Genomic DNA, 142,428 nt, shown 5'->3' with positions numbered 1-142,428 from the left:
GCCCGTGAGGCGCGGGAGCGTCACTATGCTCAGGTATGCATCTAGCAGGGATGGGTGTTTCTGTCTCTGTAGCCCGCTTTGATTGGACGCTGACCGTTTGAGGATCAGAAAGGTTTGAAATTGACTGCTTTGATTGCTGTTTCAGTGGCTATGCTGCTGATGACATCACACATTGTATCCGGCCTCAGGATATTAAAAAGAGACGAGCCGTCATAATCCTCAGAAAGTGAGTAAAGTGGCTGATCGCTGAACACTAGCTAAGTAGTGAAACATGCAACTGTTCAGCAATAACCCCACTCCAAATTATGAAAAGACATCTTAATGTGGAAGCCCTCTAAGTAGTGTCGGAAGAATATGCACTTGCCGTGTAATATCGATCATGGTGTTGCCTGTCTCTACCCTCATTTCAGGACAAGGCCAAACGCCCCCCGTCTGGAAGCAAACAGCATGAGCTCTTCCGCCAACTCCCTCACGGAGAGACGCCGAATGCTCAAAGCAAAGCGCTCACACCGCAAGGCTGACCCCAACGCCGCACACAGGTAGGTCAAACTAGCCCTAAAGTATAGATAGAGTGAAGCTAGCCTGAACGGGTATGTAGTTTCACAGTCTCTCTTAAAGGAAATGTTTGCCAAAAATCTAATTTACACAATATTTCACTTATCTGAAATGTAGTTGATCAGCCAAGCCATGTGTCTAACATTTTCTTTGTTATTTTTAAATTAGAGCTAGGAGGCTGGTGTAGCTAACAGGTGTTGAAAGCAGTTTCACCCAAAATCGTTTCTATAAATACATCCACGGGTTTTCACACAGTTGTCAAAAAGCATTCAGTCTTATGTAATGTCATACAGACTTGCTGATGTAGTTTATGATATAAGGTCAGCACTGTCTAATGTTATAGGGCAGTCATATTGGGTAACCAGAATCTATTGTCCTTTTGAGACAGTGTTATACCGGAAATACAGATGATAATTTAGTTTGAATTTATTTGAATTTAAATTTGTAAATACAGTCTATCCCTGGCATGGGATTATGTAGTTCAGCAGTGTCATTTGCTATATGTATATGAAGATTTGTGCAGGAAGTTATGGAGAAGAGTTTGGGAGAATTGTCTTCCCATACTTTATAGCATCAGTAGTGTGTTGGTCACTAAAAGCCTTTTGTGAGTGCTGATAGTGGAAAGCACTCAGACTTATCTGTTTTGATGGTGTCTCATGTACACACAATTTCACAAGCAATATGGTCAATGTTTCACAGTTTCCTGAAGTAAATGTCACTCTAGCATCTCAGAATGACATTTGATGACCTGCATTTGAACTGATATGAAAGTTGAACTGTAATTTATAGGAGACCCAGAATTTGACCTAATAGTAGTGATTTGTGCTTATAAGTGTCTCTTTCTCTCTCTGTCTCGTATATCCCCCTCTAACTCTCTTGTTCCCTCTCTGGTTCCCAGGCCTCGTATCCTAGAGATGGACAAAGAACAGCAGAGGCGCTCGCTGTTGTCACGGCAGCAGAGCCACGGTGACGGCGGCTTGGAGAACTCCTGGCGGACGGCAGAGGCTGCTTCGCACTACACACCACCTCACCGCGTGCCCACCCACCGCCGGGTCAAAATGAGGCGTCACTGAGACCCCTCCCGGAGCTGTATTGCGGCCGCTGGCGGAGACCCCCACCACCTGACACCCTTCTTGTGGAAACCTGATTCTTCTAGGCTTATGGAGGCTGATGAGCTCAAGTAGAGGGTTTCACAGATTACCATGGACAAGGCAGAAGAAGCTGGACTGCTTTGAGTATTACAGAAGACCTGACCTGTCAACATAGATATATACAAAAATTCTAGCTTATTAAAAAAACAAAGCCCATAGAATTCAAATTCAATTTTACCAGTATGCAACTTAAAAGGAAAGAATGTTGATAATATGGTATTTTTACAGCAGTGGGGTGTAAAGGTGTGCTGTTATTTATGTGTATGTAAGCCTGTTGTTGGAATGGGTGTGGTAAAAATGTGTGTATGCAGTGGAGGTTGTTCCTCGGTGCTCCGAGGTTCAGTTGTAGAGCATTCTGCTTATGTTGAGCTTTCTTATTGTACATTTGGCTTTCTCAAGCATTGTTATGAACAAGCCTCAGCAGCAACACAATCAAAAACAAGAAGAGTAGATTCTGTTTAAGCAAAACAAGACAACAGCTATGGGCTGCTAAATATTATCACTCCCTGTGCTTACTGAGGCTGTAGCACCTTAAATAAATAACATTTGGGGCAGGATCAGTGACAGTGTTATGTCATTGTAATATCTCTCTTTCTTATGAGCTTGAAGGAAATCTTTGCTAATTTGAAGGTTTTCAACATTGTTTACTTGTCACGTGCGTTCTGTGTGGGTGGGGAGTAGAGATGATTTTGCATATGCATGTCTCCTGGAAGTATTCAAGTACTCTGCTTTTTATTTGTTGTTTTTTGGTGGCGGTGTGGTTGTGGGTGCACACATGAGCAGTTGACTCCAGTTGTCACAAGGCTACCACTGTAACACAGGCGGTGCAACGCTTGCAGCTCCTAACTCGGGAGGTGTGAACAGTAGTCATAGCATTTTGTCCCCATCCAATAGGTACTCTTGGGATAGTAATTGTGGTGGTACTGGGGTCAGTGAATGTTTCCCTAAGACTCAAAAACACATGGATATATGCAAAAGTTTGTTTTTATGAAACATGCATATTAGTATCTCACACCTCTGCCATCACTAGCATGTTTATTTCTCACTGTCCTCACCATTTGCTATTTATTTTATATCTTGATTTGTTTCTCTGCCCCCCCCCCCCCCCCCCCCCTTAATTTCCTTTTGTGGTTTTGAAGAAACTGAATGGTAGCGGTATGTATGTTGTTCTTCCCAAACACATTTCCGTTGGAGACCTCAAAGTCCCTTTGCTGGGAATCCTGAGTTCGGACAGTGCCAACCACTTACTTGCTGTGCTGGTCCCTTAAATCAAAATATAAGTTCCATATTAATTGTATACCCTTTACAATAGTAACTTTGCAAAAAACACATGTAGGCTTTTTCTGGTCAACCACAGTAGGGAAGGAGTAAAGTTACTCTCTTACCTGTTGCAGACTAAAGTTCAAATGGAGTCTGGTAACATTTTACAAGGTCAACTATGAGCTTGGCTATTCTACTTTCTGTCCCTTGTGTGAGATGGAAAAATGGCTTTGAGCTAATAAAATCTCACAAAGGACATTTCCCATGTGAGATTGGGTATAATTTCAAATGAGCTTTTTTGTGCTTGTAATGAATTTATTTCTTTTTTTCATTTTTTTTGAAAAGTCAAATACATGTGAAAGACTACAGTTTACTGTAATCGCGTGTGTTTGCATCAAAGATGTAAAGGTTTGAGAAGAGACGTACTTAAGGAGAAGCTATATAAACGTTTACACAAAGGGCTCGTGTGGAGTGTTTGTTTTCAAATTCTGAAGCCTTTGGATTTGAGTGTATTCTATTAATCAGAGTTCACTGACCAGACAAGATGTTGCCCATTTTCCAACAGGCACAACAATGTGATGATTCAAACTTTTAAGTTACTTAAATAAATGCACTTTGAGTCTTGCATTTTAAAAATTGTAGTTATACCACTTTCATGTGTTCTTTTTTATAGTTCAGTTTCTCTTTGAATCATTGTATTTCTTTTCTCAGTAAAAAGAAACTTCATAAGGTTTTCAGTCCAGTCTGCTCTTTGATGGTTTGGTGGTGACTGACATTCCAAGAAGTAGCTAAAGATTTTACAAATATCTCCCTCTATATGTTGTATTATAATCTGTAGTTCCCCTGAAAAAAAATGGTTTAATTTTTAGAAGAATGTCCTGTAGAAACATGAGGCAAAAGAGCAGCTCATTGTGGAATCTGCATTAAAAGTCTAAAAAACGTTTACCTAAGTGAATCTTTCGAGGTAGTTAATTTAATGTAGTTGCAGACAAATAAGTCCAATTATTGGATGCTACAAATCCTGAGAGACATGCAGAGAAGTAGACTTAACAGACGAGTGAACGGTAACGTGTAGGCCACTAATTAAATTAAACACTATTGTTAAATTATTTCGTATTATTAAAACTCCGCAGTACAAAAAAAAATCAAGAATACGCGCTTTAAGTTCCAATAATGCGATAATATAACCCACTAACAGACCGATTGCAACAAACTACGACTGGTGAGCGTTTGTCAGATATAGGTTATGTAAATGTCGCTACTTCCAAACTGAAGTATTCAAATACTAATAATAGCTGATCCATAACTTTGTGTTCAAACTTTATGATTAACGTATGCGTGATTCTTTATATCTCTGGCAAGTCGCACATATCGACGTTATGGGACAAGGTGATTTGACAGGGGGCATTTTAAAGTGCCAGGAGTTACGGCTGGTGCTGATGCTGTGCTTTCAATTCCTGACGGTCACCAGATCTCCATTCATGTTCTCATATTTTAACTACTAAAAAATGGTTAAGATACAGGTTAAGCAACAATTTTTGATCTAACTAATAAATTAAACCAATAAAGCTTTATTTCCTACTTCTAACGTGAACATATTTTCATAACACATCCGATGGCTTTTGATGGCTGGTGCCACTCGTGAGAGACAGATACCGACAATATTCAAGAGGTGCCACTCGCGGTGGTTTAACTAGGCTGATCGTGTCAATAACATGAACACACGTTAATAATACATCCTATTTAATACATCTTTATTTTTGTTAAACTAATGTGCTCTTAACTGTTTACCACTGTAGCCCGAGTCCCTGAGCAAAGCCTGCTGTAATCTAAATGCGAGCTATTACTACTGTTATCGTCACATAACATTCTGCTAATAGCTAACTGGTGGCAGAACAATTAAGAAACAAAAGCTGATCTACATTTCCACCTTCAGATCGCACTTCCAGCGAGTACGGTGGTCGATGCTCGGAGCCCCTGAGATGCTTACAGAGTGCATCTTCACAGGCAAGCGAGGTACCACAATCACGTGATACGTGCCAATTCCGGAGGACGTGGCGTGATATAGTATGGCATTTTTAAATATTTGTTTGTTTATCTATCTATCTATCTATCTATCTATCTATCTATCTATCTATCTATCTATCTATCTATCTATCTATCTATCTATTTATCTATCTATCTATCTATTTATTTATTTCTCACGTTGCCTATTGCTACTGTCAACCAGAAATCTCGCAGGAAAAACTGTAGCCTTTGTTGAATTTTTTTGATGTATTGCAGAGTGGGGATTTGATTGCGTGATTGTTTCTGGAGCAACGGTGGGAATGCAGTTGCAAGATAATTGGTAAGTGTGCGTATATTTGATTAACTGTCTGTTACCTGTCCTGTTGTAATTTCAGTTATGTTGTCTAATTTTAGAATTTTCATCAAAGAAACAAGTCACTGGCACAATTACCATTATCTTAATCCAAACCTCAAGAAAATGAATAAACACGTGCGTCACCTCCTGAAGACAAACAGCTGCTCGTCAAACGTATACGTCATCGCAACCTCGCCACGCAATTGGTCAGAACCGATGTCAATCAAAATACATCCCATGACGCAGTGTTGATGTCTAGTTCGCCATGGGCAAAAGGGCAACGTTATGGACTAGAAATAAAACGGTTTTTATTTTGTTCGAATTTGGTTTAGAATGAGTTGGATAATCATCTGAAAAGGTATGTAATATTTATTCTTAATATTAAACCAAATTTGTCGGTGTCAGATACTTGACTGGCTTGCTAGCTATCAAGTTAGCAGTTGCTAACAACAACATAAAAGCTACACTGGAGGCTAAGCTCACCTAGCTCACGTTAGTTGGTGGGAGCTGTTGGCTGTTACTAAGATCGGTTTTCTGTTACCCTATTGTACTTAACATTCGCAGCGTTTTGTGGCAGATTTTGCTCCAGTTAGAGCTAGTTAACTAGAACAACGATCCTTACAAACAGATAGCAAATAGTAGTCATATGGCTAGCTAGCTAGCTAGCTAAGACAGTTTTTCCTTGGGTGGCAGACAATCTTTCGATACATTATATAATCGCACTCGGGACCAGATAACTAGGTTAGTTTACCAAGCACTGTATGCAGGTATGTTTAACGTTAATTGTATGCATAATCAGCTCTATTTAACGGTAGCTAAGATATGTGTGCTATGCGTAAAGATGGTTAAAGACAAAAATGGCAGTTCCTGTCTCGTGAGACAGCTTCATATGTCTTCAGATTAACGTGTGAAATTGTCAGGGATGTGTTTGTGCAGGACGTTTACTAAAGAGTTTCTAGAAGAAAAATGCTTTCTAATTTTAGCTAAGATAAATTAGCTACGTAGCAACCGCATGCGGAATTTGTTTAAAATAATCTTGGACTTGTGATATACTAGACAAGCTTTCGGCCCTCGTAACACATTATTGCCTTTCGACCAAGGGAGGTTGACATCTGAACCGAGATTGTTATACTAGTGTGATATGCACATCAGGACAGCTACCACTGTAAAAGATCGCCTGTCAGTAACCTTTGTTATTGGTAGGTTAGTTATTTAAGATACATTTCTTACGACTAGCCTAATGGCGCACTTGTAAAATATTTTTTCCAGATTATAGCAGCAATTAGTCTTGCCTAGTTAGAAATGCAATCATAGGTTACTGTAGATCTACGTTGTATTCCTAGTTTTGAGAGCTTGCTCAGTAAATTAAGCGTCATCGGACCTGCAACGATTAAACTGCATAATAATGATTCACTGTAGTGAGTGAACAGTATCTGAATCATGGCTGAATCATGTAGACTGAATCATGACTACCCTTCTTGGTTGTACACCCAATGGAGAAACTGAGCCTCCCACACATGCACTGAACTTGTTCCATGAACTATATATAATGTAGTATAGCATTGACAATAAATTGGGCTGCCCAAGGAGGATGGGTAGGGAAGGTTTCTTCCTTAATCTGTCCAGGGAGATTTTACTTGCAACTGTCGCCACTGGCTTGTTCATTAGGAATCTGGGTCCTAACATTTGTAAAGCTTCTTTGTGTCAGCATGTGTTGTAAAAAACACTACACAAATTTGACAGTTACAGTTTCACTAGGCTAGGATGGACCTATATTTAGCTTTGGTAGAGGCATAGCTTGCTGGGTTAAGTAGAGTTGAGTTCAGTGTTGAGTTCAGTCACGTGCTGCCTAAGTGATGTCCTGTGATCCTGTATTACGTGCAGAAAGATGGACGTCCACTTTGGCTATTTCTGAACCTGCCAGGTGCAGACATTAAATCTGAAGAGTCTCATCATTCGTCACAGACCCTGACCCCCTCTGTGTGTGTGTGTGTGTGTGTGTGTGTGTGTGTGTGTGTGTGTGTGTGTGTGTGTGTGTGTGTGGAGCTTAGGTTAAAGTTCACTTTTCCACTGAAGCACATCAAGTATAATGAATTCTGGTATATCAAGTAATGTAAACAATGTTGTGGTGTATGCTCAGTTACACAATCGGGTAAATGGTTTACATCTGCTGATTGGTGCACGGTGACTACCAGTGTGGTTTATTGCACATGGGGCAGTTGTCTTTAGATTAGTTGAGACTTAAGAAAGTGAAATCACTTATGAAAGTGAGGATACAGTTAAGCATATTATGAACAGGAGCCCTAAACCCAATGCCAGAAGATCAAATGTAATATCTGAGTGAACATTCATCAAATTAGTCATTTAATTAATACATTGTGACTCTATACATCTCAGAGGCCCCCTTTTTTCTGCATGAATGCATTCTGCATGGGTGGAGTTTTGTGAATGTTACACATGGATGAATTGTGCTTGGGGGAATGTCGAATATCGGAATGTTACAATGCCTTTGTAGCCCCATTGTATTAAAACAACACTGAGTAACTGATCAGCACTGTATATCTGTTCAGCTTTCCCACAGAGGTTGAAGAACTCTGGCAAGTTTTTTCCATCAGTGTGTTTTCTTCATCTTTGTTTTTTGAAAGGAATTGTTCTCTTAGCCCCTGTAACTACCTGTTCAGAACTAGGACAAATAATAAAATATAAAATATAATATCTCAAAAATATAACAGTACACTTTAAAAGGCTGGGTATCACATTTGAGCCCATTTCTCATAAATAAACCAAATAAATTAGATTACACTTTAGAATATATGTCACCTCGAATATATTTCCCCAAGCATGCAAAAGCATGTTAGGCTACCTGTTAAAAGTTGAGGCTTTACTTTTCAAGACAAATGAGTCTTCGGTTTGTGGACTCCACTTCCTTTACATCTTGTACATATAATTGAGACTTGAGGTTGGATTGTTTTGTTTTTTGCATTGTCAGATCTATGCTGTTACATCATTTTTGTCTTCAGTGCATATTGCTGCACTTCTGCCAGAGTTGCTGCCACTGATCATGCCAGAAACTAATCACTCCTTTCCTTTGAGCAGTGTGACCAAAATAAAGTCAGGGACTAACCACCCATTTCTTTGCACTCCCAACCTATACCATCAGGTCTAAGAGGCACTGAAGAGTTCCATGCTTCTCACACCTGAGTTACAATCATCAGTCATATATCAACTGCATTTCTAGCTTGTTTGTGTTTTTTCCCCTGTCCTGTCACAGACAAAGCTATGTACTATTCAAGTAAAAGGCGGGGTGAAGATGGTATTGCTGCTATCATCGACTTCCTGCTGTCAAACGCCCGACTGGTGCTTGGAGTGGGCGGGGCTGCAGTGCTGGGCATCGCTACGTTAGCTGTGAAAAAGGTGAAAGAATGGTCTGACCAATGCTAACATTACTTCTTAGCCTTGACAGTACGTAGGAGCTAATGATCCAAGCATGGTGCATGTGTGATGTTAATTGTGGACACCAGCTTTCCTCATATTAAGGTAAAATTAATTAGAGATCCACAAGAGACACTCATCTACTCACCCATAGCAAACTTTGTTCTGCTTTTGGCCACGATGTGTGAGGAACTGATGAACTGGGATATGGACATTTGTCTGGTATAGCTTGATGAACTGGGATGTGATCATGTGCCTTAGTCTCTTTGTGATGGGGAAGTGAGCTTACTTTAGTAAAAGAAGAGCAAGGACCATCATTTCATAATTCTGAATAAAAAAATCAATATTGGTGTTACTCCCAGAAATTGAGGTTAACCTGTTGGAACTATGAACAAAGTACTGTCTTTTCAGGTTTAAAAATGTCTTAAGAAATATTGTATCCTAAAATGATATGCTCCAGTTCATTCTGTTCAAGTCAGCTGGCCACTAATTTAGTATGATTTTCAATCTATCAAAATGTATTTATATAGTGCTTTTCACAGCAGATGTTGTCACAAAGCAGCTTTACAAATGTTCAAGTCCAAGCCCCCAGTGAGCAAGCCAAGGGCAAGGAAAAACTCCCTAGAGCATGAGGAAGAAACCTTGACAGGAACCAAGACTCAAAGGGGGGGGCCATTCTCCTCTGGCCAACAATGGTCACCACAATAATAACAATTTTAAGAGGGAAAATAAATAGAAAATTAAAAAGATAAGCAGTTAATGTCTAGTCCAACTTTCTGGAGGCCCTAGTCTTGTCCCAATGGTGTGCGTGTGTCAGAAACCCATCCCACAAGAGAACATCCTTTAAGGGCAACGGAGAAGTAGTTGGCTGGGGTGGAGGTGTGGTGGACTTCAGCAGTGGACATCAGAGGGTGGTGGGAATAGCCAAGGCAGCTGAGATGGGCAGAGACTCAGTAACATCATGACATCCTGCAAAAGAATGTACATTTTCTGCTACTGTGAAGTGTTTGCATAATATTATCCAGAATTCTCTGAACATAATTTTTCTTCTGAGGATGAGACAAGAACTGGGTTAAAAATGCTGATTCAGTCCTTTTGGATCTTCATCACTCAAATGTCTCTTCTGTACATAACAGCTGATAGAACGTGCTGGCCGGGCTCCTGATGATGAGAAACCTGATAAGAAGCTGACAGATAGCTGGGAGGAGCTAGGCCTGGTCAGTGCCTCACCGAAACTGCTACAAAAAGGCATTGAGGGTGTGGTCATGAAAGAGATCACTGCAGCAACCAAGAAAGGTATGCACCGACATTCTTGAGAATATTTTTTTGAGAACGTATTTCCTTCCCTATACAGCTTCCTTTTACGCAGGAGAAACTTTGACTTCACATTTTCACACACTAGTATTCCCTTTCATCAGACTTGCTTTCATTCGGGCTCTTTAATATTTACTTGCTTATTTTAAGAGGCAGAGTTTAAATGAAGTGGTTCAGGTGTACTTTCATCAGCAGTCCTGCTGAAAGTTTCATGAAGTTGGGGCGTAATGTTCCTACAAGTTCCCTCACTCTCTCCCCTTTCATTTGTGTGTATCTGTAGCCGATTTGTCCCAGGCCCTGTCCTCGTCTCCAACCCCGCCTGTAACTTTAGCTACGCCCCCAGCCGAGAGGGGCGAGCCTGAAGCAGCAGCTCGGTGCAGGCGGCTGGACCTGTGTGTGCTGACACTGATGGAGCGTCTGCAGCAGTACTATAGCTCTCGTGTCTGCCTCTCTGATGAAGAGGTGGCAAGGGCCCAGCAGCGGGCACTGGACATCGCCACTGAGATCCAGGCCTTCCTGCGCGCCAAGCACCCAGACATGCCCCTGGGGGAGATGACCTTGGCCGGGTCACTGCTTGATGACCTGCAGGTGGTCAAAGCCGACCACACTTGCCTGCTTGTGCCTTTACAGGTACTGGGGTGTGTGGCTGGGCATGTGTTAACTTGCTCTACATCTTTTCATTCAAAGCGTTTTCATGCCATCATGACCCTCAGCCATCATTCGTTATATTATTGTTTCCCAATCCAGTCACCAAGGACCCAGATGTGGTCCGTGTTTTTGTTCTGTCAGCTACAGTAACAACTGAATCAAGCTCAGAATCCCTGTTGCAGTTGTGCTGAGAGCGCCGACAGAACAAAAATATGGAAAGTTCCTAATGCCTGGGCTGGAGTACCCTGCATTGTACATATTTACATAGTGTGTGTGTGTGTGTGTGTGTTTGTTTTAATAGCTAGAGCCCAGTCTCTGGACTCCTATAGCTGGAGAGGACACATTTCTGGGCCACCCTCAGTACTGTATGGTACGTCGTGAAAACCTTGAGTACTTCCCGCGCGGCCGGAGCTACTGGGACCGGCACCTTGTGGGCGGCTACCTGTCATCTCGGTCTGTCACTGAGCAGCTGGGCAAGCCGATAATGGAGTCCATGAACTGGCCGTCACTGAGCAGCACTTTGGAGTGCGAGGTCCGGCCAGTGCTCGGCTCGCCCGGGCTCAAGCTTGAGATGCTCATCCCGAGTGACTACAGTTGTAGCAACGGAGAACAACTGTTTGTCAGCGTGCTGCCCACCGTACGCCTAGGGGAAATGACACTGACAGCGCAGCCGGAGATCACTGGGTCGTTCGACTATGTCTGGTATCAGAGTCTGTACGCCAGTGAGACCGCCCGATTAGCCAGCCTCGATTGTTCGGACGGGAGGTCAGAGGTTAGGAGGAAATGCCTCAAAACACTGAAGGCTGTGTGTCGGAACTGTCCTGCTCTCCACAAGCTTATTGGCACCCATCTTAGCAACGTTATCCTGCACATGAGTGAGAAGGAGTGTGATTGGTCAGAGTCAGCCTTTGCTGATAGGTTTCAGCAGGCCATTACAGAGCTGATTGGCTACTTGGAGATGGGGGTACTGCCTAGTTATTTTAAGCCTGGTGTAAATCTTCTGCAGGGTTTGACTGCAGATGACATTGATGAGATGGGATTCATGCTATACTGTGCCGTGACTGAGCCTGAGATACTACTCATATAAAGGTTACCACATACATATGGACAAACTTATTGATGTCTTCCTTGTAGTGGGGTGAGCGTGGGCATATCTATCCACATTCAACCATACGCACTTCTACTTCCTTAGTCAAACGGGGCAAAGACGCATTCTTCCTACAGCCAGGTAAAGTATGGGCTCCAAAATGGAAATGGAAGATTTTTCCGTGTAAAGCAGGTGCATGTGCAAACAAACCTCTATGCATTGTGATCTTAATGGAAATTTCAACTATGCAGAGTTTGATGTACAAGCCAAACATTTATTGCTGGGGCTCTTGGTCATCACAACATCATAAATGAGGTCTGCCTCACCAAGCATCTTGCACAAGCAAATATTTGAATAACTATGGGTGGATACAAAGCAGAGTAAAATTGTCAGTGGGTTCATGTGAGTATTTAAATACTACATTAGCTTTTACTTGTACGTTTTTCTTTAATGATTGTAATATGTGGAGATCTCCACTAGTCTGTCCATGGGATTTAGTTCTAATTATGCAGCTCCTTTTGCTTGGCTTGATAGATATTCTTGACATTTATGAATGACAGACTGGAACTATGTCTTTTAACTCACGGTGGAAGTGTTTGACTTTGTAAAAGCAATAAAGCAAGAGTATTCTCTCAAACCTTTTTCCCCCTTCTATATAAAATTGTTTCTTTTCTGTGTACTATTCTGATCTGGTTTGGTCTTGATGGAAAACCTCAAGGCAAAGATATGTTTTGAGTAGAGGGTGTTGGCATGTAGCCTGGTTCAAAGAACAAATGTACTGAATTTTTTTCAAGGGTCTATCCACAACATTTAACAGCGAAACAGTAACCGTGCCTTTGAAAAACTATTTTAAAACTTTAAAACCTTTTTTTCTGTTTTGAGCATCGCGTAGTGTAATTTCACATTTTCACCTCTAAGCTTCATATTAGGCAACCAGCTCTGTACTAATCGCATAAATTGACATTTTAACGGTCAGTAGTATGTCAATGCTGGTGAGATGTTAAATGCTTATAAAAGTTTTAAAACAGGTCACTAGGCGTGCAATGAATGTGCTTCGCCAGACGTAGATTTCACTGTGCTGCATTTTAAAACAGCTATACTGCAATGACAAATTAATGACTGTGCGATTGCGCTATCTCGATAACAGATTGGCTATTGATATTTTCCATTCATATAATTCTTTCAAGTGCTTATTAATCCTGCGTACCGGTGCCTGACTTTACATCAATACGTGCATAAATAGAAATTCCATCTCTTGGCATTAAAAACCCTGCAGGAATCTTCAGCTGTTTTCCCAAGCGGAAACAATTTGTAGAGTCTTGAACAGTCGAGAGCACACTTGAATTCCCCCTTGTCACATGGCTGGAAATGGCAACGGCAGCTTCGATTACTGTGCTCCGTCAGCGGCTTGCAATCGCCTTGTGATGTTTATTAATGTCAAAATGAACAAAGGTTATCCACGTGATCCGTCGGACTTCCGCTCGTGTCTGTTTACAAACTGACTGAAGTTTCTGCTGCTGTGTTTGACCGCTGTGGATGTTTTGGAAGCGAGGACACCAGCTTTCTTTTGGAAGGAAAGTGTTTGGAGTTGCGCTGTGCGGACTGGCATCTTTCAAATGGCGTTGAACGGCGACATTCAATGAACTGTAGCGCTTTTCCGAATAGGTAAACTTTTAATTTTGGCAAGTCATGGGTGCGTTTCATTAAGTTTACATCTTACCATAAAATACGCTGCACGCTGACTGATTGAATAGGAACTTGCGCGATAGGTACGAGTCTGCGAAAAGCAGTTAATTTGAGTAAACCTACCTACATAAGGTGATAGATCTTTGTGTATATGTATATGTATATGTATATAATTACGATAACACCATGATCGGCTCTCCAGACCTGCTGGCTTTTACCACCGATTTCAGAGAAATACCCCCAGACTCGTTTGCACTTCCAGAGGAACTGTCGGTCCCACTCTATCCACAAGCAGGAGAGACTTCGCCCTGGTCTAAGATATCCAAAGTAAAATTTGATAAAGATTTCATTCTTATATCAGAGTTTTCAGAGCAGGTTGGTCCCCAGCCAGTACTCACAATTCCTGATGAAAGCAAGGCTTGTGGCTCGTTCAATCTGAATGACTTCTCTCTCAGGATTATGTCAATGGACTATCAGACCTCATTCAGCAGTGCAGGAGATTCCGGCTGCCCTAAACTGAATTTTGTAGAAGACTCAAAGGTAGTTCTGGGTGATTCCAGAGAAGGAGCATTTGCCTATGTGCACCACTTAACACTGTATGATCTGGAGGCTCGTGGGTTTGTACGGCCATTCTGCATCGCTTATGTGTCCTCAGAAGAGGATAAAATTATGCATAATTTCTCTCATCTGTCTGATGAGTTTTCAAAGGTTTCTGAGTGTCTGAAGACCGGAAACAGGAAAAACTTTGCAAACGAACTAGACAGAAAGCTCAGAGACTTGGAGTATACCAGATTAGTATTGCTGAGAGAGATTAGTAGAGATAGTCGAAGTAACATATCTGGCAGAGAAAACCATGAAGGACTAGAGACTAAGAATGAAGGGTCTATGAGGCAAAAAGAAAAGATGGAAGAAAAAGGAAACAGTAGATTACTGCTGATGACAGAGGAAGAGAAACCAAAAGAGAGAGACAGTTGTGGGAGCTTGGTTGAAGGTGCAGAAGCAAACAACAGAATGTCATGGCCAGATAAAGGGAACCGTGAATCAGATAGTAGCTCAGATGTAGAGAGCAATGGAGCAGCAGGAGGACAAACAGACAGTTCAGAAAGTGGGGAGGGACTTAAGCAGCTGGAGGCGATAGAGGAAAATCAAAGTACGAGATGTCACGCAGTCCTGTGGCCCAATAAACATATAGAGCTGGACAGCATAGAGAAAGCCATCCAGGAGCACAGAAGTCTTTTGAAACAAGTCACCTCCTATCCAACCAGGAAGCTCCAAGATCCAGAATTTTTGCCGTATGAGCCAGATGATGCCCCACTCTCCCTGGAGCTGGATTTGGACTGTATAGTACACTCTGAGGTCCCTGTGCCAGGGATGGAGAATGACATTTTCATGCCCAGATCTTCTCACACTCCACAGCTCCTCAGCATGAACTTGTGTCAGAGGTTTGACAAATGCCTAAAGAATCTAGAGGAGCTGTGTGATGAATACTTCCTCTGTCAGGCACTAAAACAGCTCCACTCCATCGAGAGAAACCTTCGTGGAGACCTCAGCTACCTCTTTGGTTACCAGATCACCCAAAACTTGCTCCAGCACCTCAGCTCTACCAAATTTTTATTCGAAGGTCCATGTGACTTGGAGACAAAGGCTGACCAGCAGCCTGAAGTTCGGTCACTGCCACTCCCTCATCCTTCCCAACTGCAGAGTGAACCTATAAGTCTAGATGCCTACACTTCCTGTGTGGAAATGGTGCCCATCAAGCTTGAGGTCAGCAGGAATGGGCAACCTCTTACCGAGACAAACTCTGTTCCTGCTTCACCCTGGGTTGATCCACCCCAGACCCAAGACTTGCCAGTAAGAGGTGACTGTGATGATGAGGAGGTGGCCTCCATGCCAAGAAAAGACAGCGTAAGCAGTGGGGAGAGTATTGAAGTGTTGGGAACTGAGAAGTCCTTCAAAACCCAGGGCCCACCTGTTACCATGGAGGCAGTCCCGCAGAGACCTCCCTTGTTCCCTGCCACCGTGTTGGAAGGCTGGAGACGGAGGGTGGTGGCCTGTCGGACAAACAGCGAGGACAGCATCGAGGTGCTCAGCACTACAGACTCAATCATATTGGAAGACTTACGGGCTTTCTGCCCTTCTGCAATCCATGAGGAAATCCCAGAGCAGGAAAGAGAGGAGCAAGACAAGATGCCAGGCCAGCAAGAAAAAGCTGTGGAGGAGCACATGTGTGATACTGAAGACATAGTCCCAGGAGAGGGACAGAAGTGCCAGAGTGTCCCTGGCACCCTCACTATCTTTTTAAACCCACCTGATCCTGACCTCAACTTTGTGCTCACTAAAGTCAATATGGACTCATGCACTATCACTGGCTCACTTTTCCCTGTGGACAAGGTAGGCTCTCTACCAGAGGGACCTTGCCAGCTTGCACAAGATGATTTATCGGACTGCACCACCTCCACCACCTCAGAAACTAGTGTCTCTTTGGGCCCACACAGGGAGAGGAGTTCAGGCAGGAATCTGCGAAAGTGGGCCAGGCTGGGGAGAGACGCGTTGCACTTCCTGCACCACTTCCCATTCGCCCTACATGCTGTGTACAGCCTGCTGAGTGGCAGGACTTTGGTGGTCCTGGGCAGTGAGGAAGCAGCTGTCAAACGCTGGGTGAGGGCACTGGCCATCTATATCCCTCGGCTGGGTGGGTATAAACAGAGCATCCAACCCTGGACTTCAGAACCTCTGCAGATTGCCGACCTGCTAACTTGGAAACTCGTAGGGTTTAACAGGTACGTTTAGGAGGGATGAACCAGTTAGCGCAAGATGCAACTTTTTGTGTAAGTTAACAGGAGACAGGCTAATCTAACCTAACTTAACCCAGGCCATGCATTAGTTTTCATGTGCGTGCCACATTCGGAGCTAACACTTGTGTATGGTTTTTTTTCTTTCTAGGATGGCTTTCCCTACAGTACCCAGCATACCTCTCTGCTTAGGCCGCTATAGCCGTTACCTCAGTGTACTTGATGTGGACCAGCGGTCTTTGCGGTGCCCTGCCTACAGGGGTTCTCTGATTTGTCCGCTGGTGGAGTCAAAGATTATCCATGGCGAAACATATTTCCTGCACACACAGGCCGTGATCAGCAGGCTGGTCACTAAGGCTTTCCTGCTTACGTTCTCACATGGACTCCACCATCCCACCAGCCGCAATGAAAGTGACAGGGCAGAGCGCTTCCGCTGTGACCTCCACGACAACGACATGAAGATCCTCCTCTTCCTCTCTGAGCTCATCAGGCTGCACCTCACGCAGACTGCGCCCACCGTTCTCCAATTCAGTTATACCGCCAGCACACTTTTCAAAGTCTGACACCAAATTTGATAGTATCACCACCATGCTGTAACCGGAGTGTCATGTCATCTGTGAAGTGCTGTCTGTTCCTGGGCTCAATTAAGCCCCTTTTTTATCAAGACTATTAGGATAGGATTTCCCACACCTGGTCCTGGACTGATCTTGCATTGGAGTGGTCAGTAATTTTTATTTCGTTTTAAATGCATGCAACAGCAGGATTCATTTACACAAGACAAAACTTTCTGAAACAGCCCAGAGCAATAATTTGAATAATTCTCAATCCCCAAATACCAGTTTTCCTTATGTTTACATTAATTACTGCCAGATTAGATCCACATGTGCTTCTGGTACAGCAGGAGCAGGATTGGCTGAAGCACTCCCAGGACTGGGGGGAAAAGTCTCACATTGGCAGAACATTTGGATAAGTTGGTAAACATGCACATCTTTTTCCAAGTATGGTAGAAAGGTCCATCGTGACGTTTGAGGAGGTAAACGGGTATTTTTATTTATAAAGGTGCACTTCTAAACTAGGCATACTTAATAAGGTCAGAAAACTGCATGTATTTGGTTGAATTTGTTGGATTTCCCACACGCCCTGCAAATTGGCCAATGAACAGTACAGTGATGTGTTTAGTACTGCATCATGCAAAGCTTTTCCCCACAGCATTCTTTAATTTTGGTGGCTTTTGGTTAGTCTTTATTTGTTTACATGTTAAGGGAAAAGTATGTAAATATGTAATACAAGCATTACAGGATCTTTTCAATTTTTAGGATATACTGTGAAAAGAAATTAAATTTATGGTGTTTGTGTAACTGAGATAAGAAGGCAGCTACACTGGGCAGTATTGCAGTTTGTAACCATGGCAATTTTTGAAGTTTGCTTTGAAAAAAACCCTAAATTAACAGTGTTGAGTTTCTGAGATACTGAGTGTGTGTGTGTAAACATGAGACATTTATTATTATATTGTTGATTTAAATTAATTTTATACATGTTCAATGAAGATATTTAGTAAAAAATAAAATGTTATAAAACTCATATGACCACATTAGGAGATTTTTAATATAATTTCCCCTTGGAATAAATGTCAGAAGCTGGATGGGGCAGCTTGTGTTTATAGTTGTATAAACACAAGTCCCAGGGAAGACTCAATTGACTCAAGGAAAAAAACATTTAAATTCCAGCCAACACATTCATAAACTCATGAAGCCTCATGCAACTCCCTCCAGCATTAATGACTGCCTAAATATATGTTTATTTTCAACTTGTCATCCTTCAAAGCTTCCTGTAATACAATCCCTTTCAAAGAACATATTCAAATACATAAAGTGCAGCACAAAGGTTTGTGAAAATGAAACAGAACTTAAATGAGAACAGGATACTCAATTACCGATCTGATTGACATGTTACAAAAGGTTTTATATGATGTTCACACAAAGTCTCAATAAACAGTTAAAAAAAAAAAAAAAAAAGCAAGCAAGCAAGCACCAAAAAAAAAAAGCTACCAAACATCCTTACACCGTTCCCTCCCACAGTCTGCCAGTCCCATCTCTCTCAGTCTTCACTACAATTACTTGTATAAATGCCAGCGAATCATCTCCAGGACCCTGTGTTTGTCTGAAGTCAGAAGTTGTTCCTACAGAAAAAAAGCAGACAAACCATTAAATCCTGTTTTTTTTGTTTGTTTGAAAAAGGAGTGCTTTTAGATCCTGGATTTACCATTATTCTAATATTTCATATCCTACATATAAAAGGTGAGGATGTTTCTAGCTTACCTATTTTAAAACCAGCTTCAGTCCATCCAGCTCAACACACAATTTTGTCAAATGGAATGTTGTAACACACTTATATAACACTTTTATGTCACTACAATGCAACCACAATTTTAAAAAGGCACTGGATGTAATACTCCTGTACAGCCCAATTCAAGGAGGGCCTGTTGTCCAAGCTACTCTAACTGTCCACTGTATCTTTTAGAATTGGTGAGAGAAGCCGTGCTTGGCAAAAAAAAGCTAAATTTGGCTCCTGGTGTGCAAAAAGAAGAGTTATATGTTGTGTATCTTTCTGGATATGGGGCTCCAAAGCAGATTTTTTTCAAAGTGCTGATCAGTATTTAACTATCTCAAAAGTGTCTAAACAGATACCTCCTTTAAGCCCCAGGTCAAGAGACCCTGTTTAAGCACTCATAAGAACATTGGTACATTTTTGACAATGTGATTAACAGGTATGGTAATGTAATATAATATTATGCATTATAATACAAAATAGTGCAATACATTACATGTATGGTAATGTAAGGATATTAAAAGGATCACCTTGATTTCAAGCATTTGTCTCAAATGGTACTGCCAGGGGTGTTGAGCTCTGCATTAAACAGAAATTTGCATCCAATCAAATTACAAGTGTTTAGAGTACATTAAATGTTCAGTACAACACTGGACAATGAAAACAAGTCTTTAAGGAAACAACTTGTATATGATTTCAGTACAGGCTGTAACACCACTGTAGGAACCAGGGGGTTATATTACAAAAGTAGACCAGACTTTCAAGCTTATGTGCAACCAACTGTTGCAGATCTAAATACTAGATATGATTTCTGTCAAATTACAAACTCCTGGGTACGCATTAGAAACAACTGAAAATATAATTACGGAACAAAAGTGCAATGAATCTTTATGCCCAAGTTAATGTTTTTGTTATTTTAGTTTATAATGTTTGTCACACTAATCTGGAACATAAATCTAAACACATGTCCATATGAATGATGATGGAAGTAAAAATGGAAACTAAACTCTTGTAGCAGACAAAAACAAAGCAAACAAACAAATCGACTCTTACTCATTCCATCTTGCAACCAGTTCATTGGTAGGATAGGTGCTGGGATCGAAAACTACAGTGTGTTCCAGGAAGAACAAATGCAGGAAGTTCGCAACAAAGCAATGTCCAGCTGTGTCCTGTTTTCTAAGATACACCATTATTAAACGGATTATTTAAATACTGTAAATCATTAGAAAACACAGCAAATGCCTTTGGAAAGTGTGTGTGTGTGTGTGTACCTTAATATGCTGTGATGCGGATTCTCCAGCAGTTCCTCCAGAACCACACATAGAAAATCCAGCACAACATTTGGCTGTCCCACCAGGCTGTAGAAGAGCCAGTATAGTGCCCAGGGGTTTAACTGCTCGCGCACGCACGCACACGCACACACACGCGGACACAATTACGAACCAAAGCCTAAAAATAACAGGTAAGCTACACAGTCAGGATAGTAGAGGGGGGTGTTACACTGAAAGCCATGACGATGTGGAGGGCGGGGCAAAGGCGTGAGTGGCAGATGCGCAGGGCCAGTGCCTGCGTGGCTAGGAGCAGCAGGGCCTGGTCTGGATAGCCCTAAACAACAACGAACATGCTTCATTTACACACTAGATGCTAGAAGCATACATTAACCCCAAGCACTGAAAGCAAATGTCCAGGTGCACGTCGCCCTTGGCTCATTGGGGGCTTGGATGTGGACATTTGTAAAGCTGCTTTGTGACAACAACATCTGTTGTAAAATGCGCTATGTAAATCAATTTGATATGACAATTTGACATTTAATGACTCAAGGCGGAGCCACCCCAAGAATGGTAACAAGCAGCGGGGAAAACAATAAACAAACAAGGTGTGCTTCCACAATGGTTCTTAGAAATATGTGAGCACTCACATTTTGAAAGGTTCTGGGGATCTGGATGCGGGACTCTTTACTTAGCTCATTGAGGATTCCTTGAGCAATGTCCCTTGTCCTCTGAAAGGCATGCGTGCGCGCGCACACACACACACACACACACACACACACACACACACACACACACACACACACACACACACACACACACACACACACACACACACACACACACACACACACACACAGTCAGTCAATATCAAGATCCTGGCCTCAGAAGACAATGTAGTACCATGCTGGTAACGGTGGTTACCATGAGAAAGTTGCTGTCAGGTTCTCGCAGAGATGTGCAGTTCACAGCACCGTCTGGGCCAATGGATGCTTTGCTGGCTATATTCAAGAAAGCCACCCAGCTTATGGACTGCAGGATACACACAGACACCAATAGAGATGCAGATGTGCATGTTTCTTATAATGTAAATAATAGCATTAAAATACCTTTTCATTTTAGCAATGGGGTTGTTGTAAAATCACATCACATCATACAACAATACTGCCGAATTGTGATAACTTTTTAAAACTTTAATTCAAAGTTTATATTATTACTCACCTGTGCAAATACTGCATCATTACAGTTCAGAACCCTTAAGGCAAACTTTACTACCGCCAATCTCTTCAGCAAGGACCCTCCTAAAGCACATATACATATGTACACACACACACACACACACACACACACACACACACACACACACACACACACACACACTGCTCAGAGGATCTGGACAGAAAAACATTTCCCATGCTTTTGATCAACAGTGAAGCTTTTTGGATCCAGCACTGATGTTGGCTACTGCCAACCTCTGTAAGCACCTTATTTAAAGAGATTTTTCCATTTATCTGACAGGACAGTAACATGCATTATCTTGGCCCCAGATTTTGTAAAATCTTATTGTAGCCGTAGAGGAGGAATCTAAATTTCTCCAGCTTGATGCTTTGCATCACACCTTTGATCTGCTGGTTGGGAGAATGTGCAATTACAGCCTTCAATTTAAATAAAACTGAGAGTCTAGTTAATAGAGAAGAAAATGACCGTAAGCGGGCAGAGAGACTGAAATCACCTAGAACTGAAAATATACCCAAAACTGCAACTTTCGGAGAAGGCGTAATATTATAGCCATAGGTCTTACAAATAAGGTCATAAAAAGGTTGTTTAGAAGGGGGCTAGTTTTGGGCAAGACGGCAAAAAGGCCACAGACGGTCGGTGTGGTCTGTTCGCACCCGTTACATATGTGAAGTTTATCTTTAAGTTTACATTTAGCCCACTTTTAAGGAGTAAAAGAAGTTTCCGACTTTTGTAAATGAAACATTTATAGTTCATTTCAAAATTACTCTGCTCCCCTCTAAATCCCTAAGAGGAAATATAAAGATTTATGCCATAACCAGCATAAATATGTTACTTTATTTCAAATGAACAGTCATTGTGCGGCATGTGTGCTGGTTATAAAAGTGTCATCACCTTGAACGGGTGTCCATGTGGAGCTTAGGAAGGGGTCTGGCTGGATATTGAGGAAGAGCGGGTTGGGCATGTCTGAAGGGGCATGGCCTGATACGAAGATTCTGAGGTAAGCACAAAACTGAGCGGGGCTGAGCCGAGAGGCAGGGCACAAAGAGCCACTCATGGAGCTAAACATGGCATTGACGGCACCTGCATAATCCCCAACCTAGATAGATGGATGGATAGATGGAGAAGATTAAATAGATACAAGTGACAAAACACACCCCCTCAACTCACACCGGCTGTGTAAGGGCTACCTAATAAGTCCTGATGAGATTATTAGTAACAGTGGTGCATTAGGCAGTATGAAGTCCCACCTTGCACAGGTAGAAGGGAGCCCAGTCGCTCAGGTCCTGCAGCCTTAATCAGGGAGGAAGGTCGAATGGGGACAGCGTACATGAATGAGAACCATTTAGGAAAGTGCACATTTGAAAGCAGCAAAAAGGGACTCACTCTTGAACGCTGCAACTTTTGACAACTTTGAGATAGCGAGCCAGCTCACGGTACCTGGACAGTGTGACACAAATATATGAATTTCAAATGCATACACAATTTAAAACTTATGAAGGTTTGTAAAAAAAAAAAAAAACAGATGTTTTCTTGGGATATTTTATATATATATATATATATATATATATATATAGAATGCAGGTACTTTTTTTGTTGCTGGAGTTTTTGGACTCTTGCTCTAATCACCACGATGGGTTCCAAAAGGACCTCTGCCCGTCGGCCTTTGACACGCCTCTCTCCGCTGACATTCTGACCCTTCAGCACGGCTGAGAGTAAAGGATCGTTCCATGGAAGCACGTTTAGGCTGAAACCAAACAGAGCACATATCTTAGCCATCGTCACTGGCTGTAGGGTACTTAATACTACTACCACTACCACCACCACCAAGTCAAAGTTACATTTATTTATATAGCGCTTTTTACAGCAGCTGTTGTCACAAATGCAGCTTTACACATGTCTGAGTCCAAGTCCCCGGTGAGCAAGACAAGGGTGACAGTGGCAAAGAAAAACTCCCTAGAACAAGAGGAAGAAACCTTAAGAGGAACCAAGACTCAAAGAGGGGGCCCATCCTCATACTACCACCACCAATCATCATCGTCATTAAATTAAATAATGTGAACGATATGCTGAAATTAGCTCCGATAAATATAATACGCAATTATTAAATATCATCTTGAAGGACTGAATATGGAAACTAATGTTAAAGTTGTTTTGTTTTTATTTTAATCACAAAAATAAGCATTTCATTCTAGAATGTGGTTGATGGAAATGAAGGCACAGGATTACTGGATGATGGATAAGTAGCTAACGTGCAAGGACGTTAATTCTTCTGGAATTAAGAGCGAGGGGGCGTGAACTAGCAAATGTAGCTGGAGTTTGGGTGGAGATGCCGTTCTGCCTACATGCTCTCCTGTGCCTGCTCTGGCTCCTGTTTTCATCTACTGCGCAATTGCACCCAAAATGGCAGCTCCCATATTGGGCATCTTGGTGACTTCAAAAATTCACAATGGGAGTCAACAGTGGCATACCATCCATTGTATATACAGTGTATGAGAGAGATAGCGGCATTACTTCAAAACAGTCCATGCTTGTAATAAAAAGGTGAGAAAGATTTTGGATATCTATCTTTTTTTGGGAATTTGAAATTAATTCTTTATTTACTTATTTGTTTTTGCATTTCAGAAAATGTTTTAATGTAAATAAGTGACATATGACAGAATGTAATATGTCAATTAAATGCACTAAATTAGGATTACTTTTGACAGACACTATGCAATTTAAGCAATAAACATGTTGATTTTTCTAAAAAAGAAATTAGTTGTTCGTTTTAATTAATGTCTTATATTTTGTATATTTACTATTGCTCTTTATAAAGCAAAAGTATTTCTTATCTGATTATTCCATTAATCGATGGGGCAATCGGTAGAACACTTGATTACTAAAATAATCTATTGCAGCAGCCCAAAATGTATGCCAAAATAGATGTATGCAAATTACATGTAGAAAGAGATGCATATGAAGGGCCTTACACCAGGACCTTGCTGGACCCCATACTGCAGCCTTTTGCATTCTCATAAATCACCATGTTACTCTCCTTAACAGTCTATCAGGTACATTTAAGACAAGACAAGAACTTGCAGTTATGCCCTGTGGAAGCACTAGCACAGGTATGCCCTGCGGAAGCCTGTCAGAGGATACTGTGACCACTTACTACAGATGCATGCATTTCACTAAATATAAATCCTATCCTCCAACCCTTCAGTTAGCAATAGTTTTACAAATATTAATGGATTATAATTACTTTTTCATTAAATACCAATACAGGTCTAAAGAGCAAATACTGAAACAAATGTCCGTTGCAACTCAAACGAGTCAAAAAAGTAAGATTAGTTTACATGCCCATCGGTTAGCTACCTTTGCAGTGTGCCTGCTCTTACCTGTTCTTGAGTGACATGCAGCTAGGAGGAAAAGGAAGGCCATGGAAGAACTGCTGCAATTGCTTGGTGAAGGAGGCAGGGAAGACAGTATCAACCAACAAAGTCTGCACCATCGATTTTGCTCTGCAACGCAAAACCTTCATGATCAGACAACAACAACAAAACAAAAACCCCAGAAAATTGCATACCAAGTTTTGCCTTCTGCTGGGAATGCAACTTGGGTCTTCACTCAAAGGTTACTGGTTATAATGACAGCTCAGTTTCTAGCCAGGTTTGCCACTAAGGCAACAATCTTTCCGCCTTTGTCAGAAGCAAAATATGTTACTACTTTATATAGCCTTGCAGTTCAAGTAAGATGCAGACGCTCTAGTAATTATAGAACATGTGCTAAGCTGACACCGTGTGATGACAGAAGCTGCACATACTGAAGCAATATATTTGGAACATTACGAAGAAACTGAGGGTTGAACACCAAGCTAGCCAAAGGTTTGAAAAAACAAACTTTTTTGTGCCCCCTGTTCATTATAGAGGGGGAAAAAAAAAAAGAGAGCTGAAAGATACTGCCTGTGCGTACAGAATTCACGTGATGTATACACACACTGGGTGACCCAGTGAAAAGAGGATTTCTGCTCAGGATCATCTGTTTAACAACAGAGAGAGTCTCGATTCTTGGACTACTGCTGATACTAGACACGAAGGGTCAAGGGTCACGGGCAGGGGGATGTCTGCAGGCTCGCATACTGAATTCAAGCGGTATCATATTACATAACATTTTATAGCACGATCTTGAATTTGGCGCCAAAAACATCTACCCATGATCACAGCTTGGCAAGGCCCTGTGATCAACAATGTGCGCTTGAACAAAATACTGGTGTGACAGGGTTAACATACCTGTAAAGCAGCATGTCAACAGCTCTCGACACTTCCTTGATCGAGTGCGTGTTCCTAAAATAAGGAGAGAAGAAAAGGACCTACCTAGGATGAACCTCACGCATTAAAACGTAGGTGATTAAAACGCTTGCATCGGTGAAAGAGTGTGTGCGCGCGCACGTTTTTACCCAGGTGCAAAGTGCGCGTGCACGTGTGTTTTTACCCAGGTGCAGAGTGCGAGATAATGAGCTTCATGGCACCAAGCAGCATGACGATGGAGGATTTTGGGTTCTCCTGCTTCGCATCATCCAGAAACATACACACTCGCTCCTGCACCCCTGAGTAGCTGCAAATCCGGAACAAAAATCTCAGCACAAATACGTTGGCACAAGCACATTATGTACTACGGTACAACCTTGAACTCATGGCATGGGCAGCTCCAGTCTTACAGTGTATACCTTTCATATTAGTTCAAACAAAGATAAACCATAAAACAAAGTGTAAAAAAAGTTTTAACAGTTGCATCAACACTTGAAACTTTTGAGGATGCTCACACCATACAAGGGCTTGAGGTGTTAAGAGACCTTCTCCACATCACAGCTTCCTGCAATATCAGCTGCTAAATAAACAGTAGATACTGAATACAACCTTAACACAAATAAATGAATAATTGAAGTTTAAGAGGTCAACAATAACAGCAACAAAGAAAATTTCAAACTTACTCATACTCTGGAAAATACACGTGTCGACTACGGCAGCTCTTACATCCCACTTCGCTGCCACTGGCTGAGTGACTTTCTGTTGTTCTACTATTGGTCGAGTGACACTGGCAGTAGCAGCAAATGGGCTGCTTTGGTTTCTCCACTCCCACCAAGAAAGCTGCAAACTTCAGGGCCAGGCTGCAAGCAAACTGCTGCAGGGAAGCCTCTGTCTCAAGCAGACATGCAGATGCAAATCAGCAGACACAGAACTTTCCACGCTTCAAAGACTGACTCGCATGCACGAAGAGCTTAACCGAGACACACGTTGCAAAAAGCGCATACCAGCACGTCGGAGGTCTGCATCCATGTCCATAGGGTCAAATGTGAAGTTGAGCTCGTGCAGATATCCCATGATGCGCTTGTCTCTGAGAGATTTCCAGTAAAAACTGCGTTTGTGTGCGTTACAGTGGCAGAAGCCAGGAATAACCCAGAATTGACACTGTAGAAAGACATGCAGTGCAAATGGGAACTTTGTGGTTTTCCAGTATTACAAAACGTCTGCTTCGGGAATGTGTGTCAAGGACATCCCACAAACAATACCAAAGCCAACCCCATGTTTCAAAAGACTGCAATCAACCCACAGCTGCTGCCTTTCCTTCATCAGAGTCAAAGACTACTCCTACTCTACTCCTGCTCCTGAGTAGGTATGCTTTAGATCTGAAAGCTGAATCTAGCCAGTCATTGCCCAACTCACCGTGGAGGCCAGTTTGTCACAGACATAGCAGAAGCACTGCTCACAGTACGCAGCGTTACTGTCCTCTGGCCCTGTGACATCCCCCTCCGTGAAGCTGAAACCCACCAAACGCACACAATTCATGCAGGTGTAAATGAGCAGCTTTTTGGTCAGAGGTGTTAATGACAAAGCCTGTAGGTCTTACCAGAACGGGATGGTGCAGTCATATCTGGCGTGAGGCAAAACGTGCGCTTTTCGCGAAAAGGTTATGGTCACGTCCTCATCCAGGACTTCGCTAGTTTTAGGGGCATCCGCTACTTCTGAATTTCATAAGTGAAAGCATGGAAACGTTAATGCAACAACTCCAGGCGTTCATTCAAATTAGTTAACCATTTATTATCCAGTTGATACTGTATTACTCCAAACTGGTAACGATATTAACTAGAACAGTAGTTAGCTACCTAACCCTCTTTTTTGTCTTTTCCACCATGTTTTTAAGTTTGCGATTACACCCGGTAGCTTTAGACTGACCCTGAAGCAAGACAACGTGAAATTCACGCAAAAATTGAGACACGTTATTTGGACAGTCGAAATCCTGGCTTTCATACCTCTGCTCCCTTCGTTTTCCTCGACAATTAAGACCGAAGACTCGTAAATTGTGGACTCGCCTTCGTCCTCGTCGTCGCTCAGGACAATAACTGTTGTGTTTTGATCCATCGTTAGCGAGTTAACCTCCAGCCACCCACTTTGATTTCCGCCAGTACCGACCAAGACTTTGTTGGGTGTGCTCAAGTCGGATATAGTTACCACACCGCACAAATCTATCGAAAAATCAGACGAACTAGACTAGCTAGCCAGGTCTAAGTCTTGTGTCGGGAAACTTCGTCAGCATGCTACAAAGTTAGCCGGCTAGTGTTGTATGATAGCTAGCTAGCTAGCTGGTAGTTAACAACGTGGCTTGTTTTGCCGCTACTGATAAAGTGTAGCTAACTATCATTTCAAGCCCGTTGTGGCTTAAATTAGTTATTTAGACTCGACAAATTAAGCAACAATGTGGTCTAACGCCCCTACCACGCGTTCAAACTTGGCGCTTCCCAAACGGAAAGTGAATTCCGGATGAATGCGGAAACGGTGTAACATGCGTACAGCCGGAGAGGAGCAATGTTGATCTCCGTAATGTCTGAGAGGAGAGACGATGATCTCCATAATGTCTGAGAGGAGAGATGTTGACCTCCGCAATGTCTGAGAGTACAGATGTTGACCTCCATGTAATGTCTGAGAGTTGTTGACCTCTGTAATGTCTGAGAAATGTTGACCTGTGTAATGTGTGAGAAGAGAGATGTTGACCTCAGTGTAATGTCTGAGAGGAGAGACATTGACCTCTGTAATGTCAGAGGAGAGATACTGACCTCCACAATGTCTGAGAGTACAGACCATGACCTCCATACTGTCTGAGAGGAGCGACGTTGACCTCCGTAATGTCTGAGAGGAGAGATGTTGACCTCTGCAATGTCTGAGAGTACAGATGTTGACCTCCATGTAATGTCTGAGAGATGTTGACCTCCATGTAATGTCTGAGAGATGTTGACCTCCATGTAATGTCTGAGAGATGTTGACCTCCATGTAATGTCTGAGAGTTGTTGACCTCTGTAATGTCTGAGAAATGTTGACCTGTGTAATGTGTGAGAAGAGAGATGTTGATCTCTGTGTAATGTCTGAGAAGAGAGACGTTGACCTCAGTGTAACGTCTGAGAGGAGAGATGTTGACCTCCATGTAATGTCTGCAATGTCCGGGTGGGGGGGATGTGGTTTAACTGATAGAAATGAAAGATTACACACACCTTCAAAGCACATAGAGCACAGTTCGTTCGTCTGCTCTTAGTGTTTTGCTGAAATGAGTAGTTTTAGGGGCGTTTACATTTCTGGAAACTCGGGTATGTTTGTCACCACCCATTTGAGAGGCTTAGCAAATAGCTACTCACGGAGTTTAGAAAGTGTGCGCCTTACAGCTTTCAAAGTTGAACAATCTATATATTTTTTATATTTTGGCATCAATTAAAAAGAAAAAATAGGTTTACATTTGTTACACGTGTGGTTTCAACAAGACAAATTAATAGCATATGGTCACATTTCTGGTGGGGTGCTTAAACTTTATGCTTTGGAGTAATTAAGTGTTTGCAGGAAAAAAGGTTTAAACATTGAATTAGAAATACTGATAACCTAAAACATAAAGGACTAGAGAGATTGTGAATGCTTATAAAATGATTGTGTATCCTTATAAAAATGTGCACTGAGCAGTGGTCTCTGCAGACCTCTGTGTAAGACATCATCTCTCCACCAGGTACGGGATAGTACAGAAAAACTCTCTTACATTTGCTTGTTATCTTGAACATACAATAAGGGACGGGACCAGCTGTTCTCTTCAACTACGTCTTGAGTCTGCATCTTTATGTTCTGTTTGAATTTATAATTTTAAAGCCTGACAGATTAGGATTGCCTATGATCCATTCTATAGATTACGTTAAACCAGTTACAGTGACTATCGGTTTTGAGAGTAACCACATTGCTACACAAAAAATATAAGATTCCTGTGAGATCCTACAAAGTTGAGCAGTTTTCTTTCTTTTAAAATGGTTTGCCTGTTGCCTCAGGTTTGAATGTTATGGTGCTGCATGAATGTAAGTGAAATGGTGTGTTCTTTTAGCTATAGCAGTTTATGTCCACCAGGGAGCATTAGAGGGCTCCCGCTCGGTGCCATGACTTGCATGTCCCTCCGATATGACCAAAAACTACAAGTTGCCCCAGCAGACACCACTGTAAAAAAGAAACTAATGCTCCTCCAAATCTCTGCCACCATCAACAACTCAAAAATCTTGAATTGGTCAGCATTGCTCCTTACACTCCCAGGAAACGGAGTACCCAGCCTGGCCTTAGTAACTGAAGCCTGGACCCTCAGCCACCTTTCACGTCCCTGATCAACCAGGGCCATCATTAAAAGTATGAATATGATTGAATTTGCACTGGTTATGTACGTCATGGGAGAGAGGTCAGAATAAGCCATTTTTTGTTTTATCTTTGAAACATTAATTTTTAAGGTGAATAGGTCTACACACTATCAGACTTTGTCATCAGAGAAGCAAGCCGACATCCAAAAGACAAATGGTTGGAATCCCAGGACTGACCAGGCTCTTCTGGCTAGTGGGTTGTGAAACACAGGGCTCATTAAGACCAAACATAGTGAGTTAATTATTATATCTATAAAAATCGATAGGTTTGGAATGAACATGAATTAATAGAGTATGAATGAAAGTATTAACACCAAAGCTGAGAACTTGCAGGTGCAAACTAACCATGCAAAAATAGTTACGTGGTACCTTCAGATGTCCAAGGAGCTAAACTCCACTAGAGTAAAAAGAGTGATGAAACTCCTTTTGAACATTTTAATAGAAAATGTTTTTTGCAGTATGTATGTACACCCAGCCACAGGCTGGCAGAGCATTCCAATTCTGTGATCTAACTGGATTATTTAATTCAACAGGAAGACAATTGTGCCTCAACTATAATGATCTCTTAGTTCTGCATTTTAGGTTGAAGTTCTGGCCCTTCAGAGAAAGCAGAGATGTCACATAGAAGTCCTGCCCTGTCCAGGATTTAACAACAAGAGCAACATAACTAAATTATTAGTGGGAATCGGTTAAAATTATTCAAATCCCTTAGTTCATGACCTCATTGACTACTTTTGTGGTCTCGTTTGACTGGGAGTCAGTTCCATAATGTTGGTCCTCTGTTTGTTGGAGGCGATATTTGTCCCACGGGTGAGGAGTTTCCTGGCCTGGCATGAACTTCAGCCACTCTTTGTAGAAACCACGGAAGCCGTCTATCTTCTCCAAGTAGGTGTTTTTCGACTTGAACTGCAGAGGAAGAAAGGAGAGAATAAATAATTTGGTTTGACACTACTTCCCATCTTAACTGTGTTATTAAGGATATAAAACAAGAAAAAAAATAGTTTGCCGGTAAAAACCACATCCATTCCATTTGTATTGCTGTTCTCTAGTTTTATATCATGGATAACAATGGCATCTTTTAAATGATGTATAGAAGGAAATTATCTTGGTCATCTAGAAAAGGCGGTGTGTTCAGGCTACATAGCACTGCAAGCTGTGAGGCCAGCTTTTTGGATTGTACTCTAAAGTGTCTTCTGCTCCAAAGCTATAATTTGGGGATATCTAAGGATAAAATGGTATAATTCATCATTATCACCAGGCAACTGTCCAAGCCAATTTCACAGGCCTGAAAACATCCTGGCAAATTTCTAAATCCCTGCAGCATGTTTATGGTCACAGATTTCAAGAGGGGGCCAGTTGCAGTAGACACTGTGTGTGTGAGTATAACTGACCTTGTCGTAGGTGGGTGGGTACTGCACTACAAATTCAAGCTGCCGGATGATGACTTCATTGGGTGGGACTTGGAGTCTGTGCATCTGCTGCAGCAGCTCGTGCAGGTAGGCGTAATCCAAACGCCGGGATGCCTGGCCAATCAGAGCGCTGAATATGTGGACATTGGCCCCTACGCCGCATGCCTGTGAAGCCATCCACACAACCATTGGTCAGAGCTGCCACTATACTAACCCAACAGTACAAAACCTATATCCCTGCAAGACAGCAGATACAGATGATGCGTGATTGCTATCTCGAGTCTAGGTCACAAAGCCTTTTCTATATCGAACAGTGTTACAGATAAATTCACGATTCAAGAGTATTAGTTCAATCTTGAGACGGTGAACTGCGCTAAATGTTAAGGGTTAAGACCTCCATGTCTGAGAGAAGCTGCAGCCCGTCAGTCTTGCGTCTACAGGCCAGGGCAATGGCACAGAATGTTTGTGCATTCATAGCCTGCTTCCTCTCCAGCATGAGGGCCTTCACAGCCTGGCCGTCAGGGATGGATGGATGGATGGAGAGAGACAGAGAGAAGTAAAAAGAGCATTAGCCAAGACAATACAGTTGGGTTTCAACTGAGTTTAAAGTTGATGCATTGTGGCACACGATTAATGTTAACATGCTGCCTGCAAGTCAATCTCCATTCAACCAAGGACTCCCAGAGTCTTCCCACAAGAAAAGAAAGTAATTAATGATTTTACATACAGATTGATAAGTGTTTTCATAGCTTGCAGGCCTAACAACTACTGACATTCCAGTTTGGATTCAATGGATGGGCGACCACTCCTTTGCAGGCTTTCTGTATTGCCCATGACAATTTGTATTGGGTAATTAATGCAATAATGTTTCATTTACAATTGGAACTTGCATTAAATTTGGGAAGAAGCCTGAAATATTTGGGCCACACAACAATCGGTGGTAGAGTAACTGGAGATCTGCAATTACCAGAATCAAGGCAGTGATTTACAATTTGGTGAAGACAAATGATCTAATGATCTACTTATATGGAGACATACATATAAAGGCATTAAATCAAAATGAACACAATATAAAAAAAACAGTAAAAATATTCTTACCTTTGCTCCTTCCAGGTCTCCTGCTTTAGCAAACTTCCTGATCAGAGTATTAAAAAAGGCCACATCCAGCTTCACCTGATTCTGTTTAGCGACAGAGATCAAGCTCTGCACAGACTGACTGCTTGGCTCCATCACGTCAGCCAGCAGCGTGAGCGTTTTGATGGTGGGGCTCAGGCCATCGGTAGCCATTTTATTCAAGAAGCCTTCCAGATTGCCCATCAGTGCCAGCCTATCAGATGCGCTGTTCACGGTCCCCAAGGCAACCACATCTGGGTGACAAGTGCTCGGGTCCAAGAGGTTTAGGGGGCGGGAGTTGGGTGACACCGACGGACTGGATGGAGGGCAGGGCGCAAGGTCATGCTTTGGGGACACTGGCATCAGTTGAGTCTGCCATGTCGAGTCCGAAGTGTGCACGCTGAAGCAATGCTCTGCCGGAGCATCTGTATCACCCCCACTTGGAGACTCCACCTCTGAGGGCCAGTCTCCACGTTGCCACTGGCCAAGAGGTGCTGTGTCCAGCTCATGGGAGTCAGTGGACATGGCTGCTGCAAACAGATGGCTCTCAAACATGTCCATGTCTAGTGGCTTGGAAGACGGGCTCCATTCACTGACCTTTGACCTCTGACCACTTCTCTGAGGGGACTCCTTCTGTGCGGGCTCTTTCTGCTCTTTCAACAGTAGCGTAGAAGCCAAGGTCAGATCGCCTATCCCACAATCCCTTGCAGCACGGAGGAGGAGGTTATAATTCTTTGTGTCTGGTTTGAGGCCTGCATTAAGCATTTGGTACCATACCTGCACAATAAACCAGTTTGAATTTTTGTTTTGTTTTTTTAAGTAGCTTAGTTGGAAGCAGGTGTATAAGTGTGTAAACTTGTGTCTGTATAGACCTGTAAAGCAAGTCTGAAGCCTTGTTGCTTATCTTCCACACAGCACATGAGCAGGTACTGAAATGTCTCTTGCGTTATGGGCTGCCCATTTTGGAGCATCTCCTATAGACATACATACATAGACCAACATCATGTTACTTTTAAAGAAACAATTCTAAGGTATGACACATGCAAAGTTTTGCTCAACACATCAGTCGATACCCGCAGAACTTGAAAGCAGGCCTTCATGTCGCCAGCCAGGGCGAAGGTTTTGAGCAGTGCATGCTGGGTAATAGCAGCGAGAAGAATGTTCTTCCTGCGCAATTCCTGGCGAAGCCTCAGTGCCTGCTCCAGGCCTGTCTGTTTCCATGGAGACTCACTGCATGCGTTGAACAAGGCGGTGTAAGTGGCGTCTGATGGCTCTAAACCTCGCTTCTTCATCTGATAAACATTTATTGAGTTACTCAATATCACTTTACATGTCTCTGCAACATTAATTCATCCAAACCATGAGAACACAGCCAGTGAATTATAACATGAGCTGAGTACTGTCTGATGACATTGTAAGCCCATGAATTTACTTAAATATGTTCATAGCTAGTGTCAAAATTAAACAAATGCAGACATAAAAAGCTAGATCACTATTTATCTTCAGATCTTAACTATGAGAAAACAGGTGCAACTTCCTGGACCAGACCACAGAATACATTCATAATAATCACAGCATTCACTAGCTTGTCTTTAACGTGCATGACAGTGGGAGTCTCCTATTTAGTGTTTATGCGCGTTCTCTCACATTGTTGTAAAGCTGAAAGGCTTTTTTGACATATCCGACTCGTCCGCATCCCCCAATGAGTACAGTGTAATTGTACTCTTCTGGCTGGAGCCGTTCTCCTTCCAGCATGTCACCCTCAAATAACGCTAACGCCTCGGCCAGCTTGAGCGAGGGAGAAAACAAGAGATTATATTTATTATAATTAAATGGATCTTAACTTCTTTTTCAATCTAGATAATCAACGCTTACTTTGTCTTTTTTGATGAGCTTCTTGCACTGAAGGAAATACCAGTACTGAGTGTTTCGTCGGCCTGTTTTGGACTTAAACTTTTTCACCACCGAATCGTCCTCTCTTGTATCTCGGTATTTCAGATCCTGCTGCTCTGCGGACGTTTTACGGAAGATTGTCCTGGAGGAAAAGTCCCTCCCATATTCCCCAAACTGGTCGTGGTCGGCCCCTTCATCCGTGTTTTCAATCTCTTCGGTGTAGCCTGAGGTCGTATGTGACCTCGTATCGTGTAAAATAGCGGCCTTTCTTGTAGCTCTAAATTGTACAGAATCACAATAAGATCTTTGGGCTGACTGAAAGTCTGTCTTTCGCCAACTCTGGTCCGAGATGTAGGCCGAGAAGGGGCGGATTTCATTTGAGACCGATGCTGCGACCCTGACAAGATTGCTGACGTTGTTGCTGCCCGCTTGCAGACTTTTCAAGAGCACGCAACGTAACATGATGATACTATATGTAATGTTATAAAGCTAAACAATACAGCGAAACAATAGCATTTTCTGTGTTTAGATTAAATACCGTAATTTTGTTTTCCAAGGTGCCGGGGTGAAACACTTCTGGCTAATAACCCACGTGTTTCCTCTGTGGTCTGTAGCTTCAGTCAGACAAGAGAAGCAGATCAATGTTTCACCAACCTTTCATTTTACAAAAGTAATGCTGAAAAACGTATTTAATTGACACAACCGAATTAGTAGTTATAATAGCAAACCACAAAATGTCATATAAGTAACTTAAAATGCATTTCTAAAACTAAATATTAAAAACGTCTTCGTTGATTGGTCGTACTGGCTCTGCTTCAGGCGTGTGTTCTTTTTCTCCTTAACGTTGAAAGAAATAGAAAGCTTCACATTTTACTTGTTACTGCCATCTAGCGGGATTTTTGAGAATGAAAATCAATGGGTTTCCGAGCAAGTACACACCAAACCCTTAGAAAACATCAACCTACTCATATATTCAACCTATCAACCTATGTTCTTTGCAACTAGAATGAATGTAGAATCGTTATTAAAAAAAAAACACCATGAATCACATAAGTTTTCAGTTTTCCCAGTCAGATTCAGTTTGGTAATGGCCTAACAGGAAACAACATATTCTTTTTTTAGCTGTGATTTTCAGCATTTCCTGACTAGCTACGGAGGCAGATCAGTTGGAAGAAAACCCCCCAAAATTACCATTGTTTGAACTTCACATTGATGCTTCTGTATTAGCAGAACAGCTTGATTTAACCAGCTTGCTTGTGGCACAAACATTGGATACTCAGCCATTGTCAGAATCTGTGATACTTTTTTAACGGTGACTGCATTGTATATTTTATTATTATTACTTTTTTTCTATATTCAGCTTTGTTCCTTTGTTTAAGCACCAGTGTACTGCATACTGTATGTTGTATTTATTGGTTTACTTTAGTGTGTGTATTCTTCATTGTCCATTACAAGCACCGACTTTACTAAGAAATATTTCTTGTAGCCTGTGTTTGAAGAAAACTAATAAAGTGATTCAATGTGCTTTGTTTTATTTATTTATTTATTTGGGCATGCTAGGAAAACAAGTATATTTTCCACTGAGTTATTTTGATGTTTATACATTAAGAAACTATTATATCACAGAGATTCAATATTCTTTTGTTGAATATTTCCATGAAAGAAGCCAGTAATGAACTATAATGTAATTATATAATTTTTTTCCAGGCTGATATAATTAAGATGTCTCTCTCTTCTAATGTTTCCCTCTGTGGCCTCTCACTTTCTCACTCCACGCCCCCCCGGTCTCTCTCTCTTGCTTTGCACGCATGCACACATGCACACACATACGCTCTCGCTCTCTCTCTCTCTCTCTCTCTCTCTCTCTCACACACACACACACACACACACACACACACACACACACACACACACACACACACACACACACACACACACACACACACACACACACACACACACACACAAATGCACATCCAGTTCTGCAGCTCAACCTCCCACCTATTTTGTAACCTCCCAATTATATTGTTCTCACACTGAAAAACATTTGACAGTAGACACTGATGTTTGTGTTGGTGGCTGACTATCTGCCTGTCACATAGTGAATTTACAGGCACTCCTACAGACACATACACACATACACACACACTGCAGACACAGAGAATCAGGGTGATGAGGATTGTTTTGTTTTCTCAGCATCTCCTGAGAGATCTGGAAACAATACCCCTCCACAGGTTACCATGGAGACCAAATGTTCAATTTTTTGTGTGTGTGCATGTGTGCATGCATGCATGCATGTGTGTGCAATGCTCTTGATTGAGATGACCAGGAAGCAGAGTCTGAAGGACAGAACGAGCAGTCCATGAACAGAGGGTGAAAGGTTCCTGCCTCTCAGCGTTCTACACCACCACCAACTCGCTGCATGGGCCAATTTGTTCGTCCTTAGTTTAAATTCTGCACAGTCTCTTCAGTTGCCTTCAAACTTTGCAGTGAATTGCTGAACCCGAGGTTTTATGACCTGACCTAAATGAAGGCAATGTATTATTTAAGAGTTCTGCTCTATCTTATCTAATAGCCCTTGCGTTCTTTCAGTTCATGCCAGAAAGATCTTTGTGTGCACCGCATAACTCCATAAAATCAAAGTGAATAGATGTTAGGAAAAAAGCTAATGTGCCATTTTCCTGTTCTGCAAGGGTTTTAGAGGTATATATGATCTACAAACATTTGTTAGGAAGTTATTAGATCTTTGGTATGCAAAGGTGACCCTGTTCTTTATTGCTAGATTTTATAATGATCAGTAACATATTATTGTAATGATAATTGTTATTATTATTGTTGATGTTATTGCCTTATCTCAAATTAAATGTGTAAAAAAGGGGAAAGGTATTTACTCAAAAGAGTTCATTATTTTAGGATTAGTTTTTAGGATTAGGGTAACATCATAACATTAGGCTAACATATATATGTAGCACATCCTGCCATGAGGATAACATTTTTGATGTTTCATTTAAGTCTGAAAATTTTGGATTAAATACCCCCATCTATTCTGAACCTATACAAACCCTAATTTTTCTTTGTATTACAATTCTTCACATTCCAAGATCTGCAAAAACTCTGAGTTACTCACAGCTATTAAGGTTTAACTGCATTTGCAATGAGAATGAGACTTCCGTAAAACTACGAAAATCTGTGAATATTTTCTTAACTGTGATCTTCCTCAGGAAGTCATAGGTGATACATTTCCTTGTGTTTACATGTTCAGACAACTGACGCTCTGGCATATAAACAATCTACTAGAGTTCCTTTGATGCTCACTTGTCATTCTAAAAATAAAACTGAATAAAATTATTACTTTTTAAGGAACCTCCACTGCTATCCTACAGATGAAACAAAAACATTTACCTTTTCTAACATCAACTGGTCTGATTTCACCTCGTAATACTTCAGAAGTGCTTTGCTTGCACAGCTGATCATAAACCTCTGTGCAAAATAGATATATATCTAGAGAGATATTCAAAATTGTACAGAGTTTCCAGAGAAACAGGATGATTCAGACAGAGGTCTTTCGTCGGCTGTTCAAGCAAAGTGCTTCTGAACTAATAGTAGGAGGGGCCAGTTTATATGTGAAAAGGTAGATGTTTAAATCATAACATTCATTCCATGGGGTTCTAAAGTTCCAAGAGTGTAGATCAGTTCTTTTTCTTTGAGTTTCCTAATGTAACTGGCATTGCAAGCAGATATATCATTAGTGCAGTGTCCATTAGTATTAAAATGCCTTGCCACTGGAAACGACATATCCTTAATTCTGATGGTCTGAACATGTTCAAGAAACCGATTTTTTTGTGCCAGTTATTTTATTGTCTGTGTTAATACATTTACACGTAGCACATCTAGAGCGATTGCAGGCTACAGTACCACAGCCATTATTTGAATGATCATTTATTTAATTCCTGACAACCATGTCTTTTTGTCTCATTGGTAGAAGATTAGTGGAGGATCCATGAAAAGGGATGCAGTTTCTGCAACATGCTGAAGTGTTCATCTGTAATAGCTGCCACTGTTTTATTTATAGGATGATAAGTCAGCACCAAAGGAATTATTGTTGCCTTAACATCTGATTATTTATAGGTCAGTGCGTCCACTCTGAACAGTTGAAACACGAACAAAGGCATCATCTATTGTAACGGTCAGTAATGTGTACTGTCCCTTTAAGTTACGTTTACGTAAAAGGCGTATGCATCTAGGCCACGCAGAGGAGGTTTTGGTTTGTACTGTAAAGCACGGAAATTACTGGACCCAGCTCATTGTCGTCGTTATTTACTTCTATAGTAACGCGTTATGAGCTTTGGATGTTTCTACAGTTCATGTGTGAACTGTCTACAATACTCCAATAGCGAGCCCATGTCAAGTAGCGAATAAACCAGCAAGATTCCTACAAAACTGAGTGAGTGTGGCTCGCGTTTCCTCCACGTGCTTCACAGGGTTCCCTCTACCAGCCCTAAAGCTCTCTGTTCATCCGGGTTTGAGTAAAACTTCAATAGCACTAACTCCAAGCGTTACACTATGACTTCCTCAGCAAACCCACAGTTTTGAACGTATTCACACATTTCCATACTTTTCTGGAGGAAGACTTCATTCACACTGCAAAGGCATTTAAGTCCAAGTAGCTGTGAGTAAGGGATGGAGCTTTTACAGGCTTTGGGATGTGAAGAATTGTACAAATAAGAGTGGGAGTCTGTAGGTTTATAATAGATGGTGGTATTTAAACAAAAATATGATTAAACTTTAGCAAAACATAAAAATGCTATCCTCGTGCCAGCATGTATATTCAAGAGCTGGCTGAAACTTGGAAAATGAAAAAATGAACAGTTGGAGGTCTTCTAACGTGCATGTAGCAATACCAAAAATGTCGTCAATGTATCTCAGAAATTGTAAGGGTACAGGTCCAGTATATTGCTCAAAAAAGTGTTTCTCAACGAATCCAACAAAGAGGTTTGCATAGGATGGTCCCATTTTAGTACCAATACTAACTCCTCTAATTTTTGAGTCAAAGGTTAAGTAGTTCAGAGTTCAAACAAGTTTTGCCAGTCTTAAGGGAATATCTGTGTGAGAACCTTTCTTGGATCTTGCATCAAGAAAATGTTTTACAGCTCTCAAACCATCTTCATTAGGGATGACTGTATACAAACGTTTAACGTCCATTGAAAAAAGCAAGGAGCTGGCAGTTAGCAATTCTTCTTTCAGGTGCTCAAGGATTTGTAAAAAGTGTGAAGAGTCTTTAACATATGTAGGTAAGGATGGAACAATTGATTGAAAAATGTCATTCAGAAAGTGGTATATTATTTACATGATTTTTGTCCTTATGAATTTTAGGGAGAAGACAGAAATGGATACAGCAAGGGTTATCTACAATAAGATTTCATGCAGAGTCAGGGAGGTGTTGAAATGACATGATAAATAGTGGATTGGATGGTAGACTGTAACTGTGGTGTGATGTCAGATTTAAACTAGTATCAGAAAGCTGCCTGATTGCTTCTTTCTTGTAAAGGTATTTTCTCCAAATGACAACAGCTCCACCTTTATCAGATGGCTTAATAACAAATGAATCCTTTTTAATCTCTCTCTCTCTCTCTCTCTCTCTCTCTCTCTCTCTCTCTCTCTCTCTCTCTCATATATATATATATATATATATATATATATATATATATATATATATATATATATATATGCATACAGCTGAACAGCCAGCCGATGAAGGACCTCTGTCCGAAACGTTCTGTTTCTCTGGAAACCTTTTGAAATATCTGTACAACTCTTACTACAGTACAGTACACTGCAGTTACGTTACTCACCTAGAATCTTCTTCGGAGATATATATGAAGAAGATTTAGCCTATTGCCTAAGGAAATTGGTCAAAATGTTAAGTATTTGTTACGATAAGCATAAATGTTATATTTTGTTTACATACATTCGATGGGATATTTCGTCAAGTCACCTGACTCAGACTGACTAACGAAATCCTCATACATGGTAATCGGAGTGGTAACTATAGTTACACGGCTGAGCAGCCAAGAGAGTGTGGTGGGAGAAAACCTAAGAGCGACGTTTAGTCCTATATGAAACGACATACTGGGTTGCAATTATCGATTTGTCCTAACGAGGACCTGACATACAACAGGACGCTTTGGTCTAAGGTAAGAGACCTGCTGTCAATTAGAGACATTAAATAATCTCTTCGTGGTAACATAGCATCTATAAATGTATATATTTTTTATACAAGGAGACAGACAACCTGAATTATATAACGGACTGCGTGAAGAATTATGGAATGATTTTGTATATTTATAAATATTTTTGGATTAAACGTGCCAGTCAAAACATCAGGCATTTATACAAATTAACGCATTTGAGTCTTCCAGGTTTTATCACATGGATATATTCAGACATCGTTGTTGTTTTTGCTATTCTGTACGTTCTCTTCGTACAATACAGGCTAGTATTATCACTGACTGATAACGTAAATCAATGCCTAGTACAAGTGCATGAATGATTTTTGCGTTTATAGTATCACTGGTGACCTCTACCTTCTGTCTTGCCTTGGCACCCTTTGGTCACGCTCCTTTCAAGCTCCACTATATTATAGCTTCTTCCGTAAATACGTGAACAGTATGTTACAACATTATTTTTAATTTTAAAGCAGGTTTCCTCCATAATCCACTGGTCTGCGTGGTACTGGGTATTGGTTTAATGTAACATCTTCGCCTCGTGTTTCGGGACTTGAACCTCGCGCGTGTGTAGAAACGCGTGGCAGCGCGGAAAAAGCGCGTTTAAGCCACGAATGCTCCGAGGGCGAAAGAGAGGTCGACTCATATAATCATGAGTTTATTGATGTCGCTTATACGTAAAATATTATCTATTTATACATGATGATGGTCCCTTTCAAATACAGTAGCATCTTTTTTCTTCATTTTTCACACTTTTGTGCAAATACAATTTTGTACACGTGCAGATTCTTGTAATCTTTTACAAACACATCCTATAGTCTACAAGTACGCTGCAATTGTGTTACGGAGGTATTATCTAACTCCTTTAAGCCATTTCTGTGCACATTATGGTTTTAATTATTGTCTATGACATGGAGTACTTTCTTTTTGGTGTTTTACAGACAGTATGTTTACCTCAGTGCTTGGAAAGGGGGTCTTTAGGACGGTTTTCTTGAAACATTCTCACTTAATGCTATGTATAGAAAAACATCTCCATATTAGGGTTATTATTTGCAGAAGCTATGTTGCATCTGATATGCGGTCATAACCCTGCATGTCCAAATCCAGAGGTTCCTAGTCCAGGTTTAGTTTGTTTCCAAAACGTCCTATGTGCCTAAACTGGGAAATTAATGGCTGGTCTGGATTACCCAGCCAAGATGTGTAGGGAGCAGTAACAGAACAAAAACCTGGTCTGTTTGGTGATCCATGTGGACTGGATTCAGAACCTCTCTACTGGTGGCTATCAAAGTGGCGATGTACCAATCATGAACTAAACAGACTAAGTAAATGAGCTGTATCTGCTTGAGAATAGCTGAGAGTTGCAGGCAGCATAAAAATGTAAACATTATTAAAAATCTTGGCCTTCATAAAATGTCTAAGTTCTGTTTTATAAAAAATAAGCCTACTAAAACATTTATAACAAATGATGATAAAGTTTTTAAAATGCAGAGCTAAAAACATATTGCTAAGAAACTGTGAGCTGCTCCGTAATCTCTGTGCCACGTGTGGAGTTTACATTTACATTTACATTTACATTTACATTTACGGCATTTAGCAGACGCGCTTATCCAGATCGACTTACAAAAGTGCTTTGTCATTTACTCATAGAATATATCCTAGTACAGTACAGTAGGTTAGAGTTCAACATACCAATGAACTAGAATACTGTAGAATACAGGGATCAATGCTGATACCTAGAAGTACAAAATACATAAGGTCTATCTAAAACAATGATAAGTGCAATAAACAATAAGTGCTAGTTTGTTAAACAACATAAACAGTACCCTACAATAAGTATTAATATAGTCAGTCAATTTTGGAGCAGGGTCAGTTGTCTTTTAAATATTCTGCAAATAGATGGGTCTTTAGTCTGCGTTTGAAAACCGCAAAGGACTCTGCTGTCCGGACAGCAAGCGGGAGTTCATTCCACCATCTTGGAGCCAGGACAGAAAATAGTTTCAATACTTGTCCTCCATGAGACCTGAAGCAAGGTATTTCAAGCCGAGCCACACTTGAGGTTCGAAGTACTCGAGGTACGGATTGGGTTTTGACCATTGACCTCATGTATTTTCTCATGGATGCCTTGTCAGCAGAAAATGTTACTGTGGGGTTGAATAGCTATAGTGTAATCTAGTTAGTCAGAGTGGCTCCTTAGCTTGTTTATGCAGAAAGTCCCATCTAAAAGACATTCCTCAACAAAGAGAGGCCATTAAACACAGTTTACTAGTCTGGTGTGCTGCAGACAAGATGATACAGTTTTATGATGTCAAAGTGTTTCTGTAGCTCACCTGGTATAGTACAATGCTAACAAAATTAATATTATGGGTTCACTTCCCAAGGGATCAGACATAGGCTTACTGTCATACTGATAAACATGTCACTGTTGGTAAGAGTGTCTGCCAAATCTAAAGATAAAGTAGTCAGTGAACCAATGATCAAGTGCAATGAACCCAGGAGTTGATCTGAATCAGTGACTTGGGCTGAAAAGTAATCATGTGATTACCAGACTTATATGTTCCTGTCCCACCTATTGGATAAGCCAGTTGAGTGGAACTTTTTAAAGTAAATTAAAAGCTTCACCTGCATTAAGCGCAAGCCGAGTGTATGGACAAGCAGGGCCCTGTTTGAACGTGTCAGTCCTGTATTTGAATGTGTTTCCATGTCAGTCCCTTCGTAGGGGATGCACTCAGAGGAGTGGAGCAGGCTCGGTCAGAGGGGAGAGAAGAACCCCACCTCCACCCTCAGCTTCAGCGGCCTGCCGGACGAGGATCGCTGTGAGAGAAGGAGCGCACACGTCACGCGAGGTAAGCCAGAGTGCAATTGACCTACACGTGCTGGTGCGCATTGGCCACGCAGCTCCATAGAGCGTGTGAAACAGCTCAGATTTTTAGACAGGGCGAGTGTGCTGACATGGTTGTTTGATGTGTCTGTTGCAGACTCTGAGCTGGTACCCGATGACCGTTACCATGGTATCTACTTTGCAATGCTACTGGCAGGAGTGGGCTTCCTGCTACCTTACAACAGCTTCATAATGGATGTGGACTACCTCCATCGCAAATTTACTGGTAATCTGATAAGCCGTAAGGTTACCTGAGAGAGCAGGTCAAACAAGGTGCTAGCAACACCAAGGTTGTGGGTTTGATTCCCAAGGGAATGTGACTACTGTCATGCTCATGAGCATGTACCTTTGTCTGGATAAGTATATCTGACTAATGTAGCTAAATAAGATAAACCAGTGGTCTCTACTGGCCTGTGAGGTGTGTAGATGTCCTGGGTGAGACTGTTGTTGAGAGAGACTGAGAAGGAAACTGTGTGTCTTCTGTTCTAAGTCTGTTGTCACCTGAGTGACTTCTGGACATGTGCTAAAATTCAGTCACAACTGGACATGTTCAGAGACCTCCAGGGGCCACTTGGAATGTAAAAAAAAAAAACCCTAATATATAAAATCACATTTCTCTTCATCACTGGTATATTAGTGCACTAGGAAGTGTACGGGAAGAACTATAGCTCAGGGGAGACAGAGGCATCTCTTTCTCTCTCTCTTTCTGTTCTTATGTCTATTAGGCTCCCCTATTGTGTTTGACATGAGTCTAACATATATATTGGTGGCCCTTGGTGCTGTTATCCTGAATAATGCCCTGGTGGAGCGACTGAGCCTACACACTCGCATCAGTGCTGGTGAGAACACACACGCACACACACAGACACACACACAGTATAAATAACATTACCTTGTACAAACCATGAGAGTTTCTATCACCTATTAGCTTCACTTCAAAATATGTTTGGGGTTGCCTTAATTGCTCATGCTTGACATTTTGCTTCGTGTAGGGTATCTCTTTGCTCTGGGTCCCCTGGTGTTTGTGAGTGTGTTTGATGTTTGGTTAGAACTGTTCAACTCCCGACAGTCCTATGCTATTACTCTCACCGCTGTGGCCACTGTAGCTTTTGGATGCACAGGTTAAAACATACATACACACACGTTATATTATTTTCTCTTTCTCTTACAACTGCTTTTACAAAGAGGTTTAAGCTTCTAAAGTGCTGAAATATTAAATGTTTAAATATGAGATAGATTAGCTAACAGCTTGTCTTTTTGACTTGTACAGTGCAGCAGTCCAGTTTCTATGGTTACACGGGGATGTTACCCAAGCGCTACACCCAGGGCGTGATGACAGGAGAAAGTGAGCTGCAACTTTTGTGTTATCATAGAGACAATAAAGAGCACACTACACATGTTGATTTCCAAGCACTGTTTTGGCCATTTACTTTAGTTCCCTACTTATTAGTACTTTTTAAAAAAATAGATATGATACAGTGATACTGGTGAAAATGAGATTGAATTTAGTTTAAAAATCAGTTGAATTTTTGCTCAGTTGAATTTTTTCCTTTGTGACACAGGCACGGCGGGAGTGATTGTCTCGCTCAGTCGCATCTTCACCAAGCTACTGGTGGAGAACGAGAAGAACAACACTATTATCTTTTTCCTCTTCTCCGTTTCCATGGAAACCCTCTGCCTTCTGCTGCACATGCTGGTGTGGAGGAGCCGCTTTGTGCGCTACCACACAGGCCGGGTTCAACACGGTGACGCCTGGGTCAAAGGTCAAATCGCAGCGCCAGCTGCGCAGCAGAGAGGTGGTTATCGGATACACCGTGACATCAGTACGGAAGATGAGGTACCACACGCACACACACACACACAAGCACATGCGCGCACGCACACACACACACACACACACACACACACACACACACACACACACACACACACACACACACACACACACACACAAGGTTCCTGCTGTTTTGCACTGTTTTGTTTGTCAAAATGGATCAAGCTTCTTTCCATATAACCTTCTAATCAGTGTCAGGTTGCACTAGTTGGTAGCAGATGGGCCTTTAGAAAACATCACTCTTTGTGGTGTATCTCAAGCACGCTAGAAGATTTGGATGGAAATGTGCAGCCTGTTTGTAACTGGAATATTCTTGCAAGTTAAGATGTGATCACTGACTCAAATTAAGGCACAGTGGGTTAAATGAATAGGTCTTATCTATTACATGTCTTACTCCTCTTTTAGTGTCTCCTCTTTGTCTCCCTCTGTAGGATGGTCCATTAACAAGTCCTCCTGCTGAGGCAGATGCTTCTAATCCCTTTAATGGTTGCCATGGCGATGGAACATATGTCAGATTTGACGTGCCCAAACCTAAAACCAAGCGGACGTGGGTCACTGTCAAAGGTGAAGCCACCACTCCTGTCCTCATCATCATCATCATCATCATCATCATCATCATCATCATAATTTTCATCATCATCATTATCATCATCATGGTCATCGCTAAAGTCTGACCTTTCTTTGCAACCTGCACATTTCAGATTTTCAGGGTAATTATGGATTCAAATGTATTTAATTTGTAACCTAGAGAATTTGGAAGTTTGGATCTACTCTCAGATCGCTGTTTTAAAGCAGTACTTCTGGGCTTGTTATAAAATTGTTAAAGGTTATCTCAGTCACAACTGTGGGAAATCTCTCTCTCTCTCTCTGTTTGTCTTTCCCTGTCTTTCTCTTCCTCTCCCACTCTCTTTCTCCCTCCACGCCCCCTTATCTCTCTCTCTGTTTACCTCCCCTCTCTCCCTTTCTGCCTTTCTATCTCTTCCTCTCCCTTCCCATTCCTCTCTATTGCGCTTCCTCTCCCACTCTATTTCTACCCTCTCCCTCTCTTCACCTCCTCCGTCTGTCCCTCCCTCTGTCTACCTTTCCCACTCTCCCTCTCTCTAAATCCTCTCTCTCCTTCCCTTTCTCTCTCTCTACCTCGCCCACGCTCTCTCATCCTCACTCCCTGCCTGCCTTTTTCCCCTCTTTCTCTCCGTCTACCCCTCCCACTTTCCCTCTCTCTCCATCCCTCCCTCTCTCGCCCTCTCCCTGTTCTCTCTTAGACGCGGCGCTGCGGAGGTGCGCGGTAGCGCGTGTCCTCTGGCCCTACATGCTCTCCATCTGCGTGACGTACTTCGTCACGCTCTGCCTGTTCCCGGGGCTGGAGTCGGAGCTGCGGAATGAGGCGCTCGGCGAGTGGCTGCCCATCCTCACCATGGGCCTCTTCAACATGGCCGACTTTGTGGGCAAGGTGAGCACGCACAAACCGACGCTCGGTAGACCAGAGACCAGAAAGCAGTGCACCCACGGTGCGTGGAGCATAAGTATTTGGACAGCGATAAACTTCATGCTGCGTGGGCTCTCCAGCATTGCTTGGAATGATTGTATCTGAGAGTGTCTGCATCTGTGTGTGCTGAACTACAAAGGAATTGACAGTCATTTTTATACATATAGCCCACATTTCATAGCGCCAAATGTAGATAGTAAAATAAAACAGAAAAACCATGCAGTTAAAGACTGCAAATTACTTTTCTTCCACTAAAAATGGAGCCTTGTGCATAATATATGTGATTTTCACAGTTTAGTCAATATGGACATATTCATCCCATATATTGAAAATAAATGCCACATATCAAGCATTTGTTTTAGCCCACACTTACACACAATCTAAAAAATAAACAATACACTTAATAAACAGCAAACATTCAAGTGTCTATGAACACTCCCCTCGCAGATCCTGGCAGCCTGTCCATACGAATGGGGCGGGACACAGCTGGTGTCCTGCACCTGCGTGCGTGTCCTCTTCCTCCCACTGTTCGTCATGTGCGTGTCGCCGACGCGGCACCCCCTGCTGGCGCACCCGGCCTGGCCCTGCGCCCTGTCCGTGTTGCTGGGCATCAGTAATGGCTATCTGGGCTCGGTGCCCATGATCCAGGCTGTGGGTAGAGTGCCGCCACAGCAGAGAGAGCTGGCAGGTGGGAAGATGCAGACAGTGCCGAACTTACCGTGGGCACTGTTGATTTGTACCATTCATTACACTCACTTAACATTCATCTCCTCTGTGGTTATAGCAGCAAGCAAAAAAGGAAGAAAGAAATATATTTCAGAAGAAATTTCTGATATGCAATTTTTAGAGTAAACATGTCTGTACATATGCAAGTCATATACTCTACTCGTGTAAACACAGCCATATTTACTCTTTACTCTATAATAACATATATATTTTTACTGAAATATGTTTCTTATTTCTTACCTTTTTGTTTGCTGCTTTAACCATTGAATATTCCTCTGGGATCTATCTATCTATTTATATATCTATCTATCTAAAGGGCTGAAGCACACCTGCTTATATGTGCCATAGCTGCAGGGGCTTCTTTGTGGCTGAATTCACCATGTGACTGAAACTTAAATGTAAGCACTTGTCCTCTTTGTGCTTCTTCCCTCACAGGGAACACCATGACCGTGTCCTACATGGCCGGCCTGATGCTGGGCTCGGCCGTGTCCTATTCGACGTTTGGGCTCACTTCGCACACACCACCTGCGCATTCGTCCAACACCACCCTCTCTTTGCACACCTACATGCCCAGGTTCTGATGTATGGCCACCCCTTCGCGTGCACAGACATGCACACCCACGCACGAGCCCACAAACCCCCATCCCACCCCTCGTAGCACCGTAGCAGAATTTCTAAAGGGGCAAGGATAATTTCACCTGGCTAAAATAAACACAGTTCATCTGATCGTGTTGTGCCGTTTGTTAAATGTTACATCTATTATGTGGTTGTTGGTTTATCTAAATGAGTAGGCTGAGGCTTTGAATGTATATTATTATGTGCCATAGCGAGATAAACACTAGTTTTCCCTGCTCTACCCTGGTCAAACACTGCTATGCAAACATTTAAGATAAAATAAGACCTCAAAGGGCATTAGAATGTTCCAGCAGTGTACACGCAAGTTAAACATATAAAATACACAACGGTTAGGCAAATATAACAAAAAATGAATACAAAAAGGTTTAGCAACACTACACAATATAAATATATCTGCGTAATGTTTGTGCACACGTTTACTATAGCTATGCTAAAGGGCAAAGAATACTGTAATAGGTGTTCCAGCCATATATAAATATTGCAGTTACAATAAGCAATAGTAGGCAGGATGCATACACTGAGCAGAGCGATGTTTATTAGGGGCACGTCCATAATCATGGTACATGAAATGGTTGAGGAGCCAAAGTGGCCGTAAAACAAACCCAGACTACATAGCTAAACAAGGATAAACACGGAGCTGGATAACAGAGAAAACAAGGTATACAATACACATAAAGAAAGGTAAGTAGATTAACACGAGACCACATACATAGAACAATGAACCACAATGAGACAGAAAAAAACCCCACAAGGTTTAAATACACAAGACGATGACAAGACAACGAGCAACTCCTCAAGCTCCACATTCAGCAGATACGCAAACGGTAAATCCAATTCCACCTTCACGGGAGTGCTAAGATGACCCAGAACAAACCTCTCCAGTGACTTCATGCAATGTTACGTGCTACGGGTCTGTAGTTGTTTAGCTCCTTGGGGTACCTGGTCTTTGGTACTAGGACGATGCAAGATGTCTTCCAAGCAGTGAGACACTCTCTCTCAGGCTGAAGCTGTATATGTGCTGCAGGACTCTGCACAAGTGGATCACACAGACCTTGCACAATGCCTTAAGTACTTTAGCACTGACAACATCGGGACTGCCTGCCTTTCCTCTTTTCAGTTGTTTTGGTTCCCCTCTCACCTGAGAAATTGCCCTACAGTGCAATTTTATTGCACAAATGGGATCACTTTCATGTCATTTTCATATTTTTCATGAACAGCTTTTAAAACACAGTTTTATTACTTTGGCTCAACTTCGGCCTCTTCAAAAGGGGAATGGGAGTGTTAATTGAGGACAGATCCCATGTACATCAAGATCAAAGCACTTGACATATTGACAGCAGAAGACTTTTTATACGTACCTGTAATGTTGCCCGAGTGCCGCGGAACAGGACGCACAGACTCCCTCAACTTTGTGCAACATTTAATGACAATTAAACATGTAAGACAATAGTGGCACTCACACTATTGCTGGAAGCATTCCATGAAAGCATCATGCAGTTACCGCAGATTTGTCAGCTGCACATCCATGAATCTCCTGTTTCACCACATCCCGCAGATGTGCCATTAAATTGACATCTGGTGACTGTGGAAGCCATTTGAGTACAGTGAACCCATTGTTCAAGAAACCAGTTTAAGATGGTTTGAGCTTTGTGATATGATGCATCATCCTGCTGGCAGTATCCATCAAAAGATGGATTCACTGTGGTTATAAAGGGATGGTCAGCAACGATACTCAAGTAGGCTGTGGCATTTAAATGATGCTCAGTTGGTACTAAGAGGCCCAAAGTGTGCCAAGAAAATAAACCCTATCGGTATAGGGTTTATTTTCTTGGCACACTTTGGGCCTCTTTGCCATCAGCAGCCTGAACTGTTGATACAAGGCAGGAAGGAGCCATGCTTTCATGCTCTTTAACCAAATTCTGACCCCACCCTCCGTATGTCGCAGAAGAAATCCAGACTCATCAGACCAGGCAACAGATTTCCAATGTTCTAATGTCCAATTTTGGTGAGCCCATGTGAATTGTAGCCTCATTTGCCTGTTCTTAGCTGAGAAGAGTTGCGTCCGGTGTGGTCTTTCTTCTGCTCTCAATAATGAGCTTTTAGAAAAAGCTCAAATGTCAGATGTTTTTCTGCTGCTTTTATGAAACCTATGTTTAACCTGCAAAGGACAGTCTGATCATAGGCCCTTTTATCTATTGTAAAGACTCAGCCAAGATCATAGGGAACACACTACTTGTTTTTTTTTTTTTTCATACATGACATGAGCTTGGATTTTACTCTGGCATAAACTCCAGGGGCATAAACTCCCAGCACATAAAAACTGAATATTAGAATCACCTCAGCAGTCGTCTGTGTCATCTCAGTGACATCATAATATCTTTGCCTGTTTTCAAGTAATGTTGTCATGTGACAAGATCTTGATACACTGGTAAATGATGATGCTGCTTTAAGGAAGAATACATACTTGAAAATAAAACTTATTTGTCAATGTCATAAGATAAATTCACCTTGATGTGACAGCAGGATGTGTAATGAAGGTGAGGTGGATAGCGAACACACATGCGAAGAACCAGCGCCTTGGACTTGAGAACAAGCAGAAAAGGATAAGAGGTCGATTCAGGGTGATTATAAAATCAGGAAAGAAATTCCCTTTTTGATAGAGATTTTTCAATTCTCTCTCTAGATTAGTGACTGGCATGCTCTGCACTTCAACCTTTTGATTCTTTCCCAAGAAGCCCCATGAAGCTTTCACTTCCAGATTTGTGTAAAGACAACAGTAGGCAGACCAGAAATGACTGGGAATACAAACCTTGTTATTCAGTTTAGAAGAACAATTGCCTGGAACTACCCCAGTAACAATGTAGGCAGAATTTCCATTGCACATCGTATTCAGCATTTTAGCCATTGTTTTCTCTAATACCCTCCAATGGTCCCTATTGAAAGAATCTAGCTGTGGAGCAGCATTTGTGAGTGTGAAGGTGACATCAAAATTTCATTTTAAAAGTAGACCCAGTTCAGCAGTTGCTTAATTTAAAAATCCAAAGAATGTCTTAATTTTGGGAAACACAGCATGTTTTTGATAGATAAAAAAAAGTTTCACTCAGCTTTTCTAGTCTTATTCTCTTTTTTTCTAATATAAACTAGATTGCACATCCTAGAACATCAGAAGCACTTTTACTATCTCTATTATTTTAGTAATATTTTAATATCTCTACATATTTTATAATATTGAAGAGGTGTTTTAATTAGCAAAGGCGATGTGTGATGCTGTAGTATGCTCTGGTCCCATCCCAATGTAGCGTGGCGATATAACGTACAGCCAGTTATCTTCGCTGAACTGCTGGATGTCCAAATGGTGCTCACAAAACAATGTGGAGTTTATAGATCATTGGAAAACATTTGAGGGCAAGCCTGGCCTTTTAGGGTGGGATGGTATCCTACTAGGGAGGGCACTGCTCTCTTTTCCTGTAACATAAGCCATAGTCTTATGACAGACCTAGTTAATCTATGACAATCCAGAGCAGAGGCCAGGCAGCAGACAAAGAGGCTAAACCAACCATCTGCTGGTCGCTACATGACATCCCTAAGGTTCATCACATTGACAATGTGTCTGTTCCCTGAGCTAAGCAGAAATACAGAAAACAAAGAAAAACTTATCTTAGGCTTGAAAATGTTGATGGAATTAGGGGAACAGCCCTTTCCTGGTTTGAATCTTATCTAGCTGGTCTCTACCAGTTTGTTAACATAAATGGAGACTTCTCAGCATACAACAAGGTTAGCTATGGTGTCCCGCAAGGATCTGTTCTAGGGCCTTTGCTTTTTTCTTTATATATGTTACTGCTAAGTGACATTATACATAAATACTGTGCTAGTTTCCACTGCTATGCTGATGATTCTCAGTTATATGTCTCAGCTAAACCAGAGGACATATATCACCTTAGTATTATTATGGAATGCATAAAGGACAACAAACACTGGATGTTGAGGAACTTTCTCTCACTTAATCCTGACAAAACAGGTGCTTCTATTAGGCCAAGAGACAGCTAGGTCCTCACTTTCTGATTACTCAGTGATCCTCAGTGGTCTCCCAATCACATCTTCTCTAATAGTTAAAGATCTTGGAATCTAGAACTGCCTTTCTCCACCTCAGGAACATTTCAAAGATTAGGAACATGCTCTCCTCACATGATGCAGAAAAGATGCATTTATTACTTCAAGATTTATTAATTCAACATTTATTAATTCAAGACTGCAATGCCTTAATATCTGGCTGTACCATTAAGTGCCTAAACAAGCTCCAGCTAGTTCAAAATGCAGCAACCAGAGTTCTGACTAGAACTAGAAAAATTGACCATCAGGCCTATCTTAGCTACTTTACACTGGCTCCCAATAAAATTTTGTATTGATTATAAAATATTTCTGATAACCTACAAAGCACTGAATAGTCTTGCCCCACAGTACCTTAGAGAACTCTTAGTACATTACAATCCACCACGTCTGCTTAGATCAAAAGGTGCAGGTTCTTTACTAGTACCAAGAATAAGAAAATCTACCCCAGGGGGCAGAGCCTTTTCCTATAAAGCTCCCACACTATGGAATAACCTTCCTGTACATGTTTGAGACTCAGACACAGTCTCATTATTTAAGGCTAGGCTGAAAACCTATCTGTGCAGTCAGGCATTTTATTAACTACTTCCCATCTTAGGTAAAGGTGTATATCTGGGGGTCAATGGGAAGTAAGAGTTATGGTAAACTGGGATGTTATGATGCTGTCACTTCACCTCTCTTTTGTCACTCATGTTTTTCACTGAGAGTTACAGAGTGCTGATGTTCCAGGGTTCCCTCATGCTTGTGTTTCCTTCTGGCTCTATTCTTTTAGCTGTGCTGCCATGCAGGCAGTTGTAGCTCAATCGTTAAGGCGCTTGACTTGTAATTGGAAAGTTGCTGGTTTGAGCCCTGCCACTGTTGAGCCCCTGAGCAAGACCCTTAACCCTCAATTGCTTAAGTTGTACTCACTCATAATTGTAAGTTGCTTTGGATAAAAGTGTGAGCTTAAGGCCTTTAATATAAAGAGCTAGATCTTGTTAGAGTCCATCTTTTTACATTATAGTTCCCTAATTTTCACACTCTCGTACCTGGACACGCCTAATAATCTAGTCTCATTTTCTGCTGAGGAACACCTACCCCTGATGATCATGTTACTGAGCCTCAGCTGCCATAACTACTCCCATCACCCCCTGATGTCCCCTGCTGTAGCCCACCACACCTCCACCCCAGCCAACTACTTCTCTGCTGTCCACGCACACCATTGCGACAAGACTAGGACCTCTAAAAAATTGGACTAGACATTAATTGCTTATTTTTTCATTTTATTATTATTTATTTAATTTTCTCTTTACATTGTTATTACATTGTTGTGACTGTTGTCGGCCAGAGGAGGATGGGCCACCCTTTGAATCTTGATTCCTCTCCAGGTTCTCCTCCTTCTCTAGGGAGTTTTTCCTTGCCAGTGTCGCCCTTGTCTTGCTCACTGGGGGCTTCAACTCGGACATTTGTAAAACTGCTTTGTAACAATATCTGTTGTAAAAAGCGCTATATAAATCAATTTTGATTTTTGATTTTGATTTGATATTTTGTACTGCAGTTACTTACCTAGAAATTTCTTAAATATATGAATTTTAAATTCTACATTTACATTCACATAACATTTACATTTTGCATTTGCATTTTACATTTATATATATATATATATATATATATATATATATATATATATATATATATATATATATATATATATATATATATAATTTAGAAGTGTAACTTTTCAATAAATATATTTTTAATTCTATAGTCAACACCAACACTGTATTTCAGTTATAATGTACATAAATTAAGCTAAATGTTTTAAAAATGCTAAAAAAGAGTATCAAACATTTTACATTTGGCACCCCATACAATTTCTTGCCAAGATAACTGGCTGATAACAGAGTTTCAAATTAATGCTCCATCACAGATCAATACAAAAGATTATGTTTACATTAATTGAACGTATTCCTGCTTTATATAAAATACACTTTGTATTTATAGTATTATTTAATTCATTTGCTGCTTTAATAGTGCAAAATACTACATTCAACAAACCTTGCATCAATCTCATAAGGAACCATATTCCTACAAGTGGCAACTTATAAATTGTGCTTCTATTGCATATGGGTGATGCTTGGTTAAAAATAAATAAAAACAAGATAGAGAAGATTAAGCTTCAATCTTACCTATCACTGTTTAGATCACTGCACAGGTCTTGTCCAACCCTGATCCTCTTTTTTGTCTGTTATGACATTTATGTACAGTACCTACGCCTGCACGCAAGTATGCTTGCTTGGTGACAGAAAGTTTGCTAAACCAGAGTAACAGAACATTGGTCGGAAACTCGCTGAAAGGTGTTGAAATTCATGTGTGTAGAGAAATAAGATATGTACTTCTCCTCTGTATTGTAGTTCCTTTTTTCACTGCAAATTTAGTCTATCAGTGTAACATTTTAGCACAATCTTAAGAAGCATCTGAGTAAGATGTTTTTTGTATTTTAATTCAAAAACATTACCAAAAGCACCAGTGACGACTAAACGTCATCTTCCACAGAATCAATTCTAGTGGACATTTGTTCACTGAAATAATTAAGTCACTGAAAGGGAATGTTTGCATCTTAAAGCCTGAAGCATACAGTGGTCTTAAAGGAAATTTTACATGACATGTACAATTATGTTTTAATAAGCTGTGTAAAGTGTTACAAGTGTAACTATATAATATTTGGTCATTAAGTGCAAGAACTTTGGCATTTACTAGTTACACTGTGTTGTACATATATATGTACACTTAAACAGAAGTGTATTCCACTTAAACTGTGGTGTAAGTATAACTTTACACGAAATAAGTGTATACTAATTACACCCTTGTGTATATTACACCCTTGTGCAATACATTGTTTCTCATTGTTTCTTTATTCATTATTCACATAACCCTTGTTGTTATTGGTGTGTTATTCATTTGCTATCCAGTATGGACTTGGTTCCTTGAGTCTTGGTTTCTCTCAGTGGTTGTTCTTCCTGTTTGTCCTGAGAGTGTCATATAGGACATTTTTTTTGTCATATGCTCACTAGAGGATTCAACCCAGTTTTCCATAAAGATGCTTTGTGATGTCTCCAATTGTAAAAGAGTCTTATACAAATAGATTTCGAACTGAATAGTTTTTCAGTGGTGGTGTGCACAGACTGGCTGATATGATGAACACTAATTTATTTCAGAACTGCATAAACTTGACCACTGCAGGGATATGCTGAATACCATTATTTTGCATCTTTAAACTTGTACTTCATGACTACTTCTAATACATAATGGCATTTTCATTTCTACCTTATAAACGTTTGTACAGTGTATCACAAAAATGGCTAATAGTCAACTACAAAAACTTCCTAGGCTATTAACTATCCCAATTGACACCTCGGAAAATATGTGTACACCTTAATAAACACTACTATACTATAAAACATATTTACACTTGTTATAACGTATTATGTATTATGATTTGTTCCATTTCCCAGTACTCTAAAATAGAGTGAATATATTTAAAAAAAAATTAAAAGTGAAATATGTTTTCGAAAAGCGGACGAGGCAGATATGGAAAAAGAAGAAACAGGAAACAAGCTCATCTATGGTGCTGACATGGCTCAGGTAAGAACAATAAAGACAATGAACAGAGGGAGTGCAAGTGCATGCAACAGGAAGGTAATGAGTCTGGAATGGAGAACAGGTAAGATAGACAAAGGCTGGCTGTGTGGGTGGGGCCAAAGGTCAGTAGGCTGGCTAGACCATATGCTGGAGCAAATCGGGAGGTTGGAGGCAAGGCAGGAGGCGGGAGCTACCCACCCAACATTTTGTATACCACTGCATGCCATTAGTTTAGAAGTTAGTTTGTTTTGGGTTTGTTACTACCTGTTTTTTTGTTTGTTTGTTTGTTTACTCCACATCCAAGTTACTGCTCTCTGGTTTGTACTTGGTTTTCCTTTTCTCTACTGCTTTATGAGTTTTGTGTCGCTTTCACAGCTGCTCGTTAATAAATCTGATAAACTGTTGTTTTCTTGTCAGTGTGACTTCCCTTGTGACTGCCACATGCTATAATCCTCAAAATCCTCTGTAGTCAAGTTCTGCCATGTACTATAGCAGTTCTATACCTTACAGTGAGTGGACTTTTAAAGACACTTTCAATGGTGGAGCAGTAACATTTTTGGAGGTGCTGCAGCTCACCTGTAACATTTCATTAATCACCACAGAAAGTACAAACTGTATCACAATATGGATTGGCTAGTAGTGCTGTGATACCAAAGCAGGCAGCTGGAGATCTGATGAGCCTGCCGCAAATGACTGTTACAGGTACCTTTCCCCTACTGTCTGGCTGATAATGGAGATGGGTCTCCCCCGGCACCATCTCAAGTTCACAGTTCCTCGATGTTGCTGGCACGCAGGTCCACACTGGTATTTTGGCACCATCTTGTACATTTCCATTTATAAGTCTCCTTCACTCACTTTTGCACACACATTCATGGCCATTAGTCATTGACCTGTGCAATAATCTGAAATAATAAACTGAAAACCTGATAACGCAGTTATCAGTGGGCCCAGAGTCCAATTTTTCATCCTTAATAGTACCTTTTCATTTTATTTTCATTAGTTTTATTGTTTTAAAGTTTTACTCAATAACCCACAATAGTAGTATATGCCTCAGGATGCTCATAAAACTCCAATTTGAGATTGACATTTTATACACCTGTATCATGTAATTAATGGCTTTCTATTGTTGGTATATTTTTACTTGTCCATAACTTGCTATTCATCATAGGTGTGTGAATATGCCTGTCATTCATCACTGGTTATTTCACACTAACTATGACCTTTGTGCAGCTCTGCTGCCAATGGAAGTCGTACAGTTTACTAACATGCCGATTTGTTTTGTTAGTTGGTAACCCAGAGCCTGAGAGAGGGTGAGTTCCCATGTACATAGCCCGTAGCAGAGAAGACATGCCGCTGAAAAGCATATTGAGAAGTCAGGTCCGCTGAAATGGATTCCTGGTGATTTGATTTTATTTATAATTCTTAAGATGATAATTATATTTATACACAGGATGTCAAATATCCTATGCCAATCCATACCAGAAACCAAAACATTGCAAGCTCTTCACAGGGGTCATCAGGTAGGCACCTCAATTCAGCAAAACGCTGACGAACAAAGTCCACAACACCTCCAGAAGGTCCAGAAGGCTCGATTATGTGGTGTGCCAACCTCACTCCCCTCTAAGGTCACTTTTAAACATAACCTCCTTAAACATAAACTCAAACTGGCCTCCCTGGTGGCTAAGGCCATACCTAGCCCTACTGGTACCGTTAATACATTCTCAGTGTCTCCAGTTCCATCTGGATCTACCGCATTGCACAATGACTCGACATAAAAAGCTACCCCGATTATATCTCCATATATACCGTCCCTTACATGTCAACAAAACATGCTTCAGGATGCAAACCCCCCGTACATAATTCATAATTCTCAACCAGGATCTTCACCTACCCACTGTCCAAGGTTTTGCGGGGTTGGAAGAAAGTCGTAAGTCGCTCTAAGTAAAAATTAAATGCTACTAGTATCTATTGTCTACAGCTCTCGCCAGGTGATTTTCCATTTCTCTATATTTTTTAAGTAGTGACGGGACGATAGAAAGTAACGTATCGACAACGCTCCGAGTTTACAAAGTGCATACATTACGAAGCACTGCTTGCATGTGTGCTGCAAATGCAAATGTCACGTGGTCATAGATAACCGAAGCTTCAGAGCACTTTAATGCATCACTGAGACTTCAGAATGCATCAATGCATCACAAAGACCTACTCCATTAACCTGGCCTGACTGACAAACAAAGTCAAACTTAACCTACTCCTTTAACCTGGCATGACTGACACAAGACCAAGTCAATCATCTGATCCCATATACCCAAATAGCGCATCTACAAAGTTTAAAAGTCTTCCAAACACATACCAATTCGAGGGTTTTGTGAAAGGAGGCGTCCGGTATCACATCTTGGGAATAAAATTGTAATATTTCGAGAGTTCACGTCATATTTATTGTGATTAAAAATGTGGTATTACGATAATAAAGTCATTAAGTGACAGGAACAAGTCAGGGTCTTTCGAGGATAACCTAAACTAACCCTGTTGGTGAAGCTGTTTGAGTTTGTCCGCTTCTGCATCATAACTGCAGCATGCAGAACATCAGAACTGGGCGTCCCTTGACCTTGGCATGGTCTTATTTGAAGAGCGGTCCATGTTCTCACAACTTCCTTATAGTAATACCACTTTTATGTCGTTATTTTTCTACTTTATTCTCAAAATATTATGATTTTATTCTAAAAAATACTACTTTATTCTCAAAATATTATAGCTTTATTCTCGAAATCTACCATTTTTAACAGTGGCACTGTCATGAAACGCTGTCGTAGCACATAAAAAGTCTCTTAAAATTAAAAAAACATAACATACTGGAAGGATCATTTAAGAGATACCCTACTGTGGTGTGGAATCATTTCCAGACAGAATCTCCATTAAAAACTATTATGTAATAGCCTGCTTTCAATAACAATAATACATCATCTATGCTTCTCCGTTTAAGCTATACGCATCCTGCGATTTTACACGGGAGATAAGACCCCCACTGTACCAGCTCATCCTGGATCATCTAATTGGGTATAATAGAACAGCTTTGACACAAAACTATACCCAAATAAATATTTGTATTAAATAAGTCTAAAATATATTCCAAATGTAACAAATATACAAACATATATAGTGGTATAAAATTGGTGAGGCTTGATCTGTAAATTTTACATAGGTACCAAACGAACTGAGAGCGGTAGCTCTTTTTACAAACAAATAATAAACTATAAGCGATCATTTTTATTTGATACCCACTGACTGTAGGATCAGTAAAACAGTACAACCAAAAAAACACCAACACCAGCCCCAGATCCATTCATCACCACCACAACCACTGGCAGTAATGGCAACATCATCTTCAATTTGAGGGAGCTCCGCGTTAGAGAGACACACAAGGTCCACAGTGCTACAGTATCAGTACATCCTAACAACATCCTAGACCCCAACTCACCTTAATACATTTGAATTCCTTAACTAAACTCGTCGGCAAAAGCTCCAGAACTCCTCTTCCATACCACAATGCACACACACCCCTAGCCGCTTCCTTGCAGTTATGTTCATAGTCCTCTCCAGTCTCTCTGTCTGTGATTGCAACCTCATAAACTATCAGCGGACATCTAACACGAAGCAGCAAGCCAAGCTGCTGGCCCCACAATTTCAATTCACCTGGTAAACGTGATTTGTCAGTGCCATTAATAGGCTTTGCCAATTCCGTCTTTAGCCCTACAACTTGCTCTTTATCATTTAATGCTTCACTATACCTTGTACCTCTTAACTGACTTCTCCAGTATAGAAGGCATCAGTTCTGCTTCCATCATAAAATTGTGCGGTTTGATATTCGCATGTGTTTTCATGCCAATCAGCATTTTTTGTTTGCTTGCTTTTGCGACTAATAAATTATTGTTTCTACCAATGAATTCCGCTAGAGGCATTGTGTTTCTATGGAGATTCACATCAATGTTCTGATCATTAGATTTTTTAATAGCTGATGCACATCGCTGAGTTGCATTCAACTTATTATGCGATTTAAAATTAAAGTCCATTCTCATGTGACATTTCCCTCATTTTACTCACTTTGTGTATATGAACTTTATTCTCCAGCTTCTTATAAACCAACAGAAAAACTAGGGAATACGTCAACAGCACCTTTCTTTATTTCATGTCTCATTTTGGCACAGATTGTACAGACATTTTTCAAGCCCGGTCTTTAGTATGGACTGTCTCTCTCCCACAAAAAACACCTGCGTCTCAACAGCTAAAGATGATCACAATTTGAAATGAATGTTTGGCCAAATGATTGTCCAGTTCAGCTGTTCAGGATGGCTAGAACAAATCCAGCATCCACTTGCAGTGTACGCACATCCACTCACTTGAATTGGATGAAAAGAAGCAGCTTCTCAGTGTAAACAATATTTGGTGAAACGGCCACCGTTGGAGGGCATTGCCTGCTCTTCAGTCTGCGCGTGCCTCTTCGACCAGCAGGGGGGGCTCCTCGGCCACGCGGCTCTTGAAGAGTGTGATCTCGTCCAGGTGGCAGAGCGGCATCTCTCTAATCACGTGGCTCAGGTCTTCGTGCAGCAGCGGGTACACCACCACGCTCAGGGCAGGCCGCGACGCAGACAGGCTGTGTGGGGACAAAGAGATGGACCAGCAGGTCGGCATTTAAAGGTACGAAAAACCCAAAACATGACAGCGACACTTTCTCCTACATCTGCGGTTGATGATGGCAGCAGCGATAGCGGATGATATGCAGGTGAATGTAGTACGTCAGGCACAAAGCGGTCTTACATTACTGAATTACAGGTGGACAGATTAGAGGGTGTGCAGACAGATTACACATTACAGATTTCTGCAGGGTGATTGGTGGTATGGTTGTGATTCAACTAGTCTGGAGTGACTGGGGTGAGCAGCAACAATCAACAAAGCGCAGATTATGGAGTGCATGGCAGTAGGACTTTAGGGTGTAGTTTCAAAGAAATTACACTTCGGCCCTGCCAAGAAAAAGGTTTGCTCACCCCTGGAAGAGACTTTTGGTGACCCCTCCAATACCCACTAAATCTGCAATGGGCCTGTCTATAAATCTAATTTGTGCCATTGTCTCCAATAAGCCTAATTTGTTCTTTCTTTTCAAAATGGACATTCCATTAGCAACATCAGACCTCACACTAGTTTTAATCATTTTCTGTCTTGTGAAAAAAGAATGGTGCACATTTTGGAAGATGAATAGTTAAGTGACAGGAACATTTAAAAAGCAAAAAAATAAAATAATCCAAAAGCACAATAAATGCTGAAACACTAGTACTGAAAAAACAAAAACCTCGTCGGAAAGATTCTTAATTCCCAATTGAAGGTAAAGCCGTGCGCGATATTGAAGATAAAGGCGTGTGTGAAATGATGACATGTGGGCGTGTTTAAAACTAACCTGTCCAACAGGGTCTTCTGCAGCGCTTTGCAGGCTGCCAGAGTCCCGCCCATGAACATGTGACACATGATGAGGCTGGTGGAGCGCTGCACGAAGGCGGCGGCGGCGGCGGGTTGGAAGGTCCCGTGACGTGAGACCAGACAGAGACGGCGAAGACGGCGGCAGTGGGCGAGCGCCTCGAAGAACGCGGCGTTGGCGTTGAAGTACGGCTGTTCCAGCCTGGTGCATCACACACACACACACACACACACACACACACTGAGGAAGTGACACAGCGTGAAGATTCTGCCTATACTGCGTTACTATTGACGGCACTTTTTTTTTTTTTTTTTTTTTTTGCTGCTTTAAGATTTGTGGCTCCTGCAGATCCATAGAAAGTGCTGAAAATAGCCACATTTTCTGAGAAAATGACTGGAATTCATTTTGATGCGATTTTGGTAGGCTGGTGCCATTGTTATTTTTTTTTTTAAAACTGAATTTCAGGAGGATGAAATATAAAACTCCACAAATTAGAACTGACAAATAGAATCTTCAAACAAAGCAAACATCCGTCTACATCTGACTAATGGACGTCAGCATGAGCAACAATTAAAGCAAGTACCTTCTGAAAACGAATATCTATTTTGCGACACTTCATTTAGTGTGACAAAGACTGGACCAAACGTCAAAACCAAATACAATAAACTTGCTGCGTAGTTGATTTGAATGTGCTGGTACTGATAAAACAGAGAAACAGAACATAAAATTACCCTCTGCTGCCCTCTACTGGAGAGCTGAATATCTCTAGTTTAAAATGTTCTATGAGCAGGAGAGCACAAATGTAGTGTGTTCTAAAGGTGGGATTCTCAACATGTCCCTTCCATAGAAAAGATTAACTATTCATAAAGCATTTGATCCCACTTTATATTAAATGTATCCAGTATCGGTGCAATTACACTTAATGTAATTACTAAGACTGCATCATTATAGATGGATTACCGGAGCACAGCTTCAATACATGCACATGTGTTATCATCTGTTTTGGCTCATGTAAGTAACAGGTCTTTCTCAACAGCATTAATGAGATGTACAAGTCTTTTCTTTCTGATTTTAAAAGTATGTGAATAATTATATTTACATTATTACTGCATTTACAGAAGAAATATCGACTTATATTTATCTTGTTATAGTATGTTTGTGCTGCAGCACAGTAACCTAGCCAGAGGCTTGAGTTTAATTCATGTGTGATATTCACCTCAAGTCCCTGAGTTGTGTGCAGTGCACGAGCACCTCCTGCAAGGCCTGCGTATAGTTGACAGTTTTTAAGGATCCAAGGTTGGCCAGCGATAACGCCTGAAGGTCCTTACATCCCTGAGCGAGCTGTATGAGTCCGGTCCCTTTCAGCACCCCTGGCAGATGGGCCAAGGTGAGCCTGCGCAAAAACCTCAGCTTCCCCAAAACCGCCAGCTGTGCGTCTCCGATCAGGCATGACCAGGGGCAAGCTGCGGGGTCCTTGCGGATGGCTGGCTCATTTCGCGGCATGGCCGACGAGAAGCCGGCGCCGATGAGCTCCAGCTCAGCCAGGTGGGGGCAGCCCTCCAGCAGCGGACGAAAGCAGGACGCCTCCGCCGGGTCCTCGCCCTGATGTGCCGCGTCCTCCGAGCACGGCTGGTAGATGGGCACGCCCACGCGCCGAGCCTTCTTCAGTCCGAAGAGCGGTGAGCTCGAGGGGAGGCCCAAATCCGGGCGCGCCGCTGCCGTCTCGGGCGCCCGCGGGGCCAGTGCACAGGCAGGCAGCGCCAGCGAGCGCAGGTGGGCGAGACAACCCAGTGCTCGGCACAGGTGCCCGTCCTGCCCGGCTGGGGGGGCGTGGTGGTAGTGCGTAGCTGACAGATTCAGGCGCACAAGGTCGGGGCACGCCCGCACCAGCGCCCGCACGCTCTCGCCATCCATCGTCTCCTCGCCCTTCCCACTGCCGTCCACAGGTGGGCCACACCCGCACCCACGCAGATTGAGGCTGCGCAGGGGTGAGAGGTCGCGCCCGGCTCCCAGCAACACATGGAGGGGGTTGAAGCCCGGCGTCGAGCAGCGCGACACGTTCAGGTAGGCGGGGCAGCCATGTGCCAGCACCCGCCCCAGCATGGCGCCGTCCAACCAGGTGCGTGGTAGCTGCAGGGCCCGGACTATGCTCCCGTCTGCCGCCGCCATGCGCTCTGTCAGCGCCGCCACCGCGCCAGGTCTGGGTGGCGCCGGTCCCGGCACAAACACCACTAGGCCAGCCAGGCCGGAGGGCACGCTGAGGCTGAAGACGGCCAGGTATAGGGCGAGCAGCGTGCGGTTGACCTCGCCCGGCGCCAGCCGTGCCGAAAACCAGCGCAGGTTCTGGTAGTGCGGCACGCTGCTCTGGCCCACCATCAGCTGGGCGCAGCCGCCTGCCTCCTGCCGCCCCTCGCCCGCCTCCAGGTAGAGGTGTAGGCTGCGCAGGCCGCTACAGCAGGGAACCACGCCGTACGACGCTGCCAGCAGCGTCTGCTGCAGCTCGCGCAGCCGTGCCAGTGCCGCCTTGCCCTCGGCGCTCAGCTGCTGAAGCGCGAATCCTGGCCCCACGTCCAGTGCCAGCGCCCGCAGCGCGCGCAGCGAGCCCAGCAGCCGAGAGAGGCGCGTCGGGGTCACGCGGCAGCCCGTCACGTCCAGGCGCACCACACCGCTGCAGCGCGTCACCTGCTCCAGCGTTGAGCCAGACAGCCAGTAGCAGCCGCTTGCGTTCAGTGTGCGCACGTCGCCGGACACCTCCTTCAGGAGGCGCTTGACCGCTTCATCGGTCGCCTGCGAGGGAGACAAAACTCGAGATCAGACAGCTCGACTCTCGTCCTGCGCATTCCAGAAGTGTTTTAGCTGGATCTTTTGTTTTTATTTACTCATGAGTGCAAATGCCTGATTAAATCCCTATTTGAACTGACAACTCTGTGAATCTGCAAATAAGATGTGTCACACAGAAATTTCTGGATTTCTGGAAATCAGTGAATCTGCCCAGCTGCAATACAAACATTTGCTTCTTTTAATTTCTACTCGTCATTGGGATGAGAGACAAAGCACATCAACGCCTCAGTGCTCTGGAGACGAAGAGCTGCCTGAGCTCACCGAGTACTCTTTGTGCAGGTGTATGTGGGTCGTCAAGCTCTTGTCTAGACATAATATCCGAAATTTCTGGCACACCCGGTTTACGCTGACCATCAGGTCGTGACTTGGGATGTACCGCAGGATATTTAGCATAATCTCGTCTGAAAAGTCGGAGATGGTGACAGAGCACTGAGAGACACTGTCTGGGCAACACTGGGCCTGCAGAGAAACGCGAACAAAACGTGAACAAATCTTAGCACGGTTAGGGGTTTTAGACATGTGGACACACAGTAGCTAATACGGATCAACGTTTATGCGCGTTTAAATAGAATGTGCTATTTGACGTCTTCTCACATAGCACTAGCTAGTGAGAAACAATTCACATGACAAAGGATTTTACAAGAAGAAACTTCGGCAACATCACTGTTCCAAACATTTGCATGATTAATGACAAATATTTATGGGGGAATGATCTATTTTATTAAAGCTCGTTAGTCATTCGTTAACCTATCTTAGAACAGTACATGATTGATGTGTCGAGCTAGTTAACTTTTCTAGCTGTAACGGTAGCTAACTGAGCATCTATGAACTATTAAGATCTTACCTACCGTTTCAATCTGATTATCCATGTCGCCTTTCGGACGTCTCTTCAAATATAAAATTAACTTATAAATAGAACTCCATGCTAGATTTTCCCAAAATTCAATTAACTCAACACAAAAACTGCCTAGCTAGTCAAGTTAACTGGTCGCAGTCTAACCCTAACTCTCCCTTTAACTCTCAGGAGGAAGGCATTTACAGACGTAGCAACTTCCGGGAGGTGCAGCGACTTCTTCCGCCGTTACTTCTGTAGCCAATTTAACGTTAACTTTTGTCTACCGTAGCCATAAGTGTTTTGACAATCTCATGTCCCATTTAGATTAACAAAGGATGGACAGTGGAAATCTAGTAGATAATGAATATATCGTTCGAACGGACTGCCATGGGTAGGCTGGCTGGGTGTATGCGGCTGCGGGTAGAAGGAGCACTGACATTTGGTTAGAAATTCACTTAAATCATTCCCTTCTGATGCGGTAATATTGCACATCCTATATCTTAGCTGCCTTTATAATCATTGGGTTGCATCAGTTATTTGTCGATGCAATAAAACCGTGCGACGCGCCCCAGGTTTCAGTGGGGCCAGGGGAGACCGCACGGATGATTACACTGGTAAACTCGTACAATTGTTTCGTTACTGGCAGTCTGCACTCAAGATTGTGAAAATGTTCCTAACCTGAGGGATATGCTACTTGGTGCTAAAAGGTCGATCAAACCAATAGTAGACTAAAATGTTTATTGGGCCTGCTGCCCTAGACAGGCCAACTCAAATAGAGATGGAGGTCACTTCGTTGGATTGCAAGCTCCAAATCTAGAAGTTGCATGATTGTAGGTTTCTAGTTACTAGCTGTAAAACTATTCAAGCATGCTTTGATTATTGCACCACCTTTTACCAGCCTTTTTTGGCAAATCAGTAAATGGCTCCTACCATCAAATGAACTTTTTTTGCCAAACCATTGTAAAACAGGACAGAAGAGACAAGTGTGGTGTTTTACATGTGCACATTTTATTGGGTTTACATGTCAGTGTATAGAGACTCCTTGGCTCCCATGCCATGGACAGTCCCCCTACCCACATACCCCAGGGAAGTTCACCTGCAAAAAAAAGTCACTGAAATGGGTAAAGCTTTTCCCTTCTATTGCATAACAAAAGAACTGGTTTAAGGCTGAAGTACAAAAACAAAACCCAAGACACTTGAGTACATAATTTACATAAGCAACACTAACAAGGTCGTGTGTGTGTTCCCACTGACGGGCAGAAGCAGTGAATGTGGCATTAAACATGACACCATTTGGAATGACTTAAAAGAAATGTACATTGAGTCCTTTTGGAGAAAGCTCCTCCCCCGTAAGACACCACCCCCACATTCCAGTTTGCTCGTCCAGAGGCAGCGCACCATACGGAGCAGAAGCCATGCCCATGTTGTCTTCATCTGAGAGGGGAAGGTAGGTTGGTCGTTCTTTAGGTCAGCCAGGCACATGGCCAGCTGTGGTGCTCAGTCCCACTTAGAAGCACTTCCTGTGGACAATGGAGGGGCCAGACTCATCGTACTCCTGCTTGCTGATCCACATCTGCTGGAAGGTGGAGAGGGAGGCCAAGATGGAGCCACCAATCCAGACAGAGTACTTGCGCTCAGGAGGAGCAATGATCTGTGTAGGGAGAAAAGTATACAAGAGTCACATGCTGAAGGGCCCAACAAACCTTAACAGCTGTGAAGGAAAATGACAGTACAAATGCCTTACCTTGATCTTCATAGTGGAGGGTGCCAGGGAGGTGATTTCCTTCTGCATACGGTCAGCAATGCCAGGATACATGGTGGTACCACCAGACAGCACTGTGTTGGCATACAGATCCTTACGGATATCGACGTCACACTTCATGATGGAGTTGAAAGTAGTCTCATGGATGCCACATGACTCCATTCCTAAGAGGAGGGAATTTATTTAAGGGACCAAAATGGCACTTGTATTTTAAGTTACACATACAAGACTTTCCCCAAGATGGAGTCAGCACAAGACAAGAGCCTCACCCAAGAAGGATGGCTGGAAGAGGGACTCTGGGCAGCGGAAGCGCTCGTTGCCAATGGTGATGACCTGACCATCAGGCAGCTCATAGCTCTTCTCCAGAGAGGAAGATGAGGCAGCAGTGCCCATCTCCTGCTCGAAGTCCAGAGCAACATAGCACAGCTTCTCCTTGATGTCACGCACAATTTCCCTCTCAGCCGTGGTGGTGAAGCTGTAGCCACGCTCAGTCAGGATCTTCATCAGGTAGTCAGTCAGGTCACGGCCAGCCAGGTCCAGACGGAGGATGGCATGAGGGAGAGCATAGCCCTCATAGATGGGCACGGTGTGGGTGACACCATCACCAGAGTCCATCACAATACCAGTGGTACGACCAGAGGCATACAGGGACAGCACAGCCTGGATGGCAACGTACATGGCTGGAGTGTTGAAGGTCTCGAACATGATCTGTTGAGGAGAAGCAACTAGTTAGACAGTGAACACTTGACCAGGAGGGGGGGGGGGGGTTAGACCCTTGGATGCCAAAACTTAATCCCAGGCAGTGGTTTAAGTCAAGATTCAAGGACTGTTAGTTTCCAACTCAACATGCATGGAGTCTACAATGCTCAGGGTGGGTTGAAAGTTACAAAACTCATTCAGAAAAGCAGACAAGGGTGAAAATTTAACTTGCCGTCTCCAAATGGGAGACAAATTAGGGTGAAAGGTGGAAATCCTGAGAAGGAAGAGAAGAAATGGAAGAGATGTACAGAAGTGAGGAATACAGGGAAAAACTAATGGAGAACTGCTATTGAACCAAAGCATGTACCTGTGTCATTTTCTCCCTGTTGGCTTTAGGGTTGAGAGGAGCCTCTGTGAGGAGGACAGGGTGCTCCTCTGGAGCCACACGCAGCTCATTGTAGAAGGTGTGGTGCCAGATCTTCTCCATGTCATCCCAATTGGTGACGATACCATGCTCAATGGGGTACTTCAGGGTCAGGATGCCCCTTTTGCTCTGAGCCTCATCACCTACATACGAGTCCTTCTGTCCCATACCAACCATCACTCCCTACAAAAGGAAAAAACCCATTGCTACATTTCTGAAGAACTTGTAGTTGACAAGTGGCAGTGAACCCAATATTCATATAGTACCCCCTCTTCCAATTCATCAAGTACAGACATACAAGGGCATTAACGCTAGCAGCTCAAACATACCTGATGCCTGGGCCGGCCAACAATGGAAGGGAAGACAGCACGAGGGGCATCATCACCAGCAAAGCCAGCTTTGCACATTCCAGAGCCATTGTCGACGACAAGAGCAGCAATTTCCTCATCCATGGCTGTAGAGAAGGGAGAAATCATTTAGAGAAAAGAGGGGGAAAAAAAGCCACACGAGCTAAGCCCTCTACTGCAAGTGCAATGAGTACCATTTAAGGAATTCTTACAGTCGACCACTAGGTGGCGCAAAGGCGCAAGCTTAAACTCGAGAGATTGGAGACAAAGGAAGTGGCTAGGCAGACTCACTATTGCCTTATATGGCAATAAGTGCGACCGGCTCACCATGGTCGATTCAGCTTGCAGACCAGCTGCCAGGACCACTCCCCATTTCAATAGCCCGATAAGCGCATTACTAAACACTCACTGCGACTCATTTCCCCACCTACACCCTTGAATTCAACTTGCGCACTATTCACTGATTAAGTGCAATCAAAAAGCCCCATCTGTTTGCTGTGAACTAGGTCGGCATAGCTAGGTGCTCAATTAAGGCAGTTTGCTGGCCTTTACTGACCAGTTCAGGCAATAATTTAAAAAAAAAAGTGCCACAATCGCCAACTAGAAAACGCCGCATCGACGCCATCAAACTTGTCCAACCCCAACACGCACATCTAATTACCATGTTGGTTAGCTAGTTAGTCATACTGAAGACCTCATGGTGGAAAATCTTAAAGATGCCGGCATTGCAGTGAAATGGCCGCCACACCCACTATTGAAACAGAACGGCATCACTAATGAATAGGGCTAGCAACGCAGCACGCCGAGTATTGTTACTCAATTCAAGGCTGCCGTTAACCTACTAATGCCACAGAGGAATAGTTCAGCCACTTAAGAAAATGCAAGCCATTTGATTAACCATTTCAACTTAACGGGATCAGAGTAACCCGATCTGTACCTAAAAAACTAAACTGGTTAACCTAGGTTAGCTAGCCACGTTTTACCCAAGCATACAGGTAGCTAGCCTAGTCAAGAACCTTCACTAGTATAAAATATACATTTTAATTTTTTTTTATAAAAATAAAAAATAAGCACACGCCAAGATACCCTTCAGCCAAGTTAGGTTAACAACTAGGCTAACCAGCTAGCTGGGCTGTGCACCAAAGCTGACTAGCTCGCCAAAACAAAAAACCGGCAAATTGTTCTGCGCACACACAAAACATTATGCTAGCTACTGATTTTTAACCACAATGAGACGCCGCTTACCTGTTAATTAATGGTTTGCAGGGAACAAACGAGTGACAACTATCCCTTCAGGGTGCACAGAAAACTGTTGTCCTGCCCGAGCGGTGGACTCTTTTATACCCGGCGTGGTGGCCGGCTCCTTCCATATATGGTAAACTTTCGGCATCGAGTTATTTGATTGGCCCACCGTCACCCATTTGGCGTGTTTCGAGCTTATTGCTTGAAATTCAAGTTCCGAGATGAAGTAGTACTCTTTGGCAAGGCCAATTGAAATGAAAGGGATAGAAAAGGCACTATTTAAGGCATATTTATTAAACTGACGTGGTTATTAATAAAAAATGATATTATTCAGATACGGCTTATAGGAATAATATTTTGGTTAAATGGAATAACATTTATCTTAAATGGACTTACTCCAGTAAACATACTAAATGGAACACAAGCCTACTGCTAAACAAAGCGTTATTAAATCAATCTGAAAATCAGACAAATGTCTTAGTACCCATAAAACAAAAGGTCAACATTTAATTTTCATTCTGTAATGGTATATAGCTTTCAAAAGCAGTTCGTGACTTTTATATAGTCTTCCGTCGTTAGACGCATAAACCTGAAATTTGGGGGAGAAAAGTTACTGAATTACTTGAGGAGCTGTATTTTAAAACGGGTATTTATAAATCAGCTTTTTAAAAGTTCCCCTCACCGACATGCTTTCAACATAACACAGCCGCCTTGCAGCAGTGTCCTACTGTGGGTTGGTTTCGGATTGAAATGCGGGGCGTGGTTGTTTCCATTTGCAAGAGGACGAGTGGACGCTCAAGAGCTAATAAAGCAGTATTATATTACACTATGCTAATTAACATGTCGCATTATTATCTTCTTCTTTTGCTGATTCAATAGGCATGCAGTAATTTCATATATATGAAGTACTTTGCTCTGAGGACCTCTGGCCGAAACGTCCTGTTTTTCTAGAAACCTTATGTAATTCACTACAATTTTACATTTTTATATCTATCTATCTATCTATCTATCTATCTATCTATCTATCTATCTATCTATCTATGACAGAAAGAGAGAATTCAAAATGATAGTTTTTAGTAATATATCTCAGACCTCCTTCTACATTCTGATTAGGAATATTAATATTATTGAACTTTATGAATGGGCAGATTAATTTGCCAAAAATAACAGGCTAATTATCATGATCTGAATTTGTTCACAAGTAAGTAAAAGGTTTTCACCAAAAAGGCTTAGTTAAGACAGCTCATGGTCCTAGGATAGCCACCTGACACTAGTTCTGCCTGCTGGTTGGCTGCATCTGTGTAACCATAGGTGTACTGTAGTTTAAGGACTTTTGATAAGGTTCATTCCAGATTATTATAATGTCACCAAAGCAAAAAGATTGAGTGATATGAAACAAAAAATTTTTTTCACAGATTAATAATTTTTCAATAATAACCACATCACCTCTGCTAAAGACTGTACAAACTTTAAATTATAAGGAATGAGTGGTCATTTCCAAATATGACCTAAATACCAGGTTGAAAGTATAATCTGAACCATATAATTGAACAGTATGCATTCTTCATAGATCAGTAGTGTATCTGTTACAAGTTTCAGTAGGATTGCTTGGACATACTAGGCCTTGTAACTTTAAAATATTTTTGATAAGTCTGTTTCTATTATGGATAATTGAAGTTCCTGGCAGAAGCCTAACTTGGGTTTCATCTGAAAAGTTTGGTTTTATCATAAATATTTTTAACTGGTTGAAACTTACAATTTAAGCAGAGGAAACGCTTATTCATTCATAGCAACTGTACATGTCTATACAGGTTTAATCTCTGAATCCTGGAGGCTGCACAATCAAATAAGCAGAGACCATACACATTCAAAGCTATGTATAAGCGTGAAAATAACGGTCTCCCTGGAGTAGCCTATTCTCCACTTGTTTTTGCTTCTTCTTGTCTCAAGAGACATGAAACATCAAATTATTTTTTGAGCCTTTAACAGCTATAGCAGAATACATGTCATTTTGTTACTTAAGTAAAGCATAAGCGAATCCTATGAAAGATATTCTAATATTCTAGAAAAATAATTTTTGGATAAAACCAAACTGTTTCTTTCGGATCAGGATCCTTTAATGTTCAAGAAAAAGTGCTTTGAGTTGGATGGGATACTTTTGGAGCCTTAAATATTAAATAAACAAAAAAATAAATAAGGACATTCTACACTTTCCACCTTGTGTGGTATAGTGACTGCAGTACTTAAAAAGCACATTTTATTCACTCCCATCCAAACCTGGAATGGTGTATCAGTAGCCATGATTATGCGGGTCACAGAGATTACTGGCACAGTTAGTGCTCATTCCGTTTTTATGAAATCACTCAGATTACAAAGTGCCTTGGTGCATTCCCCCAAGGACAGGGTTAGGCTCTGTGTAGTTGTTTGCTCTATAGCACTGCTTCTGTGTGTGTGTGTGTGTGTGTGTGTGTGTGTGTGCGTGCTTGTGTGTGTGGGGGAAGGTATATATGTGTGTGTTTGCATGTGTGTATGTGTATTTTCAAGTATGATAGGTATTCCAGAATCTGTAGTAATGCTCTTATGCATCATTGCTGAGCTCTATTGGATGTATTAAAAATGAGTGTGTGTATTTGTGTGTATGTGTACCTGGAAGTAGTGTGGTTTCAGCAAACATCATATCTTTATTATACTCAGATAACGTCATGCCTTATAAGGCTTTCTCAGGGAGAGGGAGAGGCAGATGAATAGAGAAGAGAGTCTAATAGTCATCATAAAATAATGCAAATCTGAAACAGGATGTTCATCTACTCTGCCACTCTGGAACTGAAATGGAGAAGTAGCATTCCCTCCCCATTCAGAAAATGTACAGTGAATAAATAGTATTGTTTATGTGTTATTACTTACAATCCTGTGAAAATGTTAACTATTTATAATTATGCTTACTTTATAGCTGTATTAGGATCAGTAGGCCTCTGAGAGAAGACTGACCTTTGCATCCTGCCCTCACCCTGCACACACACACACACACACACACACACACACACACACACACACACACACAAAACTTCCCCAGACAGACAAATATTCACTTGTGTGCACGTACACTGAAAGTGGCATAATGAAAAAGACCATTCTTCCTACTTTAACTGGAAGTGAAATATATACGATGTCCTGTTCACAGTATTGTATTGTGGGGACGCTGGCTCTTTAAGAGCTGTTCCACTAACGACCTTATATGGAGATCTCTGTGTGAGTCACATGGAACAGTGCTTTGGAATGCCATGTCATGTGATTTGTCAAAGCGGAAATCAGAGTGGGATGGTCTCTCGCTTTTTCCCCTCTCACAAATCAAATCACATTCTTCTTTTTACATATACTATTGCATATTGAATTTATACACAATGACATAATACAACACACAAACTCAAACACATTCATAATCTACTTTCTGTCACCTCCTATGATATTAAAAAATATGCTGATTATATATATATATATATATATATATATATATATATATATATATATATATATATATATATATATATATATATAAACACGACTGTTAACAGTAATAATCTACATAGATATCTGTAAAAACAACACATGTAGCCTTAAATGGTAGGGGAAGGTCACCACTGAGGACAGGTGGATCATCAAGAGAAATATGTATAAAATAAGTATAGATCTATTATATATTTTTCACCTTATAATGTAGGGCACAGTTGACAGTCCTTGTAAGTCCCTATATGGCACTTTTGACTGATCAAATCCATCACAGCCAATAAAAGGACCACCTCCAACACACATTTACATATTCACAAGTAATCTCATGGCAGTGGTTAATAAGGGTGTTCCTTTAAGAATCCTGCCTTTTTATGAATGTAATGTGCCACTCTTGACCATGTATGACATGCACGCGCACACACACACACACAGAGAGAGAGAGAGAGAGAGAGAGAGAGAGAGAAACGTGTGCAGTTACCTTTTACACAACACTGCGTGCACAAATACCATCTGAATGTGGCTCTAGCTTGTTGCATATTCTTTCTGTATAGTAGCACTGTATGAAAAGATCATTCTTAAATTTAAGACAAAAGACATGTATAGTTCCGAGACTGAAAAGGCAGGAACTATTGGAGAATCCTGTGCTGAGAGACAGGATGGACATGCAGGAGGAGAGGAGAAGGGTTACAGCTGAAGATCAGACAGATCTTGGCCTCCGCTAGCACGGGTTCACACCTTTTGCAGTGAAGTCTAAGGTGTTTTCTTACCATCCAATCAAGAAAAGATTTTTCAAGAATTGGATGGCATTCTTCAAAGGGAGAGAAACTACACTAAAGTTCAATGAACTGTTAACTATTGTCATAATTGGTCACTCCCTGGTATCCTTATTGTCATGGTTACCCTGTCTTATATATTTGTTTTGCTTCTGTGTTTCGTTTTCTCCGCGCTTCATTTGTTGCACCTGTGTCTTGTTAATTCTTATTAGTACATGCGTTGAAACCCTGTCTTGTTCCCTGTTTGCTTTGCTGGTCATTGTGTTAAATCCTAGCTGCTGTTTGTGTTCCAAGCTTTGTGTCTTCTGTGCCTGTTTTGTATTTGTTGGTCTTTGGCGTTAGTTCTTCTCGTTACTTGTATCATTGTTGCAGTTTTGTTGTTAGATCAGGTGGACACTTGGAAATATTTTTGACTTCACAATTAGCTTATTAGCAATGTACTAGGTCAGTGCTGAAACAGCAAAAATAACTAGCATGCATGGTATTAGTACATGGAGATGTAGTGGATTATCGCTACTCATGAATGGTCATTCTTTACATAAAGCAGAGAGCACTGATGTTGGTGGCTAAAACATTTTATAGATAGTTGAAAACAGATTTCTGGGTGATGAAACTGGATAAGCATACTGACTTAGCAGCATAGAGCACATTCCTATATTGATGAATGGGGGCAGTGGAAGCCAGAAAATAAACTGAAAAGCCAGTTTTCTTATAAAAGTGTTTATGCTGCAGACCAGTAGCTTTCAGAAATCAAATTCAGGTGGATGGGGAGAGGTATACATGGATGGTACCAGCCTAAAAGTCTTAGGGATCAGATTATTTGACATGGATTAGATATGGGAGTGGAACTAGAAAACCAAGTTATTACAATAAGATGAAAAAAATAATAAAGGAAAAGAGGAAGAAAGATTGTGACAGGGCGTAGCGTGATTGAGACGTTTAAGAGTTCTATAAGATATGGCAGCTTTACCTTGTTGGTTAACCAAAAGAATATCAAGAGCGAATTCAATGAATTTGTGGTCTGAAATGTCAGCTGTAGTTACGCCACCAAAACAATGTCTAGTTTGTGATGAGGGAAATTAACATGCCATGTATAATGAAAACTGCTTAAATCAGATGTAAATTCAGTCAGATGTCATAATGAAGCAAGGACAAGCCATGGTATTATTTAAATCTCCAAAAAGTGAAAATTTGAGCTGATTTTAAAAGTTAGCAGCTATGGTATAAGTTATGTAAAAACAGCTCAGAATAAACTAGATAAGTGTAATTAATTGAAAACCCAATTGAATAAACAACAAATGTGAAGCAGTGCTCTGTTGTGCAATAATTTGTATGGCCTTCTATGGTTGTAATGATGTCTTTATCCCTAAGTGCATGTGAGAGAGCCTTAGTCAAACACTACTTCTGACTCCACCCCCAAGCCTTCCCTACTATCTGATTGGTCCTGCTTCATGATAACAGGTCAGGAAAGGGGAAGAGGGTGTGCTCTGTTACTGCGGAAACAGTTATACATTCAGGGCTCAGCACATTTCCTTCAGAACCACTTAACAGGGAACGCTACTACAAGGTAAAATATTAGTTTCTAACATTTATGAATTAAATGACAACACCCTTATATATTAATGTACCATGCACAAATAAGTGCTGAACACTTTTAACATTTAACTCAACTAATACTTTCCACATTATGAGCAACCATGCTCAGATATATTCTGTCTCCTGTAGTAATTTTCTCAATTTGACATCACTGATGAATATCAGTGTTGGAAGCTGTTGCCTGTCTGCATTAAACAAACAAACAAGCAAATGCTTAAGTTATACAAGTCACTTTTTTAGTGGAAGTCACTAAACCATTTGCGCGATACTTTAAAGAATGCCCTAATTCGGTGCCTCTCTTCTCCTCCACCGGCACACATTCTCTGAATAGGTGGATGGGAGTAGTCTTGAATTTAGGCCTTCTCCAATCATCTCTTCAGCTCAGCGCTCCTAGGGGTACATGCACATGAAACGGAGCATGAAAATTTACTAGGCCACCATCAGAAACATTTTAATCTCAGGTCTCTGGAGTTTCTCATATGATTCCTCAGAGGCCCCGTCAGTCTGCATATTGAGTACTTTCCTGTTCCGGACATGTCAGAGCCAAGGCATCATCACTGCGTAATTCTTGATCACCTGGCTCCGGAGCGTCCGAAGGCTCGATCGACGAGGCGGTGGGACCGGTGGTCTCTAAAGGCTGGATCCCAAGTCACTAACCACTTAAATCCCAATGCTTGAGCTAGTTATCATGTATTTCAGAGATATGTACATCCATACCTATCACGGGTTACCCCCCAGCAGCATGCACCTAGGATGGTCAAATATCCAGTTTTAAGCCAGACGCCTGATTTTAAGCCTGACAGTCCAGTTTTTCAGATCCCTGTCCTCTGTCTGGGAGAAGGCCTGGACAGACACCTGTCATCCTTCTGGAGTGAACTGACGGTTGCTTTCCTCTGAACAATACTGTTTAAGCAAATACCTTGTATTTTATTGTTTCAACAGATCGCCTCATACCTCATCTACTAGTTAACTGAAGAAAAGTTCTTACTTTAAATGCCAGTCAGTTAGGATTTTTGCAACAGTATGACAACTGTGAGCTTTTGCGTACAGTTGTACATTGTGGTTTTAATTTGTGTGTCCTCCTTTTGTGTGTGCAGTGTCATCTATTTAGGGTTTATTAAAGTGGTTCCCGGTGCTCCACCAAAGAGAATGCAAAATTACCTTATGCTGTATTACATATGGGGATGGGGGCGCCATCTTGTGAGGAACATGCTCTGTTTACATGTGTCTGCTTTGGTGGTTAAGGATATCTGCATACTTTTTGTTTTGCTAAAAAGTTCAAATATGATGGAGAAGCTAACAGATGGTTAAGGGGAAAGAGAAAGAAAGGCGATCCTACCAGGAAAAAGTAAATCTCAATGCTAAGTAACACTCTTTGAACAAAATTACATTAATAACAATAAGTAACGTCGATCCATATGGCATGGCAGCCTGTATTAGACCCCCGGCTACGTTCACATACCTGGACATTGTAAAAGAGTAGACACCAACCTTTTTAAAAATAAGCTTGCCTTTTGAAATCTAAACAAATTAAAGATATACCAGTATAAATGTTAGACCTAGGCTATATTTAAAAATAAAAACAAAAACAAAAAAAAAACAACTGCTCATAGCCTCCAATTTGGCTACCCAAAATGTACAAATGGTAGATTTGCAATTCCAAGTGCCAATTTACTTCATTGTTAAAGTCTATGAATAAATTAGTTAGTGTCTGCCATTGCCTCTTCTCTATCTGTGAAGATTTGTGCTTGTGTGTGCGTGTGTGTGTGTGCATACGCACGCATGTGTGTTTTGTGTAATTAATTTTTTTAAATTGAATTGTACTTCTCTGAGGATAAGTATCCTTGGGATGCACTGTCAAGTGATGGTGCTCCATCACCTCTTTTAGGCAGGCTGTTGGTATATGGCTGATACAATCGACACAGGAGATATGGCAGATCGCCATGACGATGGCTGCAACCACCGGTGTGGGACAACCAGTCTTCTGCTGGCAAACCACTAGAATATCTGGTAGGCGTTTGGATAATCCATATTCCTATATTCCTTCTCCTGACACCTATATGATGTACTAAAATGGTCTATAAACACATTTGTTCCCTTGCTTGTTAGAAGATTACAAAAGCTCACTCTTAAGCTAGGCTTACTTGGTGTGATTTCAATGGTCTTATATGACTGTTACATGTCAGACTGTATGAAATGATGCCAGTACAATAGTGATTCTCTAACAATAGATGTGTATTAAAGGAAATGACTATGGTCAGCATACATCATCAACAAGCACACTCTGGACCCCAACAGAAGATGGGGTCATAAAAACAAAAACAAGCCCTCAGCATAATAGTTGCAATGTTATGCCTTGAGAAACCACCACTCTTCTTTCATCCCCCAAAAGTTTCATCTGCGCTTCTTCATGGGCATATTTGTAGTCATCCCTTGAGTTTCATGTGACACAATGAAGTTCTCTCATTAGTGGCTTGTAGACAAGCCTCATAGGTGTGGTCACACTCCGCAATTGTGATGTAAATGTTTTCACACTGTCAGAACTCAGTAGTCCTCTGACTTTGCTCGCAGATGCAATGAATTGGCCTTTGCGGAGTATGCCACATTGTGCGTTCTATGTCCACCAACCTTAACCAACTACCAACGATATTGCGATGTGCAGTTTGACTTATGACAGCAAAACCTGGCCAATTATAGTGCACGCAGACAGCTTTATAGACTCTCAGGACTAGTCTACGCCAACATTTGTAAAATAGAAAACACTGTTTTGTGTTTTGGCTACAGTGTTTCCAATCCATTTTCCAAACATTTCCTGTTCCCAATGGTGAGAATGGGAGAATGTCTGTCATCTGACGCCTATGTCATTTCCACCATGGCCCTTTGTGTACATGCTACAGTCGACTGCTCTGTTACCCTTTAACTGGGGCAATAAACACAGAACAATCTATTTTGCATGCCAAAATGGAATCTGTGTACTATACAGAGCAGGTAAACATGAAATTAATATTAATATACCTACAGCTGTAAACAGCAGGAAAACAGGTTCCACCATGATACTGTGAGGTCATGTGACATGCTTACATAAGTATTTTACAATTTCCCCCCATCCACACCATAACATGAAAACTGTGTTTTCAGAACAATCCACTTTGGAGAGTGGATTGAAAAGATGCATTTACACAGGTGGAAAACACCCTATTAGTGTGAATGGAGGGACAGTATGTATGAAAGGTACTTTCCAGTTTACCCATATTAGTGGATTCCATGAGTGTGAAGCCTTGCATCCAGCCTGTGCTTGCCTTTTCACTCTCACCTTGCCTTGATTTTCATGGTTGCTTATTGTTCCTGGTTTTTTTTGTTTGTTGTTTGTTTGTTTTTAGCATTAGTAGTGTTGTCATTTCTTGTGGATTTATTCATTATCTTAGCATTATTGTTAGCATTGGTTTTGTTTTATGCCTTCATAATTACTGTTAGTTTCTAGTCATGGGTGTAGCACCAACTTTTGCGATCCGGGCACAGTAGTTTGCTCAGGCCTCCTCCCCATCTGTGGATGTTTCTGGAACTCTGTTTTACAAATTAGTTGCTGGGCTGGCTAGCTTCATTTGGTTATGACAACAGAAACACTATTACATTTTCCTGGTCTTCTATTAACAAAATTCCTGTGATCCTTTATACACTTGAGCTTTTTTATAAATGACCGTAAGTGTGGCTAATCACTAGCTAGCTATAGACAGTACTACAATTCACATGTTTGTCATAGTTCAGGCTCACCTGTTTACTGGAAGAAATGGGTCAGAGGTTCCCTGACATGTTTTGGCTTCTCTCACTCTTTCTATGGAGGGCTCCTGGCAGTCAGGACCAACTCTATCTGCTCTCCAATGGGGTCCTAGTTACCCCTTTGGGGTTTTTTTTAGCTTTTGTTGGTCGAGCCTAGGTTTCCTTTGTTTTGTTTGTCTTGTGTGGTTTCTGTTTCTGCTTCTTCTTAGTTTGTTCCTCTATAAATAAATTCCTGGTTACAGTACCAAAGAACTTTACCGGTTTTTGTAATTGTTCATATATGTCCTCTAGTGTGCTATGATATATCCTACACCCTTTATATGTAATGTGGCCTTGAGTTTTAAGAAAGGTGCATGAAAATGTTGTTGTTGTTGTTGTTACTAATCTGTAGTTAGTGTGGTAGTTAGTATGGTAGTTAGTATGGGCCAAAGGGTAAGACGACTTTCTGGTCATAATTTGGAATGTCTGTGTAATGTGACATATAAAATATGGGCTGGAACTGAAAGAAAGACAGAAATTAGGAGTCAAACAAGAAAGAAAGAAGGAGGGAAGTGAATTAATAATGACAGACAACCGAGTTTTCAGTACGTTAAGTTTGGAATGTTTAGTTCTGTAGCAACATCTAAAACAAGTGATGTTTCACAAATCTCCCCAACCCAAGATAGATTTATAAGAGACCGATACAAATATGAACAGACAAAATTAATAAATTTAGGACATTCAGCTGATGCTTTTATCTAAAGCAACTTAAATATGACTGAGTACAACTTGAGCATTAAAGGCCTTGCTCATGGGCAACTTGACAGCAGTGGAGCTTGAAACAGCAACCTTCCAACTACAAGTGAAGTACCTTAACAACTGAGCTACCACTACTCTGGCATGTAAAGATGTAAAAAGAAATGTAAATATAAAACACAACATTGCTTCAGCTGTTTTCCAAGTCCAACTGGCATATCCAACAGTGGAAGAAAGAGGGGTTATAGTCTTAACCCAACATTTATTCAAAGCAACAGTCTAACAGACAATAAACCAAAAGGTAGGCAATGGTCAAAACAACATTGGAACAGAACCCACAGTACCACATCCTTTCACAGTTGTCCAGGTTCCACACTGCACTGGAAAACATGAAGTCCACCCTAATTCTAGCTTTCAGCAAACCTTTGAAAAAACTGAAAGACCTCATAATCCTGTCCAAAGACCAGTTTCCTCTTCTTGCTAAAACAAATCTGTCTTGACCTGATCCAAAATTTGATCAAGCAGTAGGCTACTTTTGCTTTGAACAATAAGGATAACCAAAAATAAAAACACGAGTGATAAAAACCTCATCTAAGACATGAAAAAGCAAAGTAAGAACTAAAAATAACTCATTCAGTCTACAACACTATGTAAAACAATGAAAAATGGTTTCCCTTTGAAGAATAAAGGGACACTGTGAGGTCACCACAGAGTTTACAACTGACTGCAAATACATTCAGTGCAATGATGCTATACAGAACTGTAACAGTCTCAAAGACTTGTTTCATTTAAATGTTTATTTTACATTTTTTGTCATAAATTCATGATTATTTATTATTATTTTGAGTTCATAAAGTCATTAAAATGTATTAAAGAGAATGTAATAATAAACTAAAAATTAACATTGACAATGTGTCTAAAGATATACCTCTTTAAATAATGTTTTGTTTATAAAGGTATTTTTTGAAAGAGAAAGAGAGAGAGAAAAAAAACTCCTGTTCATGATAGAGAGACAGAAAGAGAGGAAATGTGTGCCCCAGAAATATCCTTTCAGTTCAACACAAACATCTCTCTCTCTCATATATATATATATATATATATATATATATATATAGCGAGAGAGAGAGAGAGAGAGAGAGAGAGAGAGAGAGAGAGAGAATCATCCCACTACCTTCATCCCAGGTACTCCCAACCCTTACCATGACCTCACTGTTTCCTTTGAGAACTCCCTGGTATCTGTAGCCTAGGCGTAACTTTGGACAACCAGTTGTCGTTCTCAACTCATGTTTCTAATCTAACCCGGTCTTGCAGATTCCTCCTTTGTAACATACGAAGGATTTGACCCTTTCTCTTGCAGGAAGCTGCCCAATTGCTTGTGCAGTCTCTTGTGATCTCAAAGCTAGACTACTGCAACTCGCTACTTGCTGGTCTTCCTCTAAGTGCCATCAAATCTCTACAACTTGTCCAGAATGCAGCAGCACGACTGGTCTTCAATCTTCCGAAGTTCACACGTTACTTCACTGCTGTGCTCCCTTCATTGGCTCCCTGTAGCTGCACGCATCAGATTTAGAACCTTGATGCTTGCCTACAAAGCCAAAAATGGACCAGCTCCTTCATACATGAGGTCACTGGTCAAAGCCAAACCCGTACCTCAAGTACGGCTCGGCTTGAAATACCTTGCTTCAGGTCTCATGGACGACAAGCATCGAGACTATTTTCTGTCCTGGCTCCAAGATGGTGGAATGAACTCCCACTTGCTGTCCGGACAGCAGAGTCCCTTGCAGTCTTCAAACGCAGACTGAAGACCCATCTATTTGCAGAATATTTAAAGGACAACTGACACTGCTCCCATATTGGCTGACTAAATTAATACTTATTGTAGGGTATTGTTTATGTTGTTTAACAAACTCTAGCGCTTATTGTTTATAGCACTTCTCATTGTTTAAGATAGACCTTATGTATTTTGTACTTTTAGGTATCAGCATTCATCCCTGTATTCTACAGTATTCTAGTTCATTGGTATGTTTGATTTTAACCTACTGTACTGTACTAGGATATATTCTATGACTAAATGACAAAGCACTTTTGTAAGTCGCTCTGGATAACAGTGTCTGCTAAATGCCATAAATGTAAATGTAAATGTATATTTAAGGGCCTCCACCCTGGCCTTGCAGTGTGACCCCAGAATTTTTTGCTTAATTTCGTACAACTTCCGCTCGTCCTACCACTGGAAGTTGTACGTCAGTTTATCATGTGTCACTTTTTAGGAGACAACAGTCTTGAAACGGGTGAATAAATGAACCCGAGGGTAGAGGGTGCACACAGGGCTGTGCAATGTGACATTTGGCTCACATTTGCAGTTAAAAATATTTGGCTCGGAGATACATATTAAATCACGGATATCCTCTACATTGCGAAATTTTCTAAAAGACCTCATGAAACAGCTTTCCCATCTGCAAGCAATCTCTCACTACTTGCCCACACATAATCCCGTCTCTTTATGATTGAGCAAACCTCAGCTAAACCAGCTAGCATTTTTTAGTAATTTACGAGTTTACTAGTGATCTGTTTCCCTGTGGGAGATGCTTGTAAGGCTAAACGTTCTCTGGCCGACAACGGTGAGTGTATCGGCACACACAGTGAGACAAAAGCTTTTGGAGGATGGCTTAGTGTCAAGAAAGGCAGCAAAGAATCCACTTCTCTCCAAGAAAAACATCAAGGACAGACTGACATTCTGCAGGAAGTATAAGGATTGGACTGCGTAAAACTGGGGTAAAGATATTTTCTCTAATGAAGCCCCCTTCAGACTGTTTGGGACATCTGGACAAATGGTTGTCCGGAGAAGAAAAGGTGAGCGCTACCATGAGTCCTGTGTCATGCCAACAGTGAGACATCCTGAGACCATTCATGTGTGGGGTTGCTTCTCATCGAAGGGAGTGGGTTTGCTCAAAATTTTGTCTATGAATACTGCCATGAATGGTATCAAAACATCCTCCAAGAGCAACTTCTCCCAGTGATCAACCTGTGGTCAATCCCAAAAAAAGGGGGTGGACAAACAAAAACACAGAAACTGCGATTAACTCCAAGCACTGATTAGGTAAGAATGAGTTGCCATTAGTCAAGATTTTGCCCAGAAGCTGATATCCAGCATGCCAAGGCAAATTGCAGAAGTCATAAAAAATCTATTAAACATTAAGTCTTTGCTAAACTGTATGTATTTTTCAATAAAAAGTAAAAAAAACAAACAAACATATGAAATGCTTATAACTGTACTTCACTATACCATATAAACATCTGACAAAAGGACCTAAAAAAACTGAGGCATTAAACTTTGTGAAACTCCAAATTTATGTCAGTCTCAAAACTTTTGGCCACGGCTGTAATTGTGCACGGGTGGTGGGAGTAGGCACGGGTTCAGGCTCAGTAACATCATGACATCAAGGGTAGATGCACCTCAGCAGAAAGAGAGACTAGATTATTAGGCGTGTCCAGGTATGAGGGTGTGTAAATTAGGGAACTATAATGTGCAAAGATGGATTCCAGCAGCTCTAGCTATGGCAGCACAGCTAAAAGGAAAGAGCCTGAAGAAATACGGGCATGATGGCACCCTGGAACATCAACACTCTGCCGCTCTCTGTCAATAAATATGAGTGAAAAAAGAGTGGTGAAGTAACAGCATCATACTATCCCAGTTTACCATAACTCTCAATGCCCGTGGACCCCCAGATCTACACCGTTACCTAAGATGTGAAGTAGTTAATAAAATGCCTGACTGTGTACAGATAGGTATTCAGCCTAGCCTTAAATAATGAGACTGTGCCTAAGTCTCGAACATTTACAGGAAGCTTGTTTCATAGTGTGGGATCTTTGTAGGAAAAGCCTCTGCCCTTTGTGGTTTATTTTCTTATTCGTGGTACTAGTAAAGAGCTTCACCTTTTGGTCTAAGCAGACGTGGTGGATCATAATGCACTAGGAGTTCTCTAAGTTACTGTGGGGCAAGACCAATCAGTGCTTTGTATGTCAATAGAAGTATTTTATAATCAATACACAATTTTACTGGGAGCCAGTGTAAAGTAGCTAAGATAGGGGTGATGGTCAATTTTTCTAGTTCTAGTCGGAACTCTGGTTGCTGCATTTTGAACTAGCTGGAGCTTGTTTAGGCACTTAATGGTACAGCCAGATATTAAGGCATTTCAGCAGTCCAATCTTGAAGTGATAAATGCATGGACTAGCTTGTCTGTATCATGTGAGGAGAGCATGTTCCTAATCTTTGAAACGTGCCTGAAGTGGAGAAATGCAGTCCTAGAAATATTTTTACATGAGCTTTGAATGAGAGACTGGGATCCATAATAACTCCAAAATCTTTAACTGTTAGAGAAGATGTGATTGGGAGACCATTGAGGTTCACTGAGTAATTACAGAGCGAGGACCTAGCTGCGTCTGGGTCTAATCAATACTAAGCTGAACATGCCCTCTGGTTTAGCTGAGACATAAAGCTGAGTATCATCAGCGTAGCAGTGGAAACCAGCACATTGTTCACGTATAATGTCACTTAGTGGTAGCATATATAAAGAAAAAAGCAAAGGTCCAAGAACAGAACAGAGCCTTGTGTGTAGAACTGAGGTGCGATAGCCACGTAGGACTTGGTTCAGTAGTTTTCTTTTGTCCTATAGACTATAGCCTAAAACAAAGCCTGGCTACTTTCAATAAGGCCCTATAGTCCTGCGTGCACCATTAGCGTTCAGATTAACCTACAACTAGTTTATTTATTTATTTGGAAAGTAAATGACTGCGGAGTCATTTATTTTCCAGATAGATAAATGCGATCGGATTGGCACGTGATCAAAGCCTGCCGAGTGCGAACATGTGCACGGATAGAAAGAAGCATTGCGGCGGGCGCCGGATGAAACTTTGTGGTGGGGGGAAAGTTTGTGGTGGGAGGAAACACGCTTGGAAGCACTGGGCCTTCTAACAGTCTTCTCTTTAAGGTGGCGTGGATCCAAGACGATTTGACAATTTCTGCTTCATTTCACAATAATAAAAAAATTGCTTCTACTCCTGAAAGGAAACACTACTCATTGTATAGCAACCACTGACGCGCAGATATCGGTCACGGTAACTCATCATGTGTAGCTGTAGATCAGGAGTAGAAACAATCACGTGCACATTTTTACACCGACGCAGCAGCTGTGCGCGTGCCCATCACCACTGGCAGAATGCCTCTAAGGTTATTAGAAAAAATGTTCTGAAAACACCGGAAGACGAGCAGAGATGATAAACCGACCCCCCCTCCCTCTCTCTCTCTCTCTCTCTCTCTCTCTCTCTCTCTCTCTCTCTTTCTTTCTCGCAGGCACACACATACTACTAGTCACACCCACTCGAACCCGCTGCTACGGTCCGACAATTTGGGAACTCAAGCCGGCAATAATGGCATCTGATGGACTAGGGGAGCCCTTGGTTATTCGGTTTGGTCTGATAAACGCCGATAACAAATATCTAACGGCTGAGGCTTTCGGATTCAAAATCAATGCGTCTGCAACTTCTATGAAGAAAAAGCAGGTCTGGACGCTCGATAAAGCTGATGAGACAGGAGACTCGAGTGCTGTGTTCATAAGAAGTCATTTGGGAAGATACCTCGCGACGGACAAGGACGGCAACGTTACTGCAGACACCGAAAAACCCGGAGCGGACAGTAGGTTCCTTGTCATCGCTCACGACGATGGCCGCTGGTCCCTGCAATCCGAACCCCACGCGCGCTACCTGGGCGGGACCGAGGACCGAATCGTGTGCTTTGCACAGAGCATCTCCCCTGCGGAGAAATGGAGCGTGCACCTCGCCGTGCACCCTCAAGTCAATATATACAGTGTGGCGAGGAAACGGTACGCGCACTTGTCCGTCGAGCGTAATGAGCTCGCCATTGACCGGGACGTGCCATGGGGCGTTAACGCCCTACTCACGCTCGTGTACCTGGACCGAAGGTATCATCTGCAGACCGCAGACAACCGCTTCCTCGCAAGTAACGGCACTCTAGCCGTGAAACCGGACACGAGCACTGGCTTCACACTAGAATTCCGTGCCGGTAAGGTGGCATTTAGAGATGCCACGGGGAAATACATCGCTCCGTCTGGTCCAACCGGCACCATGAAGTCGGGCAAGAGCGCGCGCCTAGGCAAGGACGAGCTTTTTGTCCTCGAGCAAAGTCACGGACAAGTGGTGCTCACTGCAAGCAACGACAGGAACGTGTCCACGCGCCAGGGTATATTTCATTTAATTCTATAGCCCAGTAATTATAATAATACAAGACGTACATTGATAGCGAAGCGCATTCATTTAATAAAGAAATTCATTAAAAATCATGAGATAGCTGTGACTGGGGATGCAGTGACCTCTAACAAATGTGAGGCAACCTAAGTATGCTGGGTAACTGTGTGTGTGTGTCTGTCTGTCTGTCTGTGTGTGTGTGCACGCGCGCGGGCACACGCGTGGGGGGGGTGCATGCTGTACAGGAATTTTAATATCCATGTGGGATTGATTTAAATACCTCTTCTTCCTTTTCTCTGTGTTTCTTTGTCTCTCTGCATTCTTTCATGCTCATTCTCCCCTGCACACAAGTTTTTCTACTTTTTCATACTTTAATGCTTACGGTTCGCATTACTTTATGTATGTGCAGGAATGCTCTGCAAAATAACCCTTGTGCAATCGATTGGCCTCAAATCTTAGACTCCCACCTGATTGGTTTGTGTGACCTTAGGGGTAGATCTGTCGGCCAATCAGGATGAAGAGTCAGATCAGGAGGTGTTCCAGATGGAGATGGACCGTGAGACAAAGCGCTGTGCTTTCAGGTCCTGCAGTGGGAAATACTGGAGCCTTACTCCCAATGGAGCGGTCCAGTGCACCGCCTCTATGAAGTAAGTCAATAAGAACACTGGTTCGAGTAGAAATCACCAAATGCACTGTTGCGCACTGACTGGAAAAGAGAACTGAGATCATAGATATAATATTCAGTATATGAACAGAATGCTGCAGAACAAATAATTGTATTACACATGGTCTACGTTACGAACATATTCATGTAATGGTGTAACATAGGATATGATGTGTTCATTTTTGTCATAGATCAGCCAGCTGCTTCTTTGAGCTGGAGTGGAAAGAGTCTAAGGTTACCCTCAAGGCCAGTAATGGCAAATACCTGGCCGCTAAAAAGAACGGCCAGCTGGCGGCATCTGTGGATTCTGCAGGTGTGTGTGTGTGTTCACTGTAAACACACTTAGCTGCAGACCGAGGTTTTAATAGCATACCAGCAACTGTTCCAGAAGTATAGCAACCAAATGCTTAGATATTCAGTATATCCTAATTGAAGCATAGCCATTGTTCTAATCGCTCTAATTTATAATAGCCATTGTTCTAATTGTTGAAATTAATTATAGCCATTCTAAATTCTCTAATACATTATAGCTGTTGTTGTTGTTGGCTGCAGGTGAACAGGAGGAGTTTGTTCTGAAGCTCATCAATAGGCCACTGATCGTGCTACGAGGGGAGCACGGCTTCATCGGTTGCCGCAAGCAAGGTACCGGAACCCTGGACTCCAACCGCGCCTCCTACGACGTCTTCCAATTAGAGCACAGCAGCAATGCCTACAGCCTCAGAGGTAAAGCTTCCCATTGGCAGATGCCTCTTCCAAGGTATTTATTAATGGCGGTCAATGACAGTGAAGGTGGAGCTGTTTCTGCGATTGATTATTGCAAGTGGGGTACTGTTTTGTATTGTGTTGCGTTATAATGGTACAATCAAAACCGATAATGCTGGTATCCATGAATGTAGTAGTAGCTTCTGGTTAGCAGATTTGCATACCTTAATGGCTTGCTATTATCTTTCATTAATTGCTAGCAACATTTTTGACTGAAGCACAGCACTTAAAAAAAACCAAAAACATTTTCATATGACATTTCAATAGTTTAAAATAAAATCAATTTCATGAATCTAAAATATCAAGCTAACTCTGTGGCTGCTTCTCTCTCGCTATCTATCATACCAAATATCTCTCATTCTGTGTTTTCAGACTCACTGGGCAAGTACTGGACCGTGGAGGCAAACGGTGCAGTTGTGAGCAGTAGTGGGGCTCCTGTCTATTTTAATTTTGAGTTCTGTGATTACAACAAGGTGGCCATTAAGACCCTGGAGGGCAACTATCTGAAAGGAGACCAGGCTGGAGTGCTGAAGGCTAATGCCCAGGGCATTGCTAATGCTACACTGTGGGAGTACTGAGATACACACACACACACACACACACACACACACACACACACACACACACACACACACACACACAAAGACAGAGAAATTTAATACAAACATCTCAGCCTATAGCCACCTGCTTCCTTCATCTTGTTATGTGAACTAAGACATTTAGGCAGACACTACAGTAGAAGCACACAACTACAATGTATAATGTGAACGCAAAGCACAAACAGGCAGATCAACAATATGACAAAGTTTAGCTAAAAAAAACCTAAAAAAAAACAGAGCAGAACAAACTGCATATCTAACTCTATACAGATAGATATATTTAGGGAGCTACATGTTGATATGTCTGTATCAACAGCAGAATACATTGATTGGGCATGAACTGACCTGATGTGTTACGAGCCGATTTAACTTCAGTTGCCCGACAAGCTGGCACCTCGATTCAGTAAACGAGTTGATGTCGCCCAAATCTCAGTGGCACTTCACGCTTTGCACACTGTTGTGAGCTAGTTGGTGGTTGGATGAAGAGCCGTGCTACGCATATTGAACCATGCGAGGGTCGACATGCGCTCGTCTGCAAACTAAACGCTTTAATGAATACTGGATTATCACGTTTGCTGCCTAGTGGCTAGTAGACTGCCCTCTGAGGCGCGATTACAGCTGCCTGAGATGAATCATAATGTAATTCTTATAGATTAACGTAACCTCCCTGAGGTGTCTTGCAGAAGGGCTCTGACCCATTTGACCTGCCTGTGTCCTGTACAGTATCTGTGGCGTACTCAGCTGTGCTGTACATCTGGTGCTAATTATATGCTTGCCTTTTCTTACCTAGAAGCTTTTGCTGACGCGATTGACCCTCTGTTCTGTCAGCATCGTGACATCGTCATGACGTGGAATGCCATAACTTCAGTAAAGTTCAGTAAAATCACCGGTGTTAAAAGGCATAAGTCTATTATGTTCCCATGGCAATGTCATAATTTGTCATTCGTATACTTTTTGACATGTATTTAAAAGTCTGACAAGCAAGGGGAATGATTTGCTAATGATAAAAATGCTTTGCAAGAGGCTAATGTATTATTCCGGGTTTTCGCTTCAGAGATAAGGTCTGTGTCCTGAACCAAAAACATTTTTAGTGTGAACGATCTAATGAGGTCACATTTTAAATAGCAACTCAGTGACTCAGAAAGTTCTGAAAAACCTCCCTCCATCACCTCAGAGATCCTTTCCATTTCCACATGCAAATCACATGCAAAATTTGTTTAACAGACATGGCATCTGGCAGTTTTGGTTTCCGTAACAAAGCCGTCCTGTTCCCCTGTAAAACAACATGGAACAAGAGTATACAGTAACACATGCTTGATGGGTATATTTTATTTGACACCATTTTGTCTAAAGCTTTATTCTGTATGAATGTGTCTGATAAATGTAAAGTATACAGCAAAATTGTCCAGCCCGACGCAAGTGAACGTTATAAAAGTTGATTGGACACTGACGAAGTAAATTAATTACAGGGGACTTTGCTGTATGGCTGTTAAGTGTACGTGCCTTTTTCCAAGTAGCAAAAGCCCTCTTTTCATGAGCCATCTGTTAAGTAAAATGAATAAAGTTTCAGAGTTGACCTGTTCCTAACACTTGGTGCCATTTATTCTTGACTGGCATGCACATCACGCTATGACCGCAAGGGTTGTTGAGGACCTCTGGTGATAGATAAACCTGAAGATTTGTGTTGTTAAAACACTTTTTACCATTTGCAGGTACAGTGGTCGTTCAGTCAGGTCAGGATGAATCAAATTAGCATGCTAAATGGCTGCAATAATATCATGATGTAGCCTTTGCTAGAATCAGAAAGTAACCTTCCAGCCGTGTTAACATATTAATTTACGCCAGGTAATATACTAACATAGATGCCTAGGGACCATTACAATCAATATACCACTGTTGAAAGCCTATAGCTGAATGATCTGGTTGGTAGGTCTCTTTTTTATTTATCTTACTTAAAGTTTTATCCTTTAATTTCATTTTCTCTCTATTGCACAACACACACACAAAGCAAGATTTCTTCGTGTCCAGATCTATGACTTGTAGCGCATTGATTTCAACTTTGGTCATGAGTTGCCATGGAGACAGCAAGTGCAAATTCACCAAAGAGGTGGGTGTGAAGTCAGAAGTGTTTTACATAACAGTCTCTGTCTCTCTCTCTTTCTCTCACACACACACACACGCGCGCACACACACACACACACATACACACACAGTCTCCTCACTTATGTTTTTTTGGAGAGATCCCAGGAGCCAAGATTTTCACATTGATAATGTAGGTCAGAATGTAACTTAAGAACCCTGCAGAACAAGCGACAACTGGAGGTCATGCATTTCTCTGCAATGAACACACACACACACACACACACACTCACTCACACACACACTCACACACACACACTCACTCACACACACACACACACACACACAGCAGAGCAGCAGACTTTGGGAGTTACTAATGTGTAACAGATGTGAATATTGTTTTCTGTGCAAGGAGAGCAGTTGTATTGGCATGTGTGCCAGAGCCACTACAGAACACTGCAAGGACATAGAACATTGTGATTTCCTGCCTGCTAGCTAATCAAACAAAACGGCCTCATTGGGGGTCCCATGAAACTTCAGTGCGATAACAATTTCTGCATTCACACACACTTGTAGCAGTGTCAGGTGTGTGTATGTGCAAGTTGTTCAATGCAAATAACTAAAAATGCCTTGCAGGGTAAATGACCCAGTTCAAATAAAAATTGACAGTTGTCAGTTACTGTTTTCTGTATTCTGACAGGACATTCACAGAGTCACCACTCATAGATGAGGGACAGATGAGTTGTGATTTGAAAGTAGGTCGCAGTTAGAGGGGCAGTGGTCCAATACTGCCACCTTGTGGTACAAATCCACAATCTCAAACTGGAGGAATAGGCCAGTTGCTTAGACATCTTTTTCAGATCACAATGGGGAATTTGTTTGCGAGTGGAATGTGCGTGGTAAGATGGAAATCCACTGAGATTTTACCTTCATGTTTCAGAGATGATCGTTTGCAGAATATTATTATATACTATTTTGGGTTTCTAAATGGGGCTTTTCTGATGTTGATGCTAATGAAAGGCCATGCTGATGTAGTTTTGTGAACGTTCAGTCACTGCATGTAATTTCAATAGCATTGCAGCAATTTTGACTATATATTTTAGAGCTGCTCTTCACAGCTCTGGCCGGTTTTCCATCCCAAGCCACAGCTGTTGTCCTTTATAAAATCTTCCATGAATATCTGCAGGCATTAAAAATCCTGTCTGTATTTATCTGGAACATGTAGGATGATGGCTTTGAGCGGGCTTCCTGTACTGCTCGTAATGAGCCGGTCGTTCTTTATATGTATTGTACTATGGGGTGAACAAATCCACCTGTTGGATGGGCACGTCAGTGCGCTCGACGCGGCTTGCACTTTGATCTGTGTATGTCGTCATGGTTCTCGCGGCGATGTTGACGTCGACGTCGTAGCCGTGACGTTTCTAACCGCGTGCCTTTTAGAAAACCCACGTAATCTGCGGATTGCCGGCTCTTTAATGGCCGATACAGGACGCTAGGTATATTCGCTTGTGGAAGTCTGAAAAACAAGACAATAAATAATCCAGCAATGTCCCTCAAGTTCAGTTTAATTAATAAAGCTTTTGTACACACAGAGTCAGAAAAAAAACTGAACACGCGATCATATGTGAGATAAATTTGTGAATTTGTCAGCATTAAAATTCTTACGTGTGTAAATTTGCGAAATGTTTACATGTGTATGCCCCCCAAAGAATCACAATCAATAAATCAATATGACATTCTGTTTTTTTGCTTCAGTAATCACATACAAATTTTCCTTCCACATAAATTATTTAAATTTCTTTGCACAGTTAACATCCCAACTGACATTTTTTTCCCCAACAGATGGCGCTGTATTTCTCCAATACCTGTTAAGGAGGGCTATGACGCAATTTTTTGTTGTCTGAATTACGTGTACATTTACATTAAATGTACATTAAGTCTTTTCATATAATTCTACAATTTGAGCTTTTTTCTCACTTCTGCAATCGGCAAAAGCTGTTTCAGACAACTTTAAAGTAGTCCATTGTAGATAGTGAAATGATGTCCTTATGACAACTAAAGTTTTGTTAAACTTATTATATGAAGGTACATCCAAGAACAATACATGTAATATTTTGTGTGTGTTACTTCCAGCGATTAATTCTTCGTAGCTGTATGTAGGCCAGTGTCATGCAGATCAGTATAATTCCGAGAAGTGCCACATGGTTTTGCCAAAATCCCCATGCACTGTAATCTATTCCCTGGGCTTTCAAGTACATCTCTCCTGTGAATCTAGGAGAAGAAGGGGGGTTTTCATTGTCACCAACTCCAAACAGTTTAACACAACTACTCGCACTCACTGCTTCAGCAATATTACAGTACAACTTATATCTCAGTAGTAATACACAGCCTGATTCTGCATGTCTTCTTCACCACTGTTACATTTTTATGTCAGGATGAGTCCAATATTATACGTACATGGAGGTGTTACCATAGAAGACTTGCCCTGTCATTTCGTTGATGGTTATAGCCTGGAAGATGAGAACACCGAAGGCAATTATAATCCCACAGTACCAGATTTTTAAGATAAACTTGATACAACCGCACATCTTGAAATCATGGAAAAGAGAAGAGTTGCAAAGGGATATGCTGATCCTTTGTTTGCATCTGTTTTACTTTCTTCTGGCAGCTAGACAGTCCTCTAAACTCCTCCAACATAAGTCTATCATTCTCTCCTTACATCCAGTCCATATTTGAAGATGCTGATCCACTTGAGCCAGGACAGCCAGATGAGCATGGAGTTCAGATTGACCAAGAAGCCTCCGAACACCTGCAAGAGAGAGAGAGAGAAAATTCAACTTCACCTTTATTTGAGGATATTATTCACTGCGTCTGGTCAACAAGACCATGAATGCATTGGTAAAAAAAAAAAAGCAAGAAAGATATTACATTATTAAAAATCAGTACATTCAACTCTGCAATTAATTTTGGGCTAAAAATATTCTATGGTAGTGAGGCATTGTGTCCAGTCATTTATCAAAAATGATTCATGGGACACAAATCCCATAGAAAACTTCATTTAGAATTTTATAAAGATCTGAAAAGTACATCGTAATACAGCAAATCTGGCATGCAGAGCAGGACTGAATGAATTTCCTCTTGCTCCCCATGTTTAAAAAAAGCTTTCAAATTCCATTCCATTTATTCCAGCCACACCCAGACTGCTATCAGCACACAGCATATCTGAATAACTGCTTACACCTACAGACAAGCTCAGACCCATCAAAGAAAAACTTTACCTTCACAATACAGTTCCCTACACACCCTCAAAGCCACAAAACAAAATAATATACAGAACCCACCAAAAGGAATACATTAATAATTGGATCAATGACATTTATTCAATGAATAAATCATAATTTAAAAAAATATATATTGAACAGAGAATACATTTTAGGAGATTATCTGATTGGAATGAAAAGTCTCAAAGAAAGATGCCATGTACAGACTTAGTGCCCATAACCTGGAGATAGCAAAACACTGTAGAAGCACAGAGAAGAATAGACATGCAGTCAGTGCAGCTCAGGAGAAACAGAAACAGAGCTGCTCACACACAATTTCTTAAACTACAATCCATCCACAAGAAAATATGATAAGGAACGAAGATATGTTGTGCAGGTGTTTGAGAAATTGATGAATGCGTTAGAATATCAAAACGATATGTTTATAACTGCCACACTCAAACCATCAAACTGCACTTTAAACCCATCCCATGCATGTAAATTTATTTAATTGTATGTGTATGTCTGTAATAATTCTGTTAATCACTTTGTCAACAGTTGTTAATTCCAGTTCATGCCAATAAAGCAATTTAAATTTGAATTTGACAGTGGGAGACAAACAGGTTTCAGAAATAGAACCCAGATCCACTTGACATAATGAGCGGAGTGATGAGTTTTCTATGAGCAGCGAATGACTGTACGGACCATCATGAAGACGAACGGCAGAGCGATGAGGATGTTGGCCATGGCGAAGGAGCCCACGCTGGAACTGACCAGGAAGGCCAGACTGACCGCTGCCAGACTCACCAGAGACATGGTCAGGGCGAAACACAGGAACGCAGTGAAAGATGGCTTCAGACCTGCGTGCACACACACAGTTTAGTTTATAGCTTCATGTTGTATAATTTAACCTGTAATGAGTCTAATAAAAACTTTGAACAGAAGTTCAACTTGGGGGCATCTTAGTCATGACTGGTTAATTATTTCTGTACACACAGAGTTTTTCAAAACACACACACACACACACACATAGCTAGCTGCCCTTCAGCAAACTTCCCCACACTTTCCACCTTTTTTCCCCCCACTTTTCAGACCTGTGTGTCCATAATGAACACGTGTGTTAAGGCCACCAGAAAGCTTCTTTCCTTCTGAAACAACAGAATTGGAACTGCTCCCAATATGGTTGCTATTCAAAATCTCCATTACTTTATCATAGAAAGTGAAAACCAGCGTTAAGATGTATATCTGCAGCTCACTATGACATTAGGGGATGAAGGAGAAATACAACTAGAAGCTCTAATAGCAAGGCGTGTATAAGAGATTGTCATGCACTCACCCATCATGTAATAGCTGATGGCTGTGAAAATGAAGATCGGCACGATGCGGTTTGGCACCAAATCGATAAACACTTTAGACAGGAAGTACACAGAGGTCCGGTAATACCCCCCAGAGTTCTCGTGCCTGTGAAACACACACACACACACACACACACACACACACACACACACACACACACACACACACTTCCAATTACATGGATATAATTTTGTTTGAGGAAAATGTTGCCTGGTGCTTCAAATGAATTCATAAAGTAATTGAATATTGCTCTAATTAGTATGTCACACACTCACACAAACAATGCCCGCTCATTGATGAAGAGCTCTACTGCTGACAGGTTGCCAAACACCATGTTGATGATGAGGAAGAAGAAAGCGCCATTTCTAAGAACACACACACACACACACACACACACACACACACACACACACACCAAAGCATTTCTTCAGACATTCCATATATCCTGACAGTGTCAGATTTATCATTATTGCAAACTTAGAGGCCACAAAAGTAAAATATGCTTTCAAAATTATTATTTTTTTTAATTTATTTTTGTTTATAAAAATTTCAAGTAAATAAAAAAAATATATATATAACCTGTAGTAAAAAAACTTCATTTTCTACAACAGATCTAAGTTGGTGAACATGAATTTGCGGTTCATCTGATGATTTTTCAGTAAAACACCATTTGTTTTTGGAACATGCCTCTTTAGCAGAATAATCCTTCATAATCCTTTGTGTCCTGCTATTGGAAAAACCTAATTTAGATTAACAGGAAGACTGACTGATGGATGAAGCAGGGCTGTCGGATTGATACCTGTTCTGCAGGGCTTCTGGAAGTGTGTGGGGCATCTGAAAGTAGATGAGACCCACCAGTAGCGCGAAGAGTATGTTCAGCATTGACTGAGCATAGGACGTCTGTGGATTCCGCATCAGGTTGAGGGCAGTCCTCCAGCACACCACCTTCAGCTGAACACATGCATGCAAACACACACACACACATACATGCACAAGCACACATACACGCAAACATGTACACACATGCATATGTATATGCACATGCAAGCACACACACATACAGGCAAACAGGAGCATGCAAACACAGATATGCATGCACAGGGATGCAGTGCTTTGCTTATCATATCCTATGCCCTCATTTCCCTGCTACTGCTGCTCTGGTTTCAGCATTCAATAACCAGGGTCCACCAACAGGTCAGTGAAAGTGCATGACTAGGTAACATTTAACCCATGACACACACACACACACACACACACACACACACACACACACACACACACACACACACACACACACACACACCTGGTAGAAGAAGGGTGTGACATAGGATGGTGCTGATTTCGCTCTGCCTGCAAAGTTCGCTGGCTCAGTAATGTTATTCAGTTCCTCGGTGACATTAGTGCAATACTGAGAGTCTCTGTAGAGCTCTGCCAAAGATTTCTCTGCACGGGAGTCAGGGACAAACTCTACTCACAAAGTGCATTAAGTATTTGAAATATCGCAATGAAAAATTCAACTAGGACTTTTCCAGCTAGGAGCTAGAAGCCTCACCAACCTAACTGGCTAAAGTAAAATTATGCTCAGTGAAATGAGATTGAACAAATACTATATAATTTTAAAAATCTGATATGTATTCCTATTATACTGTTTATAGCTGTTGGGTCATAATAGCAGAATGTCTCAGTTTCACTGGATTGCAGAACCATGCATACATTTGTGTGTGTGTTTTCATTTTACCTGTCTGCACCTGAGGAGAGAGTTGCCCATGTGTGATATCCATGAAGAAATCTGCTGGGTTGTTAAATGCCTCACACTCATAGCCTAGACACATGAAGCAGAGCTAGACTTTTCTCCAAAATTAGCACTACAATGAGTGTGTGTTTGTGTATCTGTGTCTTTTACTTCACCTAGGTCAAGAAAGTACTGGATGGCCTCATCAGCAGGGCCCGCGTACACGCTCTCGCCTTTGTGCAGCAGGGTCAGATAGTCAAACAGTTTGAATATAGAATACCGTGGCTGGTGAATGGAGAAAATAATGGTCCTCCCATTACGGGACAACCTGCAGGGAAAGACGTGGAGAACGCGGCAGTGAGACGCACGTGTCCAGATGGACCGTGCCTGGATGGCACGATATACATTTATGCAAATGGTCATTTTAACCTGTGAACTCTTTTCCAAACTATATCATGTTCATTAAAAAGAGATGGGAGAAGTCCAAAACTTGGAGTGTGGTCCCACAGGAAGTGAGAAGAGAGGCCTCTTCTGGGGTGTTTATACCGGTGCAGAAGAGACATGATGCTATTGGCCGTGTTGGAGTCAAGGCCCGTGGTGGGCTCGTCCAGGAAGAGGAGGGATGGAGAAGTGATGAGCTCCATTCCAATGCTACAGCGCTTCCTCTCTCCACCCGACACGCCCCTCAGGAACTCTGTGCCGATCTAATAGAGAGAGAGAGAGAGAGAGAGAGAGAGAGAGAGAGAGAGAGAGAGAGAGAGAGAGAGAGAGAATAAATAAATAATAAAATAAATAAATAAATTGCTGTGTCTTCCTAACATGCAGTGGAGGCAAAGAGGGAAAGAGGTGTTTTAGCTCCCCGGCTGCTCCACCTTGGTGTCGGAACAGTCCTGCAGGCTGAGCTCCTGGATGATGCTCACCACCTTCTTTTTTTTGCCCTCCATAGAGTAACATTGCCGTGGCAGCCGCAGGTTTGCTGAGAACATGAGGTTCTCTCGGACAGTTAGAGTGCCCATCAGGATGTCATCCTGGCAGGGTAAATTATGGGGAGAGAGAGAGAGAGAGAGAGAGAGTGTGTAACAATCTCTCTCTCTAGCAACTGTGGAAGTCCTTTTAGGCTGTGTTTTAAAATGTTGAGAACTTAAAAAGGAGCTGCATACTTAAACAAAGAATTACTTAGTTACTGAAATTCCTTTAAAAAATTATTATTTAAATATAAGTACTTTCTTTTCTTATAAGTGAGCCACATGTTTATAATTTTACAGTAGTAGGAAAACTGGCAAACTGGCAATGGCAACTTGATTCCAGTCAGCAGTAGAATAGCTAGTGATTGCATCCACCTGAATGACATAGGCCGAGAGGAGGCGCAGTTCTGAAGTGACAACCTTGCTGTCAACCAAGACCTGCCCTGACCGCAGTCCCCGAGGGTCCTTTCTACCAGCAATCACATCCAGCAGTCTGCCCACAAATGCATTTGTGGATGGAGTGGGGTTGGTTTTTAAGTGTTTTAAATATTCATATGTGAACTGCGGGTGTCAGTGTTGAAAGAGAAGAAGTGATCATACGATGTTTTGCCACTCCCTGTTGCTCCCATTATTGCATTCAGTCCCGTCTTCATGATGCCACTGAAACAACCAATCAGCAACCTAATTAGTGTCATAACGCCACCGCAAGGACCAATCAGCACATTAATTAGTGTCATGATGCCGCTGAAACGGCCAATCCCTGAAACTAATTAGTGTCAGTGAAGCTAAGAACTGTGGGATTTGGAGTGTCAGAAGAGGAGTTGATGAGCTGCCAGGAGTTAAGGGCTATTTCCCAAGGGCCATATTACTACACACAGCTAGCAGTATCTTTCTTTTTAAAGAGGACCAGCATAAGCTCATGAAAAAAGGCCAAACCTCACTGTCTTAGTAACAGGAGTAGGCACGGGCCAGTTACAAAACATGCCTACAACGGCTGGTATTATCTCGGCCCGTTTTTGATCTTGAGTGTCCTTTCATTATAAGTGCTAATTTGCTCGTGCAGAAAGATGGAGGCCAGGAGGCAAACCATACTTTTTTATGTAACTGACCTGTTCTGAGAATGTGAAACTTTGAGCTGCTCTTGTGTTTGCCTGACTAGAAGATCCATATTTAATGCTGCATATACAGAGATGATTGAGAAGGAAAAAAAACCTCATTGATGTTTCTTTACCTTGCTCTTTAAAACACACACACACAAATACACACACCAGATATATAAATATGTACTGTATGCAATTTTCAAACAAAGCCCACAGATAAGGTTATGGTTAAATTAGCTGATACCAGTATCAGAGAGTAGTCTGCTTGTACCAAAAAAGTGCTTGTGTTATCTGGTGCAGATATGATTCCAGTATCCTGGTACAATTCTCAAACTGTTAAAGATCATATGTGGTGTGTATAAAACATCAGGGAGATCCACTGGATATTCCTGCTATTTCCATGACATAGATGTGAACCAAGTGAAATACATGTTCCCTAAATCCACTTGAATCTAAGCAATCCCACATGCAGAAGATTTGTTAGTCTCACAAATGCCCCATTTAAAATATAATTATGTGCTATATAATTAGCATGTGCATTTAAGTCTAACTGTCTAATAGTTCCTTGGTACTCTGCATTAATATATATATATATATATATATATATATATATATATACATATATATATATATATATATATATATATATATATATTTTTTTTTTTTTTTTTTTTTTTTTTTTTTTTGTGTACAGTCTGTATTTATATATACTTATATTTATATAAGTGTGTGATGGGGCATATATGAAAAATATTTTTAAATGGGCCATAATTGTGCAATACATAATACATGTTTCATAATAACCAGCATATACAAACCTAAACTTTAAATATATGAACCTAAATCTACAGATTTTTTGCATGTCAACACTATCTGGTGTGGAATTGTCCACCACCTGAAAGATGTCCAGTTCATGGGTGGAGGGTAAACCATGCAGAGCAAAAGACGACAGATACAGGTAGTCAGCTCACAGTCTAAACACAGGTGAAGGAATCCCTACTCTTGTGTTCATTTACTCCATATTCTATATCGAATGCTGATTTGCTTACTATGGAAATATACAGACCCACAAATATGCGCGCACACACACACTCATATTTTCAATGGTCAGAATGTGGGGTCACACATATGTGACATGACTTTGATATGCAACTAAATATATAAGATAACATTTTTAAATATAAGACTAAATATATGGAGAAATGTCTAGGTATAACCATTAAACTGTAACCTGAATGTCACCTTGTGGATTTGTTTACGTATTATTGCTATTAGTACAACACCACAACAGTTGCATATGTGTTAATTATTGCTATTCTAGTATAGTGGTAATATTGAAGGCGCACAATTCCTATTTATCAAATATATCTAATATAGTATGTATATATAGTATTCTGTACATTGCACTTCTTTCATTTGTATATATAGTGTTGAATAGCTGTTATGAAATTATTACAAATATGAAATTACTCACCACATCCATTTCAATGTACAGTTATCATTGAAACTATTGCACACATGCCACATATACTATTGCACACATGCCACATATATTTTGACTTAGACCTAACGTCAGAAACCAAAGTTAAAAGGTAGGTTTTGCCAAAACGTCTTAGGCTCATTTTTGCAGTTCTGACAAAGTAAGACAATTTTCTCCAGATATCACATGAAAACACGCACACACACGCACACACTTCATCTCACACGGTCTGACCTGACATTCCGGAGGATCTCTTTCTCCGGCGCTCGCCTGCGGCACGGCCCGCGGCTCTCCCCCACGACATAGCGGACATCCCGAAACGTCAGAGTCGGTCCCGGTGCGCTTACGCTTACGCTTACGCTTTCGCCCTTGCGCTCTCTGGGCTGCTGCCGTTCCATCCCGCTCGCATCCACGACGACCTGAAGAAGGAGATGCGAACGCAGGGGAGCGGAAGAACGGACAGAAACGGGTTTCCCGGTTTTACTACGTGGGATTTTGTTGTTTCCGTTTAAGCGATCGGATATTGAAGGAGGCCGTGACCACTGTGTGAACACTGGTCAAAGTCTGTATAAGGGCGTGTGTGTCCGCATGATGCTACAACCTGCTTTTTGACATAACTCAGCTAAGAGAAGAAAAAAAAGGCAGATAAGGCCTGAACTTTGCAATGTGGCTGGAAACGTATTTTACTTTTTCGGAATGGCATGTGCCAAGCAGTGCTTGAGATAGTCAAATCAGACTTATTGGTAAAGATACTCTTCACCGTGAAGACATCGAGGGACGCCAACCTGAAGTCTCCATTTGGTTCACTTACAACCTCACTGGTGTTAAATGCAGTCCATAAAGCATCCCTGTTTACTGCCCGGTGTAATGTAGAACACTGGGCAGGCCATTAAAATGCGTCATTAGCCTCAATTAAAAAGGTCAAACCTTGAGATGACACTTATTTGGCAGATGCTGGTGGAAAAGTAAATGGCGATTTACATGGCACCCACTCTCACTCCTGTTGAGAACGAGGGCTAAAAGTTGCAGGTTGCAGGCAAACAACCTTTTTAGGTATCTTATAGGCAGGCTCCATTGGTCAGTGCCGAGTTTTTGGCTCCCTCTGCTGATGAGAGAAATTATGACGTGGGTGGTTCAGGCTCTGCGCACTAAAAGCGCAGCTCGGCCGCTTCCGCTTCTTCTCTAGATCTTACTGGACTGGCTCGCTATCTTATGCTTTGGGGCTGTTATTTAGCCGGTTAAAGCAGGTTCATGGGTTCATGTAGCCTGTCGCAAGGTCTCCAAGGTAGATAAAAACCCTCATTTCTGACATAAAAGTAAACGTGAAAAATACAAACACGCTCTCCAGTCCAGTCAACAGATAAACACCAGATAAATGTTCAGTTGTCAGAAATGTTTGCCGACGTTTAAATAAAGCAATTCCTGCGGAAACGAAGCGGTTTCATTCATAAATAACAAAAGCAGCTTTTAAAAGTTCTTGTTATTTGGATAACAGATAAAGACTACCATTTCACTGCGTGTTGTACTGTGTATGACTATGTATGTGACAAATAAACCAAACTTGAAACTTGAAAGACTACACTCTAAATTTAATTTAGGCTATTGTCTTAAAATAATCCGATGTCTATGTTTATTTTTGTCATATTTTTGACACTGCAGGTGTGATTACCACGTAGAGGTTAAGATGTAGAAAAAGGATGTAGGCTGTTATCAAGTCATTACAGGCCATCACTAGTCGTGCATGTTTAACAAGTAAACATATTTATAATAGATGTAGACTCTAAAATATATTACTGTTTAAATGTTTAAAAAAACTAAGTGTTTTGCTGTTTGCAAGAGTTTTTCACCGACACTAACAGATCTGACAGGCTCGGAGAAGCAGGATTTACAGTTGGAACACAATCTGCAGATTCACAACAATCGCTTAACATTTTTGCTTTACAAACTGTATATTGTCTATCCAAAACTGTATTTTTCTTCCTGCAAACATTTTGTTAAAGACAAAAATGTATTCTACTGCTGCTACGATCAAAAGTATTTGGAGACGCTTACGCGCACAAACATGGGCGGTGACAACATTGTTTTTCTATGACGACATGATAGAATATTGAAGTAATCCAATAAAGATTTAAAGCGCTGTCGGCAAGCCACGCCCCATGGCAACTGTAGCTAATCAGAGTGACATAGGAAGAAGGCGGGGCTTGGTGAACAGCGACGGTGGTTGTTTTCATCAGCGCCGTCGTCGTTCAACCGGCGGAGAAGCGGATCGGTTATGCGGTCGTAGGTTCCACTCGCAGCCGTCGATGAGGCTCCAACAGTCGTTTGTAACGTGATTCGGGATAAAACATATAGGTGAAGCATAGGCGAGCATAGCCGCGGTTCTGAGGGTTGGTATGATGGAGGAGAAGAAGGAGGAGGGGGAAGCGGAGATCCAGGAGCACGGCCCCGAACACTGGTTCTCCAAATGGGAGCGGCAGTGCCTGGCTGAGGCCGAGCAGGACGAGCCAAACGAGGAGGAGACCGACCAAGGCCAGCAGAAACTGTGGCACCTTTTCCAGAATTCCGCCACCGCCGTCGCACAGCTGTATAAAGGTCCGTGGAAGGGGCGCAAAATCAACCCGACAGCTGAAGTGTTAACCGCTCGCTGTGTAACGCGAATGGTCGGTTATTTGTTGTTTAGCTAGTTCGCTAACTCGGTGGCAGTTCCCACTATATTATAAACAAAGGACATGGGGTAGTTCACAGAATAGCTGCCAACACTGACACTACGGTAACTAACCAAGACAAATGACTTTTGTCAAGTATTAAAGACATTTTGAGCTTGTTTAAATGCTCACGAACAGTTTCCCTGTCTGTTGGTAGTGAAGGTCGCTAGCCCACCCTGAGTCTTTTGCTAGGTTGCTAATACGGCAGAGACTGAGGGTGACACTAATGGGCAGCTGGGTTAATAAGCGTCGTAACAAGTCAAATTTGGTCTACTGACTCGCACTATTTTAGCAATTTACGATACGACCGTATAAATTAATCCCACCCAGGTTATTGTCAATATTTTATATTTTAGATAGCTATCGTTAGGTGAAACAAAATGGCGAAGTCCAGGGAGGAGTTCCTATGGTGAAAATAACTCGGACAATTTATCGCTGAGCTCTAGTGTTGTCAACTCGTGTGGGGCATATTCAGAATTGGGGCACATCGATTGAGGACGTATGGTGGACAACTGCTAAAAACGTCGCCACATATCAACAAAAGGTTGAAGTAATGTAAAACAAAATGGCGAGGGAAGAATTAGCAAGCTAGCTAAGTTGTACGATTTGTACTGGAAATATTGTGGTCAGTCTGGCTTCCGATGATGATTCATCCGGCCAGTTCTATGAGAAATAAAGTTAGCTTAACCTTGCTACTTTTATGTTTGTTAAAACAAGATTAGTGTTGTAGTTTGCTAACAAGGCTTGTTTCAACGCCAGATGGATAAAGATCCGGGTTTCTGGTAGTGAGGTTTTCAGTCTTGGTTACATGGTTCAATCTTCTGACAAAGTAAACCTACTACTCCCAACAAAATGGCGTAGCATCGTCCTTCTAGATATCAAATTTAGACATCATGTTATTATGTTAGCCACTCGACAGTGGTGCTGAATAACAAATTTCATATGAGTCGTTTTAACTTTTTTGACAGTCTGGTGAGCAAACACATCAATGATGTCACTCATTAACACAGACGGGAGCCCGTGATGACATATGTCTTTTTGGCACTTGAACATTTCCTGTCCTTTCTTCTTCCTCCCACAGATAGAGTTTGTCAACAACAGGGGATTTCTTTGTGGATCCCTTTTCAAAATGCTGCTACTGCCGTTACCAACCTCTACAAGGGTACGTTAAGATGTTGTGAAGGATGTTATTACATGAATGCTAACGCTTGTGATATCAGCACCTTGCTATGTTGTATGGAAAATGTGAACATAGGACTGCTCTTGTAAAGCAAAGGAACTAAGGTAATATGGTACACTTTTAACGCTGCATAGTAATCGCCTCCTGGTGCTTGTTTATCCAAAGAAGTAAAACTGGCTATTAATTAAAATCTAGCTTGATAAGTCGCTGTCTTTACATAGTCTACTGTCTTGACCATAACACCAAGAGTCCAGACCAAACACCCTTGCTGCTTTGAAATTTTGTGTGGATCCCTTGTGTTATATTATCATCAGGTGTCATAAGGTTTTGTTTTTAACCGTGCTTAATTCATGGCACTGTATCTAGTGTGATGCAGAGCGTTGCTCTCGGCAACCATTCAGTTTAGGGATGGGCCCGTGGGAACCGCTGACGGCTGTATACGATTCATCCGGACGACACCCTTGCAGACAAATTGCACATGAAAGCTCACTTTGTGATGGGGCTATCTCTCGTCCTTACATACCACAGTTAAGCACCTCTGGTTTAGGGTCAGCAGAAGGAAGGTTCAGTGCTTGTGTACTGGATTGGAGGGTTTAGGCTGGAGGCTGCTAGCAACGTCTTAGAAAGGCAGTAAAAGTTTGCTCACGGCTCAAGTGGAGGGATCAAGGAACTTGTGCAGGTGTACAAGTTTGAGATTCTGCCTGTTTGAGTTTTAGAGTTTGAGAATTAATTTGTAGGCTTATCAGACAAAAATGTTGACATGTGAGATCAGTTAAAGGATTGTATAAAAGGCGAACAAAAAAGTAACTTTTTACACACTTCAGCATCTGGAGTAACAAGCGTGCACACAGTGCATGTGTTTCCTCCAAGAGTGGAAACCAATCAGAAGTAAATGGTGATTGGATACAGGCTGAAGAAAACAAACTAGAATGAATGAGTGCATGTGGAAGTGATGTGTAAGGTCTGGCTTGGTGCACCAGGTGAAACTTTTTAATGACCGTCTAGTTGGTTTTTGAAAGGAGCGAAAGCTCCTGAGAGTTGTCTGCTTAGTTATTTGTCATTTCCTATTGTTGCCTTGTCTGAGATGCCTCTGAAAGTCCAGCGACCACTGCGTGGACAAAAGCATCAGCGAGGTGGAACCTAGTTGGCAAGTAGTTGTTCCAATAGCATTACAGTCACTGTGGCTAGACATAATTAACAGTGTGTAGCCATCCAGCTCTCCATGTGGTTAAGGGAGTGTGTTCGAACTTCTTATGAGTAGAGCTGCATGCATCTCTACTTGCTAGGTTATGCTCAGCAATGTCTTCAGGGCAGGGTGGCTGAAAGTGTTGATGGATGTTAACATTAAGTGCAGTAATTGTTACAATGTTGAATCACCCGCTTAACACATCTAAAACACTAAAGCATACAATTTCACTAGCTAATATCAGGCCTTTTTTAGAGTTATTGAAAATTATTTTACGTTTTATGACCGTTTAAAGCATGCTTTCATGGGCTCATAGTTGACTCCTGAGAGTGGTCTGTCTAACCACGTTTGCTGTCTAACAGCACAGCGGCATGCTTGACTTACTGCGATGGACTTGGGGCAGGACTACACTTCTCGACACTAATAAAACACACTCGGATGTTTTAAGTCGTCCTCCCAACAAAGGTGGGGGTAGTCCTCAAGAGTAAGATCGAGTGCAATGCAGAATTTTTTTTTTTTTTTTACAATGCACATTATCCAGAGCAACTTAAATATTTATGACTGACAGTACATGTTTCCTGGGAGTTGAACCTATGACCTTAGTGTTGCTAGCACCTGCTGTACTGTAAACAAAAGAATGTACAAGTAGCATTTCCTTGGGAAAAAAACGTGATCTTATAAGATGATACTCTGGAGTATCGACGGTACATTTATAAATGTGAATACACAGCATTGAATGTTCACTTTATTTGTTTTTCTTGTACTGAAATCATTATACCCTGGCTACCAGTTTTTGTTTTTTTTTAGTTTTTTGTTTTTATTTAAATAAAAGTATCTTTAGTGTCTGCCTTGGTTGCAAAGAATAAACTTTGTCAAGTGGTTGCGCCCGTGTCTTTGCAGAGAGCGTGGAGGCCCACCAGAGAAACTACGAGCTAGGCATTCAGATCGGCCACCAGAGACGGAACAAGGACGTGCTAGCCTGGGTGAAGAAGAGGAGGCGGACCATCCGGCGTGAAGACCTCATTAGCTTCCTGTGTGGCAAGGCCCCGCCCCCACGCAGCTCCAGGGCTCCGCCCCGACTTACCATGGTGTCGCCGAGCCGGCCTGCGTCCTCAGAAACTAGCTCGTCTGTGGAGACGGACTTGCAACCTTTCAGGGAGGCCATTGCCCTGCATGGTGAGCTTGCTTTTCTTACGTACTTCTTTATGTTGCGAGCCCATACGAGCTACAATGATCGGTTAGAAATGTTAGTTATAGAAATATTTTATTAACAATTTTAAGACTGTCTGATTTGGGAATAACTAACTGTAGTTCTGTATTGTATCCAGATTCTTATCACCTGGAAAAGTGTAGCTTGTATTCTTTCAGATTAGGGGTAATGCCATTTGATTGGGGGGGGGGGGGGTGAACTTTGATATCAGTCAGTTCCAATAGGAGTTGGCTGTGGATAAACTGAAGGGGGCTGTACCATGATGTTTACGCCTGTGTTGCAGGCCTAAGTGGTGCCATGGCGAGTATCAGTATGCGCTCTGGAGCTCCTGGGTCGCCCACCCATCTGAGCACCAGCTCTGCCCCCGGGCGCCGTAGAAACGGTCTCCACGATGTTGACCTCAACACCTTCATTGCCGAGGAGATGGCGCTCCACCTAGACAACGGCACTCGGAAACGAAGTTCCGCCCAGTGCAGTGATGTCATCACAGACTCGCCCACCCACAAACGCAATAGGATGATCTGAGCTCATGTGTGCACAAACAAAAAAATTAAATAAACACAAAAATTAAAGAAAAAAAAAGCCACTCGTCAGTCATCCTCCCATCTTAACTCTTGACCAGGAAACAATAGCAGCCAATAGAAGTGCTTGCTCCAGTCTAGCGCTTTGTCTGATTGGTCTAGAGAGTTCAGTGAGTTCAACAGTGGGATGTGGAGCTCAGTGCAGAGGCCGAAGTGCCCTTCCATGTGATTATGTCTACATACACACACCCCTCATTCATCTGGTTCTGTTTGTGTGTTTGGATGCATGTGTGTTGCATTAAGACTGAACTGACCGGAAAACGAAAAATTATACTTTTTTTTTTTTGTGTGTGTGTGTGTTGAGCGTTGTGTTTAGGTTGTACGAGTGTTGGAGTAATTGTTAGTTGCTATGTTTGACCTGTGTGTTTTGTGCGTGAATGAGACCATATTGAAGTATGGTTGGCGTAAACGTCCATGGCAGTACGAGATCCAGTATGTCGAAATGTTTGTCTATGTATGTATGTATGTTTATTTTTGTGTGCGTGCGGGACAATTTGCAAGTGTTCTGACGTTAAGGTGAGTGTGCACGAGAGATTGTAAGGCATGTGTGCGTGGTACCTGTCTCCTCCAACAGCGCCTGTCACTGCCCCGGCTCTCAGCTACCACACTGCAGCTTAAAGAGCAACAAAGGTTGTGTGTTGTGTGTGTTTTTTTGTTTTGTTTTGTTTTTTGTTTGTTTTGTTTTGGTTTTTTTGGTTTGTTTTTAAAAAAAAAAATATTACCATGTTATTTGTAATTTTTTTGCATTTTTGCTGCTCTAGTAGCAGGCACAAGTGCTCTGATAGCTGCACTTACTGTTGAGCACGACCCTGAATCACTTTTATTTTCTTCTCCTTTGAAGCTCATCATACTTCTTGTGCGTTCATCCCATCATCCCCTCTCTCTCTCTCTCTCTCTCTCTCTCTCTCTCTCTCTCTCTCTCTCTCTCTCTCTCTCTCTCTCTCTCTCTCTCTCTCTCTCACCCCCCAGCGCCTTTGTCTCCAGTGTAACATTATGTAATGTAAATAACTGTAGGTGCTGACATAGACTTGTGGTACATATTGTAAAAAAGAGCTGTGCAGAGACCATTGAATTGTTAATGTACAATAATGATTCTTGCATTAAAGAAATCAAGCTTTTAACTACCTCTTCTCCTGTTCGCCATAGTGTTGGAGTGCTCAGCTAATGTTCATTGGTTAGGGCTGGGCTAGCTCGGCCATCTTTCAGTGATCTTCATACCATGTTGCTTTTAGACAAACTGACCTCACGCTTGTGACTGAGCTCTTGGAAGTGTTAATACATTTGTTTAAAAGTCTGAATCATTTTTTAGCCCTCGGATCCAAATCAATATTATAAAAGACTTTTCTCCCCCCCCCCCCCCACGAGAAAGCTGAATCGTTTTTCTAAGTGTTGAGTTAATATACAACAGAGTGAGGTGATTCCTTTGTAGTGGCTTACGAAAAACGTGAACACAAGAAGCTACGAAACGGGTGTGTCGTTGTAGTCATTCACTCCCATGCCTGTTTTCATACAACATGTTTACCTTCAAGAAGTCCATATGCTTGCTTTTCATAACAGAAATACTACTCATTGCATATGTTCTTCTGGCCACCCCATGTTGATGCACGGGAAAGGGTGTAGGCCAAAATGATGCTCTCAGTCTCTTAGCAGTCATGTCTACTAACTGCACATCCACTGTCTGTCCATGCCTTACTGTCCATTTGTTGCAGCTCCAGGGTTGACAGGATACTGTTGGATGGCAGTTTTTTCAAAGGTCAGGTTTATGACTTCATAATGACCTTTTTAGTTAAAAAAAAAAAACCTGTGAAGTTGTGATTCTTTATTTAGGGTCTCTGAATGGTTTGGTTCTGTAGTTGGTGTTTAGTGACCACCACCAAGCCTGCACAACAAGAATAAGAAACAGTTACTGGACTCACATAATAGATGATTTGGTTGTGAATTTGGGTTTTAAGAACCTATAGCATTATGTTGGGATTCCCTTTTGTTAAATTGTAAATCAGAAGCTATAGTTATTGGACTATGCATTTTTCTCCATTGCATTAACTCAAAAGAACATGATCATAAAAAAGTAATTTGAATTGTCTCAAAATTTGATTTGTTTCTGTGGTCTAAGACTGAAAAGGCAACTGTAATATTGCACGATTTAATTCGAAGGACTAGGTCAGTGGAAATGACTACGGAAAGTGCTTTTGCAAACTTTCGTTTAGCAAAAATGATTTTGATTCTGCAATGCAAGCAGAGTTTGCGTGTGTGTGTGTGTGTGTGTGTGTGTGTGTGTGTGTGATTTTAAAAGCAGTGCTCAGAAACTAAGTAATGGATCATGGGGCCCACTAACCACCTCCTAAAAGCTCTGAGAAAAGCTTATTAGAGCAAACTGGAGACTTTAGTCTAGCCCTGTCAGCTGTGTCTGGCTAGTCTGAGCCCCTTTAAATGTTGAATGTAGGTGTCTTAAAATCTATCCAAACTGCCTTGACGTTTGAAATACTTGAAATGCATGAAAATGTGTGGCTAAGCACAATTCCTGCTTTAAAATCAAAATGGAGAAATTCAGACATGTGGTCCTCTACTAAGCTCTTTCCCTTGATGTTGTAAGGTTTAGGGATTTATTTTTTATTTTTTATTTTTTTATTTATTTTTTTGCTGTGCAGCCATTTTGAACTCCCATCTTGCCTCTGAATCTCATGGAAACAGCCTACGGGTTCAGAATGCAGTCAGATTTTGGTGGAGTAGAAAATATCAATGCTCAGTCTGACTGCCCCCCCCCCCCCAGTATCTCATTCCTGGCTGGTTTCCTCTATTAGATCAATCATATCAGTCATTCAAATGCAACATATGAGAGTGCACCAGCACAAGAGGCACCAAAAATGCAAATGCAACTATAGGCTGTATGAATATTAATGAGTGCAGTCCTCCAAGGTTTCCACAGAATTTTTATTGAGTAACAATTGTTAATTTTTTTTTTTTGTGCTGAAAACTGAATGACTCATTAAAGTCATCGTGCCCTGAATTTCAAAAAGATATATGACTGCTCTATAGAATTTCTAAGTTTAATTGGCATCAACATTATTAGTTACGCTGACCCAGGCTTACCATATATATAATGTAATTCTCGTTTGACCATGTTGTATGCTGGAGAATACATACCTCCCTGTTGACCCTGCAACTGGGGGCAATATATGGAGGAAAAGGCACATTTTGCTGGAAACTTTGTTTTTTTGAAGGTTTTGGCAAATAGATCAACAAGCTGATTAATTATTCAGAACTCCAGATAAGGTTTCCGGTTTATTCTTTAGAGTTTTGTAAAGTGAATAAAATTTTAGACTGGGTATACAGTATATATGTAGAAGTGTGGTAGACCTATCCAAGTGTTATGCCCTGAAACACCCTAAAAATACCCTAGAACACCCTGAAATGTTCTAAAAATACCCTAGAACACCCTGAAAGCCCCCAGCTCACTGAAAAGAGCTAAGATGTCAAAGTCAGAAATGCAATCAGGATGAAACCAGACTCCTTCCAGTGTGGTTTCTGCATGGCTGCATGTATTACACTGTTTCAGTAGTGTTGTAGATCACATTGTAAGTCAGGATCTTAACATTTCTGCAAAACTGTGCCAATATGTGTTCTACACTTTGAGCTCCAGCATTGATTTTTGCCAAGTGATTAAACACAGCTAATAAAGATTTAATTATGACTGGGTAAAAGCAATGAGCAGCAGAAGTTGTGTGGCTTTTGGTGAGTACTGCATGGCAGTTCTGCATAAAGCTACAAGTGTCGCAATGTCAAGATGTGTTGTCTGCATCTCTGGAGGTAAACGACCTGTAGGATTTTATTAAAACATTACTGGAACCAGTCTATATATCTATATAATACTGCTCATCATATGACCAACTAGTTTACTGGTTCCAGGCTGTATGTACAAAGGTCAAAGGTCACTTTTAAAATGAAAATATGCTACAAATGTATAAATTAAAAAACGCATCAAAGCACTGTCCAGGAATTTCCGTAATTCCGTGAAGGGCCGCAGTCGGAAGCTGCTGATGTGATCACTCTGCACTGTCATGCAAACATGCCTGGGATATCTCTGGAGTCACCAGGCAAATCCTGACTGTTGTCCTAAAAGTTGTGAATCCTGTTTTAGCTGGAGGAATCTAGTCTAAGATAGATCATTGATATCCGTACACAAAATGGATCCTTTTGAATTATTTATCCTTGGTGACATGTATAAGCTATGAAACATCACAAAATAGGCTAGTTGAATTATAGTTTGAGAGTTGTTTTTTTCTGTAACTTTAATTTTATGTGCTTTGTGCAATAAGGATACTTAGTAAGGAATGACATTAAACTTGAACTTGACTCATACTTCTTCCAAGGTCAGAAGAGTGTGTTTGGCCCTGTAACAGCTCAACAGCGGGCAAACAGCACCAGCCACTGAGCAGTGTTGGAAGCTTGTCAGTCCCTGAAGGGAGTGTGCTTGGCTGCTAGTGGGCCAAGCACAAGCTTTGCTGTGGCCTAGAATCAGTACCCAGTCGAAAGGCTAGAGGCATAAACTGAAACATGGCCATTCTTTCTATTTGAAAGTAAAAATAGAGTGCTTAACTTCTGTAGCTATAAATTTTCTAATTCTAATTGTTATGAAGAAATAATGAATAGCACCATTATCAGTATTATTATTATTATTGGTGGTGGTGGGGTAGTTGTGATATATATATACGCATAAATACGTCAAAGACATGCTCGTCAATAGTGAGATAAGATCATTCAAATAATGGCTGTGGTACTGTAGCCTGCAACAGCTATAGATGTGCTGTAAATTTATTAACACAACAGCTAAAATAACTGGCATAAAAGGATCTATTATCATCACCCACTCTTCCTCGTGCATCACTGTGGGAGTTGTCTACTGTATTACTTGTAAGAGATGTAACTACATTGGAAACCAAGAGAAGGCTCACTGTTTGGTTTGTTGAACACCTTCACACCATCAGAATTAAGGATATGTCGTTTCCAGTGGCAAGGCATTTTAATACTAATGGACACTGCACTAATGACATATCTGCTTACAATGCCAGTTACATTAGGAAACTCAAAGAAAAAGAACTGATCTACACTCTTGGAACTTTAGAACCCCATGGAATGAATGTTATGATTTAAACATCTACCTTTTCACATATAAACTGGCCCCTCCTACTATTAGTTCAGAAGCACTTTGCTTGAACAGCCGACGAAAGACCTCTCTCTCTCTCTCTCTCTCTCTCTCTCTCTCTCTCTCTCTCTCTCTCTATATATATATATATATATATATATATATATATATATATATATATATATATATATATATATATATATAAAATTTTATCTTTAAGTAATTTACAACTTTATTTTAATGAAATGAGTACAAAAAAAACCTCTTGAAAGCTCTTCAGACAAAAACGAATAAATAAATAATTTCTTCAGGCTTTTGATTACATTAGAGTTTATATGTGTAGCAAGGCATTGAGAAATAGCTTAAACTGGAGTTGACCTTGAGTTTTCTTTATGATCAGTATTATTTAGAGTAGTTATTATGGATGGAAAATGTGGTGATATTGATTTAAGCCTCATTCTAAGGCCTGGCAGGCTAATTCATCGTCAAAATACATTTCGCAACTAAATTTCACAACAAAAGGAAATGTTATCTAACTCGCAACCTGTTGGTTTTACTTACGCTCACCAGTTCATTAAAATATATATCAAGGCGTAGCCTGAGTGAAACTGAAGACACTCTCTCTCTCTCTCTCTCTCTCTCTCTCTCTCTCTCTCTCCCAATTCCCTTACATTCCTGTTGTTTCATTGAGGAATTTTAATGTTCACGTAGAGAGAACAGCTTGTGGGCGCGAGAGAGGTGTTTGTCGAATTTCGTCTGATCCGGATTCTTTTCCTTTCTTCACACGGCATCTCCAGTTCACAGTTTCCGTAAGCTCATCGCCATAGCAACACGTTACATTTCTCTCAGTAATATTTATCCATTCCAGAGATAAACAGCGCCATGATGCAACTAAACGCGGCCTCTTCTAGCCGAGTTGCGTTTTAACGTGACTTCACTGAGTGAACACTAGGGGGCAGCAGTCGTCAACACAAACAACCGTGGCCGTGAAAAATCGCATCATTGAGAAATAAAACGCCTTTCAGGTGTCTTCTGCAGACAAAGGTGCCGTTTATTTGAGGTGAACATGGCCAGTTGTCAAGGCTTGAAACGCGGTGGGCTTGAAATGAATTTGAGCCCATCTGAAGGCGGACGAAAGCAGAAAGGAAGAGGATGATGGAAAAGCAAATCTTTCCAAGTAGGATGAGCCAGTGTGCTCAGTGAGAAAAAAAATCACAAACAGCAAGGCTAGATGAGTGGGAAGAAAGAGAGAGAGAGAGAGAGTGAGAGTGGTGCGTGTGTGTGTGTAAGACAGAAAGAGTGAGTATATGTGTGTGTGTGTGTGTGTGTGTGTGTGTGTGTGTGTAGGACAGAGAGAGAGAGAGAGAAAGAGAAAGAGAAAGAGAGAGAGAAGTGACAATGAGATAGAGTTAGAGAGAGAGTTGTGTAGAAAGAAAGGTAAAGGTAGAAAAATGACGGCCGGAGATGAGTGTTATATAAGCCTGTCTATAGATTTATGTAAAATGCAAAGAGCAGAGTCTCACACACACACACACGCACACACGCACACACACACGCACACACACACGCACACACACACATCTATTTCTACTGTTTGCTTGGATGTGTTGTAGTTAATGAGAGTTTGTTGTAACCCATCCAGCGGTCAGCCTTCAGGCTTGCTTTGACTCCCACCCACCCCCCTTTTTTGCTCACCCACTTTGGCAGAGTTCCATTTACACACACACACACACACACACACACACACACACACACACACACACAGTTCAGATGATAAGAGAAAAGGAATTTCGTTCAGTCATAGATGTTTGCAAGTTGCATATATTTTCACAGAAACAACTTCAGGACCAGGCTCTCTCTCTCTCTCTCTCTCTCTCTCTCTCTCTCTCTCTCTCTCTCTCTCTCTGTGTGTGTGTATGCATGTATGTTGTGTGCTCATGCATGCTTGTGTGCACAAATTCACTGCAGATTTTTTTTAGCCAGTTTTTAACATTTTGTATACATATTTTAGCAGTATTGTATCAAATGCTGCATGTTAGTACCACCATATATTTCTCTGTGCAACACTGTTTTAAAACAGTTCATCTGGTCTGTGGGCATGAAGCAATTTAAGCCAAACAAGAGTTTTTTGTTCTCAACAGATTTCTACTGAGCACCTTTAATAAATTAATAGCATTGATTCTTTTACTCTGCAGGGGGAACTGTATTGATTGGGAGAGTTTTTTTTTAATCTGAAGGGTGTTGGGTTGCCAAAGGAGTTTGAACCTAGATACCAAAGGTCCCAGAAGTAAAAGAAGTGTGTGTGTGTGTGTGTGTGTGTGTGTGTGTGTGTGTGTGTGTGTGTGTGTGTGTGTGTGTGTGTGTGTGTGACATCTTCACAGAGTTTCAGGCCACTCAGCAATACAACGATGTCCTGACTACAAAGTACTTTCTCCTAACAATCTGGGTTAGCACATGCACACACACACACACACACACACACACACACACTGAACAGAGGGGGAGCACTTATAAGAACAGACAAGAAATATACTAACTTTAGTTTGAGTTTAGTATTCCCCAGACAACCTTTCTCTCTTTCTCTCTCTCCTTGTATGTCTCTCGCCTCTGTTCTCTTCTTTTTTCCATCTCTCTTTCCCCTTTCTCCCATAGGGTGCATTGCCCAGGATAAGAGTTTTTACAGCAAGTCCATTCATCTGTAGCGCATCTGCATACTCTCTGCCTGGACCTGTGTTTGAATCTGAATAATTTATATTGATCTTAGCTGCAAATCAAGAGCTTAATCTTATCTTCACTATAGGGCTGTGTGTGTGTGTGTGTGTGTGTGTGTGTGTGCGCATGCGCGTGCACATGCACATGCATGCATCTGTGTCTGTGTGTGCGCGTGTGTGCATATGCATGTGTGAGCATGCATTATCCTTTTTTCTAAAAATGTTAGCAGTTTCCAGTTTCACCCACTAGCTAACTATGTCTCCCCCATTGCACAACACCACCAAGCCAGAAGGGTGAAGGCCAGTATGTGCTTCGCTTCCTCCAATGCGCATGCAGCTAGCCACTGCATCTTTTCAGCATGTCTGGAAGAGAGTGCCACCCCCATTTCCATGCATGCTGGCAAGTAGATGCCTACTTGATTGGCGTTGTGTGGCGGGATTGGTTGGGAGGAGCCATCCAGCCTCTACAGAGAGCGAGGCCAGTTGTACTCTCTTGGATAGTCTTGGATGGCTATGGCATCACTGGGAATCGAACCAGCAATCAGTGTGTGAGGGTCTCAAGATTTAAATAACCAGTGTTTTCCAAACATAGCATTTCATAGATTATCTATTGTAATATCTTAGTTTCTATAGGTCTGTACGATGCCAGGAGACACAGTGTGATTATTTTCAGTGATTGCATTATTACACACAACCCAAGGAAGTCTCTTCACTCTGATTTAAAAACCATTTCAATCACACTTCACTGGGTCCCCCACAATGAGTAATAAGAACGTGTATAGCTTCAGGTCCGTAAACAGTTTTCTAATCTGCACTCTCCATATAGTTATTGTGCTGGAGTATCAACAACTTAACAGCCCAGCCAGAGATCAAACAGCTGGCAGTGGTATTCAGCACCAGGGACAGCGCCACATTCTACACAAGGAGGCTCCACCCACCCCTCAAAGTACAGCAGCAATGTTTTGGGAGTAAATGACATAGCACTTAATGTACACAGACACTTCTGCTAATAACTGGATTTTTTTCATATTAGGAGATTATCAAAACTGGTAATAACAGCCAAGAGAACCCACTATGTTAGCCAAAACTACAACATACATGTGAGTGTGTGTGTGTGTGTGTGTGTGTGTGTGTGTGTGTGTCTGTGCAAAGTGCTTCTGAACTAATAGTAGGAGGAGCCACTTTATATGTGAAAAGGTAGATGTTTAAATCATAACATTCATTCAATGGGGTTCTAAAGTTCCAAGAGTGTAGATCAGTTCTTTTTCTTTGAGTTTCCTAATGTAATTGCTGCTATAGCAACAACTGGCATTGCAAGCAGATATGTCATTAATGCAGTGTCCATTCCTTGCCACTGGAAACAGCAAAGTTTCTCTGGAATCTCTGTGTACTTTACTACAATTTTTGATATCTCTCTCTCTCTGTCTCTCTCTCGTGTGTGTGTGTGTGTGTGCATATGTATGGCAGCCATTCCATTCCAATATCTGCTGCATTTCAACACAGGCACACCTCGTTCTACTTAATGAGGTACTGATTGGGTGATCACCTGAACCAAATCTAATCAGCAATGTGAAAGACTGGTAGAGAGCATGCCAAGACCCATGAAAGCTGTGACTGAAGATCAGGGTTATTCCACCAAATATTGACTTCTGAACTCTTCAGTTTAAACATCTGTATTGTATTGTTTAAAACTTTTCTTTGCCTCAAAACACAGCACTGGACAGATGTCCTTTATCAGCTGATATATATATATATATATATATATATATATATATATATATATATATATATATATATATATATATATATATATATATATATATATACAACAGTGCCCAGGGGTTGTCAAACCTGAGAGCTGACCACAGCACCTCCCTGCACAGGGATCCAGTAACCATCACTCTAGCAGACATACAAGAAACAGTCTCAAATTTGAAGAGCTGGACAGCTCCAGGCCCTGACATGGTCTGTGCTTACTGGCTGAAAAAGCACTCCATGAGCACCTGGCAGAAACACAACATCATAATCATACTCCATAATCAAATGGCAGGCATAGTATTCTGAAACATCTATATCAACTACAGGCTAGAAGTTACAAGGTCAAAGTGGAGCACAGCCCTGAAGGTGGTGGAGAATAACCAAGGGTTCTCAAAGTATTTCTGAAATGGGGATTGAGTGCACATACCAGCTACATATTGTTGATAAGGTGACCACACCCTCACACCGCACTGACTTCATTCATATCTATTATACATATTCCCATGGCTTTACTTAGTACTTATTTGATGTGTAGATGGAAGCTAGGGACCCCATTGCGTTCACATTAAATAGGTAATGGATCGAGGCACTTACCAAGGGGGCGTAATTCCCTAAGTGTGGCCAAATGGGACACGCCCAAGTAGATGTTCATAGAGTGAGTCATGAGAAGGGTAACAAAGCTCATTCCTAAATGAATAGTACAGTGAATGCTGTCAGCAAAGTCCACATCTGCTGTGTGTTTGAACCAGTCCAAGGGCTACATACAAACCTCACAACTGCTCACCAGAGCGGACAAATATCTGCTAGAGGTTCTATTTTGAAGACAAGATTCATATACTTGTAATATCTTCTGAGAATGCACTTTGTATATGTGTGTTTCTAAATATCTATATGAAAAGGGAATTAGCATGAAATCGTAGGATCAGGAGTGATAGGCTGCATAAATAAACAGCTGAACTCTGAGTTCTGCAAATCATTCGATTTCACTCTGTAACTTGAAAGTAAAGCTTATCTCACTGATATGATATAAAGGAAGCCTTGTCTTTGTGTTAAATGTCTGTTTTACTGTCTAAGCTGAACGGCACTTTGCAAGTTTAGGATCAATGCCTATGACACCAATACAATGTGTTGGAAATGTGGGTGCACGTGCGTGTGTGTATATCTGTCATAAATGCATTCATGTATGTCTTGATGAAAGTGTGTAGGTGTAGGAATTTGTGCAAATCTTTCATAAATATGTGATGATGTCAAAGTGTGTGTGGATGTATGTGTGTCATTGGGGACGAGAAGGGATCTTTCATAAATATGTGAATACATGTCTAAAGTGTACATGTGATGGGGGGTTTACTCATAAATATGTGAATATATGTATAAAATCAGCGTATGCTTGGCATGGTGAATTATGTACTGTCACTGGTGTCATTTTGAATAAATGTCATTCATATGACAGACCAGGAGCTACGCTGAAGTGGTGTGTGTGTGTCTGTGTGTGTATGTGTGTGTGTGTGTGTGTGTGTGTGTGTGTGTGTTTGAGCATGAGACTGATTACTAGCATAAATAAATATGACATCAGAATTTGGCAGTAGGTATTCAGAAAGAGGCTGCTTAGAGACTATTCGTGTCCAATTCATAACAACGCACAGTTCATAATAAGCAGTACCAACAGATCCCGTGTCTGGGCAAAAATATCCTAAAGTAGGATTTTCTCTCTGTGAAGTTGAGCCAAGTGTCTTAGCAATAGCATTCCCCACTCTATTCGCTCTTTAAATACGACTCCCCATTTGTTTTTAGTGCGGTCAAAACAAATGACTTCCGAAATGAGTGTGTGATGGTCAGCATCATGCACAATACACGCTTCACTCCTTGCTAATAATCCCTTATTTTTTGTTAATTTTCTGTTGCATTAATCGCTAATCCATACGTAACACCGATTCATTCATTCATTCATTCACCAATGTGGGCAGGAATTTCAACTCCCCATGGACATCCATTTAAATTGAAGACTATTTAAGTACTTTATTTCATCACCCGAGCAAGTGTGGTGCCTGACAGTAACTCGCTCTGTTGGCCATGCACACCAAACTTTTCATACTCATTAATGACAACAGATCAGAGGAAAGTAGGTTGTTAGCTACAGGTCTCAGGTTAGTGCACAGCCGGTAACTTTGCCTGAGACCACCAGGCTGTCTGAGTCTAATTATCAAAGTTAGGTGCTTAGAGCACTTCGGAGACACCTTCTGGGACCTTATAATTACTTGTGAATTGCCAAGCTAATTAAGTAGCAAACTAGGTTGTTGCTACGTACCTCGCTGGCATCTACTACAGTTTCAAAGCTCTACTATATATACTCAGTTGCGCAGAATAGCTTTAGCAAATTGCGCAGTGAGACAGACGGCTCAGTCTCGCGTCTACCGCTCATGTTAAAACCGCAGAATGCCCTGCGAGGTCAAATTTGCCCAGTAAGTAGTCTAACTTAACCACGTGGCTCCATCTCCTTTAGTTTCCTGCCTTCCTGGCATGTTCACCGCACAGCTTCTTTAAAGAGCGCGTTCGATTGAGCCATCCCGACCACCGCGCCGGCACCGTCGATGCGTCTATCTGTTGCGCCTGGCCAATTAGACGCAGCGGAGGTCCGATCCAACTGATCTGACCGTCGATTGCTTCACGCTGTGCTCGCCAGATATATTTCTCCTTCGGACTGCTTAAGGGTCGCCCGAGGCGCTATCCCAAGGGTCCCCAATCCGCGGAGTCTGTGGAGCTGCACACTGACAATATTCATTGTAAGCCGCAGCCTCTAAATAAGGCCGACCTGAATAATGCATGAAAGAAAATGAGTCGAAAAGAGTTAAGTACCGTTCGCGCACAGCCAGGTTTCTAAATATAATAACATAGAAGGTCCGGGCATAGCATTAAGGAGTGAAGTCCTGAAGACAAGGATTTGCAGTCATTTGACAATAATGTACATAGTGCAACGATCATGTGTTGCAAGGATTGTTCTGGACAGAATTTGTTTTAATTGTATGTTTTAAACCCCTTTGCATCTGTAATATGAAGGCAAAATTGCTGAATAATATGTCCCAGGCTTTCATACAGTATGTACTTCAGCGAGAATTTAGTGATTCATCTGAGTGGATCCACCCAGGGACCACCTCTGGGGACAGTTTATCTAATTACAAGGCTACATCTGTTAACTCACATGCACATATGCAAACAAACACACATGCGTTTAGGTCAGCACCTGCTAAGCATGCTACTAGCAGGGATTATGGTGGCTTGTGTTGCGTGTGTTCTAATTTTGTCTGTCATCAGGTTGCCCTATTTAAATCGGCGCATGTGTGTGTGTGTGTGTGTGTGTGTGTGTGTGTGTGTGTGTGTGTGTGTGTGTGTGTGTGTGTATGTATATGTATGGGCTAACACTGTAGACCAACTGGAAACTTTAGTCCATCTGTTATGAAACAATTATAACTAATGGAGACTCCCCAATCACTCTCATTATGCTGACCCATCCCTTTAGTCTTCACTCTCTCTCTTTCTCTCTCTCTTTCTCTCTCTCTCTCTCTCTCTCTCTCTCTCTCTCTCTCGCTCTTATTCACACATGCAAATGCACACAGAGGAAGGTAATTAACGACAAGTTCCTCATTCTTTTCACAATAAACTTAGACCTTTGTTCCTTCTCCTGTGCTTAAAGACCAGATTCTCTTTTAATAGATCAGCCAGAGAGAAGAACTAAAATGAACTTTAACTAAAACCACACTTGGGTACAGTCTCTACCCCTTGGAGAGCAATTAGTAAGACTTTTGTAGCTTCTGAAATGGAAATATTGTGGGTTATCCCATTAAATGTCACGGCGCCCCTTGTCTCAACTCTACTGAAAAAAAACCACAATAAAATATGACATTTTAAATGTACATCTACAATGAAATTTCACTTGTTATACTGCCAGTGTACAAACAACAGCATTACCCTGAAACCTGTACCATTAAATCCAAATGTCTCCTTACTTTAGGCTACCTGTATTTTAACATTGTCCTTGTAAAAACTGCATATTGACACGGCTTAATTATTCCCACAGTCATGAGTTCCATGAAGATTAGATATCAATTCACTGTGGAATTACGTGCAGTGGGTCTGACTGGGTGTGTGCAAAAAGGCTACACAATAAAGTGTAGCAGGCCTTGGCCAGGCTTGACCTACTGATGTGAAAAACTGTAGAAAAGTCTGGTTGTAATGAAAACTGCTGATGCTTGCTGGTTAGCATAAGAGGACAGTAATGATGTTTCACGTCACCATTCAGTATCATAGATCAGAAGAACCATAATAGCCTGCTAGGTGGTCATACTAAATATGAAAAATACATGAAATGGGACAAAATATGCTTTTATTTCCTTCAGGGAAGATACCAGATGACTGCAATGGCCATTTACCAGGAATTGGATATTAAATTATGGATTTTGCTGTGAAAAGTGGCAGGTTTTAGAAGGCACCAGACCTGCCCTCCTTTTTTCCTTCTCATTAAGACTTTACCTTCTCATTAAGTCTTTACCGTCTCAATATTTAAGGCTAGGCTGAAAACCTATCTGCACCGTCAGGCATTTTATTAACTACTTCCCATCTTAGGTAAAGGTGTAGATCTGGGGGTCCACGGGCATTGACAGTTTTGTAAACTTGGATGTTACGATGCTGTCACTTCACCTCTCTTTTGTCACTCAGGTTTGTTGACTGAGAGCAGCAGAGTACTGATGTTCCAGGGTGCCCTCATGCCTGTGGTTCCTTCTGGCTCTTTCCTTTTAGCTGTGCTGCCATAGCTAGACCTGCCGGAGTCCATCTTTGCACATTATAGTTCCCTAATTTACACACCCTCATACCTGGACACGCCTAATAATTTATTCTCTCTTTCTGCCGAGGTACACCTACGCCTGATGTCATGACGTTATTGAGCCTCAACCCGTCTCAGCTGCCTTGGCTATTCCCACCACCTTCTGATGTCCCCTCCTGTTGCCCACCACACCTCCACCCCAGCCAACTACTTCACCGTTGCCCTTAATGGACGTTCTCTTGTGGGATGGATTTCAGACACACGCACACCATCGGGACAAGACTAGGACCTCTAGAAAGTTGGACTAGACATTAATTGCTTATTTTTTTCATTTTTTATTTATTTTTCTCTTAAAATTGTTATTATTGTGGTGACCATTGTCAGCCAGGGGAGGATGGGCCACCCTTTGAGTCTTGGTTCCTCTCCAGGTTTCCTCCTCCTTCACTAGGGAGTTTTACCTTGCCAGTGTCGCCCTTGTCTTGCTCACTGGGGGCTTCAACTCGGACATTTGTAAAGCTGCTTTGTGACATCTGTTGTAAAAAGTGCTATATAAATCAATTTTGATTTTTTTGATTGATTAAGAATTGAAATCTGAAATATGACATTTCTGAAATTTTCAGAAATTAAATATGAAATGTTTTACACAAACCAATACATATTTAGCTGTGCAGATGGTATGAGCAGATAAACATAAAAAAATGCCATATGCAAATGTATGGATTTGTTACGATAACGCCCCCCCCCCGAAGTCTTTGTGTGTGTGTGTGTGTGTGTGTTTGCAGGGTCAAGCCCTCTCATGTTTCTCACCTGATCCTTGTTTTGTATCATTATTGTGCAGGTATATAAATCCCTTGTCTTGTTGTGGATGTTGTCAATGTTTAACCCCGATAGCCTACGAGCTATGTGTTCTGTGTTGTATGTTCTAATAAACGTATGTCTGTTTTACTCAACTCGTCCCCGCATCCTGCTCTGCCTCCTCAATATTACAGCAGTGAGTTGTACACCCTTAAAAGTTTCTAAAAATCAATGCAATTTAAGTTGAAGTTCAAGTTCAAATTTAGGTTTTATTGTCATTCTTTCATTCGTTAACTTTATGTACATTGGAATGAGATGTCATTTCTTCTGGTCCATGGTGCAACACAAAAGAACGGTACAGCAGTACAATACAAATACAGACACGCAGCTGAGTGGTGAGGTAAAGCATGACATATTAATTCTGTCACTGAGACTTTCATTTATAAGAAGTTTTATATAAGGAAAAATTTAGATTAAGCACTTTACTATCCAGTTTTGTAGAATTACATTGAACTGTTACAAGTTTTCAGTTTTTAATTAATGGCTGCTGCCTAACTGTTATACAGTTAATCAACAAATGTTTCTGCAGCATCTAAAACTAAGGGCTGGAATTCAGAGCACTGTGTAAAAGTGACTCTGTTCCTGTAAAAAGACTTGATAATTTCAGTCAGGTTTGGAAATGTTTCCTGTTCTACTAAAACAATTGCATGAGGAGTACCGCAAGGTTCCATTTTAGCCTGATTCTATTCTCTTTGCTAAGCTGCCGTTAAGTTCCATATTTTAGAAGCATAACATCTTTTATTATTACAATGTTGATGATGCACAAATATACATCCCACTGAATCCTGGGAACAAAAGATCTGCAATATTGCTTCCTCACTGCATTATGGATATTGGATTGCAATAAACATCCTACAGCTAAATGAAAGCAAGACTGAGGTCATTGTGTTTGGCCCTCTGCCTGAATAAAAGATATAAAAACATAACAACCTATTCCCTTTGTCCTATTAATTTACACACCTTTTAAAATATCTTGGTGTTATCACTGATTCAGGCTTATAATTTGACAATAAATGTACTCTGTAATAAGATTCTTTCTGCTCAGAGCAATTTGAAGTATTATCCTTTATTTCATCCCAGCTTGACTCTTGTCATTTTCTGTACATCGGTATCAGTCTCTATTAAATCTACACTTTTTACCAGTTAAATTTGGATTTGACTTCATCATGTGATTCAGTTCTCTGTATTTCTTCCCTTGCATTTTCCATTTTTCAGCTCCATGTCAGTTGTTGCCAATTCCACCTGCTATCTTGGTCTCCTCAGTCGCATGGCAGCTACTAACCTGGAAGTTTCAGGGCCAACACATATTCCCTCCACGGCATGCGCCGCCAGCTTCCACATCTTCTCCAGCTGCCACTTGTACAGTGTCGCAGAGCAACTGAACGCAACTGGAGGAGAGAGAGCTAAATGCCGATTTCTTGCACACTCGACCTTACAGACGCCCATGTTTGGCCATCACCCTGAATGGGGAAATGCGCTATGCCATTCCTCCCAACCAACGACAGCATGGCCAGTTGCACTCTGGTGGACTCCCAGTTGCAGATGGCTATGGCTTACCTACTGCCAGCAGAGAACTGGAGCTCAGTAGCTAGGTTTTCTAGCCAATTATGCAATTTGAGGACTCTGATTTGAATGACCTACATATTGTAGTGTTTAGCAAGCCAACCTTTTAAGGGGCTGTCGTGTTGAAGAGCTTTGACGAGCTTTATCGCTTCTGCTGCCTCATTTCTGCTGTTCCTCTTCTGCTGTTTCCCTTGTCTTATGCAGGTGGATGTTATAATGGTTTTTGAGACCCTTAACACAGTCAATTCTCAGTCAATTTGACCAATGCACCTGCGATTCGGACACCAACAATGGCCTCTTTGGAACTCTTTTAGCTGTTCTTGAAACTCAAATATTGACGTACTGACTATCAGACTTTTGTACCTTAACACATTCAACCTGTGTAGATGACTTTGCTTTGACTGTGCTTATTCTTACTTCAAAGTTAAAGTCAGTCCCCTGTACTTCATGTTTTTTGTGTTTAAGTATATACTGCTGAGTTTATTGGAAAATCAATTCCTAAGTTTAAAGATGCTGTATTCATGTATTGAACTGTGGCCTGGCAGCAGACATTGTGACAATGCATCTCAATAGATGCAGAGTTCAACCCATCATCATGGGCCATAATACTGTATCACAACGACATACACAATCTATTTCAGAGTAATTGCACTGAATTATCTAGTACCTGCACATTGATCCTATGAAGGGGTTTCTATTCACAGTCAGACTCATGCTCACGAATCAACCATGCTTTGATTTTCTATAATGGTTCAATTAATTTCATTTCAGTTTTATTTTCACCACAACCATCATTGTTAACCAAAGTAAACAAGAATGTTGTCAGTATGATGTTTATTGCTTAGGATTAATTACACCCACCATTTCCCCACTTTAACCAGTTTTACAATCACACGGAGTACATGTCTGAAATGTATTCAAATCTTTCAGAATTAAAGACAACAGATTGCTACTTTGGATTGGGTTTCAGATGGGACACGTACATCTTGCCATCCTTTCTCGGTTATGCTGCACTCAGCTTTGAGCCATGACCATGCAAATGCCCAACTGGTTGCGATGTTGCATAGCAACAGGGGAGAGAGAAGGACCCCCATCCTTCGGGACCCCCTGCTATGGACAGCAAATGGTACGATTGGGACTCAAACCTGAATGTGTGCACAAATCTGCTCTGCCAAGCAGTGCTGCTAGCAGGTGCACCCTCAGGAGGAGGGAGAACTGTACGCTCCACAATTATTGGCACCCTCATTATGAGCCAGGGATGCTGGGTAAAACTCTATTGTTTGTCAAATGTTTTCTGCGTTGAAGTGCTCATATATACATATTAAGATATTTATTGCTCAGAGAGAAAATAATCTATAACACAGTTTGTTTTTTTAATGCTGTGCTGCTTAATTTAGTATTTTGGGCCTTTTCCAAGCAATGAATTTTCTCCTGCTGTATATCTGGGAAAATACTTTTGCAGTTTCATATGAATTTGCCAATAATATATTCATTGTAGTAATAATAGTAATAACAAATTCAATTTGTTCATGACTTATGCATTTCAGAAATATTTAAACATTTATAGAATACATTTATTCTACTACTCAAACTTTCTGTATGTGCTACTTACATACATACATACAAAAGTAAGTAAGAATGTTTTACTACTTTTAACCCATTGTCCAAACTTTCCATGTTAAAAACTCTTGTTTTGAATTTTAGCCCGTCTTCATGGACACTACACTGACAAGTCATCCTCCCCACCCCTTAAACTACATTTAGTTCTCAAAGGCAAAGACACCAAATTATATAACACCCAATTCGCCCAAATTCGAGGAATTGCATATTAAATATTAAACTGCAAATTTTGCACTGTATTTTGCACTCATTCTGAAAGGTAAATGCTATATTAAAATTTGATTAACCCGATATTATTCATTCTACTACTTGTGTAGTCTAGGTTACTGTGGCAACACTGAAGTTTCAGAGAGGCTGCTCCAGTGTTACTGATGTGACAGTCAAAATTCTGAATGTGCTGTTGTGGTTCTCCAAGCGACCAATATTCCCTCCTTACATGTGACATCCTTTCTTGGTATTCCATCTGTAATATTATATGTCGAAAAGAATAATCATGCTGCAGGAACAATGCAAGTATAAAAATCAAACACATACTACAAACAACCTGTAAATTCAAAGTCCTACCAAGGTTATCGTGTGTACCAAGGGTTTGTGGTTTCCTAGTGACTGGGTAGACACATTTAGGGGGAATCAACCCTCAGAGACAAACTGGGAGCTACAAACAGCTTGTCTATGGAAATGTTAGCTGTTATATTGCCATGTGTTCTGGGCTGAGTCCCAGAGTGGCCCAGAGGCTTACGGAGATGCTTACGGGTGATACCAGACAGCACCGGCTGACTGACTGAAGCTGCAGATTTGGGAAATTAAATGTCCCCCATGCCCCTCCTGTTTCTCCGCCTCCCAGACAGGCTGCAGACACTCTGAACTGAAGAAGACTCCTGAGTATAACCAGGCCTCAGCAGAGCTCAGGGTAAAAAGACAATTTCTGTGTGTATGGTTGCTTGAAGAGTGCCCTCCGAGGATGAGAAAGACGTTATCAGGAGAAGCCACTGCAGTCTGGAGGTTTTTCTTTCCTGAAGAACCCAGGGATGAGGAGACAGAGTTTGACCTGGGTCAAGACAAACACTAAATAGACAAGACAAACACTAAATAGGACATACTCCTGCTCTACTGAGACACATAAAAATGGACACATAAGATAAAGACCTACATTTATTTTAGTTTTCCAATTGTCTTTTGAATATAAAAAACCTTGGTATTCCTTTCTAATGCCAAGCTAATTCTAACTGCGTGATGATAAGAGGACTGATGTTAGGCTTGCCTTCCAGTGTGAAGCTGCACAGTTATGTGTGAAGTAGTGGAATCTCGTAACATTGTACTGACATGGACCAATTTCGGAAATTAAATTTAGTTCAGAACACTGAGCTGTAAAAATTCATTTTATCATTATAAAAATGTTTAGGGTTTTGTTTGGTACATATTTTTAAAAAAGTTTGTTATCATACAGTAACCGTTTGTGTGTTGTTTCCTTTGTCACAGTGCCGACGCTGCGTTTATGTGTAACAAAGCGTGCTGGCAGACCCCATATGTTCCATTTGTTTTGCTTTGAAAGTTGTGACATCTACAAGCTGGAGGCAGTGATAGAGCTGGAAAACACGCGGTGCATGAGACCAGGCGAGGTGAATTGGCAGATATGCTGCTTCCCAGTAGCAAGTCTCAGTGTGCTTCAAAGCACCACTGCAAGATCCATTGACGCAATAAGAACTAGACACAGCATTCAAAATGACCAGCAGTCACTGCAGCCTGACAGGATGCTTAGGTGTTTAGCTATTGCACAACCAAGTTATCGTAAAAACAAAATTCAAGCATTTATCGATGTGGCCTGGTTAGCAATAATAATCAGCCTTTTTGAAAAGCAGAAGAACTACAAACAGAATCTTTAGAGCTTATTGTGCTAACCCGAGCAGAAATGATCTGGCACAAATATAGTCTGGCACTGGAAAGAGTTTAGGGTTGTTTTTAAAAGGAACATAGTAAAGCTAAATTTTGTCATCCAGTCAAAAGTCATTAGGCTGATCAATTTCTCCAGTCTGTATATAGTCAGTGGACCAGAAAGGATCTCAGTTGGATGGCTCATGAAACTGAGGATGAATGTTCTGGAGCTAAGCCAAGAGACACATTAACCAACAGCTGGCACATCTGGAGTAAAGTAGAACAGAGAACTTGTGGTCATGCCCACGGGATGAACTGGGATTTAGGAGGTGGGGGAGCAGTACTTCTTATATCTGAACTCTGTTGAACTGAGACTCTGTTATGCAAGTTTAACATACTGAAATTGCTAGCTGGGTGAATGCTCTTAGCAACAGCCAGTTGGCAAAACATTTAAATGACCAAATTTGATAAGCTGCTTATAAAATTAAATTAGAATATATTCACCCAAAATTGTCCCACAGTATGAAGGTATGTTTATGTTAACTATATCATTTTTATCTAGCTATGCAAACTAGGTTAGCATATATGAGACAGAATGCTTCGGAATTATGTGGCAGGTAGGAACACCATGAAATAACAGCAAAGACTCAAACCTTGCATGACTGAGAAAATTGGCAAAACAACTCATTAAATCATCCTCCAGTCTACTTTGTTTCCATATGAAGAAAATATGGAGAGAATATGTTCAAGAAAATGTTGCATTATCACTGAATGTAAAATGATCGCTAGGCCTTCAAATCCAAAAGCATCATACGATTAATTAGAAGCTATTACACAGTCTTAATTTAATAACCCTTTGAAACACTTTCATCTTTACAGTTTCTGCTCTCAAGTTGTGTTTCTTGCTCTATTGGGGGTGGGGGTGGGGGGTCTCTGTATTTACTGTATTCTGGAGACTGTGTGCTGGTGACATTCCATCCCTGGTGGATAAGAACATCGTTTTAACACCAGATTTAAAAAAAACAAAACATTTTTCCTGGCAGAGGACTCTACTATCTACTTCTCTCTACTTTCACAATGGCTAAAAACTAATACTTAACCACTGAACCACCCTACACAGAATGTGTAGGTGTGTATGGGTCCTCATTTTATCTGATGTTATCTTGATGGAGCCCTCAACGGCTCGCATACATGGTGTTAAGGCCAGAACATTGGATGGGTCAAGGACTGCTTTCCTTTTTTTTTTTTTTGGCTGGATAGCCACTTACAAATTTCACTCTGCATGTACTAAGCTATTTGTTGGCCTATGACCTCACTACATTTTGTTTTATATTAATTAATTGATTATTTTTTCCCTCTTTTCTTTCTTGGTTCGGTGCATTTCTACATCTGTTATTTATGTAATTTAACAAAATTAAAACAATTGTTCACAAATGAAAATTAGCAGAGTGAGAAGAGGAGGATGTGCTGCCTCACAGAATCATATAACTGCAGAGCCAAAAAAAATAATTCAGTGGGAGTCCAATGGAACATTAGAAGGGGTTGGGTCAGAATGGGATTGGAGAGTGCTGGTGTGTAGCTTTCTAGGGGCAGTCTGTCAGTGTGGCTTATCACATCAGATAGTTAAATGGATTTCACGAAGGTTGCATTAGAAATTATTTACATTTCTATCAAATTATAGTACTGGAGCTCAGCTCGAGTTCCTGGTTACATAAAACGGAGGCTCTGGAGCTCTGTTTTCTGGAGAGTTCTGCTTTAAATAAGAGGTTCTGGAGCATTCTGGCCCAATTTAACCATGGTGATGTCTAAAGAAACAGAAAATCTTCCAGATGTCTTGTCCAAAGGATCAGACATTTCTCTGCTTATTCTCCAGCACATCCTCACACAGCTGCTTCATGATGAAGGAGCACAATCAAGATTTATAAAAAGAAAACAAAAAATGAAAACATTAAAGGGTAGCAAGCGAAGGTCTAGATTATATAACCCTATAACTCTGAAATTGGAAAGCACATTCTAATTTTAAACAAAGGGGGAATTCTAGGTACATACAAGTTACTGATAATATCTGCCTGAAGCAGCAATGATTTTCCGACAGCTGCAACAAGACGAGTAAACCATAAACTATACAAAACAGGTATAAAATATCTAAAAAGCGCAACTTGAGTATAGGGTAACCTAGCCAAACAGAATTACTAAATTACATAATTGTGCCATCAGCACAGAGGATTGACTGTTGAACTCACATCTAGCAAACTTCAGACTGAAAGCCCTGGGCTATGATGGCTTCATTGAAAAAAAGACTACAGCAGAGGCCTCCCTGCGCTCGCTGACCAACACACTGCAATCCAGAAGACACACAGTGATAACTAGCCAAGGCTTGTTATGTTTGGCCAAGGACGGGGCGGGGGCGTTGGGGGGTTGGACTCCCCACTCACCATGGCTCTTCTGCAATGACAAATGCTGTTCTGATCAGTGCAAGATACAATTTACATGTACATTCATTTTTGCTTTCAAATTCGCATTTAACTTTATTGTTTCTCAAATATCTGTATTTTTCTTCTATGTTTGTAAATTTACTGTGGATTTACTGGATAGACTAAAAATGTTGGGATTAGGGGACTGGCCCTTTCCTGGTTTAAATCTTATCTAGCTGGTCTCTACCAGTTTGTCAATGTAAGTGGAGACTTCTCAGCATACAACAAGGTTAGCTATGGTGTCCCGCAAGGATCTGTTCTAGGGCCTTTGCTTTTTTCTTTATATATGCTACCGCTAAGTGACATTATACATAAACACTGCGCTAGTTTCCACAGACACTGGATGTTGAGGAACTTTCTCTCACTTAATCCTGACAAAACAGAGGTGCTTCTATTAGACCCAGAGACATCTAGGTCCTCACTTTCTAATTACTCAATGAACTTAAATGGTCTCCCAATCACATCTTCTCTAACAGTTAAAGAAAATAAAAAATAAGAAAAAAAAATCTATTGTTTGGGGCAGAGCCTTTGCCTAGAAATCTCCCACACTATGGAATAACCTAACTGTAAATGTTTGAGACTCAGACACAGTCTCATTATTTAAGGCTAGGCTGAAAACCTATCTGTACAGTAAAACATTTTATTAGCTACTTCCCATCTTAGGTAAAGGTGTAGCTCTGGGGGTCCATGGGCATAGAGAATTTTTGTAAACTGGGATGTTTTGTAAACTGGGATGCTGTCACTTCACCTCTCTTTTGTCACTCAAGTTTGTTGACTGAGAGCAGCAGAGTGCTGATGTTCCAGGGTGCCCTCATGCCTGTGGTTCCTTCTGGCTCTTTCCTTTTAGCTGTGCTGCCATAGCTAGACCTGCCGGATTCCATCTTTGCACATAGTTATAGTTCCCTAATTTACACACCCTCATACCTGGACATGCCTAATAATTTATTCTCTCTTTCTGCCGAGGTACACCTACGCCTGATGTCATGATGTTACTGAGCCTCAACCCGTCTCAGCTGCCTTGGCTATTCCCACCACCTTCTGATGTCCCCTCCTGTTGCCCACCACACCTCCACCCCAGCCAACTACTTCACCGTTGCCCTTAATGGACATTCTCTTGCGGGATGGGTCTCGAATATGCGCACACCATCAGGACAGGACTAGGACTTCTAGAAAACCGGATTAGACATTAATTGCTTATTTTTCATTTTATTATTATTTATGTTTTTCTCTTAAAATTGATACTATTGTGGTGACCACTGTTGAACAGAGGAGAATCAGCCCCCCTTTGAGTCTTGGTTCCTCTCAAAGTTTCGGCCTCCTTCTCTAGGGAGCTTTTTCTTGCCACTGTCTCACAGGGGGCTTGGACTTGGACATTTGTAAAGCTGCTTTGTGGCAACATCTGTTGTAAAAATTGTTTGTAAATAAATTTGATTTGAGTTGATTTGATTTGCTTATTTTGTATGTCACACATCATACATATGCAGTCATCAAGACAAATTCTCTGTTGAACATAACTTAGCAAAATAAGGTGCTTTTGATTCTGATTTATCTTTGCTTTTAAATTTGCATTTTAATTTCCCTAGACACTTATTAGCTAGTGACTGTCATACCTTTCCATTACACTGCTCACTGGAATCTATTACCAAGCTGAAGTTAGAGGTTTGATAGTCTAATGAAAACCATAAATTGTCTGCATTTAAATGCACAGTGGAATATACAGTATATACTATGCAGATACATTTCAGAGACAAACTAAATCCTATGCTATCCATAGATTATGCGTCACTGGGATACTTATCTTACAATACAAAAACCCACAAGACAAACACATTCATCATATATTTTTTTAAAGGACACAACTTTCAAGCTTTCCATAATAAAAATAGAGACTGGGCAAAATCTTATTTCCTTTGATTCTAGATATGCAAAGCACATATTTTTTTGTTGTTTGCTTTTTTCACAGTGAAACAGCAACGAGGAAAGTCTGCTGACATCCAAGCGCAAATGAACATGAATTTAAATTGCACAGAATTTAATTAGTATCTTAGCTATCTTGCTACTCTATGAAAAAGTAATCAAATTGTTTCCTAAACAGATGTATAGTTCTCTGTTACCCAACTCCCACAACCACCACACCACACCACCTCTCTTCAGAATATCCACATTAAGCGCATTCAATTTTAAGAAATTATTTAATGTTGGAAGGTGCTTGCCTCTAGCTTTTCTTCTGAGACTCAGAACAAAGAAGATTCTGACTAATCTGACAACTATACTTTTAATCTAATTCACGCACTGTTGCATTTCATTGTTTTATTCTTGTTAATTGGCATACGTATATATCTTTGAATACCTTTGATTCTGTGCCACAGAAAAAAATGGTCTTTTTTTATGAGTTAATAATAATTAATACAATCATCTCTAAGGAGATTACTCTGGCATATCATACGCAAGGAAAGAAATGAAAGATGTTAAAGAAAGATGGGAATTGGTCCCGAGAATGGACGTTTTAGCAGTTAAACATTAGCTTTAACAAGGTGAAATGAATGAAACCTCAGAGAAGATGTTTTTTGCATGGATAAAATTAAAGGTATACATTGCTCAACCCTCACCCAACCAAGAAAGCACATCAGTTAATTAAGACAGATGACAAAATTTAGCTTTATTAAACCCCCCAAAAGCCATCTCATTAAGATAGCATAACATTAAGGTTAAATTCAAGATAAGCCACATGACAACTGTCTCCCTTTATATAATAGGGGTGGACTCCTAGGTGCACAATAAAAATAGAAACTGGTAAATAAGGTCACAGCAGAAATGAACGTGCAAAAGGAACACTTTGCAAAGACACAAAGAAGATCAGGGACTACATATGCAGACCCATTACAAGTTTAAAGAACAATGCAAGCCCTTGTGTTCCTTTTATCTTAAGTGTAGGCCTGTGTGTATGGAAGCATATCAGTACAGAAGTTCAAATGAAAGTATAAAACGCATGTCAATATAATCCTATATTTGAATTTAAATGTTCCACTCATACATGCAAAATTGAGCTCAAAATTCAATTTCAATAATTCCATTTACATTTGCAATTTGGAACTTCTTTTGATATTTAATTTATACTTATTTACATTTGCATTCGAATGCGTTATGGGTAGCTTTACATTTAAATTAAAATATATTTCCCAATTTGAATCAGCATGTTTTATGTGATCATGCAACATCCGTGTCAAGATGATAAAAAGTTTATTCACCTAATATGCATTTGCACACAATGACCATGCGTGAAAATATGTAATTTTCACCACCATGCTAGAAAGATGGCAAAATTCAGATGCTAAAGGGGAAACAGCATCTGTCCTCTTCACAATAATATTATCATTCACTACTGCACTCAGTCTGTATCAAAAGACTGAGCTGATTGCATTTTCATTTCCATGGTCTTCTCACTCACTCAGCCAATCAGGTTCCACAGCTTTCCACCTCAGGCAGCCAATCAGGGCAGGAGTACAGCATGCTAAATAGAATATGTGATTTTTTTTTTTTAAACATGGAGGCTGAAGCACTCATTAGAGTAATTTGCTGAGTAGCAGATGAGGTCGATGGCAACTTCACATTCACACTTGATCAGTGTGAAACTTCAATTGCAGAATTCTAGGCCTTATCAGACTCTGACATGAGCATTGCTATGGCCAGACTGAGAGCCGTGACAGAACAACTCTGTGCCTCGACCGAGGGGAGTAGCGAGATTGCTGTCCCGAAATATGGAGTCATTGCTTTAGTTGACATATGGAGGCTCAGGTACCTCCGGTTATAGCTCAAGGTCTTTTTCATTCACATTTAAACCTTTTACTTTTCACCTAAAGATTTCTGTGAAGGGGAACATTAAGACGTTCTTACAGGTGCTGGGTTATCACTTCTTATCGTTTCTTGATTAAGACCAAGTATAGAATCTGTTCATTATTTATCATTAATGATTTATTATGTTTGAAATGTGGAAAAATATGTCTTTTAAGATGGAGAAAGAGTGAGGCTGCGACTGGGTGGTGTATAGTACTCTTCAAAGCCAATATGAAATGTTCTCATTGAAGAGTTCTCATTTTTCTTTCCCTGGCATTGACAATTTCTGGTGCTATAGGATTGTACTTCTTTTTTGAATGTGTACAGTCACTGATTGGACAGTGTGATGATTACTGTACTATGACCTCAGACTTACCATTTAAGTACAACCCTTCTGTCATGGAAACAGACATCAGGCCCATCTAGTAATGTTACTTATTCTATGTTTTTGCAGAAGTGAAGCTCAGGAATCTCTATGGCAACTGGACTGCCAAGCTTTGTTTCATGGTTTACCTGTGTACCGACCTTGTTGTTTTTAGAAACCTACACCATCTTCTGGGCAGTTTCACAATCAGGCCACAACGTGGATTTCTTCACTGCCCAAAGCACTGCTGGAGGTTTAGAATCCTTGGGCTCAACAAGTAATCTCATACAAGCCAGAGGTTGCGTGGGTCAGCATGTCATGCAGCAGCAGAGTGTACAGTGTCTGCAGGCTTCTTAGGGATATGGATACTTGTACTGCAAGTTTCCTTCCAACAGGGGCATATTCACCAACCTTAAAGAATTTTGCCACCTCTGCTATAATTGAGCCAAGCTTGGATGCAGTGGGTGTAGAGTGGCCAGTGACAAGACTGTAAAGGCTGACAGGTGCCTTTGGTGCTACCACAGTAATGCAACTCTGTTTAGGCCCAGGAGAGAGACAGTCAGACTAGTGTATAAGGTCTATGCGTAGCAAGAGATAGGCGCAGATCCAGTGAATATTCTGCCAGGCATACTCAGAGATCTTCCAGGGCTGCATCTCATTTGTGTAAAAGTTATTTGTGTCTGACAGTCTTGGGTGGTTTTCACCTTGAATGCATTTCTTTGAGTCTGAAGGCAATTGTTCCCAGATGTTTTTAATTATTCTATGTGATCATTTTAGGTTTCTGCATAGGAAGTGGATGGAGTGAAGGAAGTGAGATTTATGAAAGTTGAATGCGTCCTGTTTAAATGACCCCTCCTTGTCCAGAGCCTTTCTCCCACTACATACAGGCTCGACTCCTTAAAGACTATGCACCCAATGAGGACAAGGGAAAAGGTAGGCAGTATCAGGCAGAAAGGGTAAACAAGGCTGCTAAGGCAGTATGAGGCTATTTTGTGGCTGAAGCAAAGAGCTTCTATGTTCTGCAATACAGTTTGTCTTTGCGTTCTGGCTTACACTCTGACTTACACTCTGTTGCCAGTTTATGAGATACACCTATCTGGTAGCTTGGTGTACTTCCTTTGGCCAAGGTATTGACTCAGGGGGTCTCAGGGGGTTACAGCTGGAGAATGGTTGTGTGCACGGGTGCTTGAGCAGTATGATACAGGCTGGGATCCAGTATTCTACCGCCATGTCTGAACTGCACTCATTTCCTCCGGCTCTTCCCAGTCTGGAACAGGGGAAGGCTTTCGACAGGGCTAGTCATACTTTTTTACTGGCAGTTTTTTTTACATATGGGATTTGGTGGCACCTGGCACTATTACGTTTGTTATACACTTGGGAAGTAGGCAATGTCGGCATCAATGGGTGTTATTCACAGTCAGTTATTCACAGTAAGTAGCACCTGCTGGGAAATTGACTGTGGCTTAGTGCAGTATGGCAGGTGAACAAAAGGGTTAAGGAAAGGTCTCTGTGGTTAGTTGTCAATAGCAAAATGCATGCTTAAGGGATGGCGGTACAAATGCCTCGGCTCCCGTTCGCTGGATGGTAGAGGTGGTAACAGGTATGACTGTGTTACATTAAGGTGGTTGTCACACTGACAGTTTAGTCAAAATTAAAGCAGACTTTACTTTACAATATGAAATATTTTGCAATATAAAATCTTTTTGGCAGGTGTACCATCAAACTGAACACCACTGGACTTAAACAAATGTATTCCTTGTAATCGCCACCTCAGACTCTCTGTGTCTGGGGCGTGTAAGGAGGAGAGAAGAGTGTTGAAGGGAGGAAAGGCGGTAGTGTAGTCTTGATTTATTATATATCATTCAGTTTTCAGGATCCCCTTGCTGCCCTGTCTTTACATCACATACACTGGGTGAAAAAAACTGTCTTATCTTTTAAATTTCTGATACTTCCTCAAAATGAGAACTACATATTAAGTGGATTTTTAGAACAAAGAGACACAAGAGCAGTTTAGTTGCATTCAATCCATGCATCGACCCTGTATTGCGTCTCCATGACTGGTGCACCTCTTTAAAGAAATGTGTATGTTTCCTAGATTCCAAAAGACTCTGTAACAAGACACAGGGGTAAGTGATAATGAGCAGGACGTGCCAAGACAGAGACAGAACACCCAATGACTAATCAGGAACAGAAGCAGCTGATGTGAAGTCTCCCAAGGGCTCTCCAGGCATAGAAACAGCTGCAGGCCAGGGAGAGAGAATCAGAAGATAATCCTGTCCAGAACTGGAAACAAAACAAAACAAATGGCCAAGATAGTGCTGGGAGCCAGGGCAGGGATGTGGTGCAGTAACCACTGGGGAGGTGACTCACCACAAATATCCTAGCACTGGCATATGGACACTGGATCAGGCCCAGCGATAGGAAAATTGGAAGCCAGAAAGGCTGAACCTGAGCAGGTCAGAAGAGCTGGACTGGAGACTGGGATCCAAAGAGCACAAGTTGGTATGACAGAAGCTAGAGGAGCATCTTCAGCAATAAAAACCATAGGTGCAGATAACTTCCTTGCAGACACTATGTAGAAAGACAGTAAGAAACTGACGTCAAAGAACAGGCGAAGAGAGAAAGAACCAGTTTTCTCCCTAGGGAAGCTAAGGGCATGGTCAGAAGGGGATGCCTGTACTGTCTATAGCATGCAATACCCCCCAGGACTCTAGAACTTTTGGAATATTTGAAATATTTTAACTTTTGGAATGCCAGCACACTCTTGAACCTTGGTGTCCTTCAGAACATCAGAATCCTCCAGAACATTGGCACTCTGGATTGCTATTGTTTTGACCCCTCCCACCTCTGGCACTTTAGCTCCTCCCACATGCTATGCTTCAGCTTTACTGATTTAAATTCATCCTGTTCCATTGACTCTCGGAGCACTTGTTCTGACAGAATTGTTGATAAGGGATCTCTGATATACTCTGGAAAGGTATTACTTTTGCAATTTGGAACACCAAGACTAACACAATACAGATTATCTGCATCCCAAACCACATAATTCATGCCACAAATCTCTATGCTGCTATTTTAGGAGTATTACTGCATGAGCAAATGGCTTGACTGCGTTTTGGATACTCTGCTGAATGTTGTACATAAGATGGAAACTTTATGTGGTTAAATGGTGAAAAAAAAATCTGAATGGATTACGATTTTGACATACTTTTAGATAAGGTAATTGTTTGTGCGGCCATTATTTAGAGTTTACCGTTATGAGTCAACATAGGACTCATTTTTGCTTCATGTTTACACTGTGTTGGACTTTCATTTTAATTGAGTTATTTAGAGTCAGTCATGTTGACCGTACAATTTTAGACCAGTGACAACTAGGCTAAAGTTGTGGATTAAGCATAGAAACAATGGAATTTTAGACATATATGGATTTATCAGGAAAGTAACAACAGCCTTTGTATAGTGACACCATTGTTTCAGAAGTATTTCAGATAAATGAGCATAGAAATAATTGTTCTAGCATTTATTAAAGAATGCAGACTAATCTGGAATTAGCTGGATCTGTTGTCTCAGTTTTGATCCACAAGGTCAAACACATCTTCCAGATGTATTCAGCTCACATTTGAAAGAACCAGAAAAGCCCATTAGTGTATCACAAATTAAAAATAGCCTCACACTTCAATGGCCTCCGAAATCTGAAGTCTCCTGAACCAAGCTGTACTGGGGCAATCACAGATAAAAATGATGCAGTGGAATATTTATTTGAATATATGAAATTTGGACATACATACACAAGCATAGAACTTGCATAACAAATCTGGATTGATACATTATGAAGCAAACCTCCCTCATCTCAGTAAATGGTGACCCAATTCAAACACTTTTTTGGTGGATGTGACAGGAATTTATTCCTCTTCATTTATTTTGTTTTTTTGCGCAATGACTTGCCATTGAGTGAATAATTAGAATGCAGTGGGTATAGAACTTGACCCATCTGAACAGATGAACGGGATGTTATTAGATATCGGCTAATAACAGCTGCAATCGTTGTTACTGTCAATATAATTCTAGGTTAATTAAATGTTCCTATAAGTCTACAGCTATAACCAAATAGCTGAAAAGAGTTAGTAGTTGTTACTAATACTGAACAAAAACATGAGAATGCATTCATATTTCATTTTTGAATGTTATCAAAAACAAACAAAAAAGACCCCTTCACAATTACAATTTTGTTAAAGCAAATCTTTAACCAAAGATTTTATGCTCCTGCATGCTCCTGTGAGGTTTCTGTATTAGTTAGTTTGGCTCAAAGATTAATAGTGGACAAATACCACAACTACACCCAGTGTTAAAAAAAGATCATTGTCATATGGTAAACTGTCACCCCAGAACTAAAATGAACTAAATGGTTATTTGTACGTTCCCGAAAATCAGAAAATATACATTTCTGAACTATATATGAATGTGAGAGCATGTTTTGACATTATTCACAAACATGTAGTCAAAATGTAACAAGAAGTTCAGTTTTAATCTGTAGAGATAATTCAGCTGTTATGTGTACTTTATTTATAAATATACGTGTTTGTAATTACATATGTTACAGTGGGCCTTGGTTTATGAGCAATGCACAATTAATAAACAGATAAAAATCAAAACACATCCATGGTAGGGGTTTACCTGATTTATTCAGATGTGTCAGAGAGACAGGTCCCACTGAGTCATTCCTCCTTTGGCTAATTTTAAAGAGCAAGGACACACTGTGTAGCCAATGAAATCCTCAAAAAATTATTAGGCTTTTTATCCTTTCCTCCTGAGTGATATAGCATATACACACAAACATGTTTGCCCACACACACTTCCCCAATATCTCACTCACTCACTCACTCACTCTCTCTCTCTCTCTCTCTCTCTCTCTCTCTCTCTCTCTCTCTCTCTCTCTCTCTCTCTCTCACATACACATACACATACACACACACACACGTTAGCCAAGGGTAAACTGAGGACTCTGCAGATTGTTGATTTTTTGTGTGTATTTCATCTTATGAGAGTTTTAGTCTCATTTTTTATGCAAATTTTTACAGAGCCCTGTCCAGTGTTGTAACTTCTCTGATGGCAGCACTGGTGCTAAATTTAATCCAAACACTTTGACTCCTATCTCCCGCTGGGAACTCACCTAAAATAACCTTCATTTGCATAATCATTTGCATAAACAGCTCCCATTTGGTGTGTGGTTGGATGCATAATTAGACTGGCAACTTTGATTGCTTTATTTGTGCTGTTTCATTCCCAAGTGACTTCATGAATGAATAAATTCACGGAGACGTATATACACTGGAAACACTTAAGACACACACAGAGATGCGCACACATATTCAAACACATATACACACATGCATTTGCACATACTATTACATATTTAAAGTTATTCAGTGACTGTTTACATCTTTACAAAGTGTAATTTTGGTTTATATCACCCATGTTAAAAAATACTCTTTGATATTTTGTTCTTTAATGTGCTGAATATGGCATGCTAAATTTGGTTACTGCCTGGAAATTACAAATATCTTATTTAAACTCTCTCCCATAGACCCCTTCCCCTCTACACACACACATACAAACATGCACACACTGGCGAAAAGACTGCAGTAGCTGAATCTGAAAAATGAGACTCTTTTTCCTTCTGCCACGTGTTCAATATTCCCCTGATCACACAGCATGCATTTCAGAGGACGTCATCCTCTCTCTCTCTTTCTCACTCTTTCCTTCTCTCCCTCAGTTCTCTCTCCCTCTCTCTCTTCATATTTTTAGTATTGGTGAGTAGGCGTCGCGCCCTTATGAATTTTCATGGGTCCTTTCAGTGTGTAGGCAGAGCGCGCTCTTCTGGCAAAAGCTCAGATATACTCACTAATATACGCTTGCACACAGACACATACACACAAAAGCTCAGATATACTCACTAATGTACGCTTGCACACAGACACATACACACAAAAGCTCAGATATACTCACTAATATACGCTTGCACACAGACACATACACACAAACGCTCAGATATACTCACTAATGTACGCTTGCACACAGACACATACACACAAACGCTCAGATATACTCACTAATGTACGCTTGCACACAGACACATACACACAAACGCTCAGATATACTCACTAATGTACGCTTGCACACAGACACATACACACAAAAGCTCAGATATACTCACTAATGTACGCTTGCACACAGACACATACACACAAAAGCTCAGATATACTCACTAATGTACGCTTGCACACAGACACATACACACAAAGGCTCAGATATACTCACTAATGTACACTTGCACACAGACACATACACACAAACGCTCAGATATACTCACTAATGTACGCTTGCACACAGACACATACACACAAAAGCTCAGATATACTCACTAATGTACGCTTGCACACAAACACATACACACAAACGCTCAGATATACTCACTAATGTACGCTTGCACACAGACACATACACACAAACGCTCAGATATACTCACTAATGTACGCTTGCACACAGACACATACACACAAAAGCTCAGATATACTCACTAATGTACGCTTGCACACAGACACACACACAAACGCTCAGATATACTCACTAATGTACGCTTGCACACAGATACATACACACAAACGCTCAGATATACTCACTAATGTACGCTTGCACACAGACACACACACAAAAGCTCAGATATACTCACTAATGTACGCTTGCACACAGACACATACACACAAACGCTCAGATATACTCACTAATGTACGCTTGCACACAGACACATACACACAAAAGCTCAGATATACTCACTAATGTACGCTTGCACACAGACACATACACACAAACGCTCAGATATACTCACTAATGTACGCTTGCACACAGACACACACACAAAAGCTCAGATATACTCACTAATGTACGCTTGCACACAGACACATACACACAAACACTCAGATATACTCACTAATGTACGCTTGCACACAGACACATACACACAAACGCTCAGATATACTCACTAATGTACGCTGGCACACAGACACACACACAAAAGCTCAGATATACTCACTAATGTACGCTTGCACACAGACACATACACACAAAAGCTCAGATATACTCACTAACGTACGCTTGCACACAGACACATACACACAAACGCTCAGATATACTCACTAACGTACGCTTGCACACAGACACACACACAAAAGCTCAGATATACTCACTAATGTACGCTTGCACACAGACACATACACACAAAAGCTCAGATATACTCACTAACGTACGCTTGCACACAGACACATACACACAAACGCTCAGATATACTCACTAACGTACGCTTGCACACAGACACACACACAAACGCTCAGATATACTCACTAATGTACGCTTGCACACACACACACAGACGCTCAGATATACTCACTAATGTACGCTTGCACACAGACACATACACACAAAAGCTCAGATATACTCACTAATGTACGCTTGCACACAGACACATACACACAAACGCTCAGATATACTCACTAATGTACGCTTGCACAGACACATACACACAAAAGCTCAGATATACTCACTAATGTACGATTGTACACAGACACACACACAAAAGCTCAGATATACTCACTAATGTACACTTGAGCATACATACACACAAACGCTCAGATATACTCAATAATGTACACTTGCACACAGACACACACAAACACTCAGATATACTCACTAATGTACGCTTGCACACAGACACATACACACAAAAGCTCAGATATACTCACTAATGTACGCTTGCACAGACACATACACACAAACGCTCAGATATACGCACTAATGTACGCTTGCACACACATACACACAACCGCTCAGATATACTTGTTAATGTACGCTTGCACTCAGACACATACACACAAACGCTCAGATATACTCACTAATGTACGCTTGCACACGGACACACACAAACGCTCAGATATACTCACTAATGTACGCTTGCACACGGACACACACAAACGCTCAGATATACTCACTATAGTACGCTTGCACACAGACACATACACACAAATGCTCAGATATACTCACTAATGTACGCTTGCACACGGACACACACAAAAGCTCAGATATAATCACTAATGTACGCTTGCACACAGACACATACACACAAAGGCTCAGATATACTCACTAATGTACGCTTGCACACAGACACATACACACAAACGCTCAGATATACTCACTAATGTACGCTTGCACACGGACACACACAAAAGCTCAGATATACTCACTAATGTACGCTTGCACACGGACACACACAAAAGCTCAGATATAATCACTAATGTACGCTTGCACACAGACACATACACACAAACGCTCAGATATACTCGCTAAAGTACGCTTGCACACAGACACATACACACAAACGCTCAGATATACTCACTAATGTACGCTTGCACACGGACACACACAAAAGCTCAGATATACTCACTAATGTACGCTTGCACACGGACACACACAAAAGCTCAGATATACTCACTAATGTACGCTTGCAC

The 142,428-nt window shown here is 41.3% G+C and overlaps 11 protein-coding genes and 1 long non-coding RNA gene across 17 annotated transcripts in view; 7 read left to right on the top strand and 5 right to left on the bottom strand.

The window, feature by feature from the left end:
• alkbh5 (alkB homolog 5, RNA demethylase) overlaps window positions 1-3,424 on the top strand; it is a 4,734-nt gene extending 1,310 nt beyond the window's left edge. The window contains exons 1-4 of the mRNA XM_027015752.3: window positions 1-33; window positions 146-226; window positions 411-539; window positions 1,454-3,424. The exon at window positions 1-33 is cut by the window's left edge and continues 1,310 nt beyond it. Coding sequence (XP_026871553.2) covers window positions 1-33; window positions 146-226; window positions 411-539; window positions 1,454-1,628 — 418 coding nt within the window. The 3' untranslated portion in view covers window positions 1,629-3,424. The remainder of the gene's footprint in view (window positions 34-145; window positions 227-410; window positions 540-1,453) is intronic.
• Window positions 3,425-5,536: 2,112 nt separating this feature from the next.
• mief2 (mitochondrial elongation factor 2) lies at window positions 5,537-12,446 on the top strand. Its single transcript, XM_027015744.3, has 5 exons — window positions 5,537-5,686; window positions 8,600-8,742; window positions 9,897-10,056; window positions 10,355-10,704; window positions 11,024-12,446. The coding sequence occupies exons 2-5, from the start codon at window positions 8,608-8,610 to the stop codon at window positions 11,807-11,809; spliced, it is 1,431 nt and encodes a 476-aa protein (XP_026871545.2). The 5' UTR covers window positions 5,537-5,686; window positions 8,600-8,607; the 3' UTR covers window positions 11,810-12,446.
• Window positions 12,447-12,587: 141 nt separating this feature from the next.
• smcr8b (Smith-Magenis syndrome chromosome region, candidate 8b) lies at window positions 12,588-17,828 on the top strand. Its single transcript, XM_027015743.3, has 2 exons — window positions 12,588-16,275; window positions 16,439-17,828. The coding sequence occupies exons 1-2, from the start codon at window positions 13,682-13,684 to the stop codon at window positions 16,848-16,850; spliced, it is 3,006 nt and encodes a 1,001-aa protein (XP_026871544.3). The 5' UTR covers window positions 12,588-13,681; the 3' UTR covers window positions 16,851-17,828.
• Window positions 17,829-18,061: 233 nt separating this feature from the next.
• On the bottom strand, window positions 18,062-28,547 carry zgc:112980 (uncharacterized). Of its 4 annotated transcripts, none has more exons than XM_081701122.1 (20): window positions 28,213-28,540; window positions 27,009-27,123; window positions 26,825-26,918; window positions 26,413-26,569; window positions 26,092-26,296; window positions 25,593-25,715; window positions 25,391-25,444; window positions 24,500-24,622; window positions 22,708-22,866; window positions 22,506-22,559; window positions 22,370-22,412; window positions 22,014-22,218; window positions 21,105-21,184; window positions 20,808-20,915; window positions 20,534-20,614; window positions 20,116-20,220; window positions 19,887-20,008; window positions 19,669-19,791; window positions 19,146-19,194; window positions 18,062-18,466 (listed from the first exon to the last, which is right to left on the bottom strand). In XM_081701122.1, the coding sequence occupies exons 1-20, from the start codon at window positions 28,424-28,426 to the stop codon at window positions 18,401-18,403; spliced, it is 2,280 nt and encodes a 759-aa protein (XP_081557248.1). In that variant the 5' UTR covers window positions 28,427-28,540; the 3' UTR covers window positions 18,062-18,400. The 4 variants fall into 4 exon arrangements, with proteins under 4 accessions (XP_081557248.1, XP_035390580.1, XP_081557250.1 ...); XM_035534687.2 differs by lacking the exon at window positions 28,213-28,540 and adding an exon at window positions 27,412-28,153; XM_081701124.1 differs by lacking the exon at window positions 19,669-19,791 and having other exon boundaries at window positions 28,213-28,547.
• A 1,682-nt stretch (window positions 28,548-30,229) lies between these two features.
• ptcd1 (pentatricopeptide repeat domain 1) lies at window positions 30,230-35,939 on the bottom strand. Its single transcript, XM_027015776.3, has 8 exons — window positions 34,206-35,939; window positions 33,978-34,118; window positions 33,404-33,622; window positions 33,203-33,304; window positions 32,316-33,107; window positions 31,612-31,728; window positions 31,200-31,382; window positions 30,230-30,714 (listed from the first exon to the last, which is right to left on the bottom strand). Exons 1-8 carry the CDS (start codon window positions 34,683-34,685, stop codon window positions 30,517-30,519), a joined length of 2,232 nt encoding a protein of 743 aa, XP_026871577.2. The 5' UTR covers window positions 34,686-35,939; the 3' UTR covers window positions 30,230-30,516.
• A 4,205-nt stretch (window positions 35,940-40,144) lies between these two features.
• Window positions 40,145-48,097, top strand: slc29a4b (asolute carrier family 29 member 4b). The gene is made up of 11 exons (XM_027015747.3): window positions 40,145-40,417; window positions 43,153-43,290; window positions 43,423-43,551; window positions 44,051-44,164; window positions 44,318-44,446; window positions 44,596-44,670; window positions 44,888-45,162; window positions 45,591-45,723; window positions 46,422-46,609; window positions 47,093-47,333; window positions 47,807-48,097. The coding sequence occupies exons 2-11, from the start codon at window positions 43,167-43,169 to the stop codon at window positions 47,950-47,952; spliced, it is 1,554 nt and encodes a 517-aa protein (XP_026871548.2). The 5' UTR covers window positions 40,145-40,417; window positions 43,153-43,166; the 3' UTR covers window positions 47,953-48,097.
• Window positions 48,098-59,894: 11,797 nt separating this feature from the next.
• On the bottom strand, window positions 59,895-65,098 carry fbxl18 (F-box and leucine-rich repeat protein 18). Of its 2 annotated transcripts, XM_027015759.3 has the most exons (5): window positions 64,892-65,096; window positions 64,305-64,502; window positions 62,419-63,989; window positions 61,185-61,403; window positions 59,895-60,386 (listed from the first exon to the last, which is right to left on the bottom strand). In XM_027015759.3, the coding sequence occupies exons 1-5, from the start codon at window positions 64,910-64,912 to the stop codon at window positions 60,215-60,217; spliced, it is 2,181 nt and encodes a 726-aa protein (XP_026871560.2). In that variant the 5' UTR covers window positions 64,913-65,096; the 3' UTR covers window positions 59,895-60,214. The 2 variants fall into 2 exon arrangements, with proteins under 2 accessions (XP_026871560.2, XP_081557771.1); XM_081701645.1 differs by lacking the exon at window positions 64,305-64,502 and having other exon boundaries at window positions 64,892-65,098.
• A 766-nt stretch (window positions 65,099-65,864) lies between these two features.
• actb1 (actin, beta 1) lies at window positions 65,865-69,514 on the bottom strand. 2 transcript variants are annotated; one of them, XM_027015741.3, is made up of 6 exons: window positions 69,356-69,514; window positions 68,093-68,217; window positions 67,707-67,946; window positions 66,910-67,348; window positions 66,623-66,804; window positions 65,865-66,529 (listed from the first exon to the last, which is right to left on the bottom strand). In XM_027015741.3, exons 2-6 carry the CDS (start codon window positions 68,213-68,215, stop codon window positions 66,386-66,388), a joined length of 1,128 nt encoding a protein of 375 aa, XP_026871542.1. In that variant the 5' UTR covers window positions 68,216-68,217; window positions 69,356-69,514; the 3' UTR covers window positions 65,865-66,385. The 2 variants fall into 2 exon arrangements, with proteins under 2 accessions (XP_026871542.1, XP_081556970.1); XM_081700844.1 differs by lacking the exons at window positions 67,707-67,946; window positions 68,093-68,217; window positions 69,356-69,514 and adding an exon at window positions 67,572-67,595.
• A 15,551-nt stretch (window positions 69,515-85,065) lies between these two features.
• On the top strand, window positions 85,066-89,608 carry fscn1b (fascin actin-bundling protein 1b). Its single transcript, XM_081701465.1, has 5 exons — window positions 85,066-85,996; window positions 86,492-86,648; window positions 86,857-86,978; window positions 87,218-87,388; window positions 87,800-89,608. The coding sequence occupies exons 1-5, from the start codon at window positions 85,168-85,170 to the stop codon at window positions 88,003-88,005; spliced, it is 1,485 nt and encodes a 494-aa protein (XP_081557591.1). The 5' UTR covers window positions 85,066-85,167; the 3' UTR covers window positions 88,006-89,608.
• Window positions 89,609-91,659: 2,051 nt separating this feature from the next.
• Window positions 91,660-100,478, bottom strand: abcg2b (ATP-binding cassette, sub-family G (WHITE), member 2b; the record flags this gene model as incomplete). The annotated part of the gene is made up of 12 exons (XM_081701599.1): window positions 91,660-92,376; window positions 92,563-92,615; window positions 92,825-92,914; window positions 94,071-94,225; window positions 94,702-94,826; window positions 94,997-95,086; window positions 95,521-95,672; window positions 96,025-96,164; window positions 96,460-96,543; window positions 96,630-96,781; window positions 97,000-97,157; window positions 100,233-100,478. Coding segments are annotated over 12 exons (1,593 nt in total), but the record flags the coding sequence as incomplete, so codon positions are not given.
• A 1,724-nt stretch (window positions 100,479-102,202) lies between these two features.
• hapstr1b (HUWE1 associated protein modifying stress responses b) lies at window positions 102,203-107,984 on the top strand. The gene is made up of 4 exons (XM_027015756.3): window positions 102,203-102,590; window positions 103,785-103,865; window positions 105,970-106,245; window positions 106,563-107,984. The coding sequence occupies exons 1-4, from the start codon at window positions 102,392-102,394 to the stop codon at window positions 106,802-106,804; spliced, it is 798 nt and encodes a 265-aa protein (XP_026871557.1). The 5' UTR covers window positions 102,203-102,391; the 3' UTR covers window positions 106,805-107,984.
• Window positions 107,985-118,941: 10,957 nt separating this feature from the next.
• On the top strand, window positions 118,942-122,238 carry LOC145652128 (uncharacterized). The gene is made up of 2 exons (XR_014118343.1): window positions 118,942-119,252; window positions 121,377-122,238. It is a non-coding gene; the product is annotated as an uncharacterized LOC145652128 (long non-coding RNA).
• The last annotated feature ends 20,190 nt before the right edge of the window (window positions 122,239-142,428 follow it).

Source organism: Electrophorus electricus, chromosome 18 (genome assembly GCF_041902795.1).
Source record: "Electrophorus electricus isolate QZ-2024a chromosome 18, ASM4190279v1, whole genome shotgun sequence".
Taxonomy (NCBI): Eukaryota; Metazoa; Chordata; class Actinopteri; order Gymnotiformes; family Gymnotidae; genus Electrophorus; species Electrophorus electricus.
This window is presented reverse-complemented; position numbering and strand designations above follow the sequence as displayed.

What these genes read in the sequence shown, in the direction of transcription:
- hapstr1b (XM_027015756.3), top strand. Translation starts at nt 102,392, where the DNA reads ATGATGGAGGAGAAGAAGGAGGAGGGGGAAGCGGAGATCCAGGAGCAC. An exon ending in CGTCGCACAGCTGTATAAAG is followed by an intron (nt 102,591 to 103,784) that starts GTCCGTGGAAGG and finishes TTCCTCCCACAG; the next exon opens with ATAGAGTTTGTCAACAACAG. An exon ending in CGTTACCAACCTCTACAAGG is followed by an intron (nt 103,866 to 105,969) that starts GTACGTTAAGAT and finishes GTGTCTTTGCAG; the next exon opens with AGAGCGTGGAGGCCCACCAG.
- actb1 (XM_027015741.3), bottom strand. Translation starts at nt 68,215, where the DNA reads ATGGATGAGGAAATTGCTGCTCTTGTCGTCGACAATGGCTCTGGAATG. An exon ending in TTGGCCGGCCCAGGCATCAG is followed by an intron (nt 67,947 to 68,092) that starts GTATGTTTGAGC and finishes TTCCTTTTGTAG; the next exon opens with GGAGTGATGGTTGGTATGGG. An exon ending in ACAGGGAGAAAATGACACAG is followed by an intron (nt 67,349 to 67,706) that starts GTACATGCTTTG and finishes TCTCCTCAACAG; the next exon opens with ATCATGTTCGAGACCTTCAA.
- fbxl18 (XM_027015759.3), bottom strand. Translation starts at nt 64,912, where the DNA reads ATGGATAATCAGATTGAAACG. An exon ending in ACCTGCACAAAGAGTACTCG is followed by an intron (nt 63,990 to 64,304) that starts GTGAGCTCAGGC and finishes TCTCCCTCGCAG; the next exon opens with GCGACCGATGAAGCGGTCAA. An exon ending in ACACAACTCAGGGACTTGAG is followed by an intron (nt 61,404 to 62,418) that starts GTGAATATCACA and finishes GTGATGCACCAG; the next exon opens with GCTGGAACAGCCGTACTTCA.
- zgc:112980 (XM_081701122.1), bottom strand. Translation starts at nt 28,426, where the DNA reads ATGGAGGTCAACATCTCTCAGACATTACATGGAGGTCAACATCTCTCA. An exon ending in GACTGCACCATCCCGTTCTG is followed by an intron (nt 26,919 to 27,008) that starts GTAAGACCTACA and finishes GGTGGGTTTCAG; the next exon opens with CTTCACGGAGGGGGATGTCA. An exon ending in TCCCCAGAACCTTTCAAAAT is followed by an intron (nt 20,221 to 20,533) that starts GTGAGTGCTCAC and finishes GTTGTTGTTTAG; the next exon opens with GGCTATCCAGACCAGGCCCT.
- smcr8b (XM_027015743.3), top strand. Translation starts at nt 13,682, where the DNA reads ATGATCGGCTCTCCAGACCTGCTGGCTTTTACCACCGATTTCAGAGAA. An exon ending in AAACTCGTAGGGTTTAACAG is followed by an intron (nt 16,276 to 16,438) that starts GTACGTTTAGGA and finishes TTTTCTTTCTAG; the next exon opens with GATGGCTTTCCCTACAGTAC.
- fscn1b (XM_081701465.1), top strand. Translation starts at nt 85,168, where the DNA reads ATGGCATCTGATGGACTAGGGGAGCCCTTGGTTATTCGGTTTGGTCTG. An exon ending in GAACGTGTCCACGCGCCAGG is followed by an intron (nt 85,997 to 86,491) that starts GTATATTTCATT and finishes GTGTGACCTTAG; the next exon opens with GGGTAGATCTGTCGGCCAAT. An exon ending in CAATGCCTACAGCCTCAGAG is followed by an intron (nt 87,389 to 87,799) that starts GTAAAGCTTCCC and finishes CTGTGTTTTCAG; the next exon opens with ACTCACTGGGCAAGTACTGG.
- ptcd1 (XM_027015776.3), bottom strand. Translation starts at nt 34,685, where the DNA reads ATGTTACGTTGCGTGCTCTTGAAAAGTCTGCAAGCGGGCAGCAACAAC. An exon ending in GAGACCTGGAAGGAGCAAAG is followed by an intron (nt 31,729 to 32,315) that starts GTAAGAATATTT and finishes CCTGACGGCCAG; the next exon opens with GCTGTGAAGGCCCTCATGCT. An exon ending in ACCCACCCACCTACGACAAG is followed by an intron (nt 30,715 to 31,199) that starts GTCAGTTATACT and finishes CTTCCTCTGCAG; the next exon opens with TTCAAGTCGAAAAACACCTA.
- slc29a4b (XM_027015747.3), top strand. Translation starts at nt 43,167, where the DNA reads ATGCACTCAGAGGAGTGGAGCAGGCTCGGTCAGAGGGGAGAGAAGAAC. An exon ending in CCTCCATCGCAAATTTACTG is followed by an intron (nt 43,552 to 44,050) that starts GTAATCTGATAA and finishes TATGTCTATTAG; the next exon opens with GCTCCCCTATTGTGTTTGAC. An exon ending in GGGCGTGATGACAGGAGAAA is followed by an intron (nt 44,671 to 44,887) that starts GTGAGCTGCAAC and finishes TTTGTGACACAG; the next exon opens with GCACGGCGGGAGTGATTGTC.
- mief2 (XM_027015744.3), top strand. Translation starts at nt 8,608, where the DNA reads ATGTACTATTCAAGTAAAAGGCGGGGTGAAGATGGTATTGCTGCTATC. An exon ending in CACTGCAGCAACCAAGAAAG is followed by an intron (nt 10,057 to 10,354) that starts GTATGCACCGAC and finishes GTGTATCTGTAG; the next exon opens with CCGATTTGTCCCAGGCCCTG. An exon ending in GCCTGCTTGTGCCTTTACAG is followed by an intron (nt 10,705 to 11,023) that starts GTACTGGGGTGT and finishes TTGTTTTAATAG; the next exon opens with CTAGAGCCCAGTCTCTGGAC.